Here is a 128,050-nt window from a genome sequence, read left to right on the forward strand (position 1 = left end):
ATTCCAAGATGGCGACGGCCGAATCCCGCCCACAACAGGCTTCAAAATAGCGCTTCAGAATCCTACGGGTGACGTCACGGATACTACGTCCATATTTTTTACAGTCTATGGTCATGACATGAGAAATCAAATTTGCCTTGATTTGTTTACCATTAAAACATCTTGCAAGTCTCATAGCTTAAAACATACCTCCTCATTATAAACAAAGCATTTATTTAATCAAGCTCCAAAAATGGCTCGTTTGGATCTGAGGTGCAAGGTGGCCCACCCGGGCACAAACATTTACATAAACACTGCCTCCAGAGCAAGGCATTAACGAATAGTCAACTTTTTACCATAGGCCCCACCTACTGGCGTTCAGTTGCTTAACGGCTGACACGTTGAATGCGAGTGTCGCATCGCGTCAAAAGCAAATAGAAATTACAATCACTGCTGCAATCTTGTCTACACTAGATACAGTATACAGATAAATGTTCGCTTTCAGACAGAGTCCACACACTTGAGTCTGTCGTCAATAGGTCAAATGAAGTGAAAGTATGTTCGCTTTGATGCGTTTGGTTTAAACAACGGCATCCCGGATTGATCTGAGGATTTTGTTTTGTAAATGAGGCACAGTGTCATGGAGAGTTCATAAGCGGTACTAGATCTGACTGCAGCTGCTTCACAAATGGTAAGTAAATTATTTCATAATGTTTTGTCTGCAAATAACCCTTTTTTTAACATAGCGAGAGGGCGTTCATACTGTTTTCTATGCAATGATGTTAGTCAATCTGATTAGTGGCCTATTACTGACAAGCTTTAAAGGACGTGCCCCTTAAAAAAGGTTGTTTTAGACAGACAGTCACAATGAGGGTTGGAAATAATTGTTTTTCCACATATTTATTTGTATTTCTTTTGCAAAAAACTTTATTAACATTATAAGTAAACCTCAAGGAACATTAAAATAAAAAAAATCCATGTCATGACTCCTTTCACTCCTGACACTTTGTGCTGGCATTCGTTCTCTGCTTCTGTGAACAGTAAACTCCGCCTACTTTTATTTTGATTGGCCATCTCAATTGACGTGCATCTGTAGACAAGCGCAGGTTAATTTTCACACTTTAATAGTATTTATAGCTGTGTGAATATGAGGAATGACGATAACCTCAAAATGTATGTCGGTATGCAGTTTTTCCCTACTGGTCATGTGCCAGTGACCCTGCACTAAACTTTAATTGCAACCTTTATAAATCCTTTATTGCAACATTTATAAATCACTGACGCATGTTTTCCCTCCCTCCCTCTCTCAATCTCTAAGCTGGTTAATAGGTTGATATATGCAGCAATTTGCAAATAACTAGTAGAAGTCGGTGGTTCTGTGATTTTTAATCTTTTCATGATCATTTGTCAATGCTGCACTTGTACAGGCATCAAATAAATGACGAAATTGCTTTTTATATAAACAAACTACTTGTTATTAACCTTGCATGATGATATTTAATGGCTTTTATTTGTAGACCGGAGCTCAACGTGCATATGATGTGCATATAGTGTTCCTGTGTGAATATACTGTCTGTGTTTGGTTTTGCACCTGCTTTACCGCTTTACAGGAAACTTTGACCTCACCCCCCCTTCACTGAGACTTTCTCATTCTCTGTGCTCTCTATCCAGGTTTGTCTCTGCAGATACCTGGGCCTTTGCTGAGACAGCAGCGAGGACAATGTGGTTTTACTCAGAAACGCACACGAGCAGGCCGCCCCATATAAGAACCACCCCAGGCCAGTTGCACAACCACCTGCAAATGCATCCCCAAACTCGCTTACAAAATGAGCAGAGCTCACGGGTGTCCTTGATGTTCTGAAAATAAGAAAACTATTTTGTATGCCGTTCCAGTAAATACCCATGCTGACCTCGCCGCATTCCTCTCTATTTGCCCAAATTTGTGTATCTGTGTCTGTTTGTGTAAAAATGACATTTCACTGACACATTGACATTCTGAGCATGGGCCAAACTGAGGAGACATGATGCAGCGGGGGTTTTCCACATGTGTGGGAAGGTTGAGTTTAATACTCGACTTCTAACATCCTGTATTTAGTATTTTCACATACAAGCCTATTTTTATTATTACCTATCTTTAAATTGGCCCTATACTGACATTAAAACAGCTGTTCAAAGACAACATGTAAAATCATTATTTTTCATAATATATCTAATACATTTTTAGCCTATGCTTTAAGTGCAGTCTAATATTTAAACTTTGTTGGAACTTGGTTACCCTGGTTGGATGTTCTGCAAAACAACTTTGATCTGAAGTGTTTTGTGAAGTAGGCGTGAGGTGGTTGGTAATGGCCCACAGTGGTTTTAAATGCCATGAAAAATTTAATCAAAAATTCAAAATAAATCGTTACATAAATCTATTAATTAATAATTAATTAATTGTTTAAATAATATCACATTTTAACAAACTGTGCATAGGAAATTTAGGAGAGTTCTTTTTTAGATGTTTTTATTTTTATTTATCTATTCATAGATGCAAACTCATCATGTGTGAAAAAGGTGAGAAAGACACGCAACCAGAGCGTGCAAACAAAAACACACAGGAGCATTTAAAAGCAGTTGACTACAAGTAGGTTAGAATTGAATTGGTACTAATGGTACTGTTAAAAGGCCCCCCCACCCAAAAACACTTTCTCATTAGATCTACACGAATCTCGTAGATGACCTATTTTGATCTCAAAAGGTAAGTTCTCACTGAAATGGTGAGGAGTTTGCATCTAAGTTATTTATTTTTTTTATTTTTATTTTTTGGCCTTGACTGGGGACAGTTTAGTTTAGGGCTGTCACCAAATTTTGTTTTGGTGATCATCTATTGTTCTGATTATTGAGTAATCAGATAATTATAATTTATTTTTTATGGTAATAAAAATAGACAAGCAAACAATAGCTTTTAAAATGACTTAAAATATGTATATAACAGCAATGAGGCAATAATAATTAGTTAAAATAAAGTGTCAAAAGCTAGTAATCATATGGTTTTATTAGACTAAACTGTTAAAATACATAATGTAATATATATATATATATATATATATATATACATATACATACACACACACACACACAATACAACATAATGTAGATTATGCATTATATCAAATGCCTGCAGAGGGCGAAAACGGACTGACGATTGTTTTTACACTTTATAGCGCAATCTAATCCTTGTTTAATACTGGCTAAACAACATTTAATTTAAATGTCTACTTAATTTTTAATATTTGTCCATTTCTTTACAATCAAAATGCTGTAGCCACTATACTTACTTGAAACATGGACATCAAAACATGCAAACTTAGCTAGGACTTGAACTTTTATTTTGAAATCGCAATGAACAGGTAGCATATTGAGAAAGATACTTATGTATTTTGCCAGTTACTCTATAGTCTACACTAAAGGATTTTTAAAAATCGAGTACTCTAATTGAATCAAGAATTTGTGACAGCCCTAGACTAAAGTTGTAATATTTCGAGAAAAAAGTCAAAATTCTGAGAATAAAATCAAAATATTATGAGAATAAAGTCAAAATATTTCAACAATGTAAAAATTATGAGAATAAAGTTGAAGTGTTTCACGAATAAAGTCAAAATATTTTGAGCATAAAATCAAAATTACGAGAATTAATTCGTAGCAATTACAAGATTAAAGTTATAATATTTTAAGAGTATATTCTAGACTATTGTGCATGCAAATGGCCTAGATTAAATCTGTCAGTTTTATAGCGAAATACAATACAACATATCTATTACAAAAGCGCTATGTGCACATGAGACATTAGTTTAATTTAATTAGGTTATACTGTTTGTTTTTCATTCCTTCTGATGTTCCTTCATGTTTATATTGTGCTATACACTTGAAATAAAGAGGAAAAACTAATTTATAATTTCTATTTAATAAAACAGATAGAATTTGAAAGCAGAGTTGTGTTATATGAAAAGCAACAAAGCACTACAAATAATGAATGGAAGACATTCAATATTATTTCCAGCAAATAAAGCAGCTTGTGAATAGTCACTTATATACCTCAGAAATAACAACAATATAACTTAGCGAGTTGGAGTCCAGTTCAACCTTTAGAATGTTTTATTGTTGTTTTTGAGTAAATACACGTAAGGAATGACCGATTGATTCCCAGACGTTTTTTGCAGAGTCTGTGGCGGAATTTTAACAAAGAAAACAGTATAATTTAATAAAAATTAATGTCTCATTGTAATCAAAAAGACGTTTGATTCACATGAATACAGCGATCTGTCCCGCCATATTAAAGAGCATGAAAAACACATTATTGAAAGACATTGTTTGCATTTCACTATAAAACTGAAAGATTTTGAAAGCTGAGAAGTTGTTTTATAATAAAACTACCAAAAGCACCAAGCTTATTGCTATTATTGGGTGGCTGGCGAATGCAATCCAACCATACTGTCCCTACGGGTATAACACATGGTATGATTTCTGACAATAATCCTACGTATATTCAGATAAATTCCAGTGGCCTGGCAACTTCTCCCGGTGCTCTCAATCTGGGCCATTTGCATTCGCAGGCTATACTCTCAAAAATACTATAACTTTAACTGCTACAATTTTATTCTGGAAACATTTCGACTTTATTTTCAAAACATTCTGAAATTTCAACATTATTCTCGAAACATTCCAACTTTATTCTTAAAACATTTAGACTTTATTCTCGTTATTTCGACTTTATTCTCGTAATTTCAGCTTTATTCTCAAAATATTTGAACTTTATTCTTAGTTTAGACTTTATTCTTGAAATAAAAAAGTTATCTCGTCTGAATCAGGAGAGAAATAGGCACAGTCCAAAACATTTCTAAACAAATATGTCAGTGGATTTTGATGTCAGAGGACAACAGGGGATGGACCTGTCCAAATTATTATGGGTTATGGATAAAAAACTGAAATGTCTTAATATAGTTTTTTCTTAAAAACATGAAGATATTATTGGACTAGAGATGTTTTTACACTGTTTGAGCACTCATTCTGACAGCACCCATTCACTGCCTTTGTTGAACAAGTAATGTAATGCACTATTTTTTAGAAGAAAAATCCTCTACAACTTGGATGGCCTGAGGAGTGAGTAAATTGTCAGCAAATTCTTGTTTTTGGATGAACTATTCCTTACAATAGGCCTATCCTTCAGCAGCACCTTTTTAATGTAATTTCTAAACTTGACTCATTACAAAAGAATAAAATGTAGACTGTGTTTTTGGCAAACACCTGGTTTGGAACGCTTACAATAAAGCTAACAAAATTCTCAGTAGACAGTACGTTGATGTTCACCAGGAAACTCATATCAACTAGGGCACGCTCCCAAGGCAACACCCACAGTATTAATACCCAGACAGAAATAGAGAGGGGACAGGAGCTGATAAGACAACCATTAATTTTTTTTAGCTTTTACACAACTTTATCTAAAAGACGTGCAGCACCCCGCCCTGATTTAGACCCATGTTTACACACTAAAACACACACATACACAGTTTCCCTTTTAGGGCACTTTACTAAAAGTCATTATTTCCCAATATATTATGTAAACCAAAAAAAAAAAAAAAACTACACTAGAGTGCATTAAGGTTATTTTGGTAACACTTTAGATTAGGGAACACATATTCACTAATAACGAAGAGGTTTTTCTCTCAATAAACTATTAATTTTCTGCTTATTAATAGTTTGTAAGGTAGTTCAGTTTAGGTATTGGGTAGGATTAATATGTGCTTTATAAGCAGAGGTGGGTAGTAACGAATTACATTTACTTGAGTACATTTTTGGGGTAACTAGTATTTTTAGAGTATATTTAAAGATAGGTGCTTTTACTCTTACTCAAGTACATTTATAGTGAAAAAACTTTACTTTTACATTTTACATTTGATGGCGTTCCTCCGTTACTGTCCTCAGAAACATATCGTTGGAATTTTCATTTCATGTCTGCAGGGTATATACAGCAATCCTTAAGTTAAATTTACTACTTTTTAATACCTTTTTTACTACCTTCAGAATTTTTTTTTAAAACCATCACGACACTGAATTGCAAGTGTTAATCAGCGACCTTTCTATTATTTACACAGATTTTGACATATATAACATACAAAAAAAGAATAGATTTAGAGACTGATGTTGACAACATATTGCACATATTTATTTCACTTAGTAAATAAAAATAAAACAAACTACATAAAATGTGCAATGGAGAGAATGGATAGTTCCAGCACACTGGCTGGCATTCACTGCAAGATCAAGCATTTTAATGTGAATATATCATATTGGAGAGAGTTTTACCGTGCATCCTGCTGTAACCGGAAGAGGTGCGCGCGCTGTTTGAATAACGTTACTGAATGGAGAATGATTGACAGCCGCAGAGGAGGGAAAACGAGTTTCCGTAAACTTTAATGTTGTAAATAGACTTCTGTCAAAAAACTTCGGGAGCTGTCGGATTGAAAACGTGACGTGTGCTGTTGAACGAGCCGATTTGTTGATCAAACTGGAAATGACCAATCAGAAGCTAAAGAAAAGGAAACCACAGAACAAGATGAACATGACAGCGCCACGGCGACTTGGACTATCAAGAAAGAGGATAAACTCGCTGAACTTTGGCAAGAACAGCGAGCCCTGGCTCTGGGCAAAAGAAAAAATGGGGGTGCTGGGGGTGCAGTGCAGTGATGCGCGGGTTGAGTCATCCAAAAATATTTTTTATGATATTCGGGTCGCGGTCGTTCGGGTCGTTTGAAATAAAGATGCCAATCAAACCGTTGTAATTTATATAGTAGCCTACTTGACAATTTTCTATGAAATACATAGACCTACTATTTATTGGCTGAACAAAATATAGCCCACCTTTTGAATGTTGAGCGTTATTAACTGTTGAATAAATGCTGATGCAGGACAAAATGCCTATTTCCCAACACGTTGAACTGAGCAATGCCATTGCACCATTTTAATAGGCTACTTTTAAAGGAATATAGCTCAGTAATGTCATCTTTTTTTGTTCTCTTTCTTTTTGGAATTATTAGACACATTTCACTGTCTTTATTGTCTTTAATTTCCTTAATTATACAATTTCTAGCACTATTTTTAAACAAATATATATAAAATCTCATGTATAGGCCTATGCTTGTTTAAACCCAGGGATTAAAAACGATTCCAAGTAAAAACGGTATTTTTTCTTTACATTTCCAGAGAGCGAAAACGAACGAAATCAAATAAATTCAGGCACTATAATTAAATTATTCGTTTGATACAACTATTATAGCTATATAATTAATATATATATATAATAATATTATTTAGTCATATTCGTGATTCCTGAATTTATATATGAAAACTTCGTTTTGAAGTGCATTAGATATGTTTGTAAAAGAAAATTCGTTCAGCTGGCCTATTAAATTGATTTAATATTCTTGATAATTTTTAGAGGAAGTTAAAAGTTAAGAAAAAAGGGAATTAGCTTGTGGTCTATATATATTTAGGGCTATAGGCTAATCTTTTCCTTACATTTTATTACACTGTGTAGATCGAAATAAAAAAAATTTATTGATCATATTTTACATCGGAGAATCACCGACATAATTTAGAGTATAGCCTACTTCGAAAATGAAACTATTTAAATCTGTATAAAGGAAAGACAAAATAAATCACAACAAGAAAAATCTGTATTTTTCTTGTAATCAAGAACATTTCTTTTGACAAAATTACCTAATTAATGCCGAATGATGTTTGACAGTGAACGAATCTCCACCGCATATAATTGTTGCTGTCAGTCGCAAATATTAAACATGCGGGTCAGGAAGCGGGTCGGGGACTATATATATACACTGCTGTAAAGGTGAAGTTTTGTCAAGTTTGCAACGAGTGTACACACGCAAGGGTGATCGGACGGTACTTCCTGCATGTCTAGCAAAGAGTCACGGCTCATATTTTTTAAATGCAGTAAAGAGATAGACAGAGAGCAGTTGTATTTAACAGTAGCCTACATACACAGTATATTATACACAGCCTTCCTCTCAGAATGCGATTGCCTTGGAAATCGGCAGGTTTTAAAATCGTGCCGTGTACCACTGCGTCCGTAAAAAAAGTCATTCGTGACGTGTGCGTGGCCATACGGTCTTCCGACCGTCCGAATTCGCACCGTGTACGGCCGCCTTAAGCCAGCAACTTCTGTGTTCTGAGATGTTGCCCAACGACCACTGAATATGACGTCAGCATCAAACATAAGTTGAGACGGAGACGAAAGATCTTTGATCATGTCCCCAGATATGCTAAAGCCCATATTTAAACGAACTAACGCGAACGCAGATAGAATTTCAATCAGAATAGGACACCTGATAGTCTGAAAAAATAATACCTAATTTGGAAAAAATAATACCTTTGAGACCACATTTAATACTTTTAATGGCCTTAAATTTGACAATTTTGATTTATCACTTTTTAATACTGTTTAAAACCCCGCGGATACCCTGGTCTGACAAAACTGCGTTAATACTGCTGCGTATACAGCTGTTACTATGGAAACCGTAATATTTCAGCACTCCTAAAGCGCCCCCTCGTGACAGAGAGATAATTTTTCATTTCCAATACATTTTTTCAGCTGTTTATGGTCAAATGATTGCAGTTATCGACCCATGTTTTTATGCAGCAAACACAGAGTTGTAAATGTAAAAAGTTAAGGTGCCTTCTAAAAATCTAAACAAGTACAGTAATATTTATGTTTTAAATAAATATAATAAATTATATACTCAATTTATCCCGTTTAATGTTTTACAGGATGAAATGCCATAGTGTAACATATTTTGTTTTTGTGTGAAACTGTATCTGAATTTGAAATCATGCCATTTTATGGCTTAATATTCTACTTTACATTGTCCAATCCCATTACTGTTTATTTTACTTTTGCAGATCTTAAAAATGGTTATGAATTGCTTTAAATCAATATTTTAAAATTCTGCAGATACACTAAATGAAATAAATATAATGAAATAAAATTACTTCCTTGATATTTGTTTAGATTTGTGTATTAAAAACATTTTTGATTAGACTCCTATCTGATTTTCTATATTTAAAAAAAAGGTTTTTTTTTTTTAATTTGGGCTAGCTAAATTAATTTTACCAGTACCTGCCCGATATATATATATATATATATATATATATATATAAACACCTTACCTCAGCCTATGTTTTCAAGGAGAGGTGTGCGGAAGCTTTCCAAACAGTTTGAAATTCAGGGTTTTCACTTCATATCAATCAGATCAGAAGTAACTAGTAACTAGCTACTTGAGTACTTTATCCATCTGATACTTTTTTACTCTTACTCAAGTAACTATTAAGATTGTTACTTTTACTCTTACTTGAGTAAATATTTCCATAAGTACTTGTACTTTTACGTGAGTACAGATTTTGGGTACTCTACCCACCTCTGTTTATAAGCACTAACAAAAAGCCAATATGCTAGTTACATGCATGCTAATAAGAAATATATTCAGTAGTGAATAGTGTTCCGTAATCTAAAGTGTAGGTTTTAAACTTTTAAAATTTATTGATATTTCATTTCTCAAAACAATATTCTTGAGTATACTTCTTCTCAAATCGGTGTCAGTAAACAACGGGTTCCTACTGTGGGGCATGTTGTTACTAAAAGTCAGTAGATACATTTTTTTCTAGGCAGTAAAAAAAGTTTAAATAGCTTTTTTGTCAACAAAGCGTAAATATACTAGTCTATAAAGAAACTTACTATAATAACCAATACCAAGAATCAATTTATTACTTATAAAGTTAAACATAAGATATGACTTTGCCTCTTTGCCTATAATGTCTTATTTAAAACGCTAATAATACGAGGCATGGAGAGAGGTTCATCTCTGATTTTGGAGACGGTTTGAAGACAGTTTCCTGATGGGAAATCTACCACTCGTCACATGGCTTTACTGACCTCGGCTCAGTCTCCCCTCCCTTCTCCTCCTGGGTTCGGGGTAACGACCGACCATCTACTCTGTGGCACATGGCACATCTTATCTCCTGTTCCCCGCATGGCAACGAAAATCAAGCTACGCTCTGCTAACGAGCGTTCTGTGAATGTGCGTCCTGATAAACTCCATTCTCTCCTCATTCTCTAACACAGACACTCACCACAATGAGTTGAAGGTACTCATGCAGCTGGATAAAAATGTCTGATCTGTAATGGATATCTGAGAGGTGCTTAAAAGATGAGATCTATCACTGGTAAAAAAATAAAATAAAACACTCAAATTTCAATCCAAGCAATTCCACTTCCATTCCATCCAGCCAATATTGGTTCAGCAGCTGCTCTCATAGAGCTCTTTATCTCAATATGACAGCAACTTGAAGACAATGGCTGCATTTTATTATGTCTACTTCCATACTATTTACTATGCGAAATGTGCAAGAAATGAGTATTTTGTCTGAATTCATAATATTTGAAAAACAGTATGTAAAAAGCATTCAGGTGACTCACTACGTCCATACCTACTATCCCATTAATGGAGTTACTGGCATATTTACCCATATTTATACTACATAGAACATATGTGACCCTGGACCACAAAACCAGATTTATCATCTTATTTTAAAGATGAATTAATAATAAATAAGCTTTCCATTGATGTATAGTTTGTTAGGATAGGACAATATTTGGTCGGGATACAACTATTTGAAAATCTGGTATCTGAGGGTGCAAAAAACATTGAGAAAATCACCTCTAAAGTTGTCCAAATAAAGCTTTTTGCGATGCACATTACAAGTTTTGATATATTTACAGTAGGACATTGACAAAATATCTTCATGGAACATGATCTTCACTTAATATCCTATTGTTTTTTGACATTAAAGAAAAATTCATCAGTTTGACCCATACAATGTATTTTTGGCTATTGCTACAAAAATACCCATGACTACTTAAGACTGGTTTTGTGGTCCAGGGTCACATATTTTTCAAACCAAATGTAGTACTAGACAGTGCTAGTAATTACTTTGTGTCGACTATATAATAGGGAAGTATGCATATTCGAATGCAGCCAAAGATATAAATGCACATGTCAAATGTTGCTGATTACCTTTCTACATCTGCGTGTTTGCCATACTGGAAAGGTCAAGAGCCACCTATAAATTCAAAAGAGTATTTACAGTCTTTAACAATCGCTTCCAATGGAGTTTCACAAGATTTAATTTGTCATAAATTCTGCATATTCCAGGTAACATACAGCATTAAAACTAATACTAATGACGACTAATACTAATAAAAACTAGTGTTCATTAAATAAACAGATTAAAAGGTCCACAAACATACAAAACAATTATTTAAACCAAACATTTTTTACTAAAGCAGACTACATACCATCATAAGCATTGTAATATTTTAAATTTATCAGAAAACAAAATTAAGTTTGTAATAACAGAGGAAGCCTTTTGAACGACCCTTCGTGTGTCGCCCTATATAAAAAAGGGCGCGAAACGCTGTTTGGCGTAGTAACTGGATTTTACATGTTGCAAAATTCCCATGAATTTGTTTAAAAACAAAATTTCTGTAGCAAATTTCATGGTTTCCCACATTATGGCATGACAAAAAATAGAAGATTATCACACTGCCAATCAATCTATTATATGGGTTTTTGCTGTCCACACAGCATACTGAAGCATCTCTGTCGTCTGCCATTTAAAAAGATTTCCTGACCGTTTCAAGATGGCAGCGCTGTTCACGTTGGAGTTCCAGTTGACAAGTAAAGAGGAACATAAGCTGCGTCCCAATTCGCATACTATCCGTCCTAAATAGTATTCGAAAATAGAATTAGTATGTCCCAAATCGTAGTATGTTCAAAAAAGTATTCCAAAGATTCCCGGATGGTCTACTACTTAACTTCGGAATTCGAAGTGCGGATCAATGCACACTCTAACGGCTAATATTGCCCAGAATACATTGCGCCGTGAACGAGGATTCGATTAGAACTACAAACACGCATAAAAAGTTTAAAAAAACTACAAACATGGAGGATATGCACGACCAACGGACAGGTAGAGAAATGGGTTTGAGAGTGATAAATAATCATTGTGTAACCTGATAAAAATATTTTATTAATGTTATCCGCGTTATATTTCATGTGCAGCAACATTATGAACATTTATAATGATAGGTTTGGTCATTAACGTTTAAAGGCATAATTATGCAAACACAAGAGCAGAGTCCTCGGCATGAAAGACTCGTGAAATAACGTGCCTCTTCATTTCTCTCTAATACGGTAGGAAATCAAATTAAAACGAAATGTAGATAATGTTAACTGTGATGATTGACAGGGCAGTTTAAACAGTGACAGGATTCAGGTAACTAAGCAACAGAGCGTTCGTTAAAGAAGCAGTTATGACGAAGTAGTATGTCCCAAAGACTGCCTACTATTCTGCTACATACTCAAAAGTATGTACTTTTTCTCTACAAAAAGAGTACATACTTTTAGGGCATAGTATAAGTAGGCGAATTGGGACGCAGCGATAGTTTAGCACACAGCTGATACTCTGCAAAACAGTACCAGAATAGTCTGTCCCTCAGGCCGATTGCCTCAGTATGTGTAGGACACCTCCATCTAGTGACCATAAATATGAAATGCAAGTGAGCTGAATTGTTTTTGGTTGGTCTATGCAAATTAATGTACAGATAAAATGTTTCTAGGCCATGGTGAATATTGCCAGCTTTGTGTACTATATAAATTTTACAACTAAAGCTAACCTCTCATAACCTAGTGAATCTCAGGCATCTATATTTTTTGAGCAAGCATACAAATATAATTCATTTTCAAGATAAATGAACGCATGGTTTGGTATAATGTAGGCCTACCTTTCTAACACATAGCAATAGTAAGGAGTAAGGGCAGAATGAGGTAGCATTTGCAAATTTTTCCCTAATGTGTTCTGTAATTGTCAATAGAGTTATCATTTTACAGTTAAATAGGGTTGAGGTCAAAAGTTTACACCCCCTTTCAGAATCTGTAAAATTATTTTACCAAAATAAAATGAATCATACAAAATGCATATTGTTTATTTAGTACTGACCTGAATTAGATATTTCACATAAAAGAGGTTTACATATAGTCCACAAGAGAAAATAAGTTGAATTTATAAAAATGACCCCGTTCAAAAATTTACATACACTTGATTCTTAATACTGTGTTCTTACCTGAATGATCCACAGCTGTTTTTGTTTGTTTGTTTTTTTGGTTAATGTTCATCAGTCCCTTGTCAAATTCCTTAGGTCCCACAAATTCTTTGGTTTTCCAGCATTTTTGTGAATTTGAACCCTTTCCAACAATGACTGTATGATTTTGAGATCCATCTTTTCACAACTGAGGGACTCATATGCAACTGTTACAGAAAATTCAAACACTCACTGATGCTTCAGATAGAAAAACAATACATTAAGAGCCAGGAGTGAAAACTTTAAGAGAATCGAGGTGTGTACATTTTTCTTATCTAAATATATTTTTTCATTTAGTACTGCCCTTCAGAGGCTACAGAAGATAGTTACATGTTTCCCAGAAGACAAAATAAGTTAAATTTGCCCTTATCTTCAAATTCATTTTTTTTTTTTCTTGCAGACTATGTGTGTCTTTTATGTGATATATCTTATTCAGGTCAGTACCAAATAAACAATAACATGCATTTTGTATGATCCCTCTTATTTTGGTAAAATGATAAACATTTTGCAGAGTCTGAAAGGGTAATGTAAACTTTTGACCTCGACTGTAGATAAATATTATACACTTGGAGAAATGTATCCACCTTTTTTTTCAATGCAGAAGGAAGTTGTTTTCTGTGAATGTGTGAGACGAGAAATTGCAGTAAACGGTAAAACTGTTTGCACTCAAACCACCGTGTTCATAATTAACATAATACTAAAATTATATGGTCAGACACAGTTTGCAATATCAAGCAGCAAAACAAGCTCTTTCGTACAGCTAAAAATAGCTGGAAGAGATGAGACCAGAAGCCTCGGACATAAAACTTAAATAGCTTACGGGAAAAATAATGTGGATAATAGACATTTTAGCAGAAAAATATATATAATATGTAATATCTAGACAAAGTTTGTTATATCTGCCATGTGGAAATTATTTTCAATAACAAAAATGGTTTGAGGATAAAAGATGTTACATGCAGCTATATTTGATAGGCCCTTTATTAACATATTTTTAGCAATATTTCATTTTTCTAAATGAATAGGCTGACACAGCCTACCCCACTCTTCCCATGTCTGACAGAAAATCAAAGTAACCAGTGTTTATTATTATATTCTTTTATTGATTTGTAAAACATTTGACCAATATTACATGAAATCAGGAACATGAATTTACAATACTTTATGATGTAAAAGAAAACAAAAAGAAAACAAAACAGGCAATTTTAACCGTTTCATGAATGGTCATATTCAACTGGTTTTGTCCTGGTGAGCAGGCATACTACTGTTAGCCTGTAAACAGCTAGCATTTGTATTACAGTTTTCCTTATGGTACCCATTCACTCAGAGACAGAAGTGCTTCTGCACTTATGAGCCATTTAGTGCCACAAACTTTCTATTGATCTCCTGTCCAATGGTGCCCAGACAGAAGAGGAGAGGTAAAGATCACGTCTCTCTTCATTTCCCTTTGTCACAGCCCACCCGTCATCAATCGGAATCATCATCTACTCCATTTTAGGATTGACCTGGCATGAGGTATTGACTGTAGAGTGTATGTGTGTTTTCGTATGAGGTAAAGTAGGAGGAAGTGTGATTTGAGTAGATGACGTCCGCTCGACACGTCGCCGTTCCAAAAGAGAAAATGAGAGAAGGCCGTGCTCTAACAGGTTTTGTGTAATTATTTTTGCGGAGCAGCAAAATCCAACTGAGCAGTCAGAATAAAGAAGGGGAGGGGCCTGAGGATGGCCAACCAATCCCAGCAGCAACTGAACACTGTCAATCATGGAAGTGACCACGCCTTAACAGCTCTCAGCTTTCTTGTGAAGGTGTCTGTCTTGTCTGTCTGTCCGTCCGTCCATGTATGTGAATGTTTCAACGAGTTGAAGAAAGCTAAAGATACAAATACTGTACACACAGATAATAATAGTTTTAAAAAATCTGATAAAACAGCTGTTAAGGCGTCTTTGTTGTTAAGTGATATTCATACATGAGGTACTGGGTTGTCCATGTGAGCCACTGCACAGCAATAAATACAAACATGAATCATAAAAAAATACAAATCAAATGTGTCTGTTCCCCAGAGAGGTAGTTTGTTATGGTTACATTTTGGACTCGGAAAAGAGACCAACATCAATTTCATCTTCGTCTTTCTCATGTCTCACCATCATCATCATCATCACCATGCATATTGTATATTTTGCAACTGTTTAAACGTGACATTTTGGCCTGGTTTGTCTGATCTAGATTTATGGTAAGTGCTGCAGGGATTTTCTCACTCGTTCATCACGAACGAAACAAGCAAGTGAATGATTACAAAAATGCTCAAGACTGGAAGATTTCATCGTTTTCCAGTTTAAAATTGAGTGTACACCCTCATCCCACAAAGTACTGAGCAGCTTAGTATAGAGAGAAGGCATGAAGACGATAAAATAGACAGTTGAAAGAGCAATAAGATCATGAAAGAAAAAATTATATATATGCCCGCACTGGGCTAGAGGTTAGCATTCAGTCGTACTTTCCTATATTTGCATATCTACCCACACATACACATACAACCCTCTGCCCTGTGCCGCCACTTGTACACTGATACCAGAATATCAAAACTAGTCTACAAGAAAATATTTTAATCTTTTACATTTGCAAAGTAATACTCATAGATATATATAGCAAACCTTCCATATCATTAAATTTTAAGTGCCATGACTAAGGTATTTAATAGTAATATACTGAGGAAACGATAACCTTCTCACTCTTTCTCCTTCTCACACAAAAGCACACATTCCCCATCAATGCGGGGCCGAATATGCGACACCCAAACATATATGAATATACTTGGTGTATAGATAAATGCTATACATCGCCCTCACTTCATAAACGCACGCTTCCACAGATACACACTCGCACTGCTTGCGCCTTTCCGAGCGACTGCAGTTTCCAGGTAGTTAAAATCAGCTTACGTGATCATTAAATCGTCGACCCAGTTCCGACACCAAACTCACACCTACAGACAATCTTCATTAACTATGATTAACTCTCATACCACAGAAAAGTTTTTCCTAATGACCCTGAGCCCTGACTGAGAGAAGAAGATTCATACGAATCAGATGTGATTAGAAAAAAAAGAGAGTATGTGGAGAGAACGAGATAAATAAAGCAACTCTGTAAGCATCAGCCCTCTAATGCGACTCCAGGAGCCCTTGGCGACAGTCTCGCAAATATCACTTACAGATATTATACACAGTGGAGAAAAAGGATTCTTACATACTCCAAAAGCATAAAAAGATCAATAAAAATGATTAAGTGTGAACAGCTGAGGCTGAGCTAAGGCAGTTGTGTTTGGTTTAGAGGACACAATGCAGGCAGTGGCTTGTGTGATATTAACATGGTGCCCAAAGACATGCAAAAAAAAAAAAAAGTCTATACCATGGCCACCATGGAATTAGAGGTCTGTAATAACTGTTTAGATTAAAACAACCAGCATAAGACGAGAATGTGTTATACTGTAATTAGAATATGCTTTGAAGAACCTCCCTGTGCCAACAAAATATCAGATATATCCAGGTAGCATGTAACACTGCAGTTACTAATAATGAAAATTAAAATCATAAATTATCCAGCATGCTGCTTTTTTTGAGGTACTTTAAAAACGTGAGAATTAAATAAATTAGTCTCAATTCCCAATCGAAGCAAAACAAACAAACCTTTCAGGAAGATATCAGGTCTTAGTTCAGTTAAAAACAAAAAACATTTGTTTTAAAGGGTCAATTTTCAAGCATTCAAGATTTTTGAATACAGTAATGTGAAAAAAAAAATAGTCAAGGTAATATTAAGGGAAAAGATATATTATTTAAAGAGCAGGTCATATGGGTTTTCAGAAAATATATTTTTACGTTTGTAAAGTAGCTATCCTTCAGTGTAAACAGTCTGCAGTTGTTAATAAAAAAAAAATGCATTATAAATAAAGATAGGACTAGGCTTTAGCCTAGTCCTAGACTAAAATGTAACTCTGAGCCATTTTAACTGAAAGAAATTTGCACTGACTAATCTTAAAATATATCAGTGCCTTTGTTTTGTCTCAAAATCCACACCAGTAATGTTTTTTCTAAGCAGCTTTATAAAAATTACTTAAACTATGGCCTAATCCTGGCTTAGTCTAAGCCCTGTCTGTGAAACCGGGCCATTGTCTCTCAAAAGAAAGAGTTGACTCTGAATTGCTTTAACAAGTCATATTTCAGAATATTCTGCCTGTCACCAATCCATGTCACTCAGTAACACATTAGCATAATCCCCATCTGCCCACAAACACTTCCGCTAGTTAGTGTATTTACATCATGTTGAAAAGACGCTGTGTTTTGCGCTGTGAACGCAAGTCTGATTTGTTTTCATTGCTGAAAGATGATGATGTGAAGAATCAGTGGTTAAAATTAATTTGTTTCATGATATCACAGCATTTTACTGAGGACCGCTTCTCTAATCTATTTTGATTTACAAACGGTGTTGTTTCATCAGTTAGGCACGATAGCACTCGGCTAGTCTCAGCCTCAGGCGTCACGCCCACGGAACGCTGGCTAAACGTCTGATGCATATGGTACGCTTAACTGGAAACACTTCAGAAATGTCGAAGTCGTCATCTGATTAGTTGAATTTGATCGCCAAGCTGCCATGAATTCCAGACCTTCAGCCGTCAGTCTGAAGGTCTGGCTACGCGAGACTAGCACTCGGCTAACGTATCCACTATTATGGTTTCGTTAAGTGTTTACAGTTTAGCAGCTAAACTTTAGATGCGGGCACGATTCAATTGCATAAGTGTTCAAATGTCTTTTATGTCATTATTTTAAGAACGGACTGGAACACTATATAATTGTTTTATGTAAAGTTGCATGCTCAGGGTTGCCAAGTTTTCACAACAAAACCTGCCTAATTGCTACCCCAAAACCAATGGCATTAAAAGCCACGTTCCGGGGTGTAAAGTACACGCTTTTTGTCAGATTCCCCAGGGGCTAAAAATGACATTACTGGGGTTGCTTCAACCAGCGACATCAAAAACAACCGCAGACTTGGCAACACAGATTGTAGCGCTTGCTAACTTGCTCTCACACTCCTCTCTGTGCCAAAAACAACAGGCTTGGCCGGCTGACCTATCAGTTCAGAGTAGGCTTATGGATGGGAGGGGTTTACAGACATTATGCTAAAGCTGCTTCGAACGAACCGTTTCAAAATCATTGACAAATGACTATGTACAAATGTATATTCTGAGAAAATTAAAATGTTTTCTGACCTTAGATGCATTTGCAAATGTTGTAGGGGGCTTCAGCACAATATTAGGGCACTTTAACAAAACCATATAACCTGCTCTTTAAAATGTAAAAAATACATAATTGTAATATGTATGATATTCATTATAATTTATTTTGGGTTGAAATATGACCCAGACATTTTTATTGTAGCCGTTTAACTCTTGCTTGTGTGAAAATGTACTATAAAAAATTCATGATAAAAAGCATTCAGGATTCAGCTGTCATGAGAAAATAACTGATAGCTAAGGAAGAGTAAAACTCTGTTAGGGAAAAACATAATTAGTTGAACTAATTCGGAAAAAAAGTGTTACCAAGAAAAACAATGAATGATGGAATGCAAGAGTTGAGAAATATGTAACTCTATAGGTTACATTGTAAAGGCAGAAGGTAAAGCGCTCAGCTTTTTAAAACATAACCCATGATTCCTGTTTGCATAAACGCACAGTTAGATCGCAGTCTTTGTTTATATATTCATCATAACCAGCCAGGGCTGCAGGGTCTCCCTCTGCTAGATTCTACCATTAGCCACAAGAAGCGCTTATATCAAACTCTATTTACACTGATTTGAAAAGGTACGAATATAGATACTGAGTCTTATTTACAGATTAGCTGTGTGGCAAGTGCTAATGCCGCACTGACCACTTTGCAGAGGCGTCAGGTTATTGGCCAATCACAGCACAGGCAAATAACAGTAGAGAAGACAGCCATTGTTCAGCGACCTATCAGAGCTCTGGAGGCAGAGGAAAGGGGGGCCGGAGCTGCCGTTTGATTGGTTAAGTGCCTAGGCGAGGGGTGAGTTAGAGCTGTGTGCTTGCATTAGTACTTTTAACCCTGTGCATTTAAAGGCAGGAGGTGAAGAGACAGGACATCAGCAGTAGTGGACAGCGCTTTGGGGACCATGCAGAGGTTTAGAACAGGACCACGCACTCACACACTCATCCTACACATGCAGTGTAATACTGTTGGCTATTGATAATACAGTAAGATATACTGTATCGAGTTGCCACAGTGAAAAACACTATGACCATATTACATTCTCATAAGAATGTCTTCCTTACATACACACAAACAACAAACAACAAACAAACAAACGGAAACATCTATGGCACTCCCTAGCCGATCTGTGAATGATGAGGGGATACACTTACACACACACTACTCACAAACTTTGTCCTGGAAACTCTGTATGCATTTTAAGGTGATTGCCCGTACATTCACTCACTCCACAACCCTCCGGGTCACGCCGTTTGACCCGCGTGTCTTGTTCCGATTCGGGTGAAGTTGCTAAGTGACCTGTCCGCCGAACACCTCCAGCACGAGAGGGGTCAGCTGCATGCTGTGTTCGGGCTGGAAAGAAAGGGAGCGGTACTGTTTGGAGTGCTCTTCGTTCAGGCTGCGGAGGTCCGCCAGCTTCTGGATCATCTTAGCGTAGAGCAGACGCCCCCCTGGGTGATGCGCACGGATGTACGCCTGCAGGACCTCAGATATCTTGTCCTGCAACGCTTCCACTCGCTCATGGTCCTGCACCCCGGGCCGGTCTACGAGCACACAAACAAACAAGTGAGATTGCTATTTGCAAGCACGGGCTTGTTACATGTGAGATATCACAGTCTGTCTAATGGTTGGTGTGTATGTGATACAAGCTGACCTGGAGACAGCAGGCAAATGGCCATCAGCAGCACATGTTCCTCCTCATGTAGGCTGAGCTTTTTCAAGCCCACCTGAAACTTCACCAGAGGCTCCAACAGCTCCAGAGTGTGTCCAGCTGTGCCCCCAAACATACACAAAATTAGGATGATTTTAATAGGCTCATTATTAACAAAGACCAACTACAGGTGTTGTTCATCACATTGACTATGAACCTGATTGAATATACAGTGCCTTGCAAATGTATTCATACCCCTTCATTTTTGTCACATTTTGTTTTGTTGCAGCATTATATTAAACTGCTTTAAATTAGTTTTTCCCCACATCAATTTACACTCCATACACCATAATAATGACAAAGCAAAAACCAGATTTGTAAATTTTACAAATTTATTAAAAACAAAACACTGAAATAAGTACATTGCATAAGTATTCATATCCTTAACTCAGTACATTGTTGAAGCACCTTTACAGCCTCAAGTCTTTTTGGGTATGATGTGACAAGCTTTGCACATCTGCATTTGGCAATTATCTGCCATTCTTTGCCTCACCTTTTCACCTCTCAAGCTCTGTCAGCTTGGATGGGGGCTGGCAGACATTTTCTAGAGTCCTAGTTGTTCCAATCGTCTTCCATTATGGATAATGCTTCTGTGAACCTTCAATGCAGCAGATGTTTTTCTGAACTCTTCCCTAGATCATTGCCTTAACGCAAGTCTGTCACTGAGCTCTACAGGCAGTTATCTTGACTTTAGGACTTGGTTTTTGCTCTGATATGCATTTTCAGCTGTTAGACCTTTTCTGAGAGGTGTGTGCCTTTCTAAATCATACTCATTCAAATGAATTTGCCACAGTTTAACTCCACTCGAAGTGTAGTAAAATCTAGAAGCAATATGAATGCTCCTGAGCTAAATTTCGAGTGTCCCAGAAAAGGGTATGAATACTTATGCAACGGGATCTTTTCAGTTTTTTATTTTTAAATAAATTTGCACAAATGTTAAAAACCTATTTTTTGCTTTGCCATTATGGAGTAGGGAGTTGTAGATTGATGTGGGGAAAAAAGTAATTTAAAGTAGTTTAACATAAGGCAGCAACATAACAAAATGTGAAAAAAATGAAGGGGAATGAATAATTTCGCAAGGCACTGTATACTAACATGCATTTCTTTATACTTAACACTAGCGCTGTAAAACTAGTATTAAAAATCTTCGTTTCTGTTCTACTGAAGAAACAAAGTCACCTACATCTTGGATGCCTTGGGGGTGAGTAGATAAACATCAAATTTTCATTTTTTGGTTGAACTATCCCTTTAATACATAATTAAATTAAACAAACTTAATGAAACAAACAATACTTTCATGTACTGATCTATATTTACGCAAATTGCTAATGTTAATGTGTACATATACAGTTTAAACATTTTAAATGAATTAAAGGAACTAGTGTGAATTAACAACATACAACATTAACGTAGATAAATGCTATAAAACAATTATTAATATTAGTTCGTGATATCTAAAGCATGTGAAGTTTGAACTTTGAAGTGTTACTATAAATGTTTGTACTATATTCTTTTAAAAGTTGTTAGTTTTATGTTTTGTTATCCAAAACAAAGATGTAAATGGATTTTTAATTTTAGCTTGGCATCCACAATTTTGGGAGCCACTTTATTGTCTCCATGTGTAAAACTGGGATAATAATTAAAATTATTTTGAGAAAATTCATTTTAAAAAAAAATTCACAAATTCAACAAACCTACTGCTGACAAAAAAAAAAAAAAGAAAAAAAAGAAAAGAAAGAAAATGAAATCTTTTCTTTGCGATATACCAAGTAAACCTTGACATAATTTGCAACTGTTCAGTGTTATTTTGTATGCTCACATGCTATTACAGTATTTATCAATATTTCGAATTTCATATTTTCATTTTATTTCAAGTTTTAAGTTTAGTTTTGTTTAGTTTAATTTTTTGGTTTTTAAAATTTCTATTTAGTTTTTAATTTATTTTTATTACAGCTTTAGTTTTATTAATTTTAGTACATTGAATGTGTCAATTGCGTTGCTGTTGATGCAGGGTCAGAAAGCTTTCGGATTTAATCAAAAAATATATTTGTGTTCTGAAGAAGAACGAAGGTCTTACAGGTTTGGAAGGGCATGAAGGTGAGTTAACAATGACAGAATTAAATTTTTAGGCGAATTAACCTTTTTAACTTGTAATTTTTATTTCAGCTTTATTTCAATTAATGAAAATGATTTTTAATTTAGTCTTAGTAAACAATAACAAAACTGGAACCACCGCATGTCAACGCATGAAACAATGCAAGTCTGTTTGCGTGTACCTTTTGTTACATCATTGACGCAGTATTTAAACTCGGGTCCTCCACAGCTCCAGCTCATGTCCTCCAGACTGAAAGACTGGTTGGACCTGAGCATGATCACTTCTATAGCACTGGACTTGAGCAAAGCAATCTGATCTTCAGCTGTCAGCTCTCTGAGACACACAAACAGACACAAACGCACACACGTCAAATGTTGGCACTTGCTGGATTCTGTGAATGGCAGATGTAGAGGGAGTGGGTGCATTCAGTGCAGACAACATGACACTCCTATGGTTACCACAGCAACATGCGGTCCGTAATGCATATGTATGTACGCACATTCTGAGGAAGCTGGGAAATACATGGAAGTGCACAGAGGCAGGCAAGAAACATGTACTGAGAGTGACAGTCTATAACAGTGGTTCTCAATCCTGGTCCTGGGGGACCCCTGCTCTGCACATTTTGCATGTCTCCCTTATTTAACACACCTGATTGAGATTATCAGCTCATTAGTAGAGATCCATGAACTGAACTAACAAGCTGAAGATCTCAATCAGGTGTGTTAAATAAGAGAGACATGCAAAATGTGCAGAGTAGGGGTCCTCCAGGACCAGGATTGAGAACCACTGGTCTATAAGGTCAAGCCTATTTTTATGTTCCTTTAGGAAATTAAATAGACGATAGTCAACATTAGCCTGTTGGGAAAAAGGTGAAACTTTCTACAAACAATCACCACTAAAACAGATGAAAAGAATGTAGAGAATATCCTTCATTAAGACCCTTCGAGGCCCTGTGAATTAAAATTTACTATTTGTCTTCAGCAGAAAAGTAACGAAGACTTTTAATTGAAGCCATGGTCCTTGGTGATTCATAAAAAGCCAATGGCCACCCTCACTTTAACAATAAAAAACATATACAGGCAACAAAAACAATACATGTGGCTCCTGACAATATTTTAAGTCCTTATGAAGCGAAATGATCAGTCTGTGCAAGGAGCGGCACATTATATACAAAAACTTTACCTGTAATCCACAGGCAAACAGGAAATCTGATTATTTTCAGTGAGCTGGTTTGGGAAGCGTGATTTAATTAAATGTTTCAAATAACTGATTTGCTTACGTAATCAGTAATGACATTTTGTTTAAGTAATCAGGTAATGACAATATTGAAGTAAAACACAATGTTTTACTTGTCTAAAGCATATTAGGTAATTCAGACAGGGATTTTTACGTGGCTGGTGAGAGATAAACGTCAACATTCTGGATTCGGACAGCAATAAAATCAAAGCCTACCCCCAGTAAATAGCGAAAACAACTTATGTCCCCCATGAGAAACAATTACTGTCCGAACAGGGCTATTGACATTTTATAAATCACCAAAGACCATGGTTTCAGCAAAAAATCTTCTTTATTCTTCTGCTGAAAAAAAAAAGAAGTCACCTACATCTTGGATGGCCTGGAGGTGGGTAAATTAACAGCAAATTTAAATTTTTCGGTGAACTATCCCTTTAAGACCCTGTTTTTGCTGCACACTACAATTGACCAGAGCAATTGTTTTAAATGTATTGACTTTATTAAATGTTTTTTTTTTCTTTTCTGGTTTTCTACAGCAAAATTAAAATCAGAAAAATTTAACAATATGGAACTCATATGTATTAATCAAAATTACTGTTGTTTAAAAAAAAATTCTGCTGCTGTTTTTGTGCAGCAAAATTCTCTCAGTTGTACAACTGAATTCCTTCTAGCTACTGCTGAATTTCTTCAAATTGCATTTAAGTAAATTCCTTTCACCCGCCATTCTAAATAAAATTTATGAATTAAAAATTTTTGCCTGATACACAAATACAAAACTTTACCTGAATCCAGGAATCATCTTGGCAAAGCCGATGACCTTCTGAATGCTGTAGGAAACCAGGTCAGCCAGGTGAGGAAGCATGGAAAGACTAGTGCCCTCATCCTCCTTTGAGTCTGGACTAGAGTTTAAACCCTGCTCCTGATACATCATCAACAGACTGCTCAGATTCATCTTACGATCTCCGGACTCTACAGATGTGAAGAGAGAGAGAGAGAGAGAGAAAGAATGAGAGAAAGAGAGAGAGAGAGAAAGAGAAAGAGAAAGAGAAAGAGAAAGGAAACAACAACAACAAAAAAAAGATTAATGCTTTGCTTCATGAGCAACCTTTCAAACTCAACAATCCATGTAACAGTTACACTGGAAGTCTTCCAGCATTTTCTGAACACTGACTAACAGATTTACAATCTAAACAGATGCCAACAAAAGTGATCATTCTTTGATTTTACTGTATTTCTTTGCATTGAATAAAATCAACTATTGTTTTTGTGGCAGGCCAGTGAAAAAGCTGGTAAGGCAAGTAAAAATGAGAAAAAAATGGCCCATTATTTTGAGACACTGGCCGATAACTGCGTCCACTTAGCTGATTAACAGAAGCTTTATCTCCCCCTTGTGTAGGGTTGGGAATCGAAAATCGATTCCGATTCTGGAATCGGATACTTAAGATAAAGAATCGGATACTTGTTATAAAATTAAAATTTCGATTCCTCGTATCGACTCCTGGGTGCATTTTTTTCATCTAGCAATCTGCCAGGACCTTCCGTGGTAATGTAAACACACATCAGTCTACTAGATGGTTCGCAGGAAGCGCTCGTAAGTGTGGCTACACTTTGTAAAAACCGAAGCAAAGCTACCGCTGCACGCAAACTTCATCTTAGAGATCTGCAAGGGACGGATTTTTTTATTCCCGCGCCCACCCGCTCCAGCAGAAATGTATGTTATTTCGTCCCACTTAAGCCCGCAAAAGCCCACATAAAGTAACTTATACCCCCCCGCGGGAAGACAGGTATCTACTTCATCTCTTGGCTGCATGAAACAAACCCTCCCGTTAATGTAAAGGCAAAGATGATCAGAGTAATAGTAACGTACATTAGTCACACTGTTGATTCACAAACTATTCATGATTTCGGGGCTCTGATCCATAGTATTTTTGTGTGAAATTTCAAAATATTTGCATAGTTGTCAAAATGAATGTCCTGTAAGTGTTTTATAATGAATGCTTACCCATAGAGGTGGATCTTGTAAGGGTCAGTGGTGTTTATGCACATATAAGCACCAGCATAAACAGATTTAGAATGTATTTGCTGTATTTTTCATTTATATGTTTATTTTATAATAAATACAAACAGTAGATATTCAGTCAGTCCAGTTCAAAAGGACAGGTTTAGTGAGTGGTATTTTGGCATCTCCCTGTTGTTTGGCAGGTTCACTTACTTAAGAAAGAGTAATCTGAAGTTGTGAAGAATATCTGCATTAAATAATTCAGGAGCTTTAAATCTGTATATGTATATACATGTTAAAATGTTAGAGCAAAGGGTTTTCTTTTAAATTCAAAAGTATAGCTTTAATTTAAAGTTTGTTTGAATTTATTTTATAACATGAAGTAGAAAAACAAAAAGGCAAAACAAATGTTTTGGTTAATATAAAAGGTAAAAAAAATAAACACCTTGTCAGGCATAGGGGGGCCTTGCACAATTTACCCGAGAAGGAGGGGGGCCCCGGTGTAAAAAAAAAGGTTGAGAACCCCTGTAATAAAATAATATGTTGCAAGCAAGCACTGAAAATAAACATGTTTGATATATTAATATTTGACTTTTGTTGTTTTTTTTTTTTTTTACAAAATTGGAATCGAAACTGGGAATCGAAAAGAATCGGAATCGATAAGTGGAATCGGAATCGATAAAATTCAAACGATACCCAACCCTACCCTTGTGTCTGTTCCAAAATCTGCCAACAGCCTTATATAATACAGCCAAATAACAAACAACATCCATTTTAAATTTTTTAGTGAATTGTAAGGAAATATTGTGGAAAAGTTCATTTCAGCAATTTTGTGTACATTAAGTTAGCTGTCATGTACTATGACTGCACAATTATGGGTAAAATCATTGCCGTTAGGGCTGGGCGGTATACCTTTTCATACCGAATACCGGTGTTTTTTTTTTAATGATATTCATTTTTCATATACCCCAATACCGGTGAGTGTGTGCGTACAAAGCGCTGGGAACACGTATGTTGACAGAAACAGAAACCGCAGCTTGCACGTGCTTGTCTGAAGCAACACATCTGAGGTGTGGACGTATTTCAGTATATCTGAGAAAGACCCAGGGTTAGCGATTTGCAAAACTTGTAATGCCGAAATTTCAAGAGGGGGTGTGTCTGCAGTCGTGTGTGCAGTGATGAGAGCAGAGATCGGCGCATTGTGCGCAGACAGATGTAGCTTTCAGTGAGAGAAAAACAATGGCTTTACGTTGGTGTTACGTCGCAATATTTTAAAGATATGTCTTTTCTATATACTGTATTTTTATTAATATTTATGTTTTAAAGCCAATGGATATCACACAAGCAACGTGTAAACTGATCAATATGTTAAAGTGAAAGTAAAAACTGACTTTCAGCATCTGATGTGCATTCTGTCAGACAATGAGAGACGATTATACTTCATATGCTGATATTAATTTAGTCCCTTAATATTTTTCTTGTGCCCCGAACATGGTGGGGAAAAAAATAAAAAATAAACGTATTTCGTGTAAGGTTTGTTTTTGAAAGTCTTAAATAAAGCTCTTAATTTTCATTGATGACTGCAGTGTTATTAGGGGGTTATGAAAGTCATAATTATGATTTCAGGTGGTCTAAAATGTGGGGAGTGAAAGACAAGAATTGCGATGAAACTTCAAAAGGCTATCCATTGAATAAATATGAGCGCTGCACGTTTCAAAATCATTTGTTGCGCTACTTGTATACTACCATTCTGACAGCGCCTCCTGCTGGAAGAGAAACGCGTAGACTTGTAAATGTGAACTTGTGAAGAATGCACAATAAAGTGTTGTGTATTTTGACTGTGTATCATGAATTCTGATTTCTTCACCTCATTACAATTATGAGTGCCACTGTCACTTCTTTGTGAACAGCAGCATTTTGTGAGACCAATCAAACCTGGGTTAATACTAGTCCGGTCAATGTAAGCCAATATACTGCAGTAATTATTCTCTAATTTATTAGGAAATGTGGGTAACACCTAGTCATGCATGAAAAAAAAAATACCGTCATATACCGTGATACCGTATAATTTTGAAAAATACCGTGATATAAATTTTTGGTCATACCGCCCAGCTCTAATTGCCGTTGATTATTTTTCTTGATATTGCAACTGCTTTTATTAATTTGGATTTTTTTAATCTAAATTTGTAATTAATGCTTACTAAAGCTTGCGCTAAGACATCTTTCGTGCATGTTTACACAGGTACACGTGAATGGTTGAGCCCGCAGCTCAGCACAACTTCACTGACTGTCAGCGAACTGTTCTGCACTCTTGCAAAAGCCTTCATAACAATAAACAAAGCTGTCAACATAGCAGAATAAATCTCTTATTTACACTTTGCCTACAGAGCAAACAATGCCAAGATATTAGAACAGCTGCAAAACAACACGCTTCCATACAACGCGAGTAGACATAAACGTAATGCTGTAATCAACACTTTTCAAGATTAATTAAATCAGCAGCAGTCAGAAAATAAACCTGAACTGTTTATTATTAAAAACACAGTTTTGTAATTGGTAATTTATTTAAAAAATTAAGTACTCATAGTGTGTACTGCAGGATTATAACAAATGCTATATTTATGTAAGTAACAAAAACAACTTGCTGCTTCCAGGATGAGCCGTGTGTGTGTGTGTGTGTGTGTGTGTGTACGCATGTGAATAGTCTGTTTGTCATTAGAGCGGCTCTCCTGTGACGTCAGGCATGGTGAGATGGACGGAGCCTGCTGTGCATTTAAGACACACAACCCCCCAACACACAAAACACACACGGCTGCCCGCGCCTCACACTGGGCTGAAAAACATTTCTCAGAAGAAACTTTACAGGTGATTTACGGACAAATGAGTGTTTGTGTGCATTTGTATACGTGTGTGTGTGGCACCTGGAGAATGGCTGAAGGAGTCTGAGGAGGCATCTGATAGTGAATGAAGAGACGCGGCTCGGCTGGCACTACGTGTAACTGGACCCTCTCTAACTGGAGGCTGCAACACAAAGCACACAAACATATGAACACACTGAAAAAATTAGCAAAGGATGCCTAAGAATGACAGACAAAGTGGACCCAAGAAGCATCTGAATAATTAAAAATGTAGGAATATCTCTGCATCGTACAACAAAGTATCAAAACAATGGGATTTACTTGACATACAGCAAACACTTGGGATATCATGTATACACCGCCGTACAAAAGATTGGGATTAGGAAGATGGTTTTTATTTTAAAAGTAATCAATACTGACACATTCAATTGATCAAAAGTGAACTTTGAACTTTCTATTCATCAAAGTATTCTTAAAAAAATTGTATCATGGTTTCCACAAAAGCACTGATAATAATAAGAAATTTTTCTTGAGCACCAAATCAGCATGACTTTTGAAGGTTCATGTGACAGTGAAAACTGGTGTAATGACTGTTGAAAATTAAGCTTTGGACATCACAGGAATAACTTACATTTTATGTATTACAGTTGAGGTCAAAAGTTAACATTCCGCTTTCAGAATCTGTAAAATGTTAATTATTTATCAAAATAAGAGGGATTATACAAAAGGCATGTTATTGTTTATTTAGTACTGACCTGAATATGATATTTCACAACATATAGTCCACAAGAGAAAATAATAGTTGAATTTATAAAAAAAAAATTAACTTCAAAAAGTTCAAAAGTTTACATCCCCTTGGCTTTTAATATTGTGTTATTTTGTTTAGTAATAGTTGTTCATGAGTCCCTTGTTTGTCCGGAACAGTTAAACTGCCTGCTGTAAAAAACTTTCAAGTCCCACAAATTCTTTGGTTTTCCAGCATTTTGCGTATTTGAACCCTTTTCAACAATGGCTGTATGATTTTGAGATCCATCTATTTTACACTGAGGACAACTGAAAGACTCATATGCAACTATTGCGGAAGGTTCAAACGCTCGAGAAACCATGCATTAGGAGCCAGGGGGTGAAAACATTTGAACAGAATGGAGGTGTGTACATTTTTCTTATTTTGACTAAATATATTTTTTCATTTAGTACTGCCCCCCAGAAGACAAAATAAGTTTAATTTACCCTGAACTTCAAATTTAAAAAGTTTTCACCCTCAGCTCTTAATGCATTGCGTTTCCTTCCGAAGCATCAGAGAGCATTTGAACCTTCTGTAATAGTTGCATATAAGTCCCTCAGTTGTCCTCAGTGTGAATAGATGGATCTCAAAAATCACACAGTCATTGTTGGAAAGGGTTCAAATACACAAAAACACTGAAAAACAACTATCACTAAACAAAAAAAAAAAAAAAACTGAGGATAATTCAGGTAACACAGTATTAAGAATCAATAGGAAGTAAACTTTAGAAACAGGTGATTTTTATAAATTCAACTATTATTTTCTCTTGTGGACTACATGTAAACATCTTTTATGTGAAATATCTTATTCAGGTCAGTACTAAAACAATAACATGCCTTTTGTAAGATAATTACCATTTTGCAGATTCTGAAAGGGGGATGTAAACTTTTGACCTCAACTGTAAATATAATACCGAATTGCCTTTACACAGATTTTGAGTGCTACTGAAGTGTCTGAAATTTCATTGGGCACTTTGTACAATAACATCTTAAAACTGGATGAAATGAAGATAACGATGAAGAGTTTACTCTAAAGCGTGAGAAGTCAGAGTAGGAATCGTCATAGGTTTTGTGGTGTGCATCCACCAGCATATCAATGATGCTGCGCTGCTCATCTGAAAGCCGCGGCTTCTGCGCCTCCCTCTGCGCCTCCTCATCCTTTCTCCTCTGGATCAGGTCCTTTTTCCTCTGAACTTCTTCATCCGTCAGTATAACTGAAGGAAAAAGACAGATGAGTATCATTACTATGCTCATACAATATAATTTTATTACAGGTAAAATACAGATTTAAAAAAAAATGAGACACTAAAAATCATGTTAGTCTTATATTACAACAATAATTCATTATAATTTACTTTAGTATAGTTTGATAGAGCTTAGTTTAATCAATAGTTTTAATTTAATTCAGTCTCATAGACACTGAAAAGAGGGAGAACAATTCCATCAGACCATTTTTACTTGAGAAATATCTTTTTCCCCTTTCTAAAACAGCTAAAACTACTGGATGTTTCTTTTCCTTTTTCCCAACTAATCTAAGCATTATTATTAATTATTATCAGTCTCTGGGAATAAAAATTAAACTATTTATTTTCCAGTTTAAAGCAATATTTAGGTTTATAGCTATTATGATTGCTGGTCTCAGTAAAACATTTACATCAAATATTGCCTTTTTATGACTTGCTTAATTTAAATATATCTTTCTGCATGTGATGCTGGATTAAAAAAAACAACAACAATGACGTGAGAACGTACAAGCTGTATTTTCAGTTGATGGTTCTTCAAAACACAAGAGCAATGAAACATTGTGAAATCCATAATCTGAAGTACCTTTCACTTTCAAAATGATTCGGAAAAACACTCGGATCATGTGCTTACGAATGGAGAAACTACTTCCTTATAGTGAGTATCATTTTGCTAACAGCCTTTCGGGACCTTTTGTAAATGGATCATCTTACTTGCTTTTGTTCGGAACAACCTTACAAACAGCATACCATTCCCCTCAAGACTGTAAAAATAAAGCTTTTAAGACTCCAGGTTAAATCAAATCGAAACTATAATTTAAATGTGATGTAACAAAGTATATCTTGGCTCCCAGTAATCAGTGTTCCAAGATGTGTCATGTTGGCTAGTAACTCACACTCTTTCATCATGCCAATATCCAGGCAACGCTTGAGTCTGCAGGCCTGGCAGTGGCGACGGTTATCTTTAGTGATGGTGCAGCTTCCATTAAAAGGACAGGTAAAACTGGCCTTCCGCTTCATACTGCGCCTAATGAACGCGCAAAAATGCTAAAAATATCCTGGCAGTATCATACTGGTTACACAGAATATGTGTTAATGTGTTTCTTAATGAACATTGGTGTAAATGTGCGAATACCAAATGAGAGAAGTGTGTGCGTACCTGAAGAAGCCTTTGCAGCCCTCGCAGGTCATCGCATTAAAGTGAAAGCCAGTGGCTTTGTCTCCACACACACCACAGATCCGTGGAACATTGCGGTCAAACTCATCTGGCACTTGAGTGGATGTACTAACGGCTGACTCCATCACTACTGGAGACGAAAGAGGAAGAGAAAGAGTGTCAAACATACAGAGTTGAGCATTTACGAGGATGATGGGAAGAAGAACACAGATTGCAATATTACGGTTTAAAATAACTGGCTTCTAAAGGAATATATCTTCAAATGTAATTTATTCCTCTGATGACAAAGCTGAATTTTCAGCAGCCATTACTACAGTCTTCAGTGTCACATGATCCTTCAGAAATCATTCTAAAAAGAATTTCTTATTATTATTATCAGTGTTGATAATAATATCAACTTGCTTTTCACTATTCATTTTATGGAAACTGTGATACACTACCATTCGAAAGTTTGGGCTCAGAAATATCAAAAATAATAATAAAAAAAAATAAATCACAAAAGATTTTTATTTCAAATAAATGCTGTCCTTTTGAGGTTTTTATTTATCAACAAATCCTAAAAAGTAGAGCTGGTTATTGACACAAAGTTCACAATACGATCTGATTCCTAATCACAAGCTTGTGATTTGATTTGACTTGATTCAACATTATTTTGGATATATATCAGGTACAGTACATGGCAAGTTTTCTTATGAAAAAAAAAAAAAAAGTAAAATATACACAGTTAGCTGGTACCACATTATAATATTGGAGCTTAAAAATAGAGCCCTATGATTTTCGCGATGTGTAAAACGCGGACAGAATCGCAGAATTCAGTCATAAAAACGGAATTTAGAGTTTAACACGGAATGTCACAGAATTTATCAAAGTTTGGACTAATTAATTAAAAGTAGGTTATTACACTTAAATCAAAACACGATATGGACTAGTATCTGTACATATTAAGCCATAAAAAGACTTTTTATATATGAAACCTGCATGTTCTGTGTGCCTTCCGGTCTGAATGAACGAATGGCACAGAGGCTCAGTTTTGTTTAGCCTACTACTCATATTGAAGCGCACTTGACGCTCACGGTGATTTCAGCATCTGCTTTCATTAAATGAAGACATAAATACATGAACAACATCTCTAGAACTGCTTTGCAGTTTCATTTTAATAAAAACTAGCATCATATCATCTACACACAGAAATCTAAAGGCATTCACAACAACCCATAAAAATAAATGTTTGGTTTAACTTGAAGACACTGTGCCAGAAAAAGTCCTATATTACTTATTTAGTAGAATGTAACTACTACTACTACTACTACTACTACTACTACTACTACTACTACTACTACTACTACTACTACTACTACTACTACTACTACTACTACTACTACTACTACTACTACTACTACTACTACTACTACTACTACTACTACTACTACTACTACTACTACTACTACTACTACTACTACTACTACTACTACTACTACTACTACTACTACTACTACTACTACTACTACTACTACTACTACTACTACTACTACTACTACTACTACTACTACTACTACTACTACTACGGAAAATAAATAAATATTTCTTTCATTTATTTCAAACAATATTTCTTTCATGTTTAAATTTTCCTAGTAAAGCCCATTAATTTGCCAAAAAAAATTTGTTTTTTTTCATTAACAAGATAAATTAAATCAATGTTTCATGCCTTCATTTGATAAGCAGAAAAAAACAACAACAAAAACAGAGAACTTCCGAGGGGGGGGGGGGGGGGGATCACAAGGCTATTGTGAGAATTATAAATAATTAGACATGCTAAAACAATAACAATAAAACATAAGGTGAGAAAAGAAAAAACATTTCATTGAGCTCTATACATGCAATTTCTGTCAAATTTTCAATATATTAAATGTTAAATTGTATAGGTTTCATGATTTTAATTATTTAGACATGCTTTTTGATCATTTAACCATTATTAATTTTTAAAAATTAAAATGGAAAAAAATGGAATCCAGAAAAATTCAAATGGGGAAAAAAAGGAATTTGGGAAAAAAATAAAATGGATTTCATAGGGGCCTAGGTTAAAACTGATATGCATACAAACAAAATTACACTCTGACACTTTTATAATAATAAAGTTAAACTTCACAATCACATAATTATATTTCTACTCCAATTCGTTTTTGAAACATAAACATTTAAATAGCGGTTGTCGTAACACAAATTAAACATTGAAAAACAGTATAAAATTATAATTAATATGTTATATGGTCCATATATTTAGCAAATGCTTCCGTGACATTGTTTACAAGCTGTAATATTGACATCTTTCCGTGGTTGAAACACTGATTGAGCGATTACATGGGACAGAATACAGATTTCGGCAAGTTGTACTCTTTCTTTCAACATACCTTCGGACGTTTGTTCATGTTTATTTCTCCTGAACTGAGGTGGTACAGTGATCTGTTTGATCTTAACAGCACTAAAATGGTATTTGTTGTTTGAATATTGTAATAAAATGGACAGAATTTGAAATCAGAGACTTTGTTTCATATCAAAAGTATCAAGGCACTAAGCTTATTGTGATTTTTTTGTAGGTGAACTACAATGTTGGGTTCATTAAATGGCAACAGGCTAGACTAAGAATCGATTTAGTTAAAATCAAGAAATGATATTTTTTACCCAGCCCTACTGAAAAGTATCAGGTATCACATTTACCACATACATTCTAACCAGCAATACCAAGTTTTCAACCTTGATAACAATAAGAACCATTATTAAAATAATAAAGGATCACATGAGATGAGCGAGGTAATGGCGGCTGAAACTTTTACATTTATTATAAAAGAAATAAATTACATTTTAAAACAATAAAATAGAAAACAGAATATTCTGACAAAATAAACAGCCTTGGTAAGCATAAAAGACTTATTTCATAAACATTAGCAGATTTGGATTATTCCAAAGTTTGAGCAGTAGTGTATATAAAGCAGAAAAAAACAGAAACAAAAGGAAATGTCCTCTTTCTTCAGTACAAACTGACAGCATAACAAAGCCACAAATCATAACTGACATTCTTTAGCAAGTGTTGAATAATTAACAATCCTTTAATAGAACAATAAATCATTCTGATTAAAGCCATGAGGCCAGCATCACAAACTGAATGAGGGGAAAAAACAGAGTTCTTTATATAAGCATCACTAATGTATGCGCATTGATAAAGAGCGTACGAGATAGAGGGGAATATTAATTAGCTATCAGTGCTACACCATTGAGGAAGGGCAGGAGGATTGGAGTGGTTGTAGGAGACCGTGCAAATGAAAACAAGCAGATGTCAGCTTTAATATCTCCATCAGAAGGTTTTATAAAAAAAAATAAAAAAAAGAACAAGGTCAGCAAACACATAAACACAAGATCATTACAGACCCACTGACAACCCATGAGGAACAGCGGCCATGCTGAAATGAGTCAGAGGTCAAAGAGACACACCAACTCAAACAGCTAAAAAGCATCAGGTGATAAGAATATCACAATAAATGTGTGCATGATAACAGCATGTGATTAACTCTTCAAACTTATCACTCACGTAACATATAGGATCAGCAAAAAAAAAAAAAAAGTAGAGTAGAGATCTATGTGAAAGTTCGCAGGGACATCATGACTCGGTGTATACAAACAGGAACAGCGCAAACCAAATAAACATACCTCGCATAGAGGGTGATGTCACAGTTTTCCTGTTTTCTCTCAGTAGGTTATGAGGAAATTCCTACTTTGAGGTAAAAAAAAAACACCTTTTGTGAGCTCAAAATCTTTCGGCTGGAAAATATGCTAAAAAGCTTCATAAATGGCAAGTTTACCTCCTTAAATACTGGTTCAGTTTTAGTACGCACACACAAAACGTGACATCTTCAAGAGAAAGTTCTCAAATTACTCTAATGCACACAGAAAACTCACACTAATAAAACCATTTCAAAACACTTCAGCACATAATGATGCATTTATCTAAATTGGGCTGTTCATTTATTCATCTATTCAAAATGTGTGAAACATTTGCAATCCCCGTTTGTGAAGATTTAGTTGGCAGTCAGCCACAAACATGGCACTACTTATGTGCATATTTTTGAAGGTAACCTGCAGATGGACGTTGTTATTTGTCTTGGCTTTTCCAGTAATGATAATGATTGTTTTTGCTTGTCAATATTCAGGCAGATTCAAAACGGGGGACAGAAGTAAATCATATAATAATAATAATAATAATTCAACTCAAAATGAAGAGTGTTTTAATGAAATGAATGTATAGGCTTACAATGGGTGCTTAAATGTGCCTATCATTAAATAAGAAAACATACTGGTATTTATTTCAAAGATTTATACTTTTTAGGTCATTTTACTTCATTCATGCTTACATAAGCACATCTCGGTGCACTCAAGTGCAGGAAAAAAGTCATTGAGTTTCATTATTCTGGATTGTACCTAATTTCTCAACAGCCTGTGGAAAAAAAAATCTTTTAAATAATAAAGTAGACTTAGTGAAGTGAGCTGTAGCTATGAGTGATTAGCCTTGCTATACAATATAGTCCTCATCGACTAATATTCCGAGCAATGCTCCGCATTACACTCAATAATCTAAAACGAACTTAACATTTAAAGTGCAAAACATCGATTTAAAGGTTAGGAGCACAAATCCATTTACTAATACTGTTTTCCTGATAAACACAACATGAATATAATGCGGAAGGGCTTCTCTTTAGGACACTAAAAGCAGTCATTCTAAAACAAATAAATTTAGTCCTTGCTTTCACAAGTCTCCATTAACAGATTTTGGACTGTGCACATCACATCTCCGCTATTCGCACTTGCTTCAGTATATGGCTCTTGTTATCGACGCACACATAGCACGAAGGAGATAAGAGACTTTTGTAAAATGCTTAATGTGTCTTAATTGGCCGGTCAGGTTAATGTTTCATCGGATGCCACACAGCATCTAGGAAATCTGAGAACACCTGGGATATTTTAGGTCTGGACATCTGAAGACGGCATGACTGACACTTTGACTGCGGCCTCGCTACATGTACGATCGTGATGCCCTTTAAGGTAGTTCTGAGTTAATGATTGAACTGACTGAAGCATCACATAGCACTAACAAGTATGTAGGCCAAGGTGTACGGGAAAGACTGTCCCTCTTCAGCAAAATGACCTGGTTATGAGTGCAATGGCCTGTTTATCATATAAGAGAACATGAGGTACCGCATGACTAAAACGGAGAGTATCGCCTCCGAAGTAACAAGCGTGATGGTTATCTTTTAATAAAAACTGAAAAATACGAAGGAATTGACTTTGACCTCCTTTTCGAAAACAAATGCAGAGAGCAAAGTCATTGCTGATAACCACAGATTAGCATAATCCATAACATATTGCCAGTGGTTATTGTGTAACATACAGTGTTCATGCTATAGTAACTCTATAACATGTAGCTATGGTGATAGTTCAATCGACACGCGTAACTATGGTTCCTTCGCAATAAATACTTCTAGTAACTGCATAATGCGGGTCGACTTTGTAACTAGTGTGACATTTAGGCATAGTTAGGTCATAAATTTAAGTAAACAGAGAAAAGCGCCCCAGCCCTTGCAGCAGAGGCTGAGGGGCGCCTGTGTGCAGGACAGGACAGAGATGCTGTCAGGGTTTCATAAACCTTCATTAGCTATGACAACAGACAGAGACAGACTCACACGGCAGGAATGCCAGGCCTGGCATGGAGACCATGTGGAAAACACAGGAACACATGCAACATCACATACTAAAGCCCTGTAGAAATGTTCTCACACTTGGAGCAACCCGGCAAACTGGCTTCGGCGGCTATAATGGCAGAACGATCAGCAGACCCATAAAAACAGACAGAGACTTTGAGACTAACTGTGCTACACATTTCCTCCACACACACGCACGCACGCACACGGCAAGGAAATATGTGTGTATGTGTAATGCGCAGAGCCAGTTGGGTCAGTTCAGGTCCAGAACACACAGAAACTGCTGTTGTCCTCACACGAACCCTACTGGAAACACACTGCCAGATTATAACACTGCCACACGCTCACACACACACACAACACACAAAATTCCACAAGTACACCACACAAATACAAACTAAGACTCATGCCAAGCAACACTAAATGAGGACATGGTAAAGTCATTTTTCTGTCGGATTCTTTCCGAGATTTCCATTTGCATAGGGTAGAAACGTTTAAGTAATTGTTTACGCTGGATGTTTAACCACAGGCAGCATTTACATTAACATACCGCTCAGGAGCCGGAACAACGCTGACATCAAGCTGGTTTAGATTTAACCCCAAAAAATGTGGTCAACTTGAGGAGAAACACAAATTCAATCCATGAAGGCCAACATCATATCCTCAAAAGACAAAAATCGCTTTAACGTAAACACGACTTGAAAGACGGTTCACACAAAAATGAACATTCAGTCACCCTCACGTCGTTCCAATTCCAAACCTGTATGATTTACTTACTTCTGCGGAACAACCAAGATAATATTTTGAGAAATGTGTGTATATGTTTGTACTTACGACGGAAATCGATGGTAACTGTTTGGTTACCAGAATTCTTCAGAACATCTTCTTTTACGTTCCACTGAAGAAAAGATGACGCATGCAGATTGGAACAACATGAGGTTGAGTAAATTATTTAGCATTACTTATACAGTTTCAGGAAAAATGTACAAAGCTGTCACTGAAGTGGTACCCTAAGGTATAAAAGCTAAAAGGCATTAATATGTACACTTTAGGTATACTAATATGCAGCGTGTGATTTGTGAAAAAAGCAGAGGGGGTGCTTTTGAAAAAAATGTTCTCTCTCCATAAGCGGAGGTAGACCAAACTGTTAGTGTAATCTGTTATCAAATGTACATTATATACCCGTTTTTTAGGCAAGAACCAGATAAGTGTCACATCATGAAATGTTTTTAATATGAAGGAAACTGTCTAACTCTTAACGTGTTCACAATTAAAAAAAAAAACATAAGTTAGGTCTATTAATTGTAATGACTTTATTTCAAACAACAAACAAATTATATAGAGAAAGTGAGCAAAGTATCAACAAAGCTTTTTGAAACTATGAATCAGTAAACCACTGTGTCGCAAAATGATTCACCGTTTCAAAGCGCTCCGATCGGATCACAAATCATTGATTCAGACTTCAATGCAAATATGGCGAATAATTTGATTCAAAACGGAACTTAAAAGCGCATATCATGAATCATTTGAGATTAGATTGGGATGTAGGAGCGGCTTCGCGGGATGTTTTATCCCCACTGGGGATAAAAATAATTCAGCAGAGGCAGGGATGCATAGACCAGAGGGGGGGATGCATCCCCCCCATCCCCCCCCGGCAATCAAACCCTGCTAATATGTATCTTTAAATGGTTGGTTCACCCAAAAACAACTGATTACTGGTACCATATGTCATGGTACTCACATAAATGGCGGCGTAACACATAAGAGAGGAAATTGTTGAATAAAGGCATTATTTTGGTTTTCTTTGTGCACAAAAAGCATTCGCAAAGCTTCATAAAATTACAGTTGAACCACTAATGTCACATGGACTATTTTAACAATGTCCTTACTACCTTTCCGAGCCCTGAACGTGTCAGTTGCATTGCTGTCTATACAGGGTCAGAAAGCTTTTGGATTTCATCAAAAATATCTTAATTTGTCTTACAGGTTTAAAACGACATGAATTTTTAAATTACCATTTTTGGGTGAACTAACCTTTAAGGTCCTAATATGTACCATTTTAGGGTAAATAAGGAACAAAGATGTAGCTTTTAGGGTACCATCTCAGTGACAATATTTTTTTCTCACAGCAAAATCTTGATTAGACAGATGTTTTGTAGTTCAGACCAAAAAACACTGCCAAAAAACCCTGCTGTCAGTTATTTTTGTATGATCACTAAACTTTGTATGTATAATTTATGTTTACTTAGTAAGTATGTAATTATGGTGACACGAGATCCCTTCACTTCCTGATCACTGTGTCTGACTGTATATTATCCCTTATATACTGCTGGACTATGCAAAGTAACTACAGGGACCTTATAGAAAAATCAATGCAATGAAAAGAAATAAGAAAGTTAACATACATTTTCTGTGTTATTTCAGTCTGTTTGACTCTCAGTCCATGTAAGTTTAGTGAAGCCATATATAGCAATGTCAAGCACTGAGCAAATAGTACCAATCCACAGTAGCTGAAGATACGCTGCGCAAAGACATACATTAATCATTTATCATTCCATCATGCTGAAAAACCTCCTCACACTGAACATCAATTATTTCTGAACGGTTAAATTCGCCATAAGCAAACAAATATTAATTTTAAAAAGATGTAAAGACAAAGATAGCACTGTAAAACATTAGCCACAGTAAATAAACAAACATCAGGCCAACACTGTATGAGTTACGTTACAAAAATGGCCTGAAGTCAAATTTAGGCTGTTTACTAATGAGAAATCTTTCTCAGCTGTGAATAGCCTTTTTACGTATTCATCTTTGGTTACCCTTGCCGTAACGCGACCACTCACTCTGTCCATGCAAAACACGGGGCAAGAACACACACGACCAGAAAAGTGTAATTGACTCCTCCTTCCTCTTTCCTCCCTTTTCCCTCCTTCCGTACAGGGGGTCTTTCTACCCTGTGTCCAATCCCAGTGGTCTGCATGCACACACACGCATACACACACATACAGAGCCAACTTCCCCTTCAATGGGCCTCTCTACAGGGCTACAGTCAAGGCCTCACAGCTTCTGCCTAGAGTTACAGAAACTACACACAGGCACACACATTCCAGCCTCTGAAATGAGCACCGCCACAATAACAACCTAAACATCACAATCCAGCTCCTTTAAACAAAAGGAACATATCATCAGTTCAACCTACATAAAAAGGGACGTGTACAAAGGAAGTCCAGCACGACGCAGACTCAGAATCGATCACGGTCATGAACATATTGCACAGGTGCATGGGTATTCTGGACTATGCTGAACATGTAAACAGCCACTATAGATCCTGCTATTCTGGTTCATTCTGGAGCTCAGTTGAAGACAAAACCACATATTTTCAGTCATTTATCCTGCACTGAAAGCAAAAACTAACAAAAATGAACAGAAAGAGGGGAAAGAATAAAAATATGTGCATAAATAGTGTGTGTATGTATACATTATAGTTCAAAAAGTTTAGGGTTTCTAAGATTTATCAATGTTTTTGAAAGAAGTCTCTTATGCTTACCAGGGGTGCATTTATTTAATTAAAACACAGGATTATTATAACAATTTAAAAGAGCTGCTTTCTATTTTCATATATTTTAAAATATAATTTATTCCTGTGGTGGCAAAGCTGGATTTTCAGCAGCCATTACTCCAGTCTTCAGTGTCACACCATTGGAGATTAAGAAACATATTATCAATGTTTAAAACAGTCGTGCAGCTTAATCTTTTGTGGAAACCAAACATTTCTTAAGGATTATTTGATGAATAGAAAGTTCAAAAGAACAGTATTTATGTGTTTTAATGCGTTCTTGCTTATTAAAAGTATTTGCTTCTTTAAAAAAAAAAAAAAAGGACTGACCCCAAACTTCTGAACAGTAGTGTACATACAAAAGACATAAAAGGGAAAGAGGGTTTTGAAATCTTTCCAGGGTATCACGTCTAATCTTGTTACATGGTTGGCTATCTCATACTATTTCCACTCAAATTAGAAAACCACAACCCTGAATTTGCACAATAAAGCATCGTTCCCAAAACAACCACTTCTACCAATTGCATTACAGTCACACAAAGAAATTAACTTATACACATTGCAAACCTATTAGCCAATCCAACATGGGACATGGGTAACCATTACATTGATTTTAAAGATCTACCACCTGACTTCAACCTAAACAACTAGAAAATATGAGAATTCATATGACCAGCCGTTCACTTTTGACCACGCTTGCCTGACATGCCCTAACTAGTTGTCCATTAGGAACGGTGGAAAAAGTCCTAGCCCAGTTCAACCGACATATTAAACAAACTATGCAAACTACAACAGATTCTCAACATACCAACAGCACAATGTGCTTTCATGTCAGAGTCACACGCTCTCTCTCTCTTATATGACCCACAAGGGCGTTATGTTAAACAATACTGGTAAGGTTTTAATTTATTAGGTTTTTATTCAAGCATTCATTAGGTTTTACTTTCACTTATCAGGTTTTATAAAACATACAGACCTCCATTAGGTAAAACACTTAATATGTACATTTTGTTCTGACCATAGTGTAAAAAGGACAATAGTGTGTCTGCAGAAGATTAAAAAGTACAAGAAAACAATTTAAAAAAACTGTTTAAATGAAACAACGACTTTCACTCACAGTTAAACATTACAAACAAATAAGCAAAGGCATAACACATCATGTCTTTATATTTAAAAATGCACATAAGTGAAAATATATGAATGAAAGTTTAATTACATTGTAATTGTACTGTATATTAACTAATGATCTATTGAAGATTTTATAATTTAATAATGTTTGGTAAAATTATCAAAGAAACCTAAATAACAGTGATAACGCAAACACACACACACATACACAAAAACACGTATCCGATCTGAATCACTACACTCGTGCTGCACGTTTTGTTATGAATTAGTTTAGTACATCTCTGACATTACAATTATGTTTTATAGAAGTCAGCTCAATATCTAAAGCAGTAACTTTAAAAGTGCTGGTAAACTATAGAGGCGATATTGTCGCTGTGGCTGGATGATGTCGCAGTTAGAAATTACCGCAACAGATAGCCGATACGCAGCTATAGTATCAAACTCATTACCATTACATGTTTTTACACTGATTTGAATATAATTAGTGGTTCTTTAGCACGAATTTACTGCTTTAAGTCATCCTTCAGAACTAGCTGTACTCGGAGACATGCAAAGTTTTCCACGTTGTGTAACTTGCCAAGGTCGGTGTTTAAATTGCATTCAATCAGTGCAACGAGACAGATGCATCAAAGACACAACGAATAAATAAACAGGTATTAAAGTGACATACGTGTTTTAGCTCAGCAACTAACGTAACACAACGTTACCATACGAACTCTCTCTCTCTCTCTCTCTCTCTCTGGATCTCATGTGCCAGGTTTAAAAAAAAACAGTCACTTGAGTAGGTTACCTAACATTAGCAGACTAGCAGCTTTTGTTTTGAATTGCATTAGTGTGCGCACAAGGTTCACTTCGATAATAGAGTGTGTTAGAGTAAACTGCTCGCTTCGTACCTGCGTGCAACTTTTCCGATCAAGCGAGATGTGACTTTTGCTGCTTCACTCCAGTCCGTAACTTGTAAATCTTGTTTTTTTTCACGCCGAGAACTTGGCGCCAGCTCACATGCTAGCACGCCGAGAAAACACGCCCACCGCCTCGGCAACTCAGCCCGCAGAGGGGTCGCCTCGCTCCGCGTCCAGCCGCGCCGCAGCCCCGCACTCGCGGCGGTCGAGCCTCTGGAGGAGCTAGTCGACGAGATGCTAACGAATTACGCTGGCTGTAGCAGTTTTGCAATCCATCCCGTGCAGATTTTATCGCGAGTCCGTGGATTAACTAAAGGCAAAATAACACGGCAAAAATATCGCTCGATCCTGAAAGCACTTCCTCCGCGCCCCGTGGGTGATTCGCAGTTTCCGGGCACAAAACAAACTTTGAACCCACGCTGGTTAGGACTGTAAAAATGTTGTACTTGACCCTAAATAGATGGGACTCAGTGTAATTACGCCCCGCCCCGACTCTACCCTGTACGGCGGATTTTCCTCCAATAACGGATCAAAGACTGTGCTGTGAGCGTGCCTCCGCTGATTTGGTTGGTGTGACATCCTCTGCCACGCGCGCACTGTTTGGACAGGTCGGTTGTTCGTAAAGCGCGTGGGGACAACTCCCACATTCCACAAGCAAAACACACTCACACGCACGCACAAACCCCACTGCATTCACAGGCGAGCTCGCTGCGCGCGCACACACACACACACACACTCACTCACGCGCGCGAGGGGTGTGTCGTGACGTCAGAGGCTCCAACGAGGTAAACAGTTTGTCCGCATGAGGTCGAGCATCATATTCGTGTATAAACGAAGAGAAATGAGTGACAGGCATTGAAGAAATACCTTATTTACTCATCCTGTTATTGCAAACCTGTGACTTTCTTTCTTTCTATGGAACACAAAAGAATGACAGCCTCATACACCATTCATTTTCATTGTATGTGAAAGAAAGAGGCAAGGCTGTTATTCCCTAACATTCTCTCATTTTGAGAATATGAACGAATTTTACTTTTGTATTTTGCGCTTCCTTTAAGAGAAACATAAATACAACACAAAAAAATGTATGGCCCAGCCAATGCCCTACTTAAAGGGGTCATGATGTGGATTGTTTTAATATGTTCCTTGAGGTTTGCTTATAATGTTAATAAAGTTTCAAATAAATATGTGAAAAAGAAAGATTATTTTCAACCCTCATTGTGACCCTTTGTCTAAAACGACCTATTTTAAGGGGCGTCTCCTTTAAGGCTTCTCATTAATCGGCCACTGTTATGGTTGGCTAACGTCATTGCATAGTAAACAGTATCAATGCCCCCTCGTTATTGCATGTGTTTTGAAAACATGATAAAAATCATGAATTTTTATTCAAAAAACATTATGAAATCATTTACTTGCCATTTGTGATGCAGCTGCAGTCAGATCTAGTAATGATTAATCTTTCAACGAATGTTTCTTTAAGGTTTTATTTACACTGCAGGTCTTAATGCCCAATTCTGATTTCATGCCTATATCCGTCCGTTTACAAGTTTTTTCAATTGTGACCCATATCTGATTCATGTGTTTACACTTGCTATACCTTCTCCATGTTCCTGCGTTGTTGTCATTTACCGCCCCAGGTTTTCCAGGTTTTCACAACAAAACCCGCTCAATTTCAAAACAAAACTAGCCCAATCGTATTTTGAGGGGGGTTTCCCGGTACACTTCGCATTCCAGAGGCTAAATATCTTGTTATTGGGGTTGCTTCAACCCGCTGACATGAAAAACAACCCACGGCAACAGTGTTAAAGGAGGCCAATTCTTTGAAAATTGCAGACTTGGCAACACAGCGCCTCCACTAGTGCTTCCTCCTGAGAATAATATGACATTATTAAACTGCGGCGAAGTACCAAATTGTCATAGTTTTTATGACGTACACAACACAATGGCTCAGAAAATCCGATCTGCCTGTTTACACGACAGTCGCATTTGCACATATCTGACTTATATCTGATTTATTTCTACATATGAATGATTTTTTTTCCTGTTTACACGGTAAAACAGGTAGAACACATCTGATCTGTGTCACAAAGCAAAGAAATCAGAATTGGTTCATATTTAACTGACAGTGTAAACAGCCTTTGTGAACTCTCTATGACACTGTGCCTTGTTTACAAAACAAAATGCTTTGATCAATCCTCAGACACGATCCGGGATGCCATTAAAAATTAACTAACCACTTGTCCCTTACGCTGGGATCCTTCTGATATCTGTACAAAGATGTAAACGAGTTGTTTAAACCAAACGCGTCAAAGTGAAAGTTCTTTCACTCCATTTGTCCTATTGAAGACAGTGTGTGGACTGTGTCAGAAAGCAAACGGCCATCTGTATACTTTATCCAGTGTAGACAAGATAGCGGCAGTGTTTGTAATTTCTATTTGCTTTTGACGTGACATGACACTTGCATTCAGCGTGTCAGCCGTTAAGCGACTGAACGCCAGTGGTCGGAGCCTATGGTGAGAAGTTGACTATTACGTCGATGCCTTGCTCTAGCAGTGTTTATGCCAATGTTTGTGCCGCTTTGATGTCATCTTGCACCTCAGATCCAAACGAGACATTTATGTTTCTAAAGAGGAGGACGTTTTAAGCTATGAAACATGCAGGATGTTTTAATGGTACAAAGACCTCTTTACCAAAAGATCAAGTTAAATTGGATTTCTTATGTCATGACCCCTTTAAGAAAAACATAAATACAACACGAAACAATTTATGGCTCAGCCAATAACCTACTTAACCTAATAGCAGTAGGCGATTTCAGTTACCACAGTAAGTCATGGAAATGTTCAGCCGTCTATGATGGCCAGTCTTTTTTTTTTAAATATAATATTTGGGTTTGTAAGGAGATGAGTTCATGTTTTACTTGGGTGTGTCTGCCTGAGTAGTATAGCAGAGGCTACTGTTTCAGGCTTTGAAAGCAAAGCACGGCGTTGTGTGTGCGTATGTGAGAATGCGTAAGAGAAAAATAACATACTAGTTTGATTGTGTTAGCCTGATGATCATGGTGGAATTCAGCCCTGTGGCACACAGTGGGAGGGGAATGGTTCTGTGTCGTGTTTGTGTGTGCATAGGACCTGAGCTGTAATGATTGATGGTGAATGTTGAGATAAAGGGAGAGAAATGTGATGGAGTGACGTAGTGAAAGGAAGATCGTAGAGGCATGAACGGAAGTAAAAGATGCAGAGAGAGGGGCCTCTTACGGTTATCCATTGGCTGTTTCCGTCGTCCTCTCACGGGAACATATGGGCTATTGTCTGGAAATACAGAGGGGCACTTTAGGGTACTAAGCATGCTTTGTACGTCCTTTTAAAACAGCACCGCAACGAGAAATAAAAGAGATACAGAGCATCATAGAATTGGTACAGTGTCATTGCACTATTAATACAATAACACTGTATGTGAATGTACGATGTTTAATCTGGTCTTGTGACCTTCAGAGGATTCTGTCCTGGTGTTCACCTATAAAAAATCCCTCTCACGGTAGACGTCTGAATTTGACTAAGATCATATCGTTGTTCTCCTCTTTCCATTTCCCGCGTACAAAATGTTCTGACCGTTACAGTGATATAACAGGTCATAACCTCTCAGAGACTACAAAGATCACTGTGGAATGTGCATGAAGCAGAATGTTACTTCATAGTAGGTCAAAGGTCAAGGGCAGCCAGCCAATCAGGGCACAGTATGTAAATCAGATACAAACATAACTTAAATTGTTTTTTTAAAGCTGTACATAGTAAAACATTATCAGCAATACATACATTTGGTAAACAGCAATAGTATTGCTACACTATTAATAAAGTATGCTTTGCTGTAGTGCAAAATAAGGCTGTTTGTGGGATTCATATAGTTAGCATTTAGATTAATACTAGAACGTGAAATAAAAGTGCTGTAAAATTAGATTAAGTTGGCTACATTTTTTAGTCTGTTGATCCTTATTTAGTAATGAAAATATCATTTTTTTTTAGATTAGCCAAAAAGGGAAAGAAGAAAACAGTAATCATTCCTATTACATCCTATTACTCGGAACGAAAATGTCACAACGAAAAGGCATTTGATTTTCTTGAAAAAAAAAAATGGGATTCACAGTGGACAAAAATGACCAAAATATATGCGGTTTACAAATCGAAAATTGACTATAAAGAATCTGCTGTATTTGTTGCAGTTGTTTTTGTCACGGTTTAATCAGTTAATCAGTAAACACAAAAGGATTTGACTGATGCTAATAAAAGAAGCTAAGTTACCGTTTTGTAACAATCTGATGCGTATGTTGCTCGGTAGAAAGGTGTAACGTTAAACAAGTAAATAATACTATTAAAACCCTTTTCAGCAGGGGAGAATGAGTGCGTGCGAGATTTGCCTTCAGCCCAAAACACTGACAGACAAGATGAGCCGAAGTTAAACAGGTCCCGGTCATAACTGTACGTAAGCGTTTAAACTTATCAAGAATTATATGAAAAGACACATTAGACATAGTGTAAATAAATAAATTAAATTAAACGCTTTCAAAATTCAACAAATATTAAATAAGCAGGTTATAAATTATACAAAAGTTACTAAAATAACACTGTTGGTTTGCTAGAACCTGCCATTGACTTAAGCTAACAACTAATAGCTAACTAAGCTAGTCAAGCATTATATGTATCCGAAAGGAAGCATCGGAAATTTACGCTAAACGCACATATAGACGCTCATTTTAATGAAAAGAATAGTAGTACACACGGTACAAGTAAACACACCGCGTTAAACAACAGCCCACATGTTCGGTGAATAATTACGGTTATGTCGCTCCTGTCGGCAGCGCGGTCCCATGGTGTAATGGTTAGCACTCTGGACTTTGAATCCAGCGATCCGAGTTCAAATCTCGGTGGGACCTCGTCCTTTTGAAGACGCAGAAAAAGCCACCCTAGTCGAAGATTAAAAACAAATGCAGTGTCGTGTTGAATTAGGACCAAGCATCAACGATGTACCTCCATGAAATGCTGTTGATTCAGCTTGTGTAGTATATGTTTACAAAACAAACAATTGCATTAATGTTCGTATTGCATGTATTGATGAGTAAGGGTAGGTATATTTTGATATCTGATAGCTAGTTATAGTAAAGTCATCAAAATTTGTGACAGCAAAACAAACTCAGCACATATAGGCACAATGAAAATAGCGCATCCACAATAGTTGTTGTAATGCATGTATCCAATAAGAATGTGTAAATATATACCATTTCTCTAGATGTAAACATACTGGTCCCGATGCACTTCCCGTTTCTTTCTCTCTTTTTTTTTTTTTTTTTTTTTTTTTTTGCTTTACACAAACATTACAAAAAAATACAACCAACATAACATTTGACTGGATGAAAATGTTACATTAGCACCTTTAAGATGTATTTGTACATGTGAAAGAAAAAAAAAACAGGAAGTGCTCGGGACCAGTGTTGTTTACATCTAGCGAAATGGTCTATTAAATAATTTGTTTTAGTCCATTTTAGTCCATTTTTACAGTGATTAATTGTAAAATAAAGATATACAATGCTAGATTGTTAGATGTAAGCAAATTAATAATTGCCAAGCTTTTGTGACTCTATTAATCTGCTAATATCTATAATAACTGTACAATAAAATATAAACAATAAAATCTACACCGTGCAGGGCACATGTAAGTTCTATTTTGATTACAATCTCCTGGTAACTAGGTGATAAACTGTAATAAGCATAATTAAATGGCTTAACTAAAAAGTCAAGTTTAGGATTGTAGGCCACACCTAAGCAAACTATGCTTAACAAGCAAAGACTAGCAGTGCATTTCTTGTCAACACCTATCGTAACGAGAGTGAGGCATGACATGATTAACACATTATAATCTAAGTTTTCTTAGTTTTCTTCATTGTAATTCAAGTAATCACAGTGTTTTGATGCATTATGTTACTGATCAGTGTATTACAATAAACCTAAGGCCTCAAACCTCAAGAGAAAACTTAACTCTGAGGACATCGTTACTGCGAACCATTATTAAAGGAGAAGTTCACTTCCAGAATGAAAATTTTCTGATAATTTACTCACCCCCATGTAATCCAAGATGTTCATGTCGTTCTTACGTCAGATGCAAAGAAATCATCACAGGAATTTTCTCCATATAATGGATTTCAATGGAGCCCAATGGGTTGAAGGTCCAAATTGCAGTTTCAATGCAGCTGCAAAGGGCTCTACACAATCCCAGACAAGGAATAAGGGTCTTATCAAGCAAAACGATTGGTTATTTTCTTTTATATACTTTTTAACCACAAATGCTCATCTTGCACTAGCTTTGTTATGGGCATGCACAAAATAATCACCACGCAATCATGCATCAGTCATGCACGTTGGAAAAAACAAGTGCGGTTTTTCGTCTGTGTACTTTGGTTCAAAAACGTAAGGTAGGGCGTAAAACTCATCTCAAAACGTTGTTTTAGTTTTTTTTGGTAAAGGGCGTTTTGCGAATTTGCTTTGTAAACACAGGATGGGTACTTCCACCTACGTCACGCATTCGTGACTGCATAATGCGTGAGGTCGAGCTAGCAGCTGAGCATCTTTTTTATTTTTCTTAGAAAATGACTAATCATTTCGTTTCCTCACTTTCTGGCTGGGATCATGTAGAGCCCCCTTTGGAGCTGCATTGAAACTGCAGTTTGGACCTTCAACCTGTTGGCCACCATTAAAGTCCAAGATATGGAGAAAAATCCTTTTAAAATTAAAAACTTTAATTTTTTTTTTTAGATTGAAGAAAGACGTGAACATCTTGCATGACATGGGGGTAAGTAAATTCATTCTGGAAGTGAACTTCTATTTTAAATAACTGGAAAAGGGATTTTTTTTTTAATAAAAAGGAGTCTTTAGGCAATTCTCATTTTCATTTTTTATTCATATTTTATTTAAATACCAAAAAAGTATGAATTTAAAAATGCATCACTTGCTAAAAATATGACTTTTGTGTCTTGTAAAGGCCATTTTGAATAGAAAACGAACAACCAAAACATTTAACAAAAAAAAAAAATAATAATAATAATAATAATACACATGCACGCACAAAATCATTGAAAATAAAAACAGTAGAACACAATAACAGTCATACAGTTTGGCATCCTGAGTGGTGTAATTAAAAGGCCCATTTTCTCAACCAAAAATAGGTTTGAGCGTCGAAAACTTTCTCTCTCATTTATTTATCCATTAGATATCCAGTTGATGTTTTCCTGTGTATTATATTTTTATTTAAAAGGCCTATAATTTGAAATCACTTCATAATGCACTCCATTTCAACATGACCGAATCTCACTGATTTACACGTGACAGAAAAAAAGGAAGCTTGCATAGTCGTAAAAGTAAGTTTTGTGTATCCTAACCAGAAACACTTCTTTCATTCTGTACATAAATGTAATGCTGACAATATCCACTGCGATACATCTTGTCCTTTCTTCACTCTGTTTTGTTTTTCTCCATCTCTCCTATACTGTGTTCATTTTCGCAGCTGTTGAAGTCCCAGCATGACTTTATTGATGAAGTTCACAATAGCCGTGGCTGGCTGCTCTGGGTCCAGCTCTGCAAACAGGTGACACACGTTTCCCAAACCACCACTGTGCCGTGCAACAAATCCAAACATCCTATAGAAAACAAGTATATATTACAGACCACGGAATAGACTTGTCTCACTCCTACACATTTACACATTTGGGAATAAACCTCCTGAAAGCACAAGAAATGCTATACCGACAGAGAATATAGAGATGTATAAGTATAAGCACTTACTTGCAGGAAGTGTTATCAGCATCAGTCCACCTGGCACACACACACACACACACACACACACACACACACACACACACACACACACACACACACACACACACACAGAGGCTAAGCAACATGTACAAGCAGAGCAAGTAAGAGAGAAGCATAAAAGGCAGCAGGAAAGCCCTTGCGCAAAAAATAATAGCACGTTGACAGCAGTAGATCATTATGAGAGGCAAACCTTCTCCTCGACACATTGGCTTGGCCATACAATTAGGCAAAGTACATTAGAGATGCAGTATTTTGTATTTTTCTTAAATTTTACCTTTGATCCAGTGGATCCACACTGCTGAAAGTCACACTGTGAATAGGATAATGTCGCCTGAAAAACAGTCTATATAACGAAAAAGAGAAAGAGAGTGAGGTCTGTTTTTACTTTTTAGTTTCTGATTAATGTCTTGGATATGAGGCATACAGGCTTGTTTTTTACTTGAATGTCTAAAAGAAGTAACTTTAATCTCGTATTTGAAGGATGGAGCTAAAAATATGGTGATATTAATATAGCTGTGTTACAATGTAAAGCAAAACATAAGTGTTATTGGACGTATGTTTGTACCTGCGCTGGTTATCAGTGAGGGTGATGCCCTGTGTGGACACTTTGAAGTGGACGACTGTTGGCGAAGGACGAGGCTCCTGGGTCAAAGTGCACTTGGTTGCTTTGGAGACGGCTTGCGGGCCAGTCAAAGATTCCGTTTCCACTGAGTTTAGGTAGAGAACATTACAAGCTGACAATAGAGAGAGAGAATAGCAAAGGATATTAGAGGGACGAAAGAGGACATTCATTATGTTTAATGAGGAATATTGAATATAACACGCTATGATACACTACCAGTCAAAAGTTTTTGAACAGTAAGATTTTTTATATTTTTTAAAGTCTCTTCTGTAAGGCTGCATTTATTTGATCCCAAGTATAGCAAAAACAACTTTAAATACAATTTTTCTATTCAAATACATTTTAAAATGTGATTTATTTCTGTGATTTCAAAGCTGAATATTTAGCATCATTACCACAGTCTCACGATCCTTCAGAAATCATTCTAATATTCTGATTTGTTGCTCAAAAAACGTATTAAGTTGAAAACAGCTGAGTAGATTGTTTTCAGGTTTCTTTGATGAATAGAAAGTCCAGAAGAACAGCATTTATCTGAAATACAAATCTTTTGTAACATTACAAATGTCTTTATCATCACTTTTGATTAATTCAAAGCATCCTTGATAAATAAAAGTATTCATTTCTATCATTTCTTTTCCCCCAAAAATAAATGATTAAAATAATACCAACTCCAAGCTTTTGAATGGTATAGTGTATAATGTTACAAAAACTTTTTATTTTAGATAAATGCTGATCTTTGAACCTTTCTATTTATCAAAGAATCCTGAAAAAAATGTACTCAACTGTTCGAAATATTGATAATAATAATAAAATTGTTTCTTGAACAGCAAATTAGCAATATTTATAGCAATATAATTTCTGAAGGACCATGTGACACGGAAGACTGGAGTTATGATGCTGATGATAATTTAGCTTTGATCACAGGAATAAATTACATTTTAAAATATATTCAAATATAAAACAGTTATTTTAAATATCAAAAATATTTCAAAATTGTACTGTTTTTGCTGTACTTTGGATCTTTGGAAATAAATGCAGGCTTTGTGAGCAGAAGAATGTTTAAAAAAAACATGAAAAATCTTACTATTCAAAAACTTTTGACTGTTAGTGTATCTTTAAACCTTTTTAATTTATTAAAACAATGCATTTATTAGATCAAAAGTGACAGTAAAGACATTGACATTTTTACAGCATTTCAAATACTAAATTTCAATTGCTGTTCTTCTGAACCGTCTATTCATTAATAAATCCTGAAGAAAACTCACAGTATCCACAAAAATATTAAGCAGCATAACAACTGTAATAATAATAAGATATATTTATTGAGCATCAAATCAATATATTTGTATGATTTCTGAACGATCATGACAGTGAAGACTGGAGAAATGGCTGCTGAAATGTAGCTTTGTCATCACAGATTAAAAAATTATTAAAATAGAACACAGTTATTTTAAATTGTAACAATATTTCACAAGCATTAAAACATTGTATCAACCCCAAACTTCTGAACAGTATTGTATATAACTGCTATTATCCATCTTGATACATTTACAGTTGCAATCGAAATTATTCAACCCCCTTGACATGCAAGACATTTTGTTCCAGATAATTTGTTTTTCTAAAAACAAATCTACAAAGGCATTAGGACACTATTAGATAAAGTATTTTAATACACATTTGAGTAATTCTGAGAACATAAATTGATAAATAATGAAAAAAAATCAAATTGGCTCTAAACGTTCATGTTCAAAATTATTCAACACCCAAAAGTAAAATTTGGTGCAGAATCTTTTATTATTTAAAACCACCGATAAACACTTTTTGAAAGTGTTTAGAAGCGTTGATCACCTCTCTACTGCAATCTTGGACCATTCCTCGGCTGAAAAAGCTTTTAGATCACGGATAATCTTTGGTTTTCACTTTGCCACTGCTTTCTTCAAATTCAACCAAATATTTTCAAAGAGAATTAAATCTGGAGACTGAACAGGCCACTCAAGATCATTCTGTGACTGATCCCTGAACCAAGCAGAAGTAGATTTGTTTGTTTACTTTGGGATGATTGTCCTGCAGGAAAGTCCATTGATCATCATCTTCGGTCTTTGTACCAAAGGCATCATAATTCTTGTCAAAATGGCCTGATACTTCAAAAAATCTATGGTTTCCTTCATACAGTCATGTTTTCCACTTAATGCTACAGTAAAACAACCCCATAATTGGATCATCACATCACTCCATAAAACATTCTTCCAGAACTCCACAGGTCTATCCAAATAAATTTTAGCATATTCAAGCTGACCTTTTTGTTCTTCTTGATCAAGAATGGTATTCGCCAAGATGCCCCATCATGAAGGCCATGCTTGTGCTATGTTCATCATCTACTCTGGAATGAAATATTTTTCCTCCTTTCATCGGGTCATCTCGCAAGTCTTTGGCTGTACATTGCAGGTTTTTATCAGTTGCTCTGATCAAACATTTTATGAAATTGTGCATTTTTGGTTCAACACCCTCAAAGGTTTTCTGGTACAACACACTTTAAACTAAGGAATAAGGCTTTTAGTGTCTTAGAAATCTTCACGTAGCCTTTGACTTTGTAATACAATAAAACTATTTCTTCTCTATAGCTTTTGTGAAAGCTCTGTTGACTTTACCATATTTGCTACTCAACTTCAGCACATGCATGGGATAAATGTATAGATGTGTAACATCTCAAGCTGATTCAGTTTTTTTAATAGTTTCTAAAGGCTTAATTGTGTTTTAGGAGAATTTTGTTCCCTACCACAAAAATAAATGACTTAAAACGGCAATGTTGAATAATTATGACAGCCGTGTTACTAAAAAAAATCCTAGAACTCAAACACATTACATTATATATTGACATTATCACTTTTAATATGCCAGTACACTGTTGTAGATGCAATTTTTATAAAGTCCTGAAACTTCAGACAAGCTTTTATTTGTAAAGTACTGCAGTCTCTGGTGGGGTTGAATAATTTTGATTGCAACTGTAATACATATATTTTTCCTCACCATCCATCAATAAAATAAAATAAAATACTCACCTGCCCCCTGTTTCAACAGGTCTGCAGCTGTGCTGGTATTAGTTCCACTTTGCAACTCTTGCAATTCTCCTACAAGATCTAAAACACAAACACACAAAGCCAGCAGTTATTGCACACTTTTTATGACAAAATATTAATTGTTGTATGTTTAGGTGTTTGTGTGACCTCTATCCGGGATTCGTAGAACACAAGGAAGAGACACAGGAGTAATGGAGTGCTGATACACCAAAGCAGACAGGGAGCCTGGATGAAAAGAATAATCAGAACTCAATCAATAGAGGGTGCTGTTTGCAACACATAGCATTAGAAAATCATTCATAAACCAGACAAACTTTTTTTTTTTTTGTCTCACCAAAATATGTTTCATTTTGACAGCCTTTGATCTTTACTCCTTTAGGACCGCTCTCAATCAGGAAGTGCCTAACTAGCTGCTCCTGTGGGTTGCCTGTCTCTCCATGGTTACTAGCGTGGGTTGGAGGTGTGCTGACTTTCAGGGCCAATCCATATGCGCCTTGGAATGAATTACTATCCCTAATGAGGAAGCAGCCGGGCTCCTTATCTTTTAATACCGCGATGGCTAAATGAGGAAAGAGGTGCTTCTGTTAGCAGAGTGGCAGGAATATTTCTGTAATGTACATCACCTTCTAAATATTGAGCTTTAAGAGCACTGATATGACGATTGTAAGGTATTGAGTTTTTATTGTGTTGCTATAGGGCCTTTCTAAAAAATGTTAATATAAGGGATCAGTGGGATTTTTTTCTTGGTTTATCAACCACCAGATGAAAATCATTAGTCTGATGGTTGCTTAGAAAAGTAACAATACAGTTGAACACTGAATATCAATTTATTTATACATTTTTATTGATATTTCAATTTATTATATACACTGCCATTAAAGATGTTTTTTATGATCATCAAGGCTGCGTTTATTAAATCAAAAATACAGAATAAATTTAACATTGTGATATATTACAACGATGTAAAATAATGTTTTTCTATTTTAATATGCATTAAAATGTAATTTATTCCTGTGATCAAAGCTGAAATTTCAGCATCATTACTCCAGTCTTCAGTGTCACATGATCCTTCAGAAATTATTCTAATATGCTGATTTCTTATCAGTGTTGAAAACAGTTGTGCTGCTTAATGTTTTTTTGGAACCTGTGATACTTTTTTTCATGAATCTTTGATTAATACAAATTTAAAAAGTATATCAAAATATACTACTGTTAAAAATATGGGGGTCGGTAAATTTTTTTATTTATTTATTTTTTAAAGAAATTAATACTTTTATTCAGCAAGAATAGTCATAGCAATATGAAAATAAAGTTGAAATATTTTGAGAATAAAGTCAAAATTACAAAAATAAGTTGAAATATTTTGTAAAAAAAAAAAATAGAAATTATGAGAATAAGGTCTAAATATTTTCAGAATAAAGTTGAAATTAACAGAATAAAGTGGAAATATTTAGAGAATAAAGATTAAATTAAGAGGACAAAGTTGAAATATTTTGAGAATAAAGCTGAAATATTTTGAGAATAAAGTCGTAGTAATATGAAAATAAAGTTGAAATATTTTGAGAATAAAGTCAAAATTACGAAAATAAAGTTTAAATATTTTTTTGGGGAAAAAAATTCAATTACGAGAATAAAGTCTAAATATTTTCAGAATAAAGTTGAAAATACGAGAATAAAGTTGAAATTACGAGAATAAAGTGGAAATATTTAGAGAATAAAGATTAAATTACGAGAATAAAGTTGAAATTACAAGAATAAAGTCGTAGCAATATGAAAATAAAGTTGAAATATTTTGAGAATAAAGTCAAAATTACGAGAATAAAGTAGAAATGTTTTTTGGAAAAAAATGGCAAATCAGGAGAATAAGGTCTAAATATTTTCAGAATAAAGTCAAAATTATGAGAATAAAGTCGACATTACAAGAATAAGTAAAAATATTTTTTAAATAAAGTCTAAATTACGAGAATAAAGTCGAAATATTTAGAGACCAACATACTGTGCACTTCTAATAATATGCAAGTAAAACTGTAGCGCATAGCACTAAAAATGCCAATTCAATTGGTCCGAATGGCAGAGAAGCATCTGCCAAATATGCATAAATGTAAATAATATAAATAATACCGATGAAAGCACTACTCACCCTGGTCTCTTGAGATCCCAGGTTTGTACCAGTACTTGGAGCTGTCTTGGACAAACTTGGAGCTGAGGCGGTTCTCTGGCTCCTCCACGCCACTAGAGGGGGTTATTTTGCATTTAGATGCCGGAGGCAATTCATTGGTAGTAGTGGAGAAGGACACATGAAACTGGGCAGAAGAAGTAGAAGGTTTCCCAGCTGATTTTATTGAGGAAGTGGTAGTGCAAGCAGTCACATTTTGAAGCGGGGATGCGCGTTGTTTTTCAGGGAGAGGAGGTTGGGGTAAAGAGGCCGGGATGGTAATCTCAGTATAGCCTGTATATGGTACATGAGGCACTGTCAGAAGAGGGTAGCCATATGATGCTATAGGAAATGAGGGTGTGACGTAGCCGTCAGGGTCAGGAGACGATGCTGTCAGGTCGCTGTTGCTGCTTTCCTCACTGCAGTCTGTCAAGGTTGTCAGGCTTTGCCTTTCAGGATTTATGTTAAATGAAGGGAATTCAGAAGCAGAGCTTCTCTCGGAAGAGCAAAGCGGAGGTTGAGGACTTGTTGAGGTTGAAGTTGAGGTGTAGCATGAGCTGGGGCGCTCAGTTTTATTCTGTTCTGATTCTGGGATGCAGGAGTTGTGTGTTTGTACCTGCACTGACTCCACAGTTTTGGATGATGGTGGGTTACTAATGAGAGTGGTGTTAGATATAGAATCTGTCATGGGGGTTTTCTTCGTATTTTCTTCTGCTCCACTGACAGCCGAGACAATAGTAATCAGGGACCCAGGGAAAGTGTTACTTTCTAGAGCTTTGCTTTTTATGGGTTTTCCCACCTCCGTTGATCTGCTGTTAGAATACACAGAGGAATTTAGGTTGATAGTACAATAAATCCAGTGTACAATTATCAAACAATGGCTGAGAGATTAATAAGAAATTGATGTACATAAAGAAACTATTACCTAGGAGGAGAAAGTCCCTCAATGTGACTTTTATCAGCATCTAAAACTTTAATACGCCCATCTACAAAACACACATAATAGAATGAACAATAGATTAGATTAGGGAAGAAGAAGAAAGCTGATTGTTAAAGGGAAATTTCACCCAAAAATGAAAATTCTGTCATTGTTTACATCATTTAGTTTAGTTACACTCTAAAAGTGCTGGGTTCAGCCTGATGGGTCTGAGTAGATATTCTATAACTACGCTGCTGGGTCTATTTTTTTTCTACCTAACCGCTGAGTTGAGCATGTCTCCAACGAAACAACCCAGCTGCTGAGTTACAGTCAAAGCACAGGTTTTTTCTATGCTGTAAATTATATTATTTTATGTAATGCAACATACAAGGATGAGATGTCAGTCAGCTGCATCAGCCAGTGTTGCCAAGTCTGTGGCTTTCCCGCAGAATTGGGCTGCTTTCGTACTGTTGCCGCAGGTTGTTTTTTTTATGTCCGCGGGTTGAAGTGACCCCAATAACGTAATATTTAGCCCCTGGAATGCTAAATTTACCAGAGGAACCCCACCTAAAAATGTGTATTTTACCCTCTTTTACCAGGGAACCCCCCTCGAAACGCAATTGGGCTACTTTTGGGCTAGTTTTGAGTAGCAATTGGGCAGGTTTTGTTGTGAAAACCTGGCAACCCTGGCATCAGCAGTGGTCATTTCACATGATGGAAACGCCTTTTGCCTTGTGTAACATAAACTGATTGTATTTGTTAAAATCCTGAATTTAATTAAATTTGATCTTCTCTAATATCAGTACTGTTTGTTTAAACTACAATAAACTAAAATAAAACATATAAAACATTTAACCCAACCAGCTGGGTCAAAATAACCCAGCATGTGTCCAATATTTACCCAGTGCTGGGTTGCCAAATAACCCAAGTTGGGTTGTTTTTAACCCAGCTTTTTTTTTTAGAGTGTATGATTTATAGTCTACTGTGTCAATGTGATTACCTTTCACGCCATGGTGACTCTCCGCAGCTAAAGCACTGTTGTGACTGGCTCGTTTTGGAGATGGAGTTATAGCAATGGGGGAGGAGTTTGGGGAATGACTGATAGAGGCATATCCAGGACTATCTCTGAATGGTTGTGGAGAACAAGGACAGGGTGGATGAGGGCTGTGGTAGCCACTGCTTTGGGGGCTGGGATATGGACTGAGTGGGGTAATATGTTCAGGTTGGGTGTCTGCAATATATACAGCTTGATCTTGTTTTGGGATGGCGTGGCAATGTCCGTACGATAGTGTTACTGGTGACATTGCTAGTTTGCGCCGCCAGTATTCGCCCTCTTGAACTCCCTCCCAATGAGACTCCGCCCTTACATCTCTCCAGCGCATAGGCCCCTCCCTCCTAATCCCAAACTCCGCCTCTCTAGACCAAGGGAGAGCTTCTAATTCTCTGCCTCGTAAAGTATGGAGAGCAACGTCCTCTCGTAAGCGAGAACAGTCCCTGCAGGAGCACGATGTTGGCGGAGTCGTGCTGTAACGTAATTCTCGATATGGACTGGAGAGTAGGGACTGATTAGGAGACAGAGAAGGAGGGATGTGAGCGTGGCTTTGAGGGAGGGCGGAGCAATGGAACACCGGACATGCCTCCCCAGAGTAGAACGCATGTGTCTGTGCAGGAAGTGTGTGGGAACGGGACTTTGAGTGGGAAAGTGGCGAATGAAGGTGGGTTTCTTGAGTGGGATATGAGTACATGTGCCTGATAGTTTCTGGGCAGGGATGGTGCAGACATCGCCCTCTCTCCCAAAAAAGATCTGGCTGGGATACACACAAGTCTCGGACTGGCAGTGGGGCGGTGCGGCCACAGGGAAGCGTGTGGTGTTTGGGATGGAGCGTTTGTGCAAGTGCATGCGGGTTGGTCAGGTCGGGGTCACAGAATGAATGGGTGTGGGAATACGGACGACCGTAACAAGACTGAACGGGCCTATCCGGTCTCATAGGAGAGCACTCGCCATCATCAAGAATTGCAGTTTCTCTGTGTCTTTCTCTGTCTTCATCCTTTTCTTTTTTTTCTCTTAAAGGTGGAGAGAGGGATTTAGGTGGTGCTGAGGAGTGACTTGCGTCTTTGGTGAGAGAGAGAGGCTGGATGGAAAGATGAATGGGAGGAGTAGAGGAGGAATGACTGGGTGAATGTGTGAAGGGTTTAATGGAAGTCGGGTAATCGCTGGGGCTGGAGCCTGGTGCTCGACGCTTCTTCACTTGGGCATACAGACTGCCATCCAAAGGCCCACGTGTGTGAGAGATATCTACAGATCACAGGGAAATACATAGACAAAACCATATTATTTAGTCACATGAATATGGAGTGTATGATTTTAAAAACTAAAATTCAGACACTCTTTAATGATTTTGTTAATGTTTTTTATGCAGTAAGAGTATATAAATAAATTTTATTAGTAGTATTAGAAAAAAGTGCACATACCCTCAGCACTATCCTCATGGTGAAGATTAAAGTTCTCATACGAGTCCCAGCACACAATAGGATCTGCAGTGCCGTAATCCACAGATACTCCTGGCTCATTTCCCTGCACCTCACCACCTCAAAAGACAAATTTTCACATTAGATTTAAAGCCAAATTACAAGGGGGTAAAAATGCCTTTTTTTTTTACAAAGGTACAATTCTAACTTCAACATGGAAAAATATTTATGGCACACAGACAGGTGTGTTCAATGCAGTTGTCTTGACAGAAGAAAACGAGGTACATTTCTAGTTTCAACATTATTTGCTCTTTAGACATTCCTCTTAAAAAAAAAGAAAGAAAAACTGACCCATATTTGGTCTGGTGGCCACTGAAAATGTGCACATTTTAACAATTTACTCCTGGAGCCATATTGACATTTCAATATCTCTAGAATCGAACCATAAAGGGCCTTAACAATGAAGATGCTAAAAGGGAAGTTTATTAAGACCCAATATCTTAAAGGGCTGTTTTGGAAAGATTTAAGCTTAATATTTTATATACCTGTGAATTTTGTGGTCAAGGAAAGGAAACCATTTTTCATCTTTTTTTTCATTGTATTTATTCAAGATTATTTTGGAAAGATATGGAATTCTATATTAACAGAAAATGGAATGTATGATAAAAATTTGTATATTTGATGTGCTTTTTTATACAGAAAATGAAAGATTGAATTGTAAAGAACAACATATTACACATTTTTTTTTATTTTATTAGGAAAATTCCATATACATAAGAAAAAGTGGGCTCAGTGTAAACCAAATTTTTCTCATTTTATTAACGACTTTAAATTGTATGTAAATCTCCTGGAACAAACAAAAAACAAAAAAGCACTGAAAACATGTAATGCTCTAAAAACATTGAAATTTATGTAATTTAATTTCTTTCTTTTTTTTCTATTTTGTTTCTTTTTTTTCTCTCTGGCAGCTAATGTTAATTTGATATGAATATGTAATACCTCTTGTTCTTGTGGCATTGAATTAATAAAAAATAAAAATAAAAATAAAAGTTCCAGGAAGTTCATAGCGGGCAATTGGAATGCATTGAGTTAGAGAGACAGAACATTTAAAAAAATAAATAAATAAATAAAAATATCTTAAAGGGCATTAACATATCTTTTAATACTTCTTGAATTACGGGCATACAAACTTCAGAGAAAAAACGTGAAAAGTGCTGTTTCCCCATTTTAAATGATCACCATTGGTACATAATGCAACAAAGATGGCTAAAGTCAACAGATTTTACTAAGAGACCAACAAACCCAGAGTAAAAATAACATTGATGCTGCCATCTTTCTGAAGTCATTTTTACCCCCTTGTAATCTGGCTCTGAATCTCAGAGCCATTTTGACCCTCCTCTACAAAATAGTGGATTACTCAGTAAATATTAATCCATGACATTTAATATTTTTTATACTTTCATCACTATACATTTATATCTTTCTTCAGTAAAAAAAATATTGGCAAAATCAAAAATTTGAGCTGGGGACTTCTGACTGAGCTGACACAGAATGACCCTATAGCATTAAGACAGGGCTAATGGAGGGAGGGTTGGTGAAAAAAATGCATTTGATATATGTGTACCTCTCTTTTGCGGGCCAGAAGAAAACAGCAACTCCACTGTGGCATCTGCAGGGAAACGGTCATCTATACACAAACACGAATCAGAATTTACACACTTTAAACACACTTTATTCCTCTGCTTTTAAGAAGTCGAGGCAATGGAGGGGGCAGTCAAACAAACAGTCTTGGTATGTGTTTACCTGTGCAAGCATGGTCAAGTTCTCCTTTGCCAAAAGCAAGCTGAGACCCATGAACACTACAAGTGTGAAACTGGAGTCTGAACACACACTCTCTCTTACATGCATCTGAGAGACGGTGATAACACTTCACCTAAAGACAGACATTGAGACAAGAATTTTTACTGACAAAAATGTGGTGCTGTTGTGGTGAAAATTTTGTCATTAATTAGTCACCCTCATGTCATTCCAAATACGTAATCCGTTCATCTTCAGAACACAAATTAAGATATTTTTGATGGAATCCGAGAGCTTTCTGACCCTGCATAGACAGCAAAGGAACTGACATGTTCAAGGCCCAGAAAGGTAGTAAAGATATCCTTAAAATAGTCCATGTGACATCAGTGGTTCAACCTTAATTTTATGAAGAATATGTTTTGTGTGCAAAGAAAAAAAAACGGCTTTATTTTCTCATTCTGAAGATGAATAAAGGACTTACAGGTTTGGAAAAACATGAAGGTAAGCAATTATCAACAGAATTTTCATTTTCGGTGAACCATTACCAACTATGTAATGACTTAAAGTATTTTAAAATATTATCTCCATTCAAAGCAATGCCTAGTGAGCAGGTTATAGAAAAAAATAGAATATAACAAGAATATATTCTTGTGAAAGAGTGTTCTTACCATGATGTCTCCCTTCAGCAGTAGAGCTGGTTCAATATTCACACACAGCATCTTACTGTTCGGGTCCTGAATATCACTATAACACAAACAAAAACAAGTTGGCAAAGTATAATTTCCAATTTTTTATAGTACAGTCAAGAAAGGACATGACTTTATGAAAAGAAGGGAGGGCAAGTCTGATTTGGACACACTGCAAACTAGAGCTGCTCAGGCAGGTATTTTGGCTGGATTTAGAGGTGCTTGGAAACTTTTCAAATGGACAATCTGGGAGACCAGCTTGTTGACCAGCTAAACCAGCATGGCTGAGAGACTTACTACACCATTTTAGCCAGAACTTAAGATCATCTTAAACCAGCTTTGAGCAGCTTAAACCAACAAGATGTTTATTTTTGCAGGGGTTGAGCTCCACAGGTCAATATATCAGACCGCACACAGTTACCACCATGCCATGGCGCTGAAAAACATCTCAAACTTAATGAGACTGATAAAATAGACACACTTACTATTTGCCTGAAGAATAGACCAGCTGCAATGACTGATAGATCTTTAGAAAGGGAGAGAAACCTGTATAATGCAATGGATAAAAGGAATGAAAACTGTCATTATTTCACATTGTCATGTACGTCGTTCCAAACCTGTATGACTGAATTAAAAAACGTGGAATGTCATGCAGTTGAGTAAATTAAGATTTCATTTTTGCTTCAACTATAACTTTTAAAATGTAAAACATTAATTCAGACTTCTGCAGTCTTTCCCCCCAAGATCAGTTCAGAAAATACCAAATAAGACCTGGTTGTGACTGAACATGTTGTGTACCTCCTCCTGACTGATAGTTGAGCAAAGCTGGAATATGAATTTGATGCAGGAACAGAGGGGAGCTGTTCATCTTTATTGCACCCGAGAGAAGACCGGCAAAATAATAAATATACCTGCAATGACATAGAACATCATGACCAAACTAGAACAAGTTATTCTGGAACAAACAGAAATAAAGGTTGGTTGTACCTGTTCTGAGATGGCTGGAGGGAGGAAGAGATTTTATCCTCACAAAATTTCCTCATAGCAACTGTCGAAAGAGCCTGATCTGCCCTGCACGCATACACACAAAAAGAGTCAATTGTAATTATAATAAAATGCTCCCGGAAGGCACCGCATAGGAGTTTTTAATGATTCTGAGAAGTCTCTGATACAGTAAAGTAATTTAAAAAGAAAGTTTTTTCTATTTAATACATTTTAAAATGTTGAAAGTTGAAAGTTTATTTGCACATATAACATTTAAAATACAGCTTTGCAAATCCAATAAAAAAAGAAAAATGAAAATACTGTGCAGGAGAGAGTGAGAAGACCCTAAAGTCTTATAAAACCACCTCCCCAAAATCCCATTAAATGGACATAAAGTTACATGATCAAACAAGACAATGCAATCACATATCAAGCATTTAAATATAACAAATTAACAAGATAAACTTATCTACATGTTAACATTATTTTCAGCTCTCTTTTGAAAGAGTTTAGAGTGGTTTTAGTCTTTAAAGCGGGGTCTAAATGATTCCAGAGGGAAGGCCCTCTGTATTTCAGTGTAGATTGATTGGCCGTAGTTCTACAAAAAGGAAGATAAAAGTCTTTGCAGCGCCTTGTGGAGTAAGCATGAACATCTGAAGAATACATGAAAAAATTATTAAAAGCTCTGGGCATAATATTTGTCATATTCACATACTTGTACATAAAGATATTTATGCAATAGATGTTAACATTAAATATAGTCAAAATGTTATATTTTATAAAAAGCGGAGCAGATGATGACAATCTATTTGATTTACTCATAATTCTTAAGATTTTCTTTTGTATTAATAAAATCTTATTTAGATATGTTTGGCATGTTGCACCCCAAACAATATTACAGTACAGAATGTGGGGATAAATTAAACTATAATATAATGTTTTCATACATGAAATATCAATTAAAGAGCCAACTCTACTCAATATACCAACAGATTTCATTATTTTTCTACAAACATGTTGAATATGATATTTCCAGGTTAGTTTTTGGTCGACAATGACACCTACAAATTTTATTTGGTTCACTTGGCTAATTTTTAAACCATCAATTGATACCTCTATGTCCTATTTTTTGTGCTAAAAATCATATAATTAGTTTTTTGTATATTAAGAGAGAGTTGATTTACTTTAAAGCATTTAGAAATGTTTTGTAACTCTTCATTTGCTTCTCTTATCAATGTGTTAATATTAGAATGAGATAATAGAAGACATGTATCGTCTGCAAACATTTTACAAACAAATCTTAAATAATTGATATCAATTAGAAATAATAGAGGTCCCAAAATGGACCCCTGCGGTACCCCGCATAATAGTTTTCCCCTACTTGAGCTCAGATTGTTAACATAAACAAATTGCTCTCTCTCATCCAAATAGTTTTGTACCCAATTTAAGGCTATATGTTTAATGCCACAATTTTCTTATTTTGCTAAAAGAATATTATGATTTATTGTGTCGAATGCTTTTGACAAATCTAAAAATATACCAATAGTGTTATTTTTCTCATGCAGATTTTTTGTGATTTTATCGACAAACTGTAAAAGAGCCATTTCTGTAGAGATGTTCTCTCTGAAGCCATACTGGTGATCATATAGACGTTTTTCCTGAACACGGAAGTAAGTCCGACTCTTAACTGAAAGAATGCTTTGCATTTCCGGTCTGCATTGTTTCTAGTCAAATTAGGGTATATTCCGAGCTCATAAACTAATGTTAAACCTATTCAAATGTTTTTAAAAAGCACATGGCTCCATAGCGCCATCACTTGGCAATGTCGCAATGACCGTCGTTTGTCAGTGCCTCACTTTAATGAGTGTGTAGATGACACGAAGCAGCGGACGTTAGCTACATTAAAAACAGATGGAGGCTGTTTGAATGGGTTCCTATGGAGACCGGTGTTGTGCCCAATTCTGACCCCCGCCAGATTACTACCCCCCTAGTATTGGTAGGTTTAGGGTTAGGTGTGGGGGAGGGGTTAGGATTAGGGGTGGGGTTAGGATTAGGCAATCAGGTAGCGCTTTCAACGAGAGGGGGTCATAATTTGGCAGGGGTCGAAAAAAGGCACAACACCGGAACAGAAAAGCATTCAATCTGACGTTAGAATTCGTAATGGCGGCGCTCATCGTTTACTCAGGAAAAAGGTCTATATTATAAGATCAAATTTTCTGTAAAGTGTTTTAATATCCTTTTATAAACGAATTTTTCCAGTATTTTAGAAAACAAAGGTAGAACTGAAATTGGTCGATAATTATTAAATAAATGCGAATTCCCAGACTTAAACAAAGGAGTTACTTTAGCTAATTTGAGATCTCTTGGTACAACACCTGTTTTGAGTGACAAAGAGAGAACATAAGTTACAGGCTCAATAATAGAGGAAGCTACTTTCTTTATGAGACTAGCTCTAATTTCATCATGTCCTGGAGCTGTGTCCTTCATCTTTAATATAACTTCAAGCACTTCATTAGGAGTTGGAGGATCAAATTCATTTAAGCAAGGATAAGGCAGATCAAAAATTTGTGAAGTAAATTTTCCTGTATTCACAATGTTTTTTGCCAGTGAAGGACCAACATTCCCAATGTCATTTATTTCTGTAATGGATAAGCTCAAAGGAACAGCCCTTATTTGAAACAAAAATCCTTGTAATATTATAAATGTCTTTACTTTCACTTTTTCCAAATTAAGGTGTACCCATTGAAAAACTGGTTAATGTGTGTGAGTGTGTGTAAATACCCAGCTGATATCTTGCTATAGTGCATGTAAGCTGCCACAATCACCCCTGTTTTTCCTTTGTTTCCCTGTGGAAGTGACAGGTAGAGAAACAGAAAAACAGAGAGGCAAAAATATGTACAACTATTACAATTATTCATTTTGGGTCATGCTTAATATGGCACAAAAATGTCATAACATTTCAATTCTGTCAGAATTTACAAGTCTATATGTTGGATCAGGCTGGTTTGGTTAAGTTTAACTCGCTGACTCTTATCTGGTCACTGAGTTTAACAGACTTTTAGAAGAAAGGATTGAGAGTTGCATGGACTACTTTTATGATACTTTTATAGTGCTTTCAGCACCAAATTCATTGCAACTGCATGAAAAAGAGAGTTCATTAGTCTAAACTTTTCCATTAGAAAGGCAGTCATTTAAGTTTGGAATGACTTTGGTGTAAGTAAATGGTGACAGAATCTCATTTCTGGATGATCTATTCCTTTAATAAGACTGATGACATTTAGAGACTTTTAGCTCTTATAAATTAAATATTAAATATCAAATAACGTCTGATCTCAACCTTGCAGTGAAGTACAACCACATTCTGGGGGTCAGAGTTAAGCCAGTTCTCCATGGTTTTGCACGCAGCGCATATTTTATCGAGAGATGGGGCATGTAGATCAGGCCACCCAAACTCCTCAACCTGATCCCAGAAATACAGACACAAAGGCACATGTCAAAACAAGTAAGCCATAGACTGATTTTAAATCAAGATATATGCAAATCTTGGTAATGGAATAATACACACAAAGCTGTTTTGAATAAAACAGCAAGAAGATACCTTTGGATTTAGCTTGGAGATGTCATGCCGTTTCTCTGATAGATTAATAAGCTGAGGAGAAGTGAAAAAGACATGAGTGCTAATTTATCTGGCTTTAAAACTCAACAATCATTTTAAACAGAAATACAGCTAACCAAGAACTTGTCTTGATGTTTTGATTTCAACATGGCTGCCACTTCCTTAAGGTTAGTGCTGTAATGCTGTTCTTCCAGATCAGACAGGTAGAGGACAGAGATGATACGCTCAGTAATGTAAGTCAGGTCGAAATCATAATGGCTGCCCATCAGCTTCTCCATAACACTCTCCATTTTGTCTCTACTGGGAAACACACAACAAACACAAAGGACAATTACACTCAAATACAAACATATGCAAACTTTAAGGAGCAGAACACATTGAAAAAAGGAAATGTCAGATTTGTCATGACCTTTGACCCTTCAGGGAGTTTGACTGACCAATCCTAACACAGAATCTGCCATTTTTGTCCAACAAACAAACCACTCAGGAGAATAGATTATCATTGGTGGACTTGAACTTGAAAAGTGGTTGAAACAAGATATTTTCTGATGTTCATTCATGTTTATTTCATGCTTAACTAGTAAAGAGAGAGATTGACGTGCTACAGAGATCTGTCATGGCACATAAAAGTGCCACAAAAAGGCATTTATTGTTTGAATTTCTTAAAAAAAGACAATATCTGAAAACTGAGACTGTTTCATACCTAAAAAATTAGTAATGAAGGGTCAATTCATAACAATGTTGCTCTTTTCTCTGTCATTCAGAGTTAGCTCTGTTAGTTGAAATTTGCTCTTACCTAGGAGGAATGTTCATCTGGTTTTGAAATGGGGGCTAGGAAAAGTGAATAAAAATGAAAAAATGTGAATAAAAAGCAGGCAGACATGGTACAGACTTTGCTTTTAAATTGCAATACATGAAACACACTTAGTAATTCCTTTAACCTCTCTTTTCTAATAACAATGGCTCTTTTTATGGTCGACTCCAATTATGCCTTTGTAAAAATAATGGTCAACTGAAAATTAACCTCTTATTTCCCTTCAAACAGTTTTAATATGTTCCTTTGATATTACAGCAGAAAGAAATTACAGAAGGTTATTGAAGCAGTCATGCACTTTTCAAAAATAGCACTATTATTTAATATAATTACATTGTTTTTTGCTTTAAGTCCATTTGACCTCAGCAAAAATACATGATAATAATATATATATCAGGGGTGTTTCCTCTGACGAGGCAAGGAATTCATAATACAAAAATAAAACAACGCCAATATTACAAAATCTAACATTAAAAAGTGTATAAGTCAAGGGTAATAAGTTGGGATATGATTGGATATGACTGGTTATGTTCGGCTGTGATTGGTTCATGCAATAAATCCCACTTCTTGTGTTAATGTGTGTTCCGCTTTCACAAATCAGTCTGAATGAACAATATAATGGCGTTAATGGGATAACTAATTAAAGAAAGTAAGTAAACAATTCACACACTTAGATATAACCACTTGGCATGAAAACATGATCTGTGGGAGTTTTTAGTGAGTAATCAGCTTGGTGAAATTTAAAGTAAATTTACATGTCTGTGATCAATATTTATCGAGCTTTGGTGACTGATAATCTGAAAAATTCAAAAATAGTTAAAACTTCACTATTAAAAAGAATAACTGAACATAAGTTCACAAAAAAATTGCTTCAATTGTTACTGCCTTGAATTATTTTGGAATAAACGTAAAATGCTTAAAATCACCAACTTGATCAAATTAATATGTGGTTTTAATGTAAAAATATAATTAATTTTTTTTGATAGTAAAGTAAGAAACCAATAGAAAGGGACATCTACAGTGTGTATATCATCAGAAAATCCTTCTGTAATAGTTGCATATGAGTCCCTTAGTTGTCCTCAGTGTGAAAAGATGGATCTCAAAATCATACAGTCATTGTTAGAAAGGGTTCAAATACACAAAAATGCTGAAAAACCAAAGAATTTATGGGACCTAAAGGATTTTTCTGAAGATCAGTAAGCAGTTTAACTGTTCAGGACAAACAAAGGATTCATGAACAACTATCTCTAAACAAAAAAACACAATTGTGGATCATTCAGGTAATAACACAGTATTAAGAATTAAGTGGATGTAAACGGGGTCATTTTTATAAATATAACTGTTATTTTGTGAACTATATGTAAACATCTTTTATGTGAAATATCTTATTCCGGTCAGGACTAAATAAAAAATAACATGCATTTTGTATGATCCCTCCTATTTTGGTAAAATAATTCACATTTTGCAGATTGTGCAAGGGGTATGTAAACTTTTGACTTCAACTGTAAGTATGATTTTAAAGATATTTATTAAACAGCAACTTGTGGTAATACTCACTGGATCTGAGATAACTTCACAAGGGACAGAGACCTGGAAGAAAGACAGACAGAGAAAGGTGTATATTAAGCACATGGAAACCAAGTCTCTGATGCATGATTTGAAGGGTTTAGACATCAGAGACCATATAAGAGACACATACCAGCCTCTTAAACATACACACACGCAGCTAGCATACTTTGGGGCCACTGGGTGACTCTCCATTTTAAGACATCCTCTCTGTCTTCATTAGGTTATTATCACACCAGGGGACATCTGGTACTGTTTAACACCGTCTGTAAGTGTGTGTGCGTGCACATATTTGCACACGTTCACTTCACTTCCTCCTTAGTAATTAGTTTAGACATAACATTTACCCATATAGTCTCTAACAAATATAACTTTGTATATAATACCATTTGGTTAGTAAATGCATTTAAATGTAGTCAAGGATGTAACCATATATTCACGAGGGGTAAATCTAATAAAAAAGTTGTAGAATCTGTCACTGGAAAACCTAAATAGAGGTGATATTCTGATAGACTGACAGACAGGGAGTCTGATGTGGACACAGAGGGTGGAGACACATGTATAAAGAGAAACAAAAGCAGCTGATCTCTCCATCCATGGATGGACGGATGAAATGCCTGCTGGCTTTATGAACTATTTCCACTACTCTATTTCAGATGATCAGCTGGTCTCTGCCTCTATCTCCATTTATTTTTCACCATGCAAGTCACTAATGTTCACTGCATTGCTGTTTTAAATTGAATTAAAAGTCATTTTGTTTATGATTTGAGCTGTGGAGAATCCAACTCTTGGAAGTTGAAACTAACATGTTGCTATAACATAATAAAGTTATACAACAGTGCAGGCAAAACAAATTCTTTATGAAGGATGAGAAAACACACTGGAGTTCATTACCTACATCCTGTTTTAGCAGGCAACAAGTAAGTACAAGTGACGCAGACACAATCAAACACTTACACAGTCTTAATCTAAGTCTAGCTCAACAAACAAAGATAAACGTTCATTTATTATGAACCATAACATCCATCTGATTGTATCTGTGTCAGTGCATCTTTTGTCTCTACTTTCATTCCATATATTGCTGATTCTCTCTTTTCTACAGTATTTCTTTTTGTGCCAAACAGATTATCTCACTGCAAATACAAATTGAATCTACTATCTGAAATGAAAAGTACATTAGGTTTACTTCACATTTGCTCAAAAGTGAAATGAAATCCCTCTTTGATGCCCTTTTAAAAAGGAAAAGTGTCTGTACCTTTCTCAGATGAGTCCAGTTTTCTAGAGTCCCTATAGCACACACAAGTGCTCTCCTTCTCTTTCTCTCTCTCTTTCTGATCCTCTCACTCTCTTGTTTCCACTCAACTCTTTCTCTCTTTCTCTCTTTCTCTCTCTCTCTCTCTCTCTCTCTCTCTCTCTCCCTAAAACAGGGGCATGCACTGTTAAAAGTATTCAAGTAAATGATGCTTAAAGCTGTAAAGATTTACTTGATTATTGTAGTTTTCATTGTTAGTTATATGCTATATATTAATTACTTGAAGTGGATAACACTTTTATTTAGCTATTTATTGATTTTGTTAACATTATCATAATTTGTGTTAACTTAAGTTCATTAAACATTAACAGATGCAACATTTAATTTTAATAATGCATTAGTAAATGTTAAAATTCACTAAGATTAATATATGCTTGAGAAGTAATTTTCATCATTCATGTTAACTAATGTAGTTAACCTTTTTGTAAAGTGTTACCAGTATCATATTCTACGTATTCTAACTAAAACCAACTAGTATAGCTAGTATAGCTGCATAATGCATTTTTAGTCATTAACAATGTTTTTGTAATCTAATGCTATTCATCTTTGTCCAAGCATGCACTGGAGTATGAATACTTATGGTTGCAAGTCATTTTCTTAAAATAAGGAGTAAATTGAATAAGTTGTTTTCATTTTTTGAGTTCCATGAGCAGTATTTTTTTTACTGTGCAGAGAAAAAGTAAAAGAGAAAGAAAGAGAGCAGGAGAAATAATATGAAATAGAAGAAGAGAAAGAGAGGAACAGCTGTGGTGTGTAGCGTGTGGATACACTGGTGTATATCCGTGTGATGCACTGTTGGCATTCGGTGACTGATTGCAATTTCTATTAATACCAAAGATAACCAGAGTTCATAACTCATCTGAATTAGACATATTTGTACTATATTTGAGAGCGGCACACATCACAAGACCAGAAGCCACTACGATCATAGATGAACATATGGTGCTACAAGGACACATAGTGTGTCAGAGAATGTCTATTTCTCTGCCATTTCCTTATTGGTTAAAACCAAATCAAGTGCTAATTACTGTTTAACTAAAGTTTAGCCATATGCACTGTACTTAATTAGAGTAGTAACAGGATTTCAGCTGTGAGAGAAAGAATTTTACCTTTTCCTCGCATTTCTTATGCACTGCAGTTTTACACTCTGCAAGGAGAAAAATGTGCATTACATTAATAAATACTGATGTACATTATGTGTACAGTAGTCAACATTCGAAGTGGATCAAAAAAGTTCATCAAAAGTTGTCCTAAGATAAGAACGGGTATTCTTTTTGGTTTTAGGACAAATTTGATGAAAGGTTTTGATCCACTTCAAATGTTGACTACTGTATATGTGACCCTGGACCACAACACCAGTCATAAGCAGCACAGGTATATTTGTAGCAATAGGCAACAATACATTGTATGTTTTATTTTATACAAAAAATCATTAGGATATTAAGTAAAGATCATGTTTCATGAAGATATTTTGTAAATTTTCTACCATATATATATTAAAACTTAATTTTTGATTAGTAATATGCATAGCTAACAACATCTAACTTTAAAGGCAACTTCCTCAATATTTAGATTTTTTTGCACCCTCAGATTCCAGATTTTCAAATAGCTATATCTGTATCTTATATATGTCATATCCTAACACACCATACATCAATGAAAAGCTTGTTTTGTGGTCCAGGGTCACATATGTCAGTTAGGTTTTGCTCAAGTGGGGACCAAATTTCCCACAAGCATGGTAAAACCTGAAATCACCTATTTTGTGAGAAAACGGCTTAATAAACATAATAAAAATGTCTTAATACTAAAAACTAAAATGGCAAAGTTAGGTGACAGAAATACCATCTACTAATAGCTAGTATAAAAACAACAGAAGTCAATGTAAATAGTAAAATCAAATGTGTTTTACCTCTGCAGTACATGCCATGGCTGTCGAGGGCTTGTCTGCAGACAACACAGTGGTGTTTCTTCTTGAAGTTCCTCTCTTTAAAGGAGTGTGAACCCATTTTCCCCAGCTACATATATAAGCACACACACAGAGACCTCAAAATTATACAGCAGCAGATACTGTGGGATCTATATGTATGTACATTTGGCAAGAACCAAACCCAAACACATCTGCCAAGAGCACTGAGCACACATGTCCACACGCCCCAGTGGTGATATGAAACGCATAAATCACTCACTCATATGGAGGCGATGAATGAAAATCATGTTTGTTTTGGGTAATAGTTCTGTGATGAATGATAGAAATCTTTTTGGCACAATGACCAGATATTCTATTCTATTCTACAAATTCTATTAATTACATGGTATGCTGACATCAATTACACCGCAAGATTTTTAATGTTTTTTAAAGAAGTCTCTTCTGCTCACCAAGCCTGCATTTTTTGATCCAAAGTACAGCAAAAACAGTAAAAGTTTAAACTATTTTTTACTTTTTAAAATAAATGTTTTCCATTTGAATATATTTTTGAATGTTATTTATTCCTGTGATTTCAAAGCTGAATTATTAGCATTTGCTGCTCAAAACAAATGTTTAAATTTTATTATGTTGAAAACAGCCAAGTAGAATTTGTCAGGTTTCTTTGATGAATAGAAAGTCCAAAAGAACAGCATTAATCTGAAACAGATATCTTTTGTAACATTATACATGTCTTCATCATCACTTTTGATCAATTTAAAGAATCCTTGCTAAATAAAAGTATTAATTTCTATTTTTTTTTTCCAAAAAGAAAGAAAGAATGATACTGACTCCAAGATTTTGAATGGTATAGTGTATAATGTTACAAAAGCTTTTTACTTCAGATAAATGCTGATCTTTGGATCTTTCTATTCATCAAAGAATCCTGGAAAAAATGTACTGTGTGTCAATTATTCTAAATATTGATTATAATAAAAAAAAATCTTGAACAGCAAATCAGCATATTAGAATGATTTCTGAAGGATCACGTGACACTGAAGTGACTAATGATGCTAAAAATTTAGCTTTGATCACAGGAATAAATTACATTTTAAAATATATTCAAATAGAAGTAGAATAGAATAGAAAATTTTAAACAGTAAAAATATTTCAAAAACTGTTTTGCTGTACTGTGATCAAATAAATGCTGCTTGGTGAGCAGAAGAATTTTTTTTAAAAACATTTAAAAAATTACTGTTCAAAATTTTTGATTGGTAGTGTATATATATATATATATATATATATATATATATATATATATATATATATATATATATATATATATAAAAATGCTCAGCTAAACAACTTTAACTCACTCTGTAAATAGTATTTATAACATTTTGTTAATAAAGCATTTGTATTGATTATAAAAACATAACACTGTTCAAAAGTTTGGGGTCAGTAGGATTTTTCATGTTCCTGAAAGACGTCTCACCAGGGCTGCATTTATTTAATTAAAAATACAATATAAAAATTAGTATAGTAGAAAATTATTAGAGTTTAAAAAAAAGTTTTTTTTTAATTTGAATATTTTACAAAATGTAATTATATCGAGATGGCTAAGCTGAATTTTCAGCAGTCATTACATCAGTCTTCAGTCACATGATCCTTCAGAAATCAATGTGATATTATGTACTTATTTGATGCTCAAGTAACATTTCTTCTTATTATCAATGTTTTTTCAGGATTCTTTGATGAATAGAAAGTTAAATAAAACAGCATTTATTTGAAATAGAAATCCTTCGTAGGCTAGCAATTTAAACGTTTAGCCTGTCACTCTTGAACAATTTAAAGTGTCTTTGCCGAATAAAATTATTAATTTCTTTAAAAATTACTGACCCAACGTCTTTGAAGGGTAATTTAGGCCTTCATAGCACATGGTTAGCTTTAGCACTTGACAATGCTGCCATCTACAGACCGCAAACGGGAAGTAAACAATCGCTATGCTAAAAGCAGACTGGTCCGTAATTCCTCTACGTTGTATAGCCTACCAACTCAAACAATCAATCTAAAGATTTTCCCGAATATATATCTGTTCTACATTAACAAAGTATGTTTTTCAAAACACACATACAGCCGTTCATTCATCAACTAGTCTAAAAGTTCCTTTCATTGAGGTTATGTTTACACGCTCTGAGCATGTGACAACCAGATATAAACACAGATAGCATAACAAAACGTTGGTTACATGTTTTTTGGTTTTAAAACCGTTTTAGATAAAGGACTTTTCAGCTCTCCACCCTTCTCTCTCTCTCGCTGTCTCCAGCCAAAGTTTGGCTCATGGATAAAGCATTTCCCTCCACATTTCCAACACACACATAACACAGACAGCTTTCTCCTCATGCCTTCTCACTTATTCTTCTGTGAAGAGTGCAAAACTGTTTAGGTTGCTAGAACTCTTCCCAGTGTCAAATGAACATGCTTTATAACAGAGACAGTGGGAGCAGAGACAAAAAGAGTTTTCTCTCTGCTACTGTTGCTGCTGACATTTTGAAATAAGAGTTTTGGCCCTTCTACACTCACATACAGACTCACATTCCGGGCAGGAGTAGACGGGAGCAGGTGGGAAGGCCGAGGTATGCTTCCACCGTCCCAGAATTCCACCGTCTATTTTTAACCAGTCTTTCTGACCACAGGATCCCTAGGAAACCTATGTGTTTGTGTGTATGCTTGCATGGGTGTGTTAATCTGGCTATTAGTCTGCGGTTATGGAATATATTTTTCTTTTTTTCTCTCAAGAGCACAGCACACATGACATGGTAGTGTTTCCTACTGCTTACAATGTGTTATGTGAAGTGGAAATATTCTATTTACGTACATATTCCATCCTATAGGCTGGTTTTCTAAGGGCACATAACATACTAAAGCTGTCTGACCCCAAAGAGTCAACCTGCCGCCTAATGACGGACATGGAAGTGTTACTATGAGTGAGTGCATGCATGGGGGAATGTTCATTGACAGGAATATCCTTTCAGAAAATACTCAGCTTTACATACACTTCATACTTGCAGTGACCATTAAACTGCATTATGAGCAGCGACAGCAGTATAAACATTCATAACAGAACCACTTTAAACACGTATTGAATGCTAACAGCATTTATATAAAATATAAACTTTAATCTGAATCAGCCAATCCAGGGAGCCCAAGTACTTTATAATAAGTTTTCAGAACTATAAAACTATAATTACAGTCAATATAACTTTAACTATATGTAACTCTAGACCACAAAACCAGTCTTAAGTAGCACAGGTATATTTGTAGCAATAGCCAAAAATACATTGTATGGGTTAAAATTATCGATTTTTCTTTTATTTCTAAAAATCATTAGGATTTTAAGTAAAGATCATGTTCCATGAAGATATTTTGTAAATTTCTTACCATAAATATATCAAAACTTAAGTGATTAGTAATATGCATTGCTAAGAACTTCATTTGGACAACTTTTCTCAATATTTAGATTTTTTTCACCTTCAGATTCCAGATTTTTTCAAATGTCAGCCATATATCCTATCCTAACAAACCATATATCAATGGAAAACTTATTTATTCAGCTTTCAGATGATATATAAATCTCGTTTTTTTTTTAAATTGACCTGTATGACTGGTTTTGTGGGCCAGGGTTACATTAATATAATAAATATAATATAATATAATAACTACTGCATTTCATGCATTTAATGGATTTGGTATCATGAAATAACAACAAAGTAAAACTCTTCCATAATTTATTAATCTAATATTAATTTGCACACCATACATTAACATTTCAAGCTAGAAAATGACTATTAATGTATTATAAATTCACAAATTAACAACAGTATACTTAATTAACATTGTACTAGATTAATATATACTATAAATATTTTTACTTTTGTTTTTTTTAGTTCACAATACCTAATGCATTATGTAATATTAATGAATGTAACCTTATTGTAAGGTGTTACTAAGATAACTTTTATAAAGTACATTAACATTACTATATTATTAATGCAAAATAGATCATTAATTAAAAGTTACCAATTAATTATAAATAAGTTGTTTTACATATTTTCAGCATTGACCTCCTGACTTTGAGGATTGCAAATATGGAATGATTTATGAAGGCATAAAACATAGAGGCAGACCCACTGTGCTTATTGCCTAGTGATCTTCTTACCTATATATGACCCCATTTACACACACACACACACACACACACACACACACACACACACACACACACACACACACACACACACACACACACACACACACACACACACACACACACACACACACACACACACACACCTCTGTTAAGCTGAGAATCTCTGCATCCTCTGTGAGGTCTCGTGTTTTCGGGGGATCCGAGGGCTGGGGATTCCTCTCTTTAGCCCACCGCTGCTTGCTGAAGATACAACCCATCTTACTTGCTTTATTCACCCTTGTATATCCTTTGCTTCTCCTCTTACACTTTCGTAGCCCTTGTTTTCCTTAGTCTTCAGTCCAGGTTGGTCCTTGTTTTACGTCTCCCTGTTCCTCAATGCCTTAGCGTCCAGTTCCAACACAGAGTCATGTCTCTCACACCTTCTTTTCCACACATTCTCTCCCACTTCCAAAGTCTCCCTCTCAGTGTCTCTCGGGGTGTCCTCCCTCTAACTGTCTTTTGCCCCCTCACATGCACACTATGTAACGCCCTCCTCCGTCTCTCTGGCAGCTGTTTTTGGCAGGCTTACGTCAGACCCTTCCTCTTCTTTGGCACTCGAGTTCTGCTCACCCACTGGGAGCCATCACACACACACACACACACACACACACACACACACACACACACACACACACACACACACACACACACACACACACACACACACACACACACACACACACACACACACACACACACTAAAGCTTGTATTCCAATATCTCTCCACCACCGAGTCCCTAAGTCTGCACACAGAGAGCATTAGGTCTTCTGTTCTTCCTCATCTCTATCTTTCATTGGCAGAATGAAACAACAAAGCATCTGTTCTCGTTCCTTCACATCCGCTCTGTCCAAGCAACACTCGCCTCGCATCTGCATGTGTGGGTGCAATAATGAATAAGTTACTGTGAATCACATGAAACCACAAAAAAGTCTTCCATGAATAAAATTCCATTCATAATAAAGTTTCTGCAAAACAGGGTGAGTTGCAATATCAGTTGAATGATTTAAAAATTAGCTACAGGGGTAAAGGACCACCATCTTTCTGAGGCAACAGTAGCTGTAAGACTCTGTCAAAAAATAAGTAATTTTAAAGTCTATAATTATGGTCTATAATTTGATTTACAATTACATTAATGAAGGTTACATGACAGATCAGGCATCTTATGTTGATCTGGCATTCTCTTGTTGAAGATTTTCATTAAATAATACTATACTACTAATATTATTAATAAAAATAACTATCATGGCTGACTTTTCAGTGTACTTCTACTAGACGAAAACACAACAATTTATACCAGATAATTATGGAAATATTATACACTACCAGTCAAAAGTTTTTGAACAGTAAGATTTTTTTTTATTAAAGCCTCTTCTGCTCACTAAGCCTGCATTTATTTGATCCAAAATATAGCAAAAACATTTTGTGAAATATTTTTACTATTTAAAATAACTGTTTTCTATTTGAATACATTTTAAAACGTAATTTATTCCTGTGATCAAAGCTAAATTTTCAGCATCATTACTCCAGTCTTCAGTGTCACATGATCCTTGATTCTTATATGCCGATTTGCTGTTTAAGAAACTCTTATTATTATTATTATTATTATTATTATTATCATTATCATTATCATCAATATTTAAAACAGCTGAGTACAGTTTCAGAATTCAGATCAGCATTTATCTGAAATAAAAAGCTTTTGTAACATTATATACCAATCAAAAGTTTGGAGTCAGTAGATTTTTTTTTAGGAAAGAAATTACAAAAATTAACACTTTTAGTTAGCAAGGATGCTTTAAATGAATCAAAAGTGATATAATGGTAAAGACATTTATAATACAAAAGATGAATGTTGTTCTTCTGAACTTTCTATTCATCAAAGAAACCTGAAAAAGTTCTACTAAATATTTGAGTAGTTATTAATTATTGTACAGACACAGCCCATGTAGTCATAAATTAGGTTATAAGAACTTTATGAAATCTCCCTATGACTAAATGGACTGTTTTCACTTTTAAAAATTATTTGCTTACACAAGACTAAGTGAGCTAACATAAAACTAATAGATAAAATATACCAACTACCAATACATAAATGTTTTTTGGTTACTTGTAAAGGTCATCCTAGTAGGTTCTGTGTCCAGAGACCACCAGTTAGCACCAACTGTCATTCTACAGACAACAGAAACAACACATATATGCACCTGACACAGCAGAAAACAACACTAAACACACAAAGCACTGCATCTGTCACTAGAGGCTGAAAACACACAGGACTGCAGTTTCACATACCTTGATTCTGCTTTTTGTTTCGTACACCGTCTCGATGCTATAGGTTGGTTAAAAAAAAAACCCTTTAAACTATTACCAATCAAATTAAAAGTACTAAGACCAATAAAAGTACCAAAATGTTCTAGGATATGTACTGTGGTAATTCGATCGCATTAGTATCACCGCATACCCATTGTAAATAACAATCATCTGATACCATTCCTGCACTGTGTTCTTTTGTCTAAAGGCCCATTTACACTATGGTAACTATGAGTGTCAAGAGTAGTTCAAACTACTACTACCTGTAGAGAGACTGATCAGGGCTGCGTTTCCCAAAAGCATCGTAAGCTTAAGTACATCGTAGACCCATTGAAACCAATGGAGCTACGATCAACTTAAGCTTACGATGCTTTTGGGAAACGCAGCCCAGAACGATTTCCTTTTTTACAGCTGAATCATATAAACATTGATAGCATTTAAAGTGGCAGTGTAAACAACAGCATAGACTGCACAGTTACTGTACAACTGAATGTGTTCTGCTAATTTGTGCTGTTTAAACCATGGAAAAAACATGTGGAAGGTGCTAAATCATAATATTTTTGACAACTAAAGTTAATAGGTGTTAAAGATACGTACAAGCAGTATAAATTAACATATTAGTCTAATATTTTACCTAACTGAATAGAAGTTATAAGAACAAACATGAATGTTAAGACTCTTACCCTGGAAATCCTGGTTCAGTTTGGCCAACCACAAACGCCTTTTGTTCCTCAGTTTTTTGTACTCTTCTCCTTAATTTGTTATAACTTTTGGCAGTCTATATGTTTTTCCCGGTCCAACCGATTAGTACAGCCCAAAACATTACAATAAATGATCATTTTAGCAGCAATAATCAGAAAAATATGCGAGTTCCGTTCAGTGGATGATGATGCATTGTGAAAACACTAACAGCCAATCAGAATCCATCACATATAAAGTGGCACTGGTCGTGTGTTGATGTGGATGCAAATAGATATTTTGTGCTTGGTTATATATATATATATATATATATATATATATATATATATATATATATATAGTAATATATACTTTAAATATTAGACTTTTTGTTTATCATTATCCATTAACTGGAAGCCAAGCAAATTTGATTTTCTGCCCTGAAGGAAACCATAATGGCAGAAGACAGAGCCATGGCTTTTTAATAAAAGCCATCAGGATGACAAAAACATTACGCTCATCAAATCTGAATCATCACAAAACCAGAGTGTGTTTTTAATTGTCAATGAGCTGCAGTATTTCCATGTGCGGACACGTTAGTAATGCACTCATAAAAGGGAATGTAACCACAGAGTCCATCTGAGCATGAAGGATATTATGAGAAAACGATCTTGCATTTTCTCATAATATCCTTCGTGCTCAGACGGAAAAAAAAAAAAAATGCTAATATGCACTGCAGTAGCGGATAGAACAGCTTTCAATTCAGGCTACATGCAAGAGGGGTTCAGTTAGGGCAGCTGGGAAAACATGGATGAACACCACAATATGACCAAGCAAAGAATGCAAAGCTCCCACACTAGAATGGGCCGTAAAACCCATCCAATAAAGCAGTTATTGGAAAAACACCTTGAGAAACACACAAAGCTCAAAATCATTCAAAGCTTAAGAGCAAACAGCTCTAAAATGCAAAGAAACCCATTTTCTTGTGGCACACATACAGCCACTGCAGCCCGACTGAGGATTTTCATGCAGTCATATTTTTATGATTAGGTAAATAATAATATAGTCCCTGGGAAGAAAAGCATTAAGGGTCTTGGATAGCTTTTCAATACTCAATCACCAAGGGACTGGGAGGATCTGCATAGCCTCAGTGTTGGACCATTACATTGGTTTGAGGGAGTTCACTATCCTGGCTATTGAGAACATAATGCTACACAGGTTTGAGGTGAACGGTTGAACAAAAGAAGACAGCAGAAACCTTGAGTTTCAGTCTGAAGCATTTAAAGGATTTGAGTAGAAAGCCTATGGCTACGGCATACGCCTCAGTTCTGTGGGTGTTTCTGCCGTGTCTGCTAACCATCAACTCTCTTCAGTGGGAGATTAGACACATAAGGCCTATTTTAACAAAAATGCAGTATGGTTTATGGCATTACAACACAATAGTGAGCATTATGAGCAAACAATTAAATGAGCTACTATGAATCACATTGCAACTGCTGACTGAATTGATCAAAAAAAGAATTCAAAGACAATTTACAGTATCTTACATTCTTTTATTATAACAATGACTTTCAAATTAACAATGATTTTCAAATGTCTACTATGTATGAATGCATTTATCTACGTACTGCACTGATTTGTTTTATTTTATTTTCAATTAAAATGGGCCAGTTTTAGGAATATCTGTATAAATTTCCATAAACGTGACAGAGAATAGCATTGTGGGTTCCTTAGCCATCATTGCTTAAGCTACACCACTCCCTCAGCATGAAGAAACTCGAACTTAACCCCTCATTTGATCATTCAGTTGCTCTTTTTCTTCTGTTCTGTAGTTAGTTGATCCTTCCTAATTGTTTATTCCTCTCCATCTTCTTCTGCCTGGTCTCCATCCATTAGTAGGGCGGCATACTTACTTGCAGAGCTGAATCGCTGTAGGGACAAAAATACATTTTATAAACTTAGCATTTGTGATGAGCAAGTCAGATTGGCAGGAAGAAAATAATCTTCTAATATTCCTCTCTGAGTTGGAAGTTCCTACACAACTGTGGGCTGAATATCTATACCGATTTGTAGGTTTCTACAATCAGTCATTTTCGAGATAGTAAATTAGATCTCTGTCTGCCCATTGAGGGATCAGGACCAAATGAAGTACTCACAGGAGGAGTGCTCTCTTCATATTTCTTTGGTTCTGAAGCTATTCTGGGATCTCGTTCCCGTCTGACCTCCTTCCTGGCAATTAAAAACCATGAACAGGTTTAGGAATAGGTAACTATATTATATTGAGATCACAAAACTTATGTCGATAGCGATGACAAGTTCTGGACATTGAGACTTTATGGATAACAGCCTATGAAGCAGCAGAAAAAACATGACAACTGCCAGCCACAGTGCATGTTGCGGAGTTTGCCTGTTCTAGTTGTCTGTGTGAATTAATGGTGTAGTTTCATCTACTACACAAACTCAAACACTCATGACGCTCACTGTGCTTTCTGCGTCTCAATATTTGAGGACATGTACATGTACTTCAGCCCCAGAGCTGCTCTGAGCTGCTTCATGATCTTTCTAGTTGTCAAATACAAACTCAAACTCAAAGACCTTTACAACAATCCACCGTTATTCATTTAACTTGAAGAAATGATGACAGAAATATATTACTATTGTGTAACAAAATGTACTCCACTCCTCAAATTAATATTTGTAAGGAATCATTCAACCAAGATATTTAACCAATGATATTGTGCAGCATCTTATTTGACAAAAGATGCAATGTTATAATAAATTAATTGGTATTTTTTAATTGAATTCATTTACATTTTAAAGACAGAATAAACTGTTAAAGTTCCTATAATTCATGTCATTAAACAAAACAAATACACTACCAGTCAAAAGTTTTTAGACAGTAAAATTTTAAAAAGTAGTATCTTCTGCTTATCAAGCCTGCCTTTTTTGATCCAAAAGACAGCAGAAGCAGTAATATTGTTAAATATTTTTACTATTTAAAATAACGTTATTTTATTTAAATATATTGAATGCATTTTATTGCTGTGATCAAAGCGAATTTTTCAGCATGATTACTCCAGTCTTCAGTGTCACATGATCCGTCAGAAATCATTCTAATATGCTGATTTGCTTTTCAAGAAACATTTTTTATTATTACCATTATTAATATTTAAAACAGTTGCATTTATCTGAAATACGCTTTTGTAACATTATAGAAATTAATATTTTTATTAGCAAGGATGCTTTAAATTGATGATAAATTATAGACATTTATAATTCTACAAAAGATTACCATTTCAGATAAAAGCCGTTCTTCTAAACTTTCTATTCGTCAAAGAAACTTGAAAAAGTTCTATACAGCTGTTTTCAATATAACAATAATAAAAAACAAATTTGAGCCAAAAATCAGAACATAGAAATAATTTCTGAAGGATCATGTGACTGGAGTAATGATGCAAAAAAATTTGCTTTGAAATCACAGGAATATATTACATTTTTAAATATATTCAAATAGAAAACTTTTATTGTAAATAGTAAAAGTTTATTGTTTTCCTGTGGATGAAATACAGAACAGAATACAGACAGAAAACACAAAAATTCTCACTGTTAAACCTAAAATATAAAATTTATGATGCCATAAATTTAAAGGTAGCTACTCTGTGAAGTTTAATTGTGAAGTAACAAGTTAGGGTTTACATTAATTCTCAAGATCTCACAAACATGTGGAAAGCATTTCCTTCCCGAGTAATGGCAAATATATATCGTTAAAAATATTCATTTTGTATGACATGCAAAAAAAAAGTGTAATAACATCTCATTTCTATCAGCATTTTTTTTGTTACAGCTTTTGCAATAAAATAAAATGCTAGCTGTATAGACAATTTTTAGTGTCAGTCCTATTCACTTTCAATATACAGAAAGTCTAACTTTTATTTTTTCCCATCTAACTATATTTCAGATTCTGATACTGCTTATCAATCAATGCTACCTCTATGGAGTTGTGTACATTTATACAGTACAAGTACGCTGCCTCACCTGTCTGCAGGTTCTCTACGCTTTTCTTTGTTTGGGCAGTCAACTCCTCGTCCCCGACCACCTCCTCTCCCAACTCCTCCTCCTCCTCCTCCTCCTCTTCCCTGAGGCACAACTTTATCCTTTCGAACGCCATCAACCCGGTTTTCATCTAGCAAAGAGTACAACAGACAAGTGAGAAAACTGAATATATTCATAAGACTTTATGGAACTTTGTGTTAACGTGGAGACTTTTACCTTTGCCCAATACTCTCTCTTCTGGTGACCTAGAGAACACAATAATGGAGAGAGACAAAACGCACACGAGTGTTACTTGTACTTTATCACTGTGTTCTATATTAGTATTTCCATAACTTCTAAGAGAAATCACACCTGCTAGGCTGAAGAGGGGTTTTGTTGCTAGGGGCAGCTGAGGGTGGTGCTTCCTTCTCATTAGCACTGCCCCCTGTGCTGCGTTTGGCCCAGGCGTTTTCTTTAGGGGGAGGAGCTGGCATTACTTTCAGTGGGAGTCCTCCCTGACTGGAAGAGGGTGGTGGACTTGCAGGAGAGATCGGTTCATCCTCTTGTCCACTGAAGACTTCATTCTCTGAATGTTCACTATCTTGACACCTAGATCCTAAACATCACCGACACACAAGTATTTATTAAAAACTTTAACTACTGGCAGGACCTTTTTCTAGGCATATTTGCTTGCTAAATGTTATATATATATTTTATATATATTTTGAATTAGCTTTTATTTGTACATTTTCAATTTTCATTTTATTTAAATGTTCAGCAATATCATGTGTTTTTAACATTTTAATTCTTTAAAATTTCTTTGAAACTTTAATTTATATGCATTTTGGTACTAAAGCAATTTTAGTACTTCAGCTTAAACAATTCAGCTTCCAAGGAAGCATTTCTAAGTTTTTCATTTGATATTCAGATTTTATTTTAGCTTAATTTTAATTAAAAATATTTTACTAGTTTTCGTTAACAACATTGCTTTAAACACTAAAGTAAAGCTTTCGTTAAAACACATGTATTACCTTTAGGTTGTGAGGATTCACTTCCTGTGCGTTGACGCTCTCTAGATGGCTCTTCATTCCTCCAACTCAAGTCTCTGAAGAAAAAAAAAGAGATTATTTCAACCAAAAATTCTCTAAACCACAAAGTCTCTTTCATCACAATTTAAGTTACATTTTCAGAGACTCCAGATGTTCCTAAACTGTATTCTACATCAAGATCCCTATAACTTTTAGCATATTTTCACACCACAGACCACCTTTGCCCCAAATAGACATGAGTGTGGTTCACTTGAGAGCACTAATGTTTTGAAAAGGCCTTTTACATCAACCCATCCATTCGCCCATTCTCACCGGTCTCGTGGTCGTCTCTCAGAAGGCCTGTTCTTATCCTCCTCCAACTGTTTCTGCAGTCGTTCTTGTTCTTTCTTCAGCCTCTCCTCCACCTCTCTCTCCTTGGCGGCCGTGTCCACAGGTTTGGCTGCCCCAAATATAGAGGAAGCCCTGCTAGCGTTAGCAGTGTTGCTCTGCGGGGACAAGCTCCCACTCTGTTCCTCCTCTTTTTGGATAGTCCGTGGCTTCAGGTTTAACTTGGGCCTCTGTAGAGGGCCTGTTACAAAAAATTACATACGATTAGAAACAACATTCCAACTTGTATCTTTGAGGCTTTTTTTTTTAATAAAGATTTCTGCATTAACATGGTCTCATGTACCTCTCTCCTCTCGTCCATCATCCCTCCTGTCCAAACGCTCTTCACGATCTCCATAGCGGTCTCCATCATCTCGCCTGAAGCCACTGCTGAATCCTCGACGTCCTCCACCACGTGAGTCAAATCCTAAGACAATCACAACCACAGCATTACTTACAAAGCAAAATACAATTAAAACAGTTTGTTACGGTAAAATGGTAATATAGGGAGTAGGGACCAATTTTCAGTATTAACTAACATTTTAGCATACCTATTATTAACATGTTGGCTGTTTATTAGTACTTATAAAGCACATATTCTCCATGACCATATACTACATCTCTAATCCCACCCAATACCTAAACTTAATGACCTTACTAACTATTAAGCAGCGAATTAAGAGTTTGAGGCAAAAGTTGTAGTTAATAGTTTGTTAATAGCAAGCACAAAACCTTAAAGAAGTTCACTTCCAGAACAAAAATTTAAGATAATGTACTCACCCCCTTGTCATCCAAGATGTTCATGTCTTTCTTTCTTCAGTCGTAAAGAAATTATGTTTTTTGAGGAAAACATTTCATGTTCATATGGTGCTCCGATTTTGCATTTAAATGCAGCTTCAAATGATCCTAAATGTGGTTGTAAACAATATCAGCTGAGGAAGGGGGTTCTTATCTAGCGAAATTATTATTATTTTTTTTTTAATTACAATTTATTTACTTTTTAACCATCTTGTCTTGCTCTGCCTGAATACCGGTTCAAGACAGTTAGGGTATGTTGAAAAACTCCCATCTCTTTTTCTCCCTCAACTTCAAAATCGCCCAACATCGCTGTTTTACTATTTTTTTTTTTTGTTTGATCTTCTTTGCGTGTTCACTTTGCAAACACTGGGTCAGTACTTCTGCAGCGATGTAGGATGATTTTTGAAGTTGAGGGAGAAAATAAGATGGGAGTTTTTCGATATACCCTAACTGCCTTGAACTGAAAAAACAGGCAGAGTAAGTATGAGGTTAAAAAGTAAATAAATTGTCATTAAAAACAAAAATTGATTGTTTCGCTAGATAAGACCCTTCTTCCTTGGCTGGGATTGTTTACAACTGCATTTGGGATCGTCTGAAGCTGCCTTTCATCTGCATTTTGGAAGTTCAAACTTGGGTCATAATAGAAAACCACTATATGTGACCCTGGACCACAAAACCAGTCTTAAGTCGCTGGGGTATATTTGTAGCAATAGCCAAAAATACATTGTATGAGTCAAAATTATTGATTTTTCTTTTATGCCAAAAATCATTAGGAAATTAAGTAAAGATCATGTTCCATGAAGATTTTTTGTAAAATTCCTACTATAAATATATCAAAATGTAATTTTTGATTAGTAATATGCATTGTTAAGAACTTAATTTGGACAACTTTAAAGGTGATTTTCTCAGTATTTAGATTTTTTTGCAACCTCAGATTCCAGATTTTCAAATAGATGTATCTCGGCCAAATATTGTCCTATCCTAACAAACCATACATCATTAGAAAGCTTATTTATTGAGCTTTCGTATTATGTATACATCTCAGTTTTGTAAAATTTAACCTTATGACTGGTTTTGTGGTCCAGGGTCACATATGGAGAAAAATACTGAAATGTTTTCCTCAAAACAACAATTTCTTTACGACTGAAGAAAGAAAGACATCTGTAAATTTTTGTTCTGTAAGTGAAAGTCTCTTTTAAAATAGTGTGACCGCATTTACATTCATTTTGGGTATCATTTGAGAAATTAAGCAATGTTTTGTGAGAAATCAATTGACAAAACACTACAAACCTCCACGATCATAGTCTCTGCTTCCTCGGTCATCGTAGCGATCTCTGCCACTGAACCTATCTCGACCGCTGTCATAACGATCATCACGTCTAGGAGCATCTCTGAATCGGTCTGACTCATAGCGATCACGTGACCCTGAAAAAAGATACCACAATGAGTTACACGAAGAACAAAAAAGTATGTTAAGAGATTTAGGACTTATGGGCCCGGTTTCACAGACTGGGCTTAGTTTAAGCCAGTACTAGGCCTTAGTTATGATATTTTATAAAAATGCATTAGAAGAAAACATGTGCATCTTGAGACAGAACAATGGCACTGACATATTTAAGAGTTATCTCAGAGCAAGATATTTTCAGTTGCAACAGCTCAAACATTCATTTTAGTCTGGGACTAGCCTTAAGCATTGTCTTTGAAACCAGGGGATGATGAAATCAAATAACCCTGACTGCCAAAAACAGCATCTCACAGTTTCTTAAAATTAGAGGTGCATGATTTGGTGGGAAAAAAATAAAATAAAAATGAAATTGCCACTGTGATATAAAAATGACAACAAAATGAAATCCATGTTGGCTGTCTGGCCAAAAATGTTTTTGCTAATCAATATGATTTATAAAATTGATTTATTGTGGATTACTGTATATTCTATTTTTTTTTTTTTCAAATAAATATGTCTGCTTAAAAGAATGAAGGACATTGTTGTTATAAAGAAAGTATACATGTACGGGTATATTTGTACCCAAAATTACATTGTATGGGACAAAATTATTGATTTTTCTTTTATGCCAAAAATCATTAGGATATTAAGTAATGATTATGTTCCATGAAGATATTTTGTAAATATCCTAGCGTAAATAAAACTTAATTTTTGATTAGTAGTATGCATTGGTAAGAACTTTTTTGGAGAAATTTAGAGGCAATTTTCTCAAAATTCAGATTTTTTTGCACCCTCAGATTACAGATTTTCAAATAGTTGTCTCTCTGCCAAATATTGTCATATCCTAACAAACCATACATCAATGGAAAACTCCTGCTTCTGAATAAATGAAATCTCAATTTAAAAAGAAATTACCCTTATGACTGGTTTTGTGGTCCAGGGTCACATTTAACCACTGGTGAAAAGAAAACCTAATCTTACGATATTTAGTCAACTTAAACTAGGCTAAAACAACTCAGATGACTAAAATATGTCTACAACTAAATGACATTTTCAATTTATAGTTTGCATCTATTTAACATACTGTCTCCAAATCCATCATCTTTGCGTGGTCCATCATCCTGGTCCCCGCTCGGCCGTGCTCTCCAATCAGAATCTGTCTTATCAGGGCCAAAGTCCATCATACGACCACGATCCCTGTCTCGTCCCATCATTGACCCACTATCCCTCTCTGGAAGAAATAGGAGAAAAAATTAATTTGAAAAAATAAAATATAGTAAAATAATAAATAATGCAAAGTAGTTTGTATATTGTCAATTCACCTTTGTCATTGGATTGATCTGCAATATCCACCCGGATCCGCCTGTTCCCAAGATTCTACGCAAATGTATTACAATGTTAACTCAAAATAGAAAACAAATGCAATGCACTAAAGTCAGTATTGGTATTTACTAACAACCCACCTCCTCATTTAGACTGAGAGCACGCAAGAGTGATTCAATATCGTCAAATTCTGCATAACCAAAGCCTTTAAGCCTCTCTGGGTTACTAGGCTCCCGTGGCAAGCGTACTGCACTGATCTGAGAATACAGATATAACACATCCGGTTACACACTTTCCTGCTAGGAAAGACTCAAAATGTAAGTTTATTATCTAAGCATGAAGATCCCACTGACCGCAAGGCCCCTGAAGAAGTCTTTGATGGATTCCTCGCTGACGTCATAGGGAAGGTTACCAAGGAAGGCGGTGTAGGGTGGGCTGCGTGGCAGCCGAGAGCGGTCAACGTTTGGCTCCCGTGCTGCACGAGGTGCAGTTGGCAGGATGGAGCGATCGATGGGAGGAGCTCGATACGTATCCTCCACAGTATGCCAGGAAGTTGAGACTAAAGAAAAAGAGAATGAAACTTGACCACCACTGAACGTGATTTCATTGCCTGAATACCAAAATGAATCGGTCTTACATTGTACCAACCCTAGCATTTTGCCGCCTTATGGGTGGAATACACTTGACTTTTGACAAGATTTTTGCATTGATTTACAGTCTGGAGGAGTCACAGAATATAGTCTATGATTGGCACAAGCACATTTTTAGCATTAGATTAGGGCTGCACAATTAATTGGAAAAAAAACTATGCTTGCAGCATCACAGTACATAAATGCTGCTCCAGATAAACTTTAACATGCATTTAGGAACACAACCAGTGTTGGGAAAAGTTACTTTTGAATGTAATGCATTACAACAGTGGTCCTCACAACATTTTAAGGAGAGCCGCACTTGTAGGATAACGTCAATAGAAGAGACACTTTTACCGCAAAGTATCAAAAGTTACATCCAGTCATTAAATAGCATTTCTGCTTATCTGTCATCCCTGAACATACAATATGCAATGCAATACAAAGGGGGTTACTTTTAAAATTACTTTTAAGTTATTAATTTAAAGTTATTTGCTTGTACATTAGCCCATCATGTATCTAACCATCCAAGAGCACATTCGGAGAAAGAGCTGGAAACATTGCCAAAACAACTCAGTGCAGTGCGTCAATCTCATGGACGTAAGGGCAGAGCAAGTTTAAATATTGTCTAGTCCATATTTCCATCTTGTAATATTTACAGATACTGTTCCATATGGCGATTTGTTTTAAGTGTAATGACCCAGTTTTGATTTAATAATCCAAACTTTGCCAAATTCCTTGACATTCAACGTTATACAGTAAATCCTGTTTTTATGACTGGATTCCTGGATTTGGATGAAGCCCTAATTATAATGGGTTCTATTGCTTTTTGTCGAGTTGCACAAATTAACTAATGACGTTACTTAGTTACTTTTTATGGAAAGTGATGTGTTATGTTACTTTTGTGTTACTTCTTAAATCTGGGCAAGGCTTGTTTGTTTTTAATATAAAAAGTTACATTTTTGCCAAATGTAAAAGTCCTTTCACATCTGTACAGTAGAGCACAGAAGAAAAACGTTCAACACTCAAAGACACTGGTTAATACAATGGGATTAAGTACATAAAGGATGTCTTAATTATTTAACATATTTAATTATTGCAGGTTTGCGTTGTATTCTGAGTTGCATTTCACTGTTTTTATTAATGAATTAATGCATGTTCACATTTATTCTAGAACTGAAGTAACATCTTCTCCCAACATTCTCATCAATCAATAAATGTGAAACAAAATGTAACTGGCACTAGATATTTGAAAAAGTAATTTTCTTGTAAATTAAAAAGTAATGCGTTACTTTATTAGTTACTTAAAAAAAAGTAAACTGATTATGTAACTCACGTTATTTGTAATGTGATCACTGAACGCTGCACCAACTATCGTGCATTATTTGTAATAAGAACCACTTGTCAAATGAGAAGCTTCAGGAGCTTTTTCCATCAAAAAAGTCTGATGATTTCATATTTGAAAAAAAAGAAAAGAAATGAAGCCTTCCATAAATATTAGTATCTTACATTTTACAGTTGTACAGTAAAAAATAATTTATATTTTTTCCCTTTTTTCTCCATTTTTTAATTTATTTTAGAGTGAATCATTATAAGTATTATTTATTTTTATTTTATTCAATAATTTATATTTTTAATGATAATAATAAAATCTAATAACCACATTGAGACAGGATCACAAAATTCTAGATAAACTCTGCATCCTTACAAACATGCACAGCATATCCAAAAATGTATTATTAATCATATTTTAAAATCACAAATTTATCAGAAAAAAAAAACTTTAATTTTTGCCCAAAATCATGCAGCCATACTTCAGATTATGATTCCATCCAGTCAGAGAACTGAAGTTTGATATTTTGAGTCGATCTCAGAACCCATATTGTTTGCATTTGTCATGAGTCTCTTAGCAATGTTCAGTTTTTAAAAATCATGTAATGCATTCCATCCTTTACTCACCATCTCCATCCAAGTCATCGGTTTCATCTGCCCAGCTAGTGGTCTTTGCACTGGGGTAACTGGGGGGTGCGTTGCCACCTTTATCATCGGCAAGAAAGTCATTCAGGGTCAGGGTCTTGCCCTTCTTCTTATTCTTCTTAGCTGAAGAAAGAAAAACAGCCAAAAACGTTCTCATTATCTCAATTTCTTTATTAATAAATATGATGAACCAAACGGGTGACCGAATGCTACCAACATTCTTCAAAATATCCTCTTTTGTGTTCAACAAATAAAATCATGCAGGTTTAAAACAACTTTAGGATGAGTAAACAATGACAGAATTTAAACTTTCATGAACTATACTTTAAATGGACAAAATGATTGAACTAGTCCATCATACTTCGAAACAGGGAATTTTTTTTATTTCACCAGAAGATTGGGTCAGAGACAGAGTTGTGATATTTTAATTAAGAATTACAAGGTCAAAAAAAAAAAAAAAAAAAAACATATGCATGGATGAAATGTTTAAAATATGATTAATAAAATGCATTTGGAAAAAAAAATAATTTCATGCCTCCGTTAAAATTTAGAAAAAGAAGTATGTTTTAACGTTCCCACCCTAGCTGGGCCACATGGTGACAGAGATAACAGACAAAGCATGACTATGCAAAAAAACAGATAGGCTTATTATCTCAGTATTTGTTTATTCACTACTCTTATACAGGATTTCCAGGTAAAACCTCTTAACACCCTTCATTAAATTGGACAAAACCCAGAACAGACTCTAATAGCTTTCACACCAGTGAGCAATGTCACACCTTGTGCTAAAGATGTCTTGACAACACTATGCAATGTGGAAAAAAACGCGACATTGCACACTCACATTATGTTTGTTTACTTGTATATGCACTAGCTGGACCGGCCTGAAAAAGCTCAGAAGCACCACTGGTGTCAAAAGTTACTATTGATTTAAAATGTCATTTTGATATAACATTAACAGTTTAGATAATTCAGTCTTTCCCCATTTGAACAGTTAAGAGTTGTACTTGCATAAGTTTTGTACGTCATCTGGCTGGTTGTACACGCTTTGGAAACACTAACTTACTGAGGTATTTTAGTGGATGCTTACACTACTGCTCTAAATTGTTTTAACGAGTATATTTTGATATAGCATAATGAAAGATGTTTTCACTCGATTTTAATCGAATGAATTAGTTAATTATTCAATGGCGTGACATAAAAGACACCTATAGGCGTAATGACGTAACTGCACCGAATGAATGCGTGAACAAATCTTTTTGGTGAACACTTAAAACACTAAAACGAATCTCAATCACCAACTCAATCGCCGTCCTTTTAAAAAAGACGAGAAAACGTCTATTTTAGCTCTATGTCCACGCTCCCCGCACGTGGTGACCTCTCCGGTCCCTCCTCTGGATCGTACTGCGCATGCGCGCCAAGCACGGGTTATTAGCACCATCCAGAACTTCAATCACTTCATTTACCATAATATTAAAACGTGTTGTACATTAACCTTATGAACTACTAGATACATTTAAACACCCTAACATCCGTTCCCGTCCTAAAACTCCAGAGGAGAACAAGACAGGCGAGACATGATTTGGCCGCTAGCAAACTGGCTAATTCATTTGAGCATAAGGCTTCCCCAATACAACTAATCCTTCATGCTTTCAGTGAATTTTCCCTGTATATTTAGCTGTTCGGTTTTTTAAAAGCACACAGTGAATGCCGTAAACATTACGTTTGAACCCAAAAGTGTTCTACAAACTTGTGTAGAGCTGTTTCGCAAAGAAGCCTACAAATGAAGGCAGAACGCGAGAGCGCATTATTCTCACCTGACGCCGCCATGTTGGAGAGTGTTCTGGTGAAAGAGTCCCGGATGAAGGCGTCAGGGATTTGTCACGGGGGCATGCAGGCATCACACCCTCACTCACAAGCACACGAGAACATGTTTTAGTAGTTGCACTTTGTGAGGATGTGAAAGCTGGTAGTATTCATTTTTTTGGAAACAGAAAGCAACAACCAAACTGGAAAACAATCGTCGAGATGATGGCATAATTATTTTATACAATTTTATTCAACTTACCTTTCTGTTTATCTTAGTAATGTTTTTATAATCATACTAAAAAATAATAATAATAATGGAAAGCATCATAGAAATTCTAATGGTTTCCACTACAAATACCATTACGAACTATTAACTTTTAACCATTAAAGCCATTACAAATGTTTCTGTAGTGTGTTTTGGCACATATGGGATGAAATTGAGATGAAATTGTAAGCTGAATTAAACTGATGTATGGATTTTGTTTGGATAAAACAATATTTGGCCGAGATAAAGCTGTCTGAATATCAGAAATTTGAGGGTGCAAAAAAATCTAAATATTGAGAAATCCCATTTAATATATCCCATTTAAAGTTGTCCAAATTAAGTTAATAGGAATGCATACGTTTTTATATATTTATGGTAGGAAATGTACAAAATATCTTCATGGAACATGATCTTTACTTAATATCCTAATGATTTTTGGCATAAAAAGAAAAATTTATCATTTTGACCCATACAATGTGTTTGTGGCCTTTGCTACAAACATTCCCCTTGCCACTTAAGACTGGTTTTGTGGTCCAGGGTCACATATTCCATTAGGATTTAGCGGTTTTAACAAGCCATCGGGTGGCCAATTCCCATCAGAAACCCACAGGGTTTACATTAAATCATAGTTTCCATTAAAACCAATACAAGTTCAATTATAACCAACAAAACCATTACAGAATATTTTTATTATTTTGACAGGGTTCATGCAGTGTTTTATGCATGTCTTGCGTATTATAAGATATACTGTACAGAGTAGGCAAATTTCAACTGTGTGTTGGAAATGGGCCTTGAGGTCATTACTAGTCGTTATCCTGGTCATTAGTAGTGCTGTGCTAAAAACTCTCTTTGCATGTCTCTATATCCATTTTTATTTCTACACAGTGGATACATCTTTGAAAGACCAGGTCGCCCTTCTTATAAAAGGTGAGAAAAACGATGGGTTAATTTTGGTAATATTTCTGGTAATATTATTTTTATTTCTACTTTTTAGATGAGTATTGAGCAATCATTGCTCTTTGTTTGTACATTCTTGTCATAGTGATACAGAGGCATGTGGTTTGTACCATGACACTACAAACACCTTTCATCCATTGGCGTGATTAATAACAGAAAAGACATTACAAGGCAGATAATGCAAAGTATTTATTTAATCATTTACATAATACAGATTACAAGCAGGAGCCAAATTATATGATCAAGTTAAGCTGATAATATGATTTTGTATGCTTTGAAAGGTCCATAAAATACATTTTAAAGTACACATAAACACATAAATAAATCATTAGTTAGAAGAAGGAGAATTTAGACTTTCATTACACATACATTTTGAAGAATTGAATTTAAAATGAATTAATTATTTGCTGATTTAAAGAAAAAAATTGTTGTATAACCTCTATTTGATGCATGAAATTGTTACACAGAATCTATAAACAAACTGAAAACATACAGTCCAAGTGAGCCATTCAGAAGATTGCGCCAACCAAGAGTTATCCACTAAACCCCTGCAGAGACACAAAATAAACAGAGTTGAAGACTTCTAGACTGGAAAAATGCAGAATTTTTAATCATGTTTGGTTTGTGTTTAAAAATTATGTAGACTTGTTTGTGTGTGTATTTGGACTTACTGCATATCCTTATATCCGAGCAGCAGTTTATGAAGCAGAGAGGATTGCAGTTGCAGCGGTTGCGGAGGTCAAAATTCTCACCACATCTGCCTACACAAGAGGTTGAGGCTAGAACAAAAAAAAGTTTTCAAGCATTATACATTATATAAGCATTATATGTGCTGCTTTTAATGTATGGACAAAACAAATACAATGGAAGGCAGTGGTAACCAAAACTATTTAGGTATCAACATTCTATAAATATATATTTTCTTACAGAAAAAAGTAAATGCAATCGGGTTTGGAACAACATTAATGAGTAAGTGAAGACGGAATTTTTATTTTTGGGTGGACTATCCCTTTCAGGATATATGTATAAGTGTGTACAGTATGAAAAAGAGTTACCGAAATTGGCTACAACAGTAGTAGTTGCTGGTTTTAAGGTAGTAGCAGGTTTTGGGATGGTAGTAGTTGCTGGTTTTAAGGTAGTAGTTGCTGGTTTTACAGTAGTAGCAGGTTTTGGAATGGTAGTAGTTGCTGGTTTTACGATAGTAGTTGCTGGTTTTAAGGTAGTAGTTGCTGGTTTTACGGTAGTAGCAGGTTTTGGAATGGTAGTAGTTGCTGGTTTTACAATAGTAGTTGCTGGTTTTAAGGTAGTAGCAGGTTTTGTAGTTGCTGGTTTTAAGGTAGTTGCAGGTGAGGCTGTCGAACCAGACTGGCATGTAGTTGTAGGGTTGTAGGTGACAAAACCCGGCAAGTTCTGGCCAATGTTGTTGGTGATCCAAGTCTGATACTGTGACACACGGGCGTAAACACCAGGTGCTTTAGGATCGGCACAGCCATAACCCCAGCTGGTGATACCAGACTGAATCCACACCGAACACTGCTTGATCACCATTGGACCACCAGAGTCCCCCTACAGAAAAACAGAGAGGAAAAGTTTTAGTTTTTTGAGACATCAAACATGGCCTGAATGTAAATGGAGAATCAAGTACATATATATACTGTTGAAGTCAAAGGTTTACATACACCTGGCAGAATCTGCTAAATGTTATTATTTACTAAAATAAGATGGATCATTAGTACTGACCCGAATAAGATATTTCACATAAAAGATGTTTACATATAGTCCACAATAAAAAATAATTGACAAATTTATAAAAACGACCCCATTCAAAAGTTTACATACACTTAATTCTTAATACTGTGTTGTTACCTGAATGACCCACATCTGTGTTTTATTTTTTGTTTGGTGATAGTTGTTCATGAGTCCCTTCTTTGTCCTGAACAATTAAAACTTTCCGCAGTTCTTCAAAAAAATTCTTCAGGTCCCACAAATTCTTTGGTTTTTCAGCATTTTTGTGTATTTGAACCCTTTCCAACAATGAATGTATGATTTTGAGATGCATCTTTTCACATTTAGCACAACTGAGGGGCTCATATGCAGCTATTACAGAAGGTTCAAAAACCTTTGAACAGATTGAAGGTATGTACATTTTTCTTATTTTGCCTAAATATCTTTTTTTTTTTCATTTAGTACTGCCCTTCAGAAGCTACAGAAGATACTTACATGTTTCCCAGAAGACAAAATAAGTACATACACAAAATAAATACACAAAAATGCTTTGTGGGACCTGAAGGATTTGTCTGAAGAACAGCGAGCAGTTTAACTGTTCAGGACAAAGAAGAGACTTATGAACAATTATCACTAAACTAAAAACCCAGCTGTGGATCATTCAGGTAACAACACAGTATTGGGAATCAAGTGTATGTAAACTTTTAAAGGGGGTCATTTTTATAAATACAACTATTATTGTTTTTGTGGACTATATGTAAATGTATTTTATGTGAAATATCTTCAGGTCAGTTCTAAAAAAAAAAAAAACATGCATTTTGTATGATCCCTCTTATTTTGGTAAAATAATCAACATTTTGCAGATTTTGCAAGGTGTATGTAAACTATTGACTTGAACTGTACATATTTGTGTGTTAAGATATAAACCCAGTGGACTTTAAGATATGCAGCATGTTTTGATGTGCACATGTGGTTGTTGTACCTGGCAGGTGTCTTTGCCTCCCTCTATTAAACCAGCACACATCATGTTGTTGGTAACAGATCCAGAACCCAGAAGAGTATTACACTGATCATTAGCCACCACTGGAACCGTAGTCTCTTGCAGGATCCCAGGAGAAGGTAAACTCACTGAAAAAAACAAACAAACAAACACACACAACCATTAATTAGTGAAGTTAGGAGTGAATGCATACGTGAATTCATGAGTTTTTTTTTTTGCATGTGTTTGTACCTCCAGACTGAATATCTCCCCAGCCTGTGATCCAGCTGCTGGTGCCAGCAGGGAAGACGCTGCCCTGGGCCGCCAGACACACGGGTCTAATGTAGTTAGTGAAAGTGACTGGGGCAGACAGCCGGAGCACTGCAATGTCGTTGTTATTTGTGTTGCTGTCGTAGGCAAGGTGTTTGATGATTTTAGTGACATTTCTGCTGACTTCATGGCTATTGATTCCTTGCTGTATCCTCCTTCCCAAATACACACGCAAACTGGGTGCAGTGACACTAAATACATACAGAAAAAATGAGAAAATGTACCAATCAAAACAAAACAGATGTGTATGTGTGTTTAGGTGAATCTTACCCAGGTAAACAGTGAGCTGCGGTCAGCACCCACTCACTGCTGATGAGGGAGCCTCCGCAAAAATGACCTCCATAGTTGGTGCTGTGCAGACTGACCTGCCACGGCCATGAACCCTCAGCGGCATCCACACCACCCACAATACGGGAGTTTAGAGGGGCCTGTCCACAAACTATGAGAAAAACAGAGTGATTGTTCACATGTGCAATTCTATAAAACTATGCGAAGAACATATGAAGAACAAACTCTTACCGTTCAGCTGAGATAGTGAACCTGTAGTGAAAGAGGCAGAGCATTAAATAGGAAAGATTTCATGGACATGCAGCTATGTGTGTCATCCTCAAACTATATCCCACATGAACCATTAAGTTTCTACCTTAGGCAAGTAGAAGTCATTACCTTGAACACATAAGAGCAGGGCCAAACTGACACACGTTAGCTTCCACATCTTCACGATCCGCCTCTTCTCTTGTAGAATGGAAGATAAATTTGGTTCTCCTTGCTTTTACAAACCCTTTATATATTCACGTCTCCAATCTCTGCTTTCAATGTGTCTAATCACTTTAATGTTGCACTAATCCATTTTTAATATCATATCTCTTCCTCGCCCTGTTTTCATAATGCAGACCTGTTAAACATGCATTCTAGAGCTAAATTTACATCTTAACATCTTAAATCCAAGCTTTTATTCCAGACATTTTATTAATCTCTAAAAATCGAGCAGGATGTTCATGTTATGTAATAATTTATGTTACAACAATTTACCGTTTGTGTACTGTACAACAAGCTAAAGATTATATAATTATAATAAATTATATATTTTTTAAAGAACACCCATTCAACATTATATCTTACATAATACTTTACATAGCTTATTATTAAAATCCGCTAGATAGATAGATGCATAGAGAAGAAGAACGAGAACAGAAGAGAGAGATTCAAATAAATGTCATGTTATAAAAATGATGATCAGCTAGTATTTGTTGTCTTGCTTGCTTTCTGAGATTATTAAACACTTAAAAAATGATAGTTATTGACTGAACTTTATGATTTACTTTATGATTACAACATTGATTCACCTGCCCTTTGTTACACTTTACAATGACATTGTAAAATTTCTGATTGCCACATGCTGCATTTAGAGCATAATTAGTGTCTCAGATGAACAAATACTGTCATTTTTGTAGTTGTGTGTTTCGAAAACACCTTTTTTGGTTGTACCTGTTTGACACAAATCCAGATAAACTGAGATTAGCTTAATTGCTGTGTGGTGATGTATGTCTATTCTAAATAAACAGCACACATTCTCTCACCTGTTGCTCTGCATTTTTCATGTTAATTTTGGATCATTTAATAATTCAAGAATTACAAATTGTATATATGAGGAGTTCATATGCAAAAGCCTCTAAATCCATCTGACGTCTTTCTTTAAAAAATGCAGTTTGAAGCAAAAGTATTTGATTAATGTATAAGCATGGCTTTTAGAGGGTTTGCATCTGAACTCTTCATATATAACTTAGGAATGGAAATTAATGAGGGCTTGTGGCAAAAATGTCACCAAAATGCCCCATAAATTTAAGACCAAGGGGCAAAAAATGTCCCTGCACAGTTAAACAACCTATTACGGCTGCCGCGATTAAAATGAAATGTATAAATTAATGAAAAGTGTCCATTAACGGAATTACATTTAGATTCACTGCATCAGATTCCTTTTACGCACTGTTTTGTGCAGCGGTGAGCATTATAACCAACAAAACCTGTGTCTGTTGTACTTAGGAATGCTTTGGCCAATCACATCATAATATTGCAGCCCTATAAGTTCCTGTTTTTTTTTTTTGTTAACAGTTTTAAACAGTCAAGTGCTATTGACAACTGTTTAAAATATTGATACGAAGTATTGGGTACATTTTAAAAAAGTATTTGACATGAAAGACAACATAAAAATTGCCCTCACAAATGTAAAAAATGCCCCTGGAAATCAAATGTCAGGGGGCAAATATTGCCCCTTAATGGAAATGTTAATTTCTGGCCTGATACAAGGAAATCAGTGTAAGGAAAATGGAATATTAGATTTTGAATATAACTTAGGAATGCATTGGGCCAATCAGAGGCATTTAGATTATGTAGCATTTTTGATTTTATACAAAAGTTAATATTAAGTGACTTACATTTTAGGAAATCTGTAGTCTGATTTTGCTATATTTCGTCAACAAAAATAGTTCCAAACACAGCCACAACTGAGCCATTACGCATCCGTAGTCTTTGACACAGTGGTGTTTTGAATTAATCTATTTTTGAATCGATTGAATTAATGACTCAGTCACAAAGACTGCTGCCACCTACTGGCGGTTTCAGACTCATTTTTTAAAATATGAATTGAGTTTTTCAAGGAACACTTTTTGGAAATAGGCTCATTCTCCAACTCCCCCTGAGTTAATAAGTTGAGTTTTACCGTTTTGAAATCCATTCAGCCGTTTTCCTGTTCTGGCGATATCACTTTTAGCATAGCCTAGCATAGATCATTGAATCCTATTAGACCAATAGCATCGCCTTCAAAAATGACCAACAAGTTCTGATATTTGTCCTATTTAAAACTCTTCTGTAGTTATTTTTTGTACTAATACCGGCGGAAAATGTAAAGCTGCAATTTTCTAGGCCGATAAGATTAGGAACTACACTCCCATTCCGGCGTAAGTTTGCTGCCGTAATATGGCCAAAGCAGGTCATTTTTGAACGCGATGCTATTGGTCTAATAGGATTCAATGATCTATGCTAAGCTATGCTAAAAGTGATATCACCAGAACAGGAGAATGGCTGAATGGATTTCAAAACAGTAAAACTTTGGGGGAGTTGGAGAATGAGCCTATTTCCAAAAAAAGTGGAGTGTTCCTTTAATATTTCTATATATTAAAACTTTACATTTAAAACATTAATCTTATAACAACGTTATTATGAAATGCAGTCTCTTCTGTGCTGTGCAAAGGTGAATTGTTGTTGTTGATTTAATTTGACTGGTAACTTATTCTTCCTGATTGTTTCGTATTAATTTAATTGAATTTATTGTTTAATCCAAATTTTTGTCACAAAAGATGACATACATTTAATAAAGTTTAATAAAATCAATGCAAAGAAAAATGAATATTTGATTACTTACACTGGATTTTGAATGTCAATTCAATTATTTTAGTAAAAAAGATTTTTTATCTAAATTGTAGCTATTTGTATCTACTTCTATCTTTGTATAATCCTTTGCCGTTTAATCTTTATATTTTACTTTAAATCTAAAAAAAAAAAAAGCTTCCACTGTTCTTAGTGGTATAGTAAACCCCAAAACTGAAAATTATATTTTCTCCTTTTTCCCATGCAGTGAATGTTGACAGCTGTGTCATAATGTCTGGTGTTCTGTTCCACTGTTGAAAGTCAAACAGGTTTGGAACAAAATGAGGTTGAGTAAATTATGCATTTTTGTGTGAACTAAACACCCTGTACAAATTTTAACGGTAACAAAACTCTTAATCTCTAAAAACAAAACTTGATCTGTACTTAGCTAACTATTTATGCATATTTAACAGGCCTGCATTGTGAAAACAGGGCGAGGAGAAAAAAATATATAAATTAGTGTGACATTACAGTAATTAGAGTGACAAGCAGAGACTGGAGAAGTGAATATAAAAAGGTAAGCAAACAGAACCAAAACATTTTCCAAGAGAAGAGATTGGGAAGATGTGGAGGCTTACGTGTGTCAGTTTGGCACTGCTCTTATGTGTTCAAGGTAAGGACTTTCATGTTTCTGCCATAGTCCTGGTTCATGAGGAATAATGTCATATGCAGTTGGATGTTAAAATCCAATAAAATGAAAATCTTTCCTACTTAATGTGTGCTACTCTGTCTCTTTCACTGCAGGTTCACTTTCTCAGCTGGACGGTAAGACCTTGTTTCATTCGTAAGATGTTACCTTTTTGAAAACAGAAATGCACATGTGAAAAATCTCCCTCTCTTTCTCTCTCACAGCTTGTGGACAGGCCCCTCTAAACACCCGTATTGTGGGTGGTGTGGATACATTTGAAGGTTCATGGCCGTGGCAGGTCAGTCTGCACAGCTCCGTCTTTGGAGGTCATTTCTGCGGAGGCTCCCTCATCAACAATAAATGGGTTCTGACAGCAGCTCACTGTTTACCTGGGTAAGATTCAATCAATATTCAACTATTCATCCAAACCACAGGCTCTGAGGCTTTTACACTATTGATCGAATCTTCACTTTCATTTGTTTTCAGTGTCACTGCATCCAGTTTGCTTGTGTACCTGGGAAAGAGGACACAGCAGGGAGTCAATACCTATGAAATCAGTAGAAATGTCATCTCCATCATCGTCCACCCCTCCTACAACAGCCAAACCAATGACAATGACATCGCTCTGCTTCATCTCTCCTCAGCAGTCACCTTTAATGACTACATTAGACCAGTGTGTCTGGCGGCCCAGGGCAGTGTCTTCCCTGTTGGCACCAGCAGCTGGATCACAGGCTGGGGAGATATTCAGTCTGGAGGTACAAACACATGCAAAGCCATTAATTCACATATGTATTCACTCCTAACTTCACTAATTAATAATTATATGTGTGCTTTGGTTCTTAGTGAGTTTGCCTTCTCCTGGGATCCTGCAGGAGACTTTGGTGCCAGTGGTGGCTAATGATCAGTGTAATACTCTTCTGGGTTCTGGATCTGTCACCACCAACATGATGTGTGCTGGTTTAATAGAGGGAGGCAAAGACACCTGCCAGGTATAACAGCAACCACATTTGCACAGCAAAACTTCCTGCATATCTACTATATTTTTTTATTGATGAACTGCTCTTCTTTCTGTAGGGAGACTCTGGAGGTCCAATGGTGAGCAAGCAGTGTTCGGTATGGGTTCAGTCTGGTGTCACCAGCTGGGGTTATGGCTGTGCCGATCCCAACGCACCTGGTGTTTATGCCCGTGTGTCTCAGTATCAGAGTTGGATCACCAGCCACGTTGGCCAGAACCTTCCAGGATTCATCAGTTTCAACCCTTCAAGCAAATGCCCATCTGTTTCTACAGCCTCACCTGTTTCTACTACCTCAGTTACTTCAACTTCCTCACGAGTTTCTGCTACTACAAGAAAACATGTTAATTTCAGACCTCCACCCAATCAGAGTAACTCTCTTTCACTTGTACACATTTACAGTCGAGGTGAAAAGTGTACATATATAGCTTGCAGAATCTGCAAAATGTTAATTATTTTACCAAAATAAGAAGGATCATAAAAAATGCATGTTATTTTTTATTTAGTACTGACCTGAACAAAATATTTCACATAAAATACATTTACATATAGACCACAAGAGAAAAGAATTGTTGAATTTTTAAAATTGACCCCGTTCAAAAGTTTACATTCACTTGATTCTTAATACTGTGTTGTTACCTAAATGATCCACAGCTGTGTTTTTTTTTTTTTGTTTGTTTAGTGATAGTTATTCATCAGTCTCTTTTTTGTCCTGAACAGTTAAACTGCTTACTGATTTACAGAATAATCCTTCAGATCCCACAATTTCTTTGGTTTTTCAGCATTTTTTGTGTATTTGACAATGAATGTCTGATTTTCAGATCCATCTTTTCACACTGAGGACAACTGAGGGAATCATATGCAAATCTTGCATATGCATAATGTTCACTGATGCTTCAGAACAAAAAAAATGCAGTGAGAGCCAGAGGTGCAAACTTTTGAACAGAATGAAGATGTGTACATTTTTCTTATTTAGCATAAATATCATATTTTTTCATTTACTACTGCCCCTCAGAAGCTACAGAAAATACTTTCATGTTTCCCAGAAAACTAAAAAAGTTAAATTTACCGTAATTTTTTTACTGGCTCTTAATGCACTGCTCTTAATGTGTTTCCTTCTGAAGCAGTGTTTAAACCTTCTGTAAAAGTTGCATATGAGTCCTCAGTTGTCCTCAGTGAAAAGATGGATCTCAAAATCATACAGTCATTGGAAAGGATTCAAATACACAAAAATGCTGAAAAACCAAAGAATTTGTGGGACCTGAAGGATTTTTCTGAAGAACAGTGGGAAGTTTAACTGTTCAGGACAAACAGGGCTCTCATGAACAACTACCACACACACACACACACACACACACACACACACACACACACACAAAAACAGCTGTGGATCATTGAGGTAACAATACACTCAAGTGTATGTATACGTTTGAACAGGGTCATTTTTATAAATTCAACTATTATTTTCTCTAGTAGACCATATGTAAATATCTTTTATGTGAAATATCATATTCAGGTCAGTACTAAATAAACAATAACATACATTCTTATTGTGGTAAAATAATTAACACAGGTGTATGTAAACTTTTCACTTCAACTGTACTTCTTACTTAATACAACTCACTTCTCTGCGTAATACTTGTTTGAATGTTGTTTTTTTGCTGTAGCTTCAGTCTCCTGTCGCAGAAGATGTGGTGAGAAATTTGACATCCGCAACCGCTGCAACTGCAATCCTCGCTGCCGCAAAAACTGCTGTAAAGATTATGAAAGGCAATGCAGTAAGTCCAAATACACACACACACACATACAATGAAACAGTAAATTACTTCAGCAGTACCTTAAATGACCAGAAGTCCTTTAACTCTGTTTGTTTTTGTGTCTTTGCAGAGAATCCCAGGTGGTAACTTTTGGTTTACATAGAAAGCTTCTGAACAGCATTCTACTGTATAAGCTGTGCAAGTACAGCTACTAGAACAAATGTATAAATATTTCTTTAAATCAGTCCCAAATTACTAAGATTTTAAATAATTTTTTTCTATTGAGACTTTTTAAATCAGATTTTATGTCTAAAAAAATCAATAGTTTAAATTCATGTAATAAAACGTATACAAAATAATTTTACATTTGGATTGCATAATATAGTCATAATAAGTCATAATATAATGTGATTTTTGTTTAAAATCTGTCTCTGTATAAATGATTAAATAAATACTTTGCATCATCATCTGGTTTGTGAAGTCTCTTGCTGTAATAAATGACACCAATAGAGGGCGACGTTTTACATTTGAAAGGATCAACAGGATAGTCAGGTACACAAAGAATAAAGCTATAAAATACTCTTAAAACTAATCAATTATTGATTACTTTTGGATCAGTGAAAGTGGTTTAGTCGTTGATGGACTATTTTGATGAAACTGATTTGAACATTTTCAAAACATTAATGATAATAAATGTCAATTTTTCTAACAATACAGTGACTCTTTATAGAATAGACACACAGACAAAAGGTTTCGTGAAATCCTTTTCAAAGAATTAAAAATTCAGCTAAGCCCAAAATCATGCAGTATTAGTTTTTTAATTAGAAAAAACAGTCTGGAGGCTATCAAAAAACTAAACTTTAATTCATCTTCAGTCTCACTAACAATAAAACCACAAGCCACAAAGGATGGTCATTACCACCAGGAATGTTTTAAAACAATAGCTGTTAAAGTTATGCAAAAAATGCTGAACACTTACTTAGAAGGGGAGGTGCTTTTTAGAAAGATAGTTCATTATGTAATTCAGGATAAAGTAACAAGGAAGGAGCAAGCAATACAAAATGTTCTTGATGGAAAAAGAAAGTCTTGCATTCATTAGAGGTGACACTATTGACTCAGTACTAGGATTTGGAAAGTTTCACAACCTATGGTGATATTTATTTTTAAGGGTGAATATAATCTATCTAATGTGTTGTTTGTTCCACCATGTGAGTATTTTAAATGCTCACTGATGCTCCAGAAGGAAAAACAATGCATTAAGAGGTGAAAACTTTTTGAATTTGAAGATCAGGATAAATTTAACTTATTTTGTCTTCTAGGAAACATATAAGTATCTTCTGTAGCATCTGACGGGCGGTACTAAATTAAAAAATATATATAAATAAAAGATATTTAGGCAAAATAAGAAAAATGTACACATTCAATCTGTTCAAAAGTTTACATCCCTGGCTCTTAATGCATTGTGTTTCCTTCTGAAGCATCAGTGAGTGTTTGAACCTTCTGTAATAGTTGCATATGAGTCCCTCAGTTGTCCTCAGTGTGAAAAATGGATCTCAAATCATACAGTGATTGCTGGAAAGGGTTCAAATACACAAAAATGCTGAAAACCCAAATAATTTTTCTAAATAACAGTGGGCAGTTTAACTGTTCAGAACAAGGGACTCATGAACAACTATCACTATCATTTATCATTCAAGTAACACACAGTTGTTTTCTTTTGTGGACTATGTAAATGTATTTTATGTGAACTATTTTATTCAGGTCAGCAGCAATTAAAAAAGAACACGCATTTTGTATGATCCTTCTTATTTTGGTAACATAATTACATTTTGCAGATTATGCAAGGTGTAGGTACAATTTTGACCTCAACTGTATAAGTTGTAACTTACAACTGTAAATTCTCAAATGGCTTCAAGGGTAATATTTTACGGTCTGTTGCTCTGAAAAGGACTCATGACTAACAGCTTCAAAACCGGTTTGTCATTAAGTTTCCTGTCTGAAGTCTGTTCAGTGTCATTTATCTGACGTTTTCACGATACAATGAAATCTTTAGTCACAAAAGCAAGATTTCACAAAACACACCATGACATTTCAATCTTATGACCCCTAAATGAACATTAGCATAAACATTGCTTAACAAATCTCTAAACTTTCCTCAAATTGTTACCTATATCACTCGACTATGCATATTTACCTTGTACATGATTACACCGTGTGATGTTACATAAGCACATTCTTAATATGTTTGTAATGTCTTACTGTGTTTATTTTTACATCCTTGTACAGTATATTGTCTTGATGTTCCTGAGGACATTTTTTCCACATGATGACTTGCTATTTTCAAATTCTTTTGTCATTGTAACTGCTTCCAACTTGCGTCATTGCAAATGTACCATAAAGACATGGGTTTTGTACAATACATATGGCTTAAGAAAGTGCTTTTGACCTGGATTTAGGAGTTTTGTAGGCATTCAGGGGCCGGATTCACGAATATCTTCTTAAGAAATAAATTAAGAAATTTCTTAAGATAAATTCTAAGAAGTTCGTAAGAATGTTCTTAAGTGCAATTCTTGAAAAAATCTTAAGAAGTTCTCAAATATGTTCTTATAAGGATTTTTCTTAAGAAAAAAAATGATACATCTATCTGAGTGAATACATGGCTGAAGACGCATTTATAAACACTTCAACGTCTTTTTTGCGGTTTCTGTAGATTATCCTAATAATCATAAACACGCACATTTTCGTCACAACCTTGACTGGCGAGATTTTAATATTTTGAACTTAATCTGTACCTGAGTGCATTACAAAATTTCTGATTCATCTGTGTAGGAAGTGCAAATAACTGAGAATTCAGTATTTTGTTGGTACCTGATGGTAATTACAATGATTAACCTGGAGTTTTTGGTTAAAAACATACAGACAAAATCTTCTCTGGATGTGGTGTTTTTACATCTACAATAAACTGAATTATTTTTGTGACATCCTGCAGTGGATTTTACACCATAAATGGATGCCATTCATGCTCTAGTTATTAAGCAAGTGGTCATTCAGCATATGCTTTTATCCAAAGCAATTTACAGAAGGGGCTGTGTCATTTCTGGTGACTATTTGGCGCCTATTATGTCCCCAGTAATGATTACGATATTACTGCTTTAAAATGTTCTACAATTAAATTTTTTAAAGTTGTCTTTGGTGTAAATAACACCTTTCGAACTTTAGGCATTTAAGTAAAAAAATTTTTGGAAATCCTGGTTCAGTTTGGTCAACCATAAACGCCTTTTGTACCTCAGATGGTTTTTTTTTGCACTCTTCTGCTTGATTTGTTAAAACTTTTAGCAGTCTATAGTACTCCACATGTTTTTCCTGGTCCGACCGATTAATACAGCCCAAAACATGACAATAATTGACCATTTTTAGCAGCAATAATCAGCTAAATATGTGATTTTCATTCAGTTCAGTGGGACTGTTTATGTATAGCATCGCCGATATGGTCAATTGATGACGCTTCATAAAATAACTCTTTTCTCAACAGAAGAAAAATCCCCCTGCAGCATCCTTGCTCAAGGTCACGAAAGTGATTATCATTCCTTCACCCAGTAGCCTTCTGATCTCCAGCCCTTTAGCCACTAGCTCACACCTGCCCTATTTTGTTATTATAAATGAATTTGGTTTTGGCACATAATCCACAACACTTAAAGTAAAAGCCAGAAATACATCTTGGAGTTCTATTGTGTCTCTTGCAGTTTTATGTTTTTGATTACAGTGAGGTCAATAAGTATTTGATCACCCTGTGATTTTGCAAGTTCTCTTACTTAGAAATCATGGAGGGGTCTACAATTTTCAGCATAGGTGCATTTCCACTGTGAGAGACGGAATCTAAAAATAATAATCCGGAAATCACATTGTATGATTTTTTAACTATTTATTTGTAAATTACTGGGTCAAATAATTTGATCACTTGCTTATCAGCCAGATTTCTGACCCTCAAAGACCCGTTATTTTGCTTTTAAATAGTCCAGCTACACTCTGCTCATGATTCTAAATTAGTAGCATCTGTTTGAGGTCGTTAGCTGTCATAAAGACACCTGTGCACCCCACAATCAGCCAAAGTCTAAGTAGCAACATGGGCAAAACCAAAGAGCTGTCAAAAGACACAAGAGACAAAGACCTTCACAAAGCTGGAAAGGGCTACAGGGCAATTGCCAAGCAGCTTGGTGAAAAAAGAACAACTGTTGGAGTAATTGTCAGAAAATGGAAGAGGCTACTGATGACTGTCAATGTCCCTCGGACTGGGGCCTCACGGAAGATCTCTCCTCGTGGACTATCAATGATGCTAAGAATGGTGAAGAATCAGCCCAGAACTACACGGGAGGAGCTGGTCAATTCCGTGAAGAGAGCTGGGACCATCGTTTCCAAGGCTAAAATCAGTAATAAACTAAGACGTCATGGTTTAAAGTCTTGCATCGCATGGAAGGTTCCCCTGCTTAAGTCAGCCCATGTCCAGGCCCGTCTGAAGTTTGCCAGGGACCATCTGGATGATCCAGAGGAGTCATGGGAGAAAGTCCTGTGGTCAGATGAGAACAAAGTAGAACTTTTTGGTCTTAACTCCATTCGCCATGTTTGGAGGAAGAAGAATGATGAGTATCATTCCAATAATACCATACTTACAGTGAAGCATGTTTCTGGAAGCATCATGCTCTGGGGGTGTTTTTCTGCACAGGGGACAGGACGACTGCACTATATTAAGGAGAGGATGAACAAGGCCATGTATTGTGACATATTGGGCAAAAACCTCCTTCTCTCAGTCAGAGCATTAAAGATATGTCGTGGCTGGGTCTTTCAACATGACAATGACCTAAAGCACACAGCCAGGAAAACCAAGGAGTGGCTCCATAAGAAGCATATCAAGGTTCTGGAGTGGCCTAGCCAGTCTCCAGACCTAAATCCAATAGAAAATCTTTGGAGGGAGCTGAAACTCCATGTTGCTCAGCGACAGCCACAAAGACCTGTCAGATCTAGAGAAGATCTGTATGGAGGAGTGGGCCAAAATCCCTCCTGCAGTGTGTGCAAACCTGGTGGAGAACTACAGGAACCGTTTGACCTCTGTAATTGTTAACAAAGGCTTCTGTACCAAATATTAAAATTTTTGACTCAAGTGATCAAATACTTGTGATCAAATACTGACACAGTAATTCACAAATAAATAGTTAAAAATCATACAATGTGGGTCCGTGTAGGTCCGTGTACTTTTTCGTTCATTCATTATTCAATTTCGGAATGAAAGATGAAATTTAAAAAAGGGTGCAGCTTGGTTTTTTGTTTAAAAGAAAAAAAGCAGAAATGGCTGTATTTTGTTTTCCAAATGTATTGTTGTCATCAAATAATAGTAATAGAAAATTGGACGCATTTCCGATCATTTTTTAATTTGTAATATTTATTTGTACATTTATTGTATTTCATTTGACTGATCATATCTTTACCCGGAAGTAAATTACACCGTCGAGCGGGTATCAATTATTATTGTCTAGTATCACTAAAAATGCTACTAAGATCCATATTACTATCACACGAGCCAATGGCAATTAAATGCACGGATGCATAGTCAGATAATGAATGAAATACAACTGTTCACGAACAGAAGATTGTATTTGACTCATGCTGCATACGCAATGACAATTATGCCTACTGTAAATATAGATTTACAACTACGATTAGAGTTGTTTGCATAAAATGCACCGTGAACATTCACACGTTTGCCTCTGTGATAGGCTACAATTTATCTCCATTAATACTGTAGCGTTCACTACTAATGAAGCAGGCGTTCTCAGTTGCTCTGTAACTTTATTAACGAAATAAAAGAGGTTACTGTTCTGGCCGTAACCCACGCCGTACAACAGAACACACAAAACTAGAACAACGCTCTCTGTCTCAGCACTCTCTGAACCTTCCAGCTCACTCTCGCTGACCTTCCCCCAGCGGTGGTTACCCCCGCCCCTTAAAGTGAACGGGGACTAATAGCTGTACCCAGACATTGCTAAATGAACATATCCGAACATCCTAACATAACTAATGTCCTTCACATTGTAACAACATCACACTGCCCCCCCTTTTAAAAAGAAGAACCCTCGTCCACGAGGGGGCAAACAAAGTCTTTAAAGTGCCCAGGCGGGCGCCTTTGCCTCTTAGGCCGTACAACCGGCTGGGGATCTGAGCCCGTTAGGAAATGGGGGGTAGGAACATGGGACAGGGGTGAAAGTCCAAGAGAATTGGCTGGTTGTGGGGTGTTTGAGGAAAGGGGTTCCTGAACAACTGGTGTGTGGGGCTCGGGCATGGGGTCAATGTCTGTGTTGTTTTGTGAGGCCAGGGGTTTGGGCTTCCTATTGGGAAGGGAAATGGTCAGGTTACCTCTGTAAGGGGCTAGCCTGTCTCTATGCAGAGCCACCTTCCTGCCTCTAGGTGGCATCAGGACCCTATACACTACCTCTCCCACCCTCTCTAGAACCAGGCAGGGTCCCACCCAATGGCAGTCCAGCTTGGGGGAGCGTCCTCTCTTCTTTGTCGGGCTGTACACCCAGACCGACTCGCCGGTCTCAAAACTCCTCCCTTTGCTCCTGACATCATAGTTCCTTTTCTGTCTCACACCGGCCTTTCCCAGCTGATCCCTGGCAAACGCATGGGCTGTTTCCATTCGATCCTGCAGCTGCCTTGCATACTCTGGTCCGGGTGGCACAGCTGGTGAGTCTGGGGGTTTACCGAACATTAACTCAGGGGGGGTCCGAAGCTCACGCCCCAACATAAGCAGAGCGGGGGTGCACAAGGTGGAGTCCTGTACGGCTGATCTGTAAGCCATTAGAATGAATGGAAGGTGAGTGTCCCAGTCCCGTTGATGGTCGGCTGTAAGTATTGCTAGTTGCTGAGCCAGGGTCCTGTTAAATCTTTCCACAAGGCCATCGCTTTGTGGGTGCAATGGTGTTGTGCGTGTTTTCTGCATGCCAAGCCGTTCACACAGGGCTGCAAACAGCTTGGATTCAAAATTCCTTCCCTGATCGCTATGAATAACCTCAGCCATACCAAACCTGCTGAACATCCCCTCCACCAGTGCGTCAGACACTGTCTCCGCCTCCTGGTTTGGTATAGCGTAGGCCTCAGGCCACTTTGTAAAATAGTCCATAGCAGCGAGTACGAACCGGTTACCTCTCTCTGTAATGGGGAAAGGGCCCATAATATCCACAGCTACTCTTTCCATTGGTGCTCCTACAGCTTGCTGTTGAAGTTCAGCATGGGACTGGTCAAGAGGGCCTTTATAGGCTGCACAGGCATCACATCTGCGGCAAAAGTCCTCTACATCCCTTCTGTGCCGGCCCCAGTAGAACCCCTGGCGAAGACGACGGAGTGTTTTGGACACTCCAAAATGGCCAGTCCCCTTACTTCCATGGCAAGCTGTGAGTACTGCTTCCTTAAGTGCCGTTGGCACTACCACTTGCCATCTGACCTCCCCAGTGGCAGGCTCCTTCCATGCCCGCTGGAGCACCCCTTCGTTGAGTCGCAGTGTGTTAAATTTAGACCACAGTCCCTTTGTGGCCAATGAGTGCCCTGCAATATCCCCCCATTCGGGTCTTCGCTGCGCCTCCAGCCAGCGCAGCACAGGCCTCAGATCATCATCCTCTTCTTGCCGCAACTGCCACTCTGGTGCGTCGACCACCCTCAGTGCCCCACATGCAGGCTGTTCTGCCTCTTTCTCTTGACATAGCTCCTTCTCCCGAGTCTCCTTATTTTCACAATGATGACAGCCCTCCTCAGCACAAGGGCGACGCGACAAGGCATCTGCGTTGCTGTGGCTGGACCCAGCCCTATGTACTACTGTGAAGTTATAGGACTGTAGTTCTTCCAGCCACCGGGCCACTTGACCTTCAGGCTCCTTAAAGGACATCAACCATTGGAGTGCTGCATGGTCTGTCCTTATCGTGAACGGTGTGCCACACAGATAGTACTTGAAGTGCCTAACTGCCATTACCACTGCAAGGAGCTCACGTCTGGTGACACAATAACGTCTCTCACTCTTGTTAAAGACCCTGCTAAAATATGCCACCACCCCTTCTCCATCTGGTCCCTTCTGAGATAACACCGCCCCCATGCCAACATTGCTTGCATCCGTATCTAAAACAAAAGGCAGTGTGGCGTCAGGTGGAACTAGGACTGGGGCCTCAATCAAAGCCTGCCGAAGGGTATCGAATGCCTTCTGGCACTCCTCAGTCCAGACAAAGGCATGGTCTTTCTGTTGGAGGCGGAAGAGTGGTGCCCCTATGCATGAGAATCCTTTTACAAATCTCCTATAGTAAGAGGCAAGTCCCAGAAAACTTTTCAATTGTCTAAGGTCTGTAGGGGTTGGCCAGTCTCTGATGGTGTTAATTTTCTCCTCCAGAGTGCCTATGCCCTCCCTCCCCAATTTATGGCCAAGAAATTCAACTTCCCGCCTCATGAAGTGGCACTTATCTGGATGCAGTTTTAGACCTGCTGCCGCTACTCTTCCCAGCACTCGACGGAGGGATTCAAGTGCTTCGTCGAAAGACTCACCATGGACAAGAAGATCATCCAAATATACAAGACACTCACGGCGGGGGAGTCCTTCCAGCACCTTGTCCATGAGCCTTTCAAATGTGGCGGGAGCATTGCAGAGCCCAAACGGAAGGACCTTGAACTGCCAGAGGCCTTTGTTTGTACGGAATGCGGTTTTGGGAGCGGACTCAGGAGATAATGGCACCTGCCAGTAGCCACTCCTTAAGTCAAGGGTGGAGAACCAGGACGAACCAGCCACCAAGTCAAGAGATTCATCTACTCTAGGCAGGGGATATGAATCTTTTCTTGTTACTTTGTTGAGCTGCCTATAATCCACGCAGAATCGCCATCTTGAACTCTTTTTCCGTGGCACCATCACCACGGCTGATGCCCATGGGCTTTCTGAGGGCTCAACAATACCCGCCTGTAGCATTTCCTCCAATTCTTTATCTGCGGCCTCCTGTCGGGCAAGAGGGAGACGGCGCGGTCTTACTCTTATCGGGTGGGCATCTCCCGTGTCAATAACATGCTGCGCTAAGTGAGTCAGGCCCACTTCATTCTCATTGAGCGCAAAAATCTCTCTGAATTCCTCCATGACGTCCCACAAGCGCATTTTTTCTTGCTCTTTTAAGCCATCACAGTTTTTGGACCAAATATCTCTCAAAGCTGAGATCCTGGTTTCTCTCTCATCATTGCACATGTCGGCATCCGAACAAGAGCCAGTGGTTGTCAGCGGATCAAAGGGCGCTGCTGTATTACTCTTAGAGCTGCAGTGCGTGTGGCAATTTGAGTCAATGGGCAGGGCTTCTACTGTGTGAGATGACAGCTCGCAGACTGTATTTTCTACAACAACGGTATTTCTAGATGTGTCTGCTGAATAATCAGGTATGGACACTGAGGTCAGGTTTGGAGCAGGATGGGTCAGTTGCACAGAACGTCCATCAGGGAGGGTAAGAGAGTCTTTACATAGGTCCAACACACATCCAACAGCCCTTAAAAAATCTAGCCCCAGAATGCAGGGGTCCTGTACTTCAGCCACCCACGCATTGAACGACACAGGCAGACCTCCTATGTCAAACAGGAAGAGACCTTTCCCTTTTATTGGCGCAAAGTCACCAGTCACAGTCTTCAGACGAGCAGATGTCGGCTCCAAAACTGTCCCCACTGGAACTAGATCAGGCCGAACTAGGGTTGCATTTGAACCAGTGTCAACAAGGGCCGTGCACGCTGCTCCTGCCACTAGAATGGGTATGTGGCAGAAATTTCCCACATATGACCAGCCCACTATCATAACAGTCTCTGCAGGGCTTGGTCCAACCCCGTTCTCCTCAATCTCAGCCAGGGGTGACATATGGAAAGTGTTATCACGGGCCCGTGTCCCCCCGACTACACGGGCCCTTGAGCGTTTCCCTGTATTTGGCTAACCCTGGGGCACTGTCTGATCAAATGGCCAGGCTGGCCACAGCCCCAGCAAACTGAAGGTCGGCGGCGTGGACGGGGCTCTGAGGCGGATCGATTTGAGCGCAGCGTCACAGCATTTGCAGAATTATTCATCCATACAGGTGCCCCTATGTGTGATTCAGTCATTTCCGCAGCTCTCACTATTGGTGTTATTTCATCAGCATCCGTTTCTGACCCCAATATCTCTCTTTCGATGGCCAGTTCTAGCGCTTCACTCAGTGTGGTTGGGTGAGCTAGCTGAGTTTGCACACGAAGCTCTTTTGGGGTGAGCGCCTGGATAAATCTGTCTCTAGCAAGCTCATTCTGGACTGATACTGGCATTTCAGCATATGCGCGTTTACATAAACACTCAATGTCATTAGCTAAAATGCGGAGGGGCTCACCCAGACGTCTGCGTCTGTTATGAAATTCTGTCCTTAAAAGGACAGGCTGGCTACATTGTCCAAATCGTCTGTGAAGAGCCCCAACCAATGAATTATAATCATTCCTTTCAGCAGGGCTCAATAACAGGAGACAGGCAGCCGCATCATCAGTGAGGCACAGCGCTAACTGCAGAGCTTTATGATTTTCAGACCAGCCGGCAGCATCAGCTAACAGTTCAAATTGGGCTTTAAATGCATTCCAATCCGTCTTACCAGAGAACCGGGGTGTTTTAATAGCGTGCATATCACCATCTCTGGAGAATTCGCTGCGAGCCTGCGGGCCGCCATGATTGTTTACATGTTGAGCCTGCACGTCATCGTGAGAGTACGTCATGTCGGCGCCATTCTGCTGAAATACAAACGCAGAGTTCGGAGCGAGGCGGGGCGCAAAGCCGGCTTCGGCAGCTGATAGTCTGTAAGTATCTCTCATTCTGGCCGCCTCTCTCTGAGCCCAGTGTGGATCTGCCGCCGGCCCGTCCGTCCACGAACACTTGCCTTTTTCTCTTCCGATCTCTTCCAGCACCTCTTGTTTCACTTTCGCCCGCGCCCCGTAATCCATCTTGTGGGTGAATACGTGTTAAAGTTCGTCACTTCTGACACCAAATGTAGCGTTCACTACTAATGAAGCAGGCGTTCTCAGTTGCTCTGTAACTTTATTAACGAAATAAAAGAGGTTACTGTTCTGGCCGTAACCCACGCCGTACAACAGAACACACAAAACTAGAACAACGCTCTCTGTCTCAGCACTCTCTGAACCTTCCAGCTCACTCTCGCTGACCTTCCCCCAGCGGTGGTTACCCCCGCCCCTTAAAGTGAACGGGGACTAATAGCTGTACCCAGACATTGCTAAATGAACATATCCGAACATCCTAACATAACTAATGTCCTTCACATTGTAACAACATCACAATACTATTTTCTCAATTCTGCGCATATATTTTCATTTACCTTACATCAATTGCTCGATCAATATTATCATCACATATTTTACATTTGTAACTGTAGGTACCACAAACAATTTAATATAGCTAAGTTTGTGTATTTTTACAGGTAGTAAAATACTGTGTGCTGCTTATAAACACCAGAGAGATAATGATTCATGAAAAAGATGGTCTTTACTCATCTCACTTGCACAAAATAAATGCAGTAATAGAAAGTACAGAAACGCACAAAATACACTGAAATACACTGGAATTATATGCATTTAAAAATTTGGTGGGGTTGAAGTCATCCCCCCGGATCTTCTGCATCCACTCAGCCTGTACGCATGCAGCGTCAACGGGGAATGCGACGAAACTGTACAAAAATGCACACAACGATGAAGTGCTGAGTCTCCTCTCTTGAATCCTAAAAACAGTCAATGTGAAAAAATATCTCTGTGGTAATGGAACTCGGTCGCTGTTGTCTCTCGCTCTTGCTGTCAGATCACCGGAAGTTTTCACCTGAAGTACTGGCCCATACTGATGCGCGGGTTGGATTTTTTTTTCAACCCGCGGGTCCCGCAATTATGAAATTCTATTTGAACGCATTCGTTTACTTGGACTGAAAGGTTTACAGGTTCACTGGTTTAAGGAAGTTCTGATCATAAAAATCGGCTCCTTTTTATTTGTAAGGTATTGTTTTCGTTATTATGTACTTTTTAAAATGACTTCGGTGCGGGAGACGCAGCGGGCGCAACGCATCAGGTGCAATAACCAAATACATTTCAAAGCAAGCCGGTGCCACAGTCCTGACTGCATCATTGCTGTCTTTATTGTGTGTTTTTAGCGAATATTTACATTAATTCACATATGACTGGATGTGGTTGACTGTCATGATTTTGGCTAATGCAGGAAAATGCGCATCAGAGGAGATTTAAATACGCATAGCACCAGGCCTGCAGAGCTGAATGTGCGCTCGCGCAACAGTCTCACTCCCAAGTCGTCACATATTGACGTTTGGCCAGGACCCTTTGGCGTCGCATTTTGACGCACAGGGTACCCCTTCAGCGTCATTTTTGGACGTGCAGGGTCCTCACTACTTTAAATAAGAAACCCTTGGCGTCAATAAGCTGACGCGAAAGGCACTGTGAATTTTATCGTCATGATTAAATGATCTATTGGGTAATAATATTGCCATTACTGCATATGTATTGGGGTGTGATTTTTCAATGCAAACAGTCACAACAGACACATTTACGAGCACGTAACCCAACCCCTGCCCCTAAACCTAACCACTTGTCAATAAAACACAGTTTCATGGAGGTCATGTCCTCTTCTCGGAGGCTGACCCGTTTTGGCCCTTTAAACAACATGTAATGAATCTGATCCATGATTTTGTCGTCACAGAGATATTTTTTCACATTGAGTGTTTTTAGGATTCAAGAGAGGAGACTCAGTCAGCACTTCATCGTTGTGTGCATTTTTGTACCGTTTCGTCGCATTCCCCGTTGACGCTGCATGCGTACAGGCTGAGTGGATGCAGAAGATCCGGGGGGATGATTTCAACAAAATTTTTAAATGCATATAATTCCCAGTGTATTTCAGTGTATTTTGTGCGTTTCTGTACTTTCTATTACTGCATTTATTTTGTGCAAGTGAGATGAGTAAAGAAAGACCATCTTTTTCATGAATCATTATCTGTCTGGTGTTTATAAGCAGCACACACAGTATTTTACTACCTGTAAAAATACACAAACTTAGCTATATTAAATTGTTTGTGGTACCTACAGTTACAAATGTAAAATATGTGATGATAATATTGATCGAGCAATTGATGTAAGGTAAATGAAAATATATGAGCAGAATTGAGAAAATAGTATTAATGGAGATAAATTGTAGCCTATCACATCTAGGCAAACGTGTGAATGTTCACGGTGCATTTTATGCAAACAACTCTAATCGTAGTTGTAAATCTATATTTACAGTAGGCATAATTGTCATTGCGTATGCAGCATGAGTCAAATACAATCTTCTGTTCGTGGACAGTTGTATTTCATTCATTATCTGACTATGCATCCGTGCATTTAATTGCCATTGGCTCGTGTGATAGTAATATGGATCTTAGTAGCATTTTTAGTGATACTAGACAATAATAATTGATACCCGCTCGACGGTGTAATTTACTTCCGGGTAAAGATATGATCAGTCAAATGAAATACAATAAATGTACAAATAAATATTACAAATTAAAAAATGATCGGAAATGCGTCCAATTTTCAATTACTATTATTTGATGACAACAATACATTTGGAAAACAAAATACAGCCATTTCTGCTTTTTTTCTTTTAAACAAAAAACCAAGCTGCACCCTTTTTTAAATTTCATCTTTCATTCCGAAATTGAATAATGAATGAACGAAAAAGTACACGGACCCGTGTACGTTTTATTCATTTCATTTTCAAACTGAAACGAAATAAGCAGAAATAAGAAAAAGGCTCATTTATTTGTTTTTTCATTTGTTCAGAAAACGAAAAAACGAGATTTTGGCTCGATTTTTCGTTTTTTGGTTCGAAAAAAAAAAAACGAAAAAATGTGTGAAACAGGCGTTAGCTCTGATTGTAACGGGCTATGTGTAGTCTGCTTTTAGCCCACTCGGCGAAATCGATGCAATCTGTGGTCTAATTTTAGCAGTTTGGCTATAGCCAAAATAAATCTTAAATCTTACAATTGTTTACATGTAATTTTCGCCCACGCAGCTTATTATCAAATGTAAGTAAACTTTTGAAACTTTTAAATTAGCATTCATTTACATTTTATGTGATTTTTATATCATAAATAAATATAGCATTGTTAATTATGCCAAAAATAATGAATTTTTAATGTTTTAAAAGTTTACTTGCGTTTGATATTATGATGTCATACATACGATATTTTTACTGTCTTTCATTTTATAAATACATATGCAATTACAATTCCCAACCGCTAGATGGCAATTGTGGTCCTACTGAGACATGACTACTGGCAACGGGAGACTTGAAATACAATAGGCTCGTTTGAGATGAGCAAAATCTGCACAGAATCGATCACCGGTGATCAACGCAAGATGCATGCCGGTTAGAAAAGTGTCCGAGTTACGTCCGACTTGCTCTGACATCGTGCTGACGTGTGCCAAAAAACTCTCGCGATGGCGAGGCGGCCTTGTCAGATTGAGCAGTCGGGCGCAGTAGCTTTCCACCGACTGCACTGACCAAAAGCACGATGGGAAACGACTGGCTGACGACACAGCTTAAAGCTCACTGGTTCAAACAACTGTGATGTTGCGTTCTTTTCTAAAATGTTTTATTTTTTAATCTAATATCATGTGGTCATATTACTATAAAAATATAAAATACATGTTTGTATTAAAGTAAAAATGGATGATACGCCTTTCGTATGGAATTAAAAAGCAAGCTATCACTTTGAGTGTTTTGTTCATCGTATTTATTTTCATATAAAAGCAATAGAACTTAAATTATAGGCTATCATGTTTATCAGCAACACAGCAAGTGATTGTGAATAACGCGATATCCGCCTTTGATCTCGTAGGTATCTGTTCCGCTTCCAGAGCTCAGAACTGTCCGTCTTGACTGCGCTTATTTCACTCCTCCCCTCACTGCAGCTGCCTACTCTCGCCTACATTTCAGGCGAGGCAAGGCGCATCTCAAACGAGCCTAATGAACAAGTGGTTCCTAGACCACGAATCATGACGTTGTCATGACGTGGTTTGGCGTTAGCCAGGCTACTGTCGGAGAGCAACGGGCGAACAACAAACGATAAAGAATATTGGTCATATAAGTATCTGTGTTTTCACTTTGACATGTGTTCATGGTTTATAGTATTTATCATGTGTAGGAACGGTGACATTTTAGTGAAGGGAGCAGATCGTAGTTATTAGTGATCCCTGACTAGGCCTCTCGGTTTGGCATGCATGTTGTAAATGTCTTATAGCCTAAAGCGCAACAATATTTTCCTACATATAAAAATAAAATATAATATATTTTATAAACTATATCTATGTATGTATATATTTTAAAGACATTATAGTTCGACAGTGTCACCTTATCTGTTCAGGCTTTTATTTTGAAAAGCGCTGCTCTTCTTCTTCTTCGGAAAGTTTTTGACGCTAAAACTTCCTGTTACACTCTCTGCTCAATGTGCTCGCGCTTCGTCGGAAGAACGGTATAAACTTGTTACCACTTTAATTCTTTATCGTGTTGTTCCATTTGAATCCTGTAAAGAGTTTACATTGTGATTTAATTTATTTTCGTATTGCTCATACATGTTATTTTTAAGAGCTCCAAACTGTGATGGTGTGTCGAGCTAGAGAGCATGGTAGCTGATGGTGGAAACTCTTTGAATTAGCGCCCTTGGAGAAGCGGAATGAGGTATGACGGAAAAAGTGTGGAGTTTGTATTATCAAAAAGAGATTTGAGAGATTGTCAATACTTAATCTGTTTATGGGTTTGTTGCACATTTTATCAATATAAAAGCATATTCTTTCTGTGAACAATTAATATATTGTATTTCAACTAAAAGAAGCATGTGATGTTTTATTTGTCATAAAGGCTTAAAAACATTTTATATTTCATATTGGTCATCTGTTGAAATTATTTGTATTGCTTGGAAACATGATTCATATGTGAACATAATGTATGTGCAATTTATTTGTGAAGCTACATGAAAGTATTTTGTATTTCTTCTGTAGTTTTCACGGTGTTCATGGTGTATGGTGCTTGTGGAGAAGAAGAAATAAATTGACACCCGTTTGAAACTCTCTGCGTCTTGATATATCTGAGGGGCCGCTACAGTGAAAACTCATCGCTGCACCAGCCCTGCCATCTCTGGTGAGAAGCTGACGCCATCACATTTGAGGTCCATCCACCAGCCTAATACCAGCCAGTTTACTTTGCTTGCATCCAGTTCATGCAGCCAGGCAAGATTTAAATGGACAGCATGCTTAAGGTACAGCTAAAGCTGCAAAAGGGGACAATTTCTACACACATCCTTGCAGCATAACTGAAGTGACTTAAATAATATGGTATTATAAGGTCAAAATATCTTGCAAACTAATTCTCAGTTCCTAACGTTTCTAAAACTGGTGACTATTTTAAGAAACTAGCTCATGCGCTTGGGTAATGTCTCTTTATGAAAAGGTAGAAAGGGAGTTTGTTGTTACTGTTTTAAGATAAAAATCCTTTAGATGTCCATAATCTGTTAATGCTCAGCATAAACATTACTCTGTGGTAAAAGATAACTACAGCTTACTTAAGTTAAAATTTAGGCATTGGACAATCAAAGGATACATTCGACTTAGAGCAGCAGCACAAACAAACAAGATGTCACTTAAAGACACCCCATGTAGGTCTAGCTCACGTGAAAGAAAGCTAACAGAGAAAGGTCAAGAGATGCGTGACCAAGACATCAGAAAACGTGAGAAAGCATTTAACAAGTCCTATGACGCTTGGAAGCTGGTAGCAAGGGTGACTAGAACAAAATTAAAAACCCTCTGTTCATCAGAAGGCCTTATTGAGTTACAGCAAGACATTCAAGCAAAGCATGATAACGTAAACAAGCAGTATGAACCTATACTTCGTAACAGTAACACCACACCAGAGATTGTAAAGAAAATGGATACCTGTGTTACGCTAACAAAGGACATTTGTGACCTCATAAGTATCCGTCTACAGACCATTAATCAAGATTATAATGATCAACTTGAGAAGGAAAGGGTAAGAGAAACATTAAACAAAGATGAATATGGGTCTGTCTTTGGCTACACTCAAACTGAAACGGTGAGCTCAGCGGAGTCACCGGAGAGATCGAGCAACCACTCCAGCTCAGCCAGTACCCACAGCAGTAGAGTAGATGCACAAGCCGAGCTTGCAGCTAAGCTGGAACAATCAAAAGCCATGAAAGAAATCCAAGCACAGCAAGCACATCTTCAGAAGTTAGAAGGTGAATGGAAACTTAAAGAGGCGAAAATGTTAGTAGAAATTAAACAAAAAGAGGTGGAAATGCAACAACAGTTGGAACAAGAGAGAACCAAATTGCAGCAGTTACAAGCAGCAAAGGATGTTGCCATAGCAGCAGCTCGTGTTAGAGCATATGATGATTTTGAAGGGTTTGAGAACCACGATGAGGTGATTAATGACGCAACTAACTCTGCTTGCTACAGAAAGGAAACTGAACCTCGATTAAATCCTGATGCTGCATCATTCCAACCTCACCAAACTGCTCCGGAGGTGACAATGTCCCAGGAGCCTGTCAGTCTAGCACAAGCAATCGCCAGCTCATTAAGTATGAACCGCTTGCCTGTCCCTGAACCAACCATGTTCCGTGGTGACCCTTTACAGTTTACAGATTGGAAGATGTCATTCATAGCTCTTATTGACACAAAGCCCCTCCCACCAAGTGACAAAATGTTTTATCTAAAAAATTATCTTGCTGGAGAGGCGCGTAAAGCTGTGGAAGGTTTCTTTTATCGAGATTCGGAAAGCGCATACAATGGAGCATGGAAAGTCTTACAAGACAGATATGGGAACCCGTTCATCATACAAAAGGCTTTCCGAGATAAGCTCATGAGATGGCCAAAGATCAACGCAAACGATCCACTTGCACTACAAGAGTTTGCTGACTTCCTCCAAGGCTGCACTGAGGCGATTCCCCACGTCAAAGGACTAGCTATCCTTAACGATTGTGAGGAAAACCACAAGTTGCTCAAAAAACTACCGGAATGGATCGTGCGCAAATGGAGTCGAATTGTTGTAGAGGAGCTTGACTCATCCCGAAGCTATCCAGATCTTGCATGTTTCACAAAGTTCTTGAGCAAAGAGGCACGGATAGCCTGTAACCCTATTGCTTCTCCATTGTTGATGAACTTCAAGGCCACAGATGAAAGATCATCAAAGAGAGCCAAAGCTCTCAACACAAATACACAATCTAAGAGTTTCACTCAGGAGAAACAAGAAACAAACAGCAGTAAACCAAAATCAACTTGCTCTGTCTGTAAAAGTGAAGCTCATAACATCATCAAGTGTCCCACCTTCGCGTCAAAGAGTGGTGAAGATAAAAAGGCATTCATCTGGGAAAATCGGCTCTGCTTTGGGTGCTTGAGGAAGGGTCACATGACCAAAGATTGTAAGAGACGACACACATGCAACATATGCAGCCGTCGTCACCCAACCTGCTTGCACGATGATAGAAAACAAAGACCTGTGGAAGCAACAACGAATAGCTCCACTTCCACAGAAAACCATGCAAGCTTGGAAATGCACAAGGTCGTATCCCATGCATCAACACAACGTGCTTCAGCTACCTCAAGTATCGTCCCAGTCCTTGTGTCTTCAATACAAGAGCCACACAGAGAAGTACTTACGTACGCAATATTGGACACACAGAGTGACTCAACGTTTGTCTTAGAAGATGTACTTGACAAACTGAATGTTGATGCCCAACCAGTAAAATTAAAATTGAGTACTATGACGGCTATTGATACAATCATATCTAGCAAGAACATCCATGGTCTACAAGTACGAGGTCTGCACTCTAAGAACCACATCCAATTACAGCAAGCCTACAGCCGTGACTTTATCCCAGTGGACAAGTCTTACGTTCCAACGAAGGAAACCGCTTTACTCTGGCCTCATCTCAGACATTTGGCAGATAAGCTACCACCCCTTCAAGACTGTGATGTAGGGCTCTTGATTGGATATGACTGTCCAGCAGCACTAGCTCCTCTTGAGGTTATCATTGGAGACAAAGATCAACCGTTTGCACAGAGATCCAAACTAGGATGGAGTATCATAGGTTCATCAAATCCTCACCTAGACAGACAAGGAAGTCAGAGCTTTGTGCATCGGCTCACAGTAAAGGAACTGCCAATTCCATCGGCGACAGATGTTCTAAAAGCCCTAGAAGCAGACTTCACCGAGAGAATTTATGAAGATAAATATGTGTCCCAGAACGATGTTCATTTCATACATTTCCTCAGTGACAACATCACACAGAAGAAAGACGGACATTATGAGATGCCCCTTCCTTTCAAGGGCAATAGTCCACCCAACCTACCAAACAACAAGAGGCTAGCCACAGTTCGCCTGCAATGCCTTAAGAAGAAATTAAAGACCAATAAACAATATTATGATCAATACAAAACATTCATGGAAGAAACAATTAACAAGGGTGATGCAGAGCCTGCCCCTACAACGTCTGCAGGAGAGACTGAGTGGTACCTTCCGCATCACGGCATCTATCACCCCAGAAAACCAGACAAGCTGAGAGTCGTATTCGACTGTTCAGCCAAATTTCATGGTGTTTCTCTAAACGACACTCTGCTAACTGGGCCTGATCTTATTAATCCTCTGGTAGGAGTTCTCTGCCGCTTCAGGAAGGAGGCTGTAGCGATCATCTGTGATATCGAAAGAATGTTTTATCAGTTCTCTGTCACTCCTGAATCCCGGAATTATCTGAAATTCCTCTGGTGGAAAGGTGGAGATTTGGAGAAGGAACCACAGGAATACAGGATGGCGGTTCATCTCTTCGGAGCCGCTTCGTCTCCAGGATGTGCCAACTTTGGCTTAAAACACCTTGCACGGCAACACAAAGCTGCCTATCCACTAGCATCAACATTTGTGGAGAAAAACTTTTATGTTGATGACGGGCTAGTCAGCGTCCCATCAGTGGAGGAAGCCCAGAAACTGATCACTGAGTCACAGGAGTTGTGCAAAAGAGGAGGTCTACGCCTCCATAAATTTAACTCAAATGAGGAAGCAGCCCTCACCTGCTTAGATCCCTCCGAAAGAGCAGCAACCATCGAACCTCTAGGACTGGATCCAACCCTATCAGAGCGTGCACTTGGCATTCAATGGTCGATTGAAACTGATACTTTCAGTTTTAGTAGCGGCTTGAAAGATCAGCCTTCAACCAGGCGTGGTTGCCTTTCTGTCATTGCCTCTCTTTATGACCCTCTTGGATTCATTGCTCCATTCAGCCTAACTGGAAAGCGTATACTTCAAGAGTTGTGTCATAGAGGCATTGGATGGGATGATCCACTCCCAGAAGATATGAGGCCACGGTGGGAGGAGTGGATAATTGGGCTTCAGAGGTTGAAAGAGGTTACAATTCCGAGATGTTACCACCCACATGACTTCCATAACATTGTCAGAGTAGAGTTGCACCATTTTTCGGATGCCAGCTGCGTGGGATACGGTGCATGTTCTTACCTCAGGTTCCAAAATGACCAGGATGAAGTCCATTGCAGTCTTGTTCTGGCGAAAGCAAGGGTTGCACCCTTAAAGGTCTTAAGTATTCCGAGACTAGAACTCGCAGCAGCTGTGGTTTCTACAAAAGTCAGTGTCATGTTAAAAAGTGAATTTGACATAAAGATTGATGAAGAGGTTTTCTGGACAGACTCACAAGTTGTGCTTGCGTATATTAACAATGATGCCCGTAGATTCCACATATTTGTTGCAAACCGTGTTCAGCTGATAAGGGATAATAGTGATCCCAGTCAGTGGCACTATGTGGACACCGCAGAAAACCCGGCTGATCATGCTTCACGAGGTCTTTGTGCTTCAGACATTCATTCAACAAACTGGCTGCGAGGACCAAAGTTTCTCTGGGAGAGTAAATTACTTCTAACACCCAGCGTTCCATCAGAATTACTTATTGGTGATCCTGAAGTCAAGACAATTCAGGTGTTTGCAACAGAAGTCAAAAACTGCAATGACATCCTCAGGCGTTTGAGTCAGTTTTCCTCCTGGACAACAATTATTAAGGTGGTGGCAAGAATCAAGAGGTTGGGTTCTAAACAGAAACAACACAGTGAGTATGTGACTGTTAAGGAGCGTGAGAAGGCTGCAGATGAAGTGATTAAGATCGTGCAGCAGCAAGCCTTCCCCCAGGAGATAAAGATGCTTCAGGGTAAAAAAGAACTTCCAAACTCAAGCTCTCTTTTCCGTCTCGACCCTATCTGGTCTGAAGGACTTCTCTGTGTTGGTGGGAGATTGAAAGAGTCATCGCTCTGTCATAAAGTCAAGCACCCAGTCATCCTACCGAATAACAGCCACATCACCAAGCTGATTGTGTCTCATTTCCATGCTAAAACGTGCCATCAGGGTCGAAGCCAGACTTTAATGGAGCTTCGGGCAAATGGATTCTGGGTAATTGGTGGGAGCAAGTTGGTTGCCAAGCTTATACACACTTGTGTGCTTTGCAGAAAACTGCGACGGCCGACAGAAAGACAACAAATGGCCGAGCTTCCCGCAGAACGTGTCGAAGCCTCAGCACCTTTCACACACAGCGGCATGGATTGTTTCGGTCCTTTCATTGTAAAGAAAGCCCGCAAAGAATACAAAAGATACGGCTTAATTTTTACATGTCTGTACTCTAGAGCTGTTCATATTGAAATGCTCGAAGATTTGTCAACAGACTCATTCATCAACTCATTGAGATGCTTCATCAGCCTGAGAGGAGCTGTTCAACAACTTCGCTGTGACCAAGGTTCTAATTTTGTTGGCGCCAGGAATGAGCTCAAGGAAGCACTTAAACAGTGTGATACTAAGCTACTGGAAATCTTCCTGACTGAGAAGCAGTGCGAATTTGTCTTCAATGCTCCCTCTGACAGTCCTGCAGGTGGTGTCTGGGAACGCCAGATCAGAACTGTTCGCAATGTGCTGAATGCCACCTTCGCACAGTGCCCAGGTCGACTTGATGATGCCTCCCTCAGAACACTGCTATATGAGGCCATGGCTATTGTTAACAGCCGTCCATTAACAGTGGATGGAATCAATGATCCTCAGGCACTGGAGCCTATAACACCGAATCACCTCATTATGATGAAATCTAAAGTTGCTCTTCCTCCTCCTGGAGTATTTGTCAAGGAGGACCTGTATGCGACAAAGAGGTGGAGAAGAGTTCAGTATCTCATTGAACAGTTTTGGAGCCGCTGGAAAAGGGAGTATCTGCTGAATATATCCTTGAGACAGAAATGGCACTCACCTCAACGCAACCTCCAAGTGAATGACATTGTCATTATTAAAGATGACAACCTCCCAAGAAATCAGTGGCAACTTGGACGAGTGATTGAGACTGTTCAAAGTAGTGATGGCTTGGTTCGTCGAGTAAAAGTGCAAGTTGGGGAGAGGAAACCTCATAAAAAACAAGATCCTCCCTCCAAGCCCTCCGTTATTGAGAGACCAATCAAAAAATTGGTGCTCCTCCTAGAGAACTGACTATAAGAAAGCGATTGATAACACTGCACAAATTGCTCTGTGGTACACCACTGATAGCTTAAATTCAGGCTTTTTCACGAGTCAAGAAATCCTGCACAATTCACTTACTCTTTGTATATTTGTTCATTCATTGTACTAGGATTTGGTGGGAGTGTAAATGTCTTATAGCCTAAAGCGCAACAATATTTTCCTACATATAAAAATAAAATATAATATATTTTATAAACTATATCTATGTATGTATATATTTTAAAGACATTATAGTTCGACAGTGTCACCTTATCTGTTCAGGCTTTTATTTTGAAAAGCGCTGCTCTTCTTCTTCTTCGGAAAGTTTTTGACGCTAAAACTTCCTGTTACACTCTCTGCTCAATGTGCTCGCGCTTCGTCGGAAGAACGGTATAAACTTGTTACCACTTTAATTCTTTATCGTGTTGTTCCATTTGAATCCTGTAAAGAGTTTACATTGTGATTTAATTTATTTTCGTATTGCTCATACATGTTATTTTTAAGAGCTCCAAACTGTGATGGTGTGTCGAGCTAGAGAGCATGGTAGTTGATGGTGGAAACTCTTTGAATTAGCGCCCTTGGAGAAGCGGAATGAGGTATGACGGAAAAAGTGTGGAGTTTGTATTATCAAAAAGAGATTTGAGAGATTGTCAATACTTAATCTGTTTATGGGTTTGTTGCACATTTTATCAATATAAAAGCATATTCTTTCTGTGAACAATTAATATATTGTATTTCAACTAAAAGAAGCATGTGATGTTTTATTTGTCATAAAGGCTTAAAAACATTTTATATTTCATATTGGTCATCTGTTGAAATTATTTGTATTGCTTGGAAACATGATTCATATGTGAACATAATGTATGTGCAATTTATTTGTGAAGCTACATGAAAGTATTTTGTATTTCTTCTGTAGTTTTCACGGTGTTCATGGTGTATGGTGCTTGTGGAGAAGAAGA

The 128,050-nt window shown here is 36.8% G+C and overlaps 5 protein-coding genes and 1 non-coding gene across 8 annotated transcripts; 2 read left to right on the top strand and 4 right to left on the bottom strand.

Annotated features, from left to right (window-relative positions):
• Positions 1 to 14,316: 14,316 nt before the first annotated feature.
• Positions 14,317 to 43,476, bottom strand: vdrb (vitamin D receptor b). Its single transcript, XM_073851423.1, has 9 exons — positions 42,926 to 43,476; positions 31,584 to 31,731; positions 31,321 to 31,451; positions 30,213 to 30,397; positions 28,464 to 28,563; positions 24,326 to 24,512; positions 22,492 to 22,643; positions 20,159 to 20,275; positions 14,317 to 20,048 (listed from the first exon to the last, which is right to left on the bottom strand). The coding sequence occupies exons 2-9, from the start codon at positions 31,724 to 31,726 to the stop codon at positions 19,795 to 19,797; spliced, it is 1,269 nt and encodes a 422-aa protein (XP_073707524.1). The 5' UTR covers positions 31,727 to 31,731; positions 42,926 to 43,476; the 3' UTR covers positions 14,317 to 19,794.
• Positions 43,477 to 47,789: 4,313 nt separating this feature from the next.
• Positions 47,790 to 47,861, top strand: trnaq-uug (transfer RNA glutamine (anticodon UUG)). Its single transcript has one exon. It is a non-coding gene; the product is annotated as a tRNA-Gln (tRNA).
• A 2,105-nt stretch (positions 47,862 to 49,966) lies between these two features.
• tns2b (tensin 2b) lies at positions 49,967 to 77,394 on the bottom strand. 2 transcript variants are annotated; one of them, XM_073851434.1, is made up of 26 exons: positions 77,067 to 77,394; positions 72,720 to 72,825; positions 71,920 to 71,957; positions 69,490 to 69,522; positions 67,915 to 67,949; positions 67,235 to 67,418; positions 67,101 to 67,151; positions 66,840 to 66,962; positions 66,284 to 66,348; positions 63,506 to 63,589; positions 63,317 to 63,429; positions 63,004 to 63,064; positions 62,501 to 62,576; positions 61,839 to 61,968; positions 61,660 to 61,722; positions 60,039 to 60,155; positions 58,567 to 59,862; positions 57,573 to 57,633; positions 56,633 to 57,459; positions 54,827 to 55,051; positions 54,640 to 54,717; positions 54,475 to 54,552; positions 51,359 to 51,527; positions 51,068 to 51,136; positions 50,761 to 50,790; positions 49,967 to 50,615 (listed from the first exon to the last, which is right to left on the bottom strand). In XM_073851434.1, the coding sequence occupies exons 1-26, from the start codon at positions 77,178 to 77,180 to the stop codon at positions 50,471 to 50,473; spliced, it is 4,371 nt and encodes a 1,456-aa protein (XP_073707535.1). In that variant the 5' UTR covers positions 77,181 to 77,394; the 3' UTR covers positions 49,967 to 50,470. The 2 variants fall into 2 exon arrangements, with proteins under 2 accessions (XP_073707535.1, XP_073707536.1); XM_073851435.1 differs by lacking the exon at positions 50,761 to 50,790.
• A 4,083-nt stretch (positions 77,395 to 81,477) lies between these two features.
• On the bottom strand, positions 81,478 to 93,399 carry eif4bb (eukaryotic translation initiation factor 4Bb). 2 transcript variants are annotated; one of them, XM_073851582.1, is made up of 15 exons: positions 93,381 to 93,399; positions 91,546 to 91,686; positions 89,311 to 89,516; positions 89,098 to 89,214; positions 88,957 to 89,011; positions 88,719 to 88,865; positions 87,481 to 87,615; positions 85,697 to 85,819; positions 85,339 to 85,594; positions 85,009 to 85,082; positions 84,350 to 84,593; positions 84,215 to 84,243; positions 83,981 to 84,128; positions 82,102 to 82,174; positions 81,478 to 81,874 (listed from the first exon to the last, which is right to left on the bottom strand). In XM_073851582.1, exons 1-15 carry the CDS (start codon positions 93,391 to 93,393, stop codon positions 81,800 to 81,802), a joined length of 1,836 nt encoding a protein of 611 aa, XP_073707683.1. In that variant the 5' UTR covers positions 93,394 to 93,399; the 3' UTR covers positions 81,478 to 81,799. The 2 variants fall into 2 exon arrangements, with proteins under 2 accessions (XP_073707683.1, XP_073707684.1); XM_073851583.1 differs by lacking the exon at positions 82,102 to 82,174.
• Positions 93,400 to 95,134: 1,735 nt separating this feature from the next.
• LOC141347559 (serine protease 27-like) lies at positions 95,135 to 98,343 on the bottom strand. Its single transcript, XM_073852557.1, has 8 exons — positions 98,295 to 98,343; positions 98,148 to 98,168; positions 97,899 to 98,067; positions 97,551 to 97,819; positions 97,302 to 97,447; positions 95,952 to 96,160; positions 95,266 to 95,378; positions 95,135 to 95,142 (listed from the first exon to the last, which is right to left on the bottom strand). Exons 1-8 carry the CDS (start codon positions 98,341 to 98,343, stop codon positions 95,135 to 95,137), a joined length of 984 nt encoding a protein of 327 aa, XP_073708658.1.
• Positions 98,344 to 101,618: 3,275 nt separating this feature from the next.
• Positions 101,619 to 104,599, top strand: LOC141347560 (serine protease 27-like). The gene is made up of 8 exons (XM_073852558.1): positions 101,619 to 101,667; positions 101,799 to 101,819; positions 101,907 to 102,075; positions 102,169 to 102,437; positions 102,526 to 102,671; positions 102,757 to 103,066; positions 104,363 to 104,473; positions 104,583 to 104,599. The coding sequence occupies exons 1-8, from the start codon at positions 101,619 to 101,621 to the stop codon at positions 104,597 to 104,599; spliced, it is 1,092 nt and encodes a 363-aa protein (XP_073708659.1).
• Positions 104,600 to 128,050: the final 23,451 nt, after the last annotated feature.

The sequence above is a fragment of the Garra rufa genome, chromosome 12 (assembly GCF_049309525.1).
Source record: "Garra rufa chromosome 12, GarRuf1.0, whole genome shotgun sequence".
In the NCBI taxonomy this organism is placed as follows: domain Eukaryota; kingdom Metazoa; phylum Chordata; class Actinopteri; order Cypriniformes; family Cyprinidae; genus Garra; species Garra rufa.

Excerpts from the sequence above, each read along its gene's own strand:
- vdrb (XM_073851423.1), bottom strand. The coding sequence starts at position 31,726 with ATGGAGTCAGCCGTTAGTACATCCACTCAAGTGCCAGATGAGTTTGAC. Across the intron at positions 20,276-22,491 it reads CGTCAATGATGTAACAAAAG|CTGGACACACTCTGGAGCTG; the intron begins GTACACGCAAAC and ends TTGGGGGCACAG. Across the intron at positions 20,049-20,158 it reads CATTTGCCTGCTGTCTCCAG|ACCGGCCCGGGGTGCAGGAC; the intron begins GTCAGCTTGTAT and ends GTGTGCTCGTAG.
- tns2b (XM_073851434.1), bottom strand. The coding sequence starts at position 77,180 with ATGGGTTGTATCTTCAGCAAGCAGCGGTGGGCTAAAGAGAGGAATCCC. Across the intron at positions 55,052-56,632 it reads TGGGATCTCAAGAGACCAGG|CCATCGCGGTATTAAAAGAT; the intron begins GTGAGTAGTGCT and ends TTCCTCATTTAG. Across the intron at positions 51,137-51,358 it reads CTCACTGATAACCAGCGCAG|ACTGTTTTTCAGGCGACATT; the intron begins GTACAAACATAC and ends TTCGTTATATAG.
- eif4bb (XM_073851582.1), bottom strand. Across the intron at positions 85,083-85,338 it reads GAGAGACGACCACGAGACCG|AGACTTGAGTTGGAGGAATG; the intron begins GTGAGAATGGGC and ends TTTTTTCTTCAG. Across the intron at positions 81,875-82,101 it reads ATGAAGAGAGCACTCCTCCT|CGATTCAGCTCTGCAAGTAA; the intron begins GTGAGTACTTCA and ends TTGTCCCTACAG.
- LOC141347559 (XM_073852557.1), bottom strand. The coding sequence starts at position 98,343 with ATGTGGAAGCTAACGTGTGTCAGTTTGGCCCTGCTCTTATGTGTTCAA. Across the intron at positions 97,448-97,550 it reads GGGAGATATTCAGTCTGGAG|TGAGTTTACCTTCTCCTGGG; the intron begins GTACAAACACAT and ends TGTTTTTTTCAG. Across the intron at positions 96,161-97,301 it reads GAGGCAAAGACACCTGCCAG|GGGGACTCTGGTGGTCCAAT; the intron begins GTACAACAACCA and ends GTTTTTCTGTAG.
- LOC141347560 (XM_073852558.1), top strand. The coding sequence starts at position 101,619 with ATGTGGAGGCTTACGTGTGTCAGTTTGGCACTGCTCTTATGTGTTCAA. Across the intron at positions 101,820-101,906 it reads TTCACTTTCTCAGCTGGACG|CTTGTGGACAGGCCCCTCTA; the intron begins GTAAGACCTTGT and ends TCTCTCTCACAG. Across the intron at positions 102,672-102,756 it reads GAGGCAAAGACACCTGCCAG|GGAGACTCTGGAGGTCCAAT; the intron begins GTATAACAGCAA and ends TTCTTTCTGTAG.